General features: G+C 38.9%; 1 protein-coding gene across 2 annotated transcripts; it reads left to right on the top strand.

Moving 5' to 3' along the window:
* Positions 1-66,874: 66,874 nt before the first annotated feature.
* On the top strand, positions 66,875-115,214 carry XPO1 (exportin 1). Of its 2 annotated transcripts, none has more exons than XM_044264042.1 (25): positions 66,875-67,643; positions 70,964-71,095; positions 76,914-77,015; positions 80,451-80,523; positions 96,414-96,475; positions 96,686-96,730; positions 98,194-98,375; positions 99,539-99,587; positions 99,665-99,784; positions 101,434-101,562; positions 102,210-102,368; positions 103,753-103,950; positions 105,071-105,209; positions 105,424-105,605; positions 105,691-105,847; positions 105,942-106,105; positions 106,809-106,943; positions 107,229-107,412; positions 107,713-107,819; positions 109,532-109,726; positions 111,123-111,291; positions 111,961-112,095; positions 112,397-112,556; positions 112,638-112,734; positions 114,156-115,214. In XM_044264042.1, the coding sequence occupies exons 2-25, from the start codon at positions 70,970-70,972 to the stop codon at positions 114,300-114,302; spliced, it is 3,216 nt and encodes a 1,071-aa protein (XP_044119977.1). In that variant the 5' UTR covers positions 66,875-67,643; positions 70,964-70,969; the 3' UTR covers positions 114,303-115,214. The 2 variants fall into 2 exon arrangements, with proteins under 2 accessions (XP_044119977.1, XP_044119978.1); XM_044264043.1 differs by lacking the exon at positions 66,875-67,643 and adding an exon at positions 67,940-68,471.
* Positions 115,215-116,117: the final 903 nt, after the last annotated feature.

The raw sequence follows: 116,117 nt of genomic DNA, 5'->3' as shown, positions 1-116,117 counted from the left end.
AGGCTACTAGTTGGCTAGACGGCACCCTTCTCTTAATGTCTTTAGTTCTGTGTCTCACCAGCTGAACAAAATCACCCTTTTGAACTTGTGAAAATGCAATAAATATATTAATTCAATGCTACAAATGTTTTGAGCACCTGGTATGTGGGAAGCACTGTGTTAAGATTTGGATATTCAAGGGCTGCCTCAGTGGCTCAGTCTGAAGTCGCTGTTTTCCGCTCGGGTTGTGATCCCAGAGCTCTGATATCAAAGCCTTGCGCTGGGCTCTGTGCTCACAGGGAGTCTGCTTCTTCCTCTCATGCTGCCCTTCCCTGTACCTTTCCTCTTGTGCTCTTGCTCTCACTCTCTCAAATAAATAAATAAAATCTTAAAAAAAAAAAAAAAGATTTGGATATACAAAAATAAATGAGGGGCGCCTGGATTAAGTGGGTTAAGCCTCTGCCTTCGGCTCAGGTCACGATCTCAGGGTCCTGGGATTGAGCCCCGCATCGGGCTCTCTGCTCAGTGGAGAGCCTGCTTTCCCCTCTCCCTCTGCCTGCCTCTCTGCCTATTTGTGATCTCTGTCTGTCAAATAAATAAATAAAATCCTAAAAAAAAAAAAAAAACACTTGGTCACAGCTCTCCAGGAAACTACAGTCTGGGAACAAGAAGGCAGCCTACCAGAGACAAGTAAATCAGAAATGAGATCATGCTTTGCTTTCCTTGTGGGAGTAGAATAAACCTCCAGAGCCCTGGGAGCAGAATGATTCCACAGATCTCTAGATGGGCTGGGGGGAGAAGATTCAGAAAGACTCAGCTTACATCAGAAATGAAGAGAATTTGTATCCTCAACTTCGTTTCATTTGTGCAGCATTCCCTGGGGTGCAGCTCCTGCACCTGATGTGCTGGTATGATTTTCTTTTTACTTCCTGGTATCTGGGATGCTAGAATCCAGTGAGAAAGACAGAATCCTCTAGGGGCACCTGGGTGGCTCAGTCAGTTGATCGTCTGACTCTTGGTTTTAGCTCAGGTCATGATCCCATGGTCGTGGGATCATCAACCCCCACTTCAGGCTCCATTCTCTCCCCCTGTCCCTCCCCCACTTGTACTCTCACTCTCTCTAAAATAAATTAAAAACCTTTAAAAAAAAAAAAAGGAAAAGAAAAAGAGAGGTCCTCTGGCTTCAAGGAAGTTTAGAGCCAGTTTATTCATAAAAAGTGATTTCTCCAATCAAACAAAATATTTTCCACAATGCAATATCACATGTCCTTGTCAAATAAAAACGTCGAAGAGTCATGACATTTTAAAAATATCTTAAATAAAAAACATATAGTGGATTAAGCCTCTGCCTTCAGCTTAGGTCATGATCTCAGGGTCCTGGGATGGAGCCTGCTTCCTCCCTCTCTCTCTGCCTGTCTCTCTGCCTTCTTGTGATCTCTCTCTCGGTCAAATAAACAAATAAAATCTTAAAAAAAAAAACCACACATACGGAAAAGTTCCTTTTGAAGAGGGCCCCCTCCCCAACATGACATCAAGCTAGAAACTGAAGTTTGCTACCCCCTTTTCCTCTTAACACTTTCATGTACACATGTGTAAGGAGAATTGAACCTGTAGCACTTTTCAACTATGGCCACATATGGAATCACCCAAGGAGCTTCAGAAAAAAATATTAATGCCTGGATCCCAGCCCCAGATATTCTTATTTAACTGGTCTGAGGCATGTCCTCAGTATCAGTATTTTTTAAAACCTCTTTTTTGGGGACACCTGGGTGGCTCAATCATTTAAGCATCTGCTTTCGGCTCAGGTCATGATCCCCGTGTCCTGGCATTGAGTCCCGCGTCAGGCTCCCTGCTCGGCAAGGGAGTCTGCTTCTCCCTCTCCCTCTGCCCCTGCTCATGTTCTCTCTCCCTCTCTATCTTTTACTCTCTCTCAAATAAATAAATAAATAAAATCTTAAAAGGAAGAAAAACCTCCTTTTTTTTTAAAGGATTTTATTTATTATTTGAGAGAAAGAATGAGAGAGAGAGCACAAGATGGGGGAGGGTCAGAAGGAGAAACAGACTCCCCACTGAACAGGGAACCTGATGCAGAACTCGATCTTAGCACTCCAGGATCATGACCTAAGCCGAAGGGCAGTTGCTTAACAAACTGAGCCACCTAGGCGCCCTTAAAATCTCTTTTCAGGTGATTCTAATGTGCAGCCAGGATTGGGAACTACTGGTCTGCTAGCCTCTTGAAGAGTTGCACTCAGGACCAAAGACTAAACTATAGACTCAATGTACAACAATCTGTTTCCCCAGAGTAGGTCTGGTTCCCCAATCACGTACTCCAATAGTGCCCTATACTTTTCCTTCTTGGGATTTAAACAGTTTATAATTTTGTGTGTGTGTGTGTGTGTGTGTGTAAAAGGGTGAGAGAGATTGCTAGACTAACGTTGGTCTTCTTCTTGGAATATAATCTTCCTGAGGGCAAGATATTTGTGTACCGAGGAAGTACAGTATTGTGGTTAAAAATATAAGGTCTGGGTGGCTCATTCAGATAAGCGTCCGCCTTCAGGTCAGGTCATGATCCCAGAGGCCTGGGATCGAGCCCCGCATCAGGCTCCCTGCTCAGTGGGAAGCCTGCTTCTCCCTCTCCCACTCCCCCTGCTTGTGTTCCCTCTTTTGCTGTGTGTCTCTCTCTGTCAAATAAATAAATAACTCTAAAACAAAACAAAACAACAACCCATCACTCATTTAGCCCATTCCTCAGTTTGTTCCCCTATAGTTAAGAGTCTGTTAAGGTTTGCTTGCCTCTCCTTTTTTTTTTTTTAAGTTTTCTTTTGTTTGTTTGTTTTGTTGTTGTTTTTTAAGATTTTATTTATTATTTGACAGAAAGAGACAGTGACAGAGGGAACACAAGCAGGGGAGAAGGAGAAGGAGAAGCAGACTTCCTGCTGAGCAGGGAGCCCGATGTGGAGCTTGATCCCAGGATCCCAGGATCATGACTGGAGCCGAAGGCAGACACTTAACAACTGAGTCACCCAGGCACCCTGTCCCTCTCCTTTTTTACCCCTTCCTCTATGTTTATCTGTTTTGTTTCTTAAATTCCAGGTATGAGTGAGATCACATGGTAATTGTCTTTCCTGACTTATTTCACTTAACATGATATACTCTAGCTCCAACCACATCATTGCAAATGGTAGGATTATATTCTTTTTGATGACTGAGTGATATTCCATCATATATGTGTGTGTGTGTGTGTGTGTGTGTGTGTACCACATCTTCTTTATCCATTCATCAGTCGGTGGACATTTGGGCTCTTTCTGTAGTTTGGCTATTGTTGATAATGCTACTGTAAACATCAGGTGCATATTCCCCTCAAATCACTAATTTTGTACCCTTTGGGTGAATACCTAGTAGTTCAATTGCTGGGTCGTAGGGTAGTTCTATTTTTAACTTTCTGAGGAACCTCCATACTGTTTTCCAGAGTGGCTGCCCCAGTTTGTATTTCCACTAACAGCGTAAGAGCGTCCCTCATTCTCCGAATCCTCACCAGCATCTCCTGTTTCCTGTGTTAATTTTAGCCATTCTGACAGGTGTGGGGTGGCAGCTCATCATGGATTTGACTTATGTTTCCCTGATGCTGAGTGATGTTAAGCATCTTTTCATGTGTCTTTTAGCCATCTGTATATCTCCTTTGGAAAAATGTCTATTCATGTCTTCTGCCCATTTCTTAACTGGATTATTTGTTTTTTGGGTGTTGAGTTTGATAGTTCTTTATGGATTTTGGATACTAACCCTTTATCAAATATGTCATTGGTCATCTTCTCCCATTCCATGGGTTACCTTTTAGTTTTATTGATTGTTTCCTTCACTGTGAAGAATATTTCTATCTTGATGACGTCTCAATAGTTCATTTTTGCTTTTGTTTCCCTTGACTTCAGAGAGTAAGAAGTTGCTATAGCTGAGGTCAAAGAGGTTGCTTCCTGTGTTCTCCTCTAGGATTTTAACGGCTTCCTGTCTCACATTTAGGTCTTTCATCTCCTTCATCCATTTTGAATTTATTTTTGTGTGTGGTGTAAGAGTGCTCCCGTTTCATTCTGTTGCATATTGCTGTCCAGTTTTCCCAATACCATTTGTTGAAGAGAATGCCTTTTTTCATTGGATACACTCTCCTGCTTTGTTGAAGATTAGTTGACCATATAGATATGGGTCCATTTCTGGATTTTCTTTCTTTTCCATTGATCTATGTGTCTGTTTTTGTGCCAGCACCATACTGTATCAATAACTGTGGCTTTGTAATATAGCTTGAGGTTCAAAATTGTGATGCTACCAGCTTTGTTTTTCTTTTTCAAGATTGCTTTGGCTATTCAGGACTTTATGTTGTTCCATACTTTGGGTATTTCTTTTTTTTTTTTTTTAAGGATTTTATTTATTTATTTGACAGACAGAGATCACAAGTAGGCAGAGAGGCAGGCAGGGAGAGAGGGGGAGAAGCAGGCTCCTCACTGAGCAGAGAGCCCAATGTGGGGATTGATCCCAGGACCCTGAGACCATGACCTGGGCCGAAGGCAGAGGCTTAAACCACTGAGCCACCCAGGCACCCCCATACTTTGGCTATTTCAAAAAGGGGGAACTTAGTATTAGGAATTGATTACATAGGCAATGGAAGAGTTGAGAAGCCAGGCAGGGAGGAATGAGGCTATCTAGAGATTAGTCAAAGTATGAAGACTATGTTATTCCTAGAGCTTAAGGGACAATGAGAGGAGGTGGTATGACCACAGTCCAGAAGTTGGAGCCATCCATAGTAGAGACCCAGGAAGGACAGTTGTTAGGTCAGAGCCATGAGAGAGAAGCCACCTGAATCAGACAGAGATGAGGAAGAAGAAATACCTTGGATTCTTCCTTTCTCTTGTCCTCCAGTCTTTCACCAGTGCATTCCGTTGGACAAATCTCCCAGAAAGCCAGCTAGTAAAGGGGCTTTGGGAAATGGAAGTATTTTCTATGAAATAGATCAGAGCAGAAGAGGGCAGGGAATAGAACAGAGAGTAAATATTATGTGTACATAGTAATATTTGTAATGATACATGTATACATATGTTTACATATACATATGTGTATATAAATATATAGATATAATTCCACTATGAATGAGATCATATGATAATTGTCTTTCTCTGATTGACTTATTTCGCTTAGCATAATACCCTCCAGTTCCATCCACATCATTGCAAATGGCAAGATTTCATTTTTTGGTGGCTGAATAGTATTCCAGTGTGTGTGTGTGTGTGTGTGTGTGTGTGTGTTTGTGTGTATCACATCTTATTTATCCATTCATCTGTTGATGGACATCTGGGCTCTTTCCATATTTTGGCTCTTCTGGACATTGCTGCTATAAACATTGGGGTGCAGGTGCCCCTTCAAATCACTATTTTTATATGTTTGGAGTAAATGCTAGGAGTGCAATTGCTGGGTTACCAGTTTGCATTCCCACCAATAGTGTGAGAGGGTTCCCCTTTCTCTGCATCCTCGCCAACATCTGTTGTTCCCTGAGTTGTTAATTTTTAGCCATTCTGACTGGTGTGAGGTGGCATCTCATTGTGGTTTTGATTTGTATTTCCCTGATGCTGAGTGATGTTGAACATTTTTTCATGTGTCTGTTGGCCATTTGGATATCTTCTTCAGAGAAATGTCTGTTCATGTCTTCTGAACATTTCTTGATTGGATTATTTGTCCTTTGAGTTTGATAAGTTCTTTATAGATTTTGGATACTAGCCCTTTATCTGATAAGACATTTGCCTATATCTTCTCCCATTCTGTCAGTTGTCTTTTGGTTTTGTGGGTTATTTCCTTTGCTGTGCAGAAGCTTTTTATCTTAATGAACTCTCAATAGTTTATTTTTACCCTTGTTTCCCATATGTGAAATTAAAGAAACAAAACAGAAGATCATAGGGGAAGAGAGGAAAAAATAAAACAAGAAGAAACCAGAGAGGGAGACAAACCATAAGAGACTCTTAATCATAGGAAACAAACTGAGGGTTGCTGGAGGGGAGGGGGTTGGGGAATGGAGTAAGTGGGTGAAGGATGTTAAGGAAAGCACATGATGTAATGAGCACTGGGTATTCTGTAAGACTGATGAATCACTGGCCTCTACCACTGAAACTAATAATACATTATATGTTAATTAATTGAATTTAAATTTCAAAATAAAAAATGTAATAAAGAAAATAAATACTCCATCTAAAAAATAATAATAATAATAATGAGGTAGACAGAAAATGATAAAATAAATGTAGAAAATGACCAATACACACCAAAAAAGAGAAAGATAAAAGTATTATTTTATATGTTTAAATGTAAAGTATTTACACTTTTTGTATTATTAATAAAAACACATATTAAGGGACACCTGGGTGTCTCAGTCGGCTAAGCATTTGCCTTCAACTCAGGTCATAGGTCCTGGGATCAAGGCCCACATCATGCTCCCTGCTCAGCAGGAAGTCTGCTTCACCCTCTGCCTCTCCCCACCACCCCTACCGCCATCCCTGCTCATGCTCTCTTTCTCTCAAATAAATAAGATCTTTAAAAAAACAAAAGAGGGGCATCTGGGTGGCTCAGTCATTAAGCATCTGCCTTCAGTCCTGGGATCGAGCCCCACATTGGACTCCCTGCTCAGCGGGAAGCCTGCTTCTCCCTCTTCCACTCCCCCTGCTTGTATTCCCTTTCTTGCTGCGCCTCTGTCAAATGAATAAATAAAATCTTTAAAAAAAAAAAAAAAAAAAACTTTGAAAAAAGAAAAAAGAAAACCACTGATCTAGATGATCAGTTAAAACACTTTTACCCTTGGGGCGCCTGGGTGGCTCAGTGGGTTAAGCCACTGCCTTCAGCTTGGGTCATGATCTCGGGGTCCTGGGATCGAGTCCCGCATCGGGCTCTCTGCTTGGCAGGGAGCCTGCTTCCCTCTCTGTCTACTGTGATCTCTCTCTGTCAAATAAATAAATAAAATCTTTAAAAAAAACACTTTTACCCTAAATTTTTTTGTTTTTGGTTTAGTGATAGGATACTTGATAAAATTCAAATAGAATCTTGATTAGAATAACAATAATCATATTATTATTAGGATATAATATTTCTATTTCCTGATTTGTATAATAGTGCTATGCTTGTATAAGATAAAAACCTTGTTTTTTAGGATGTACACATTATTTAGGGATAAAGGGGCATCATCATATGTGTATCAAATTGTTCAGGAACAAAAAGTGTGTACAGGGCACCTGGGTGGCTCAGTGGGTTAAGCCGCTGCCTTCGGCTCAGGTCATGATCTCAGGGTCCTGGGATCGAGTCCCACATCGGGCTCTCTGCTCAGCAGGGAGCCTGCTTCCTTCTCTCTCTTTCTCTCTGCCTGCCTCTCTGCCTACTTGTGATCTCTCTCTGTCAAAAAAAAAAAAAAAAAGTGTGTGCATATAAATGAAGTATAAATAATTTTAGTTTAAACATTTTAAGTATAAATATATTTTATTTCATAAAAAATATTTATACTAAAAGTATTTTGTTTGGGGAATCTGGGTAAAGGGAATTCTTGTACTATGCTTGCAATGTTAAAATATAAGTTGAAAAAACATTTTGGCTTAACTCACATTTGATGGAGCTGGGAGAGGGTTTGGGAGGGACTGATTAATAAATAAGTTAAGAAAAATAAGAGAAGGGATGCCTGGGTGGCTCAGTTGTTAAGCAGCTGCCTTCGGCTCAGGTCATGATCCCAGGTTCCTGGGATCGAGTCCCACATTGGGCTCCTTGCTCTGTGGGGAGCCTGCTTCTCCCTCTGCCTCTGCCTGCCTCTCTGTCTGCCTGTGCTTGCTCACTCTCTCTCCCTCTGTCTCTGACAAATAAATAAATAAAATCTTAAAAAAAAAAAAAAGAAAAAGAAGAGAAGAGGGGCACCTGGGTGACTCAGTCATTAAGCAGCTCCTTCAGCACAGATCCTGATCCCAGGTCCTAGGATCAAGCCCTACGAAAGGCTCCCTGCTCAGCAGGGAGTCTGCTTCTCCCTCTCCCTCTGTTCTCCCTGCTTGTGCTCTCTCTCTCTCACTCTCTCTCTCTCTCAAATAAATAAATAAAACCTTGAAAAGAAAAAGAAATAAGAGACGAAAGACAAACTTTTGGCCAAATCTGAAAGAGCATGAGCATGGTGTCTTTCAATCTCTGGCAAACCACACACACAGTGTCTGCAACTTGCAACAGATGGCCAGGGACATTCCTGCAGCTGCTGACATCTTCAGCTCTCTACCCACAGACCTCTGGAAGGTGAAGACAGAAAGCAACAGCCTGGCAGGATTTACAGAGCATTCTAGTACTCTTAGCTCCCTTCCCTAGTGACAAGTCTTAAAATGAAAGACACCAGATCAAGAGAAGAATTTTGAGAAATCGAAGACATTTGTAAATGTAAGAAGATGAAGGAAGTATGATTTACTTGGCAAGTAGAGGGGAAAATAAAGCTTAAATGATCTAGTATATGTGTAAAAATGTGGGATGAAGCTTAAAACTCCAAAGAGGCCATCAGCATATTATAAATTAAATTTCCTGAAAGATCATCTGGGATTAAACTGGTACCCAGCATAAGTAAACTTCAATAGAGGCAAAGAGCTTTGTCTGCTATAGGTTGAGAACATTAATCTAGTTTTCTCTAAAATCAAGACATGAGGAACCTGGGTGGCTCAGTGGGTTAAAGCCTCTGCCTTCGGCTCAGGTCATGGTCCCAGGTTCTGGGATCGAGCCCCGAGTTGGGCTCTCTGCTCCGCAGGGAGCTTGCTTCCTCCCCTCTCTCTCTGCCTGCCTCTCTGCCTACCTGTGATCTCTCTCTGTCAAATAAATAAATAAAATCTTTTAAAAATAAATAAATAAATAAATAAAATCAAGACATAATATCTGAAAGCAAGGTTCAAAAATTCTATCAACCACTATTTACCAATCTTTCAGAAAATGATGGGCACCCAAGGAAAAATGTACAAAGAAAACAAAACAGGCAATTTACTAAAAAGAAATGCAAAATACCAAAAAAAAAGTCTTTTTTAAACCTGCCTAATAATAAAAAGAAATACAAATGTATGCAATGATAAAATACCATTTTTATTAATCAGATTGGCAAATTGCTTTTTCCTAAGTAAATTCATTGCCTACATGGGGCTCAAACTCAGGACCAATATCAAGAGTTACATGCTCTACTGACTGAGCCAGCCAGGACCCCCTAGCAAATTGCTTTTTAAAAAATTTTAATACCAAGTGTTAGTAAAGGTGGGACAAAGGAATATACATACTTACTATACATATCAATAAAGAGCATAAATTGATGCTTTCTGAAATGTAATTTTCCCAAATCATGTTCCCTAAACAGAAAGAGAGGGAGATGCTCCTTAGGAAGCACAAGAGGGGCACTTGGGAAGCTGAGGCCCCCAGATCAGAAGACCAAGTCAATAAAGACATGTCGAGGATGCAGGGTTTGGACAATTTGGGAAATTTTGAGAATTTAGGAATTGGGAGAATCAGGAAATACAGTAAACATTGGAATCCTAGGATCCTCTCTGATTTAGGAAAAAGGGAACTCTGGCTTTAACTTTTAAAATTGATATCAATAATGGAAGTATTCCTGGAACTCATCCTGAGTTCGATTGGCCAGCCAGATCTTCTCCTCTAAACCTAGGGTACTATTCACATACCTAACCAAGAGATCATCTATAGGAACATATCTGGGGGTTTTTTTGTGGGTTGTTTTTTTTTTTTGAGGTTCATTTGAATACATTCAGATCTCAAGTAGTATTGATGCATGGGAACTTCTAAAGGACAGAGAGAAACAACACAATTCATCTCAGGTCAAAAAAACTTCCCTGATTGATAAAGGACTAGTGTCCAAAATCTATAAAGAACTTAGCAAACTCAATACCCAAAGAACAAATAATCCAATCAAGAAATGGGCAGAGGACATGAACAGACGTTTCTGCAAAGAAGACATCCAGATGGCCAACAGACACATGAAAAAGTGCTCCATATCACTTGGCATCAAGGAAATACAAATCAAAACCACAATGAGATATCACCTCACACCAGTCAGAATGGCTAAAATCAACAAGTCAGGAAATGACAGATGCTGGCGAGGATGCGGAGAAAGGGGAACCCTCCTACACTGTTGGTGGGAATGCAAGCTGGTGCAACCACTCTGGAAAACAGCATGGAGGTTCCTCAAAATGTTGAAAATAGAACTGCCCTATGACCCAGCAATTGGACTACTGGGAATTTACCCTAAAGATACAAACGTAGTGATCCAAAGGGGCACGTGCACCCAAATGTTTATAGCAGCAATGTCCACAATAGCCAAACTATGGAAAGAACCTAGATGTCCATCAACAGATGAATGGATAAAGAAGATGTGGTATATATATACAATGGAATACTATGCAGCCACCAAAAGAAACGAAATCTTGCCATTTGCGACAACATGGATGGAACTAGAGCATATCATGCTTAGCGAAATAAGTCAAGCGGAGAAAGACAACTATCATATGATCTCCCTGATATGAGGAAGTGGTGATGCAACATGGGGGCTTAAGTGGGTAGGAGAAGAATCCATGAAACAAGATGGGATAGGGAGGGAGACAAACCATAAGTGACTCTTAATCTCACGAAACAAACTGTGGGTTGCTGGGGGGAGGGGGGTTGGGAGAAGGGGGGTAGGGTTATGGACATTGGGGAGGGTATGTGCTTTTGGGTAAATTGGAAGGGGAGGTGAACCATGAGAGACTATGGACTCTGAAAAACAATCTGAGGGGTTTGAAGTGGCGGGGTTGGGGGGGGAGGTTGAGGTACCAGGTGGTGGGTATTATAGAGGGCACAGCTTGCATGGAGCACTGGGTGTGGTGAAAAAATAATGAATACTGTTTTTCTGAAAATAAATAAATTGGAAAAAAAATTGGTTTAAAAAAAAAAACAAAAAAACTTCCCTGATGGCGTGCCTGGGTGGCTCAGTGGGTTAAAGCCTCAGCCTTCAGCTCAGGTCGTGTTCCCAGGGTCCTGAGATCAAGCCCTGCATCAGGCTCTCTGCTCAGCAGGGAGCCTGCTTCCCTTCCTCTCTCTCTCTCTCTCTCTCTGCCTGCCTCTCTGCCTACTTGTGATCTCCGTCTGTCAAATAAATAAATAAAATCTTAAAAAAACAAACAAACAAACAACCTTCCCTGAACCACTCATTCTCTGCCTGGGCCTCTGAGATACTCCAGCCCCTCCAATTTCAGACCCTATCCAGAGGTCATCCTTTCCTATAATACTCAGATGTAGGATGTTAAGGGGCAGGGCCGGTCCTCAGCATCCTCAAAATGTGGCCTAGCACAAACCTCTACTCAGAAAGAAAAATTTGAATTCCAAGTTTGACAAAAAACATCTCCATTCATACTGAACTGTAATCAGAAACCTAAGCTATTTCTACATCTTGGAAGAGATAGTCCGGATTTCCCAAAGAAATGCTTGAAGAAATCAATTCCTCAAAACTGAAATTGCTACCCTCAATCTGGGAAATTTAATTTCATGCTTCCAAATGGATATGATGCTTTGTTTTGCAGGGCACACATAGCTCTAATTATACAGAAACTGTGCAAGAAGGAACCACATGGCAATCATCATGCAGTTGGAGAGTAATTATCCGTTCCCTTCTGTTGTCTAAACCACAGCCACAAATAAAATATTAAAATTGTAAATAATATAGTAATTAATCTGTTAACTCTTTGGGCAGTGTTCTTACAGATGTATAGACCTTGGGAGAGGGAAATGCTTAATCATAAAAATTTCAAGCCTCAATTTTCCCAAACAAAAGAACTGCAAAACAGAAGGAAAAAAATTCTAAGCTCTACAAAGCATCTAGCTTAAAAAAAAGAAAAAAAGGCTGAACTGCCTGTTTTTTGCCTTAAGGAAACTGTAAATTATTAAGATTATCCAGCTTTGGGGACAGTGGAGCCAGAATGTTAGTCCACCCTGTTAATTTTGCTAATTCTTTCAAAATAAAAAGGATCCCAACCTGGAAAATGGGATCAGTCAAAGCTGATTTGACAGGGAGGTGCTTACTGTGTAAGTCTGCCTCAGGAGCTTTTCTCCCAAGTGCTTGTATATATCTCCCAGCTCCCCAGATACTTGTTATTCAACAAATATTTGTATGAAGAGCCTACTAAAATGTCAGGTAAGGAGATTTCTAGAGAATTTCTTTGATCCCTCCAATTGCCTGGTGCGGTGCTAAGCACAGAATCCAACACAGTCCCAAAATGGGTCATGACAGGGAATTCTAAGATCGCTGCCATAAGTTTCGCGCCAGCTGTCTCAGCCACTGATTATATTAAGCAGTCAGTCTTCACTCCCTCAGTGTCTACCCTGGCCAAGCACTGTCGATCGACTGAGCCAATCAAGTTGGCATTAGCCTTTTGGAATGTGAAGCTAGGAGAAGTTAGACTTTTCTGTCAAAGTCTGCCTCTGATTTTGTGTCCTAGGCAGACAGCATACATTAACGGGGCACTAAACTTGGCAGACAGACGTGCATCATAGACATGCACGCGAGTCGAGAGACTAAAAAACATAGCTCTGATGCTGTAAGAGTTTACAGTCAAGCTAGGGATTAAGAATTTTGGTGCTGCTGTCTATTATATTACAATAAAAAATTTAAAGAAAGAAGAATTCGGGTGCTGGAAAGAACTTTAGGGATAAAGAGATCAGTGAATAGGATTCTCAAGTCTCCTACTCTTGGAGTGGTCAGTCACTATACATGCCCACCTCCGCCCCCTGCCAGTCACAGAGGGTCTGCTTAACCCAAAGGCTGCATAAATGTTCGCTGCCATTTTACAAAGTTATTCCATGTTATTATGTAGGTGGAACACATATTAACTTCAGAAGGGACGAAAAGGTATAGAGGAAAATGTTTCCCCGCCACTCCTGGTCCTCAGCCATTCAATTCCCCATCTTAGAAGCAACCCATAATACAACTTCCTTGCATGTAATAGTAGTAGAGATGGTTTGTGCATCTATGAACATGTAGGTATGGAGGAAGATATGGGGATAGATACATACAAAATAGTATATTATGACTACTGTTCTGCTCCTTGATTTTTCACTTAATTTGGAGATTATAATCTCAGAGAGCCCATGTCAGAATTTATAGGCCTCCTTTTTTTAAATTTAATTTTCCAATAAGAAATTAGTCACATGGTCTAAAATTAATTTAAAAATAAAATTTTCTCTCTCACCCATGTCTCCAATCACCAAGAACTAACCTTTATTATTTCTTATATAACTTTATAGAATTTCTTTATGTTTATGCTTATAAACCAATGAACTTTTTACTTCCCATATTTTTACAAAAAAGGCAAAATACTATACATACCCTTCTGCACTTTCCTTTTGTCATTTACCAATATATTTTTGCAGAACTCTACATTTCAGGTTGTGGACAGCCCCTTCCTTCTTTTGTAACAACAGTTCAATAGTAGTCTATCGCACATTGTACCATAATTGATTTACTCTTACAAGTAATGCTGTCAGTTAAGTAAACTCGTACTTGTACAATTTCCTACACATGCGAGTATTTGTAGGCTAAATTCCCAGAAGACAAATTGATGGGTCAATGGATATTTGCATTTGTAATGTTGATTTTAATTTCCATTTTTCTTAAGAATGAGTGCATGTTTTCATTTGTGCAAGTGTGATTTGTGTTGCCTTTTCTGTAAGCTACATTTTTATATCCTTTGCCTTTTTTTTTTTTTAAGATTTTATTTGTTTATTTGACAGAGATCACAAGTAGACAGAGAGGCAGGCAGAGAGAGAGAGAGGAAAGCAGGCTCCCTGCTGAGCAGAGAGCCTGATGTGGACTCGATCCCAGGTCCCTGGGATCATGACCTGAGCTGAAGGCAGTGGCCTAAGCCACTGAGCCACCCAGGCACCCCTCCTTTGCCTTTTATATCCTTTGCCCAACACTAGGTCCTTGGCCTTCTGATGATCGATTTACGGGACTTTTTACATATCAGAGAAATTAACCCATTGCACACCTTTCCCAGGTTGTTGTTGGTCATTGACTCTGTTTTTTACCTTTTTTTATGCAGCATATTTACTTTTAAGTAGGCTTCACACCCAACATGGGATTTTAACTCATGACCCTGAGACCAAGAGCCACATGCTCTACCAACCATGCCGCATATTTTTATTTTCACATTATCACATGAATTAACTTTTTTAGAGATTCTGGGTTTATATCTTCATTAGAAAGGCCTTTCCCCCCACCCCCGGAGCCTATACCAGAGTATCTCACAGACTTTGCTCCAGTACTTCCGTGGTTTTATTTTTTATATTTAAATCTTCAATCCAACTGGAGCTTACTCTGATATAAAAAAGTTAAGTTGGGGGACACATGACTGCTTCAATCAGGAGAGCAAACAACTCTTGATCTTGGGTCATGAGTTCAAGCCTCATGTTGGGTATAGAGTTTAATCTAAATCTAAAAAATGGATTCTAAAAAGTTAAATTGAGATCCATTTTACTTTTTTCTAGATAGTGGTCCTAAAATCGCTATTGAACAATCCATGTTTTCTATAATTTACAAATGTTACTTTATAACACATTAAATTTCTCTATGTTTTTGAGCCTGTTCCCCTACTTGCTGTTTTTATCCTTTGATCTAAATGTCTGTACAAGCATTAGTGCCATAGATTGAATTACTGAAACCTAATAATATGGTTTAACATCTAGTAAGACAGTCTTCCCTCAGTATTCTTCCTGTTCAGAAATTTCCTGGTTATTCTTACTTGTTTATTTTTCCACATGAACTTTAGAATCAGTTTGTCAAGTTCCCAGAAAAATAATCCTCTGGGTATTTTTATTGGGATTGTGGTAAATAGTTTTAGATTAATTTAGTGAGAATTGATATCTTTATGATGTTGAGTCTTCATTCCAAGAACATGGCAGTCCTATCTGTAAAGACTTTTATTCATGACAGACAAAGCTAGAGAGAGGCAAACAGAGGCAGAGGGAGAAGCGGGCTCCCCATGGAGCAGGGAGCCAGACAGAGGACTCCATCCCAGGTTCCTAGGGTCACAACCTGAGCCAAAGGCAGACATGCTTAACTAAGACAACCAGGTACCCTCCGTAAAGACTTTTGATTCTCTCAAAAATGTTTTAAACTTCTATTCAAATAGATCCTGTGCATTTTTTTTAAGATTTTATTTATTTATTTATTTAAGAGAGAGACAGAGATAGCGAGAGAGAGTATGGGGAGGAGAGGGAGAAACAGACTCCCCTCTTGGCAGGGAGCCCAATGGGGTGCTCTATCCCAGGACTCTGGGATCATGACCTGAGCCAAAGACCAACACTAAACCAACTGAGTCACCCACTCCCCAGTCCTGTACATTTCTTATTCAGTTTATTCCTAAGAATTTTGTACCTCTTTGTTTTCCTTGGTACAATAAATAATGTCTTTTCCCCTAAATAGTGAATATTTAAGACATCTGTACATCTGGGTCAATATTCTCTGATTTCATATGTCATATTATGTCTTTGAAGCAAGGTGACATCAATGCCAAAGCACTCTAGGATATCTCAAATTATGAAACATAAAGTAAATAAGTTTTAGCTGATTTTTTTTTTAATTTTTTAAACCCCCCCAGCCATGTTTAGGACCTGGATTTAAAATTGAAGTTTAACAACAACAAAAACCCTCTCTAGCTGAAAAAAAAAGTAAAATCAATGAAAACTTCCTTTTTAAAAAATAAGTTTTCACTACCATACCTCTAGGCATCCCTACAGACAGGGATCTTCTTCAAATGTAAACTGGATAATCTGAGTTCAGTGCTTAAAATCTTCAGTCACTTCTCATTGCACTGAGAATAAAATCAATATCTAAGCACACCTGGAAAGCCCCATGAAGATCTGGCCCCTTCCTACCTCCTCTTTAATCTCTTCTACCTTGCTCTTGCCTCAGATTTTTGCACATGCCTTCCAACTGCCTGGAACATTCATTCCCATTCTTCATTCTTCCATTCTTCATTCATGGCTCAGTTTATTTTTTTTAATTAATTTCTTTATTTTTTTTAAGATTTTATTTATTTGACAGACAGAGATCACAAGTAGGCAGAGAGAGAGGAAGGGAAGCAAGCTCCCCGCTGAGCAGAGAGCCTGATGCAGGGCTCCATCCCATGACTCTGGGATCATGACCTGAGCCAAAGGCAGAGGCTTTAATCCACTGAGCCACCCAGGCGCCCCATTAAATTAATTTCTTTTTTTTAGAAAGAGAGAGCATGAGCGTGAGTGGGAGGGCAGAGGGAAAGGGGAGAGACTCTTAGACTCTGGGCTGAGCACAGAGCCAGAGGCAGGGCTTGTTCTCTGAGACCCTGAGATCACGACTTGAGCCGATACCAAGAGTCAGATGTTCCTCATGGCTCAGTTTAAATGTCACCTACTCTGGAGGCTTTCTCTGACCACACCTAAAGAGATTATCCTTTTTTTTTTTTTTTTTAAAGATTTTATTTATTCATTTGACAGAGAGAGAGAGATCACAGTAGGCAGAGAGTCAGGCAGAGAGAGAGGGGGAAGCAGGCTCTCTGCTCAGCAGGGATGCTGAGGCAGATGTGGGGCTCAATCCTAGAACCCTGAGACCATGACCTGAGCCAAAGACAGGAGCTTAATCCACTGAGCCACCCAGGCACCCCAAGATTATCCTTTCTTAATGCTTTTTGGCAACCATTGGTTTCCTTCATCACAAGAATCACAATTCTTAATTACCTTAATTACCATACTTATACACGTTAGCCTTTCAGCTTATTCCTTGTATCTCCCTAGTCTGTGAGCCTTGCATGGGCAGGGTCTTTTGGGTCTTGCTCACTACTGTATTCTCAGCAACAAGCACCTAGCCTCCAGTACATAATAGGGGTTCAAAAATATTCAAATTAAAACCACATTGAGATATCACCTTACACCAGTTAGAATGGCCAAAATTAACAAAACAGGAAACAACATGTGTTGGAGAGGATGTGGAGAAAGGGGAACCCTCTTACACTGTTGGTGGGAATGCAAGTTGGTGCAGCCTCTTTGGAGGACAGTGTGGAGATTCCTCAAGAAATTAAAAATAGAGCTTCCCTACGACCCTGCAATTGCACTCCTGGGTATTTACCCCAAAGATACAGATGTCGTGAAAAGAAGGGCCATCTGTACCCCAATGTTTATAGCAGCAATGGCCACAGTCGCCAAACTATGGAAAGAACCAAGATGCCCTTCAACGGATGAGTGGATAAGGAAGATGTGGTCCATATACACTATGGAGTATTATGCCTCCATCAGAAAGGACGAATATCCAACTTTTGTAGCAACATGGACGGGACTGGAAGAGATTATGCTGAGTGAAATCAGTCAAGCAGAGAGAGTCAATTATCATATGGTTTCACTCATTTGTGGAGCATAACCAATAGCATGGAGGACAAGGGGCGTTAGAGAGTAGTAGGGAATTTGGGTAAATTGGAAGGGGAGGTGAACCATGAGAGACTATGGACTCTGAAAAACAGTCTGAGGGGTTTGAAGTGGTGGGGGGGTGGGAGGTTGGGGTACCAGGTGGTGGGTATTATAGAGGGCACAGCTTGCATGGAGCACTGGGTGTGGTGAAAAAATAATGAATACTGTTTTTCTGAAAATAAATAAATTGGGGAAAAAAAATAGAAAAAAAATAATAATAATTGTCAAAAAAGTAAATGCGGGCGCCTGGGTGGCTCAGTGGGTTAAGCCGCTGCCTTCGGCTCAGGTCATGATCTCAGGGTCCTGGGATCGAGTCCCGCATCGGGCTCTCTGCTCAGCAGGGAGCCTGCTTCCTCCTCTCTCTCTCTCTCTCTCTCTCTCTGCCTGCCTCTCTGCCTACTTGTGATCTCTGTCTGTCAAATAAATAAATAAAGTCTTAAAAAAAAAAAAAGTAAATGCATAGATTCTCAAAAAGTTCATCCATTTCCATTCCTCTTTATTTTTACTCAAACTCTTCTTCCCCCACTTCTCCTTTGCTGCCAAAATCCTACTCATCTTCCAGGGTCCAGCTCAGAGGCCAGCTTCTCCAGGACCCTTTCCCTGATGACTTGTTTACTATACATTCCAGCCCCCACCTTCATGCCACCTTCTTTCCACCCAACTTCTTCTAGTCCCCATGACAACTATTTTAACCCTTCACTACTGGTACAACTCCCAACCCTATTGCCCCATGGAAAAGACCTCCCACCTCACTTAGAAAATAGAGACCTTAGGGCAAGGTCCCCCAAGTGTGGTGGTTTCTTTCAATGTAATCATTTTCAAGTCTCTTCTATCATAAAGACAAGCAAGCAAATATATAAGCAAATCCTCTTCTTCATTTGTTTCCCCCTTGTGTCAGCTATTTACTGCTATGTAACAAGATACCCCAAAATTCCATGACTAAATAACATTTATTTTGTGCACAGTGCTACAGCTTGGACAAAAATCAGCAGGTAAGGGTCATCTCTGCTCCATGTGGCATCAGTTAGTCTGGCTTAACTGGGGGACTGGAGGGTCCTCTTCAAGTTGGCATATTAATAATGCTGGCTGTCAGCTGGGGCCATGAGTGGGGCCCTGATTCTTTTCCACATGGACCTCTCCTCACCATGCTTAGACCTCTGACAAACATTGTGGCTTCATTCAAGAGTGAGTGTGTGTGGGGTGCCTGGGTGGCTCAGTCAGTTAAGCATCTGCCTTCAGCTCAGGTCATGATCCCAGCATCCTGGAATCAAGCACTACATCAGGCTCCACTCTCAGTGGGGAGTCTGCTTTTCCCCCTGCTCCTCCCCCTGCTTGTGAGCACACTCTCTCTCTGTGAAATAAATAAATAAAATCTTAAAAAAAAAAAAAAAGAAGAAGAAGAAGAAGGGCACCTGGGTGGCTCAGTGGGTTAACCCTCTGCCTTCGGCTAAGGTCATGATCCCAGGGTTCTGGGATCGAGTCCCACTTCAGGCTCTCTGCTCAGTGGGGGGCCTGCTTCTCTCTCTCTCTCTGCCTGCCTCTCTGACTACGTGTGATCTCTCTCTCTGTATCAAATAAGTAAATAAAATTAAAAAAAAAAAAAGAATGAGTGTGTGGGGGCACCTGGGTGGTTCAGTCAGTTAAGTGTCAGTCCAGCTCTTGGTTTCAACTCAGTTCATGATCCCATGAGTGATAGGATCAAACCCCATGTCAACCTCCATACTCAGATGGAGTCTGCTTGAAGAGTCTCTACCTCTGCCCCTCCTCCCACTCTCTCTCTCTTTCTCATAAATAAATTAATCTTAAAAAAAAAAAAAAGAGTGAGTGTGCGAGACAGAAAATAGAAGGTACCAGTTCCCTGAGGTCTGAATCCACATCACTTCCACCATGCTCTGATAGTTAAGATTCAGGGGATGGGGATCTACCTTTTGATGAGAGAATTGTCAAAAAATCTAGTTCATGTTTTAAAACCACAAAGCAGGTTCTCTCCCCATCCCTTTTGCAGCCAATCTGAGGCAGAGCATTCATGAATGGCATTACTCTTCATATAGGAAGAGGCCAGACAGCTAGCTAGATCTCACCCCACTAAGTGAGTCTACAACAAGGAGTCAGCAGTCTTCAACCTGGAAGAGGCATCCTGATCCTGAACGTCCAGCCTCCAGAACTGTGAGAAATAAATACCTGTTGTTTATAAGCACCCAGTCCGTACTACTTTGTTATAGGAGCCCAAAATGACTAAGACAGATGTCAAGGATCTAGCCCAGGGTTACACAGCTGGTAAGTAGCAACAACAAGAATCAACCCAAGCAGTCTGGCTTTGGAGTCTATATGCTTAACTACCCTACACTGCCTTTCAAAATACCTTGACCATTCAATAACTAAATAGTATTCCAATGAGTTAATGAACAACAATTTGGATAACCAGTCTCCTATCACTTTACACTACAAAAATTAGCTCTCAGAGATATTAAATAACTCGTACTCGTAGACTGATTGGTGAAAGACTCAAGTCATAATAATAGCTAATGGCCCTTATTTATTAAGTGCCTACTATATGCCTGGCCCTTATTCTAAGCCCTTTGAATCTTACCCCTCTTTGATATTAGTGTTAGATATGAGGAAACGAAACCCCAAGGAATTAAGTAATGCTCAAGAGCACACAGATGGCAAGCATCAGATCCAGGATTAAATTCTAGAACCTGTGCCCTTTCTTCTCTGCTACAGCATCTCCCAGTTAATCACAGGCATCCTGTTCTTTCAGTACCACCTACATGAAAAGCCATCTCATACAATGCTGGTGAAAGTCTGAATGGATGCAATCACCACAGAGGGCAGTTTGGCAATATTTGTCAAAATGACATATGTTCATTCACAGCAGTGTAAATATTCTTAACGTTATGGAGGTGTACATTTAAAAATGGTTAAGACGGTAAATTTTAAATGTATACTTTGCCACAATAAAAAAAAAAACAGTTAAAAAATGACACATGCGCATACCATTTAACCCAACAATGTAGCTAGAAATTTATCCTACTGGTATTCACGTATGTAGAAAAGGATGTGTCTTCAAGAATATTCATAAACAATATATATTAACAAAAGATTAGACACAAGTGTCCATCAGAGGGAGACTAGTAAAATAAACTATAGCCCACTATACAATGGAATACCATGCAGCCTCTAGAAGGAAAGAGGAAGATGTTTATACTGATAGGGAAAGATTGCCATGATGTATTGCAAAGTGAAATTGGCTAGCAGCTAAAAAACAAAAAAACAGGTGGTGGGAGGTTAGAGGATAAAAGAGAGAAGAAAATATATGTATATTTACTTGTATATGTATAAACCATAAACGATTGACTGATAGTTTTTAAAAACACAAGAAATTTTTTAAAAATTTTAATAATCTCTATACCCATGAACACTTGACCCCAAGATCAAGAGTCATATGCTCTTCCAACTGAACCCCCCAGGTGCCCCTGAAAACACAAGAAACTTATCATTGTTGTCTTCTGAGATAGGGAACTGGTGGCTGGGGACAGGGGATGAAGACTGTAATACCTCCTGAAGTTTGAAGTTTTGTGAACTCAGGAAACTAAATAAAATTAAAACTTCTATTTTTTTAATCTACTCAGAGAATTAATAACTGGTGGAGGGGGGCGCCTGGGTGGCTCAGTGGGTTAACAGGTCTGCTCTGCTTTCAGCTCAGGTCATGGTCCCAGGGTCCTGGGATCAAGCCCAGCATTGGGCTCTCTGCTCGGCAGGGATCCTGCTTCCCCCCTCTCTGCCTGCCTCTCTGCCTACTTGTGATCTCTGTCTGTCAAGTAAATTAAATAATAATAATAATAATAACTGGTGGAGGTCACAAAAAATCTGGCACTAGATGGACCCCAATATAGCATCTAAGGCATTTGCTAAGTTCATGACAAGACTCTGTGTGTCTTACTTATTCACTGTTGTATGCCCAAAAATAGAGTTCTAGAACCCTGAATGGTACACAGTAAAGCACTTTAGAGATTGCTTGTTAAGTGAATGAATGAATGAGTGAACAGATAGCTGGTGTTAACTAGTTGTTTTTATATTTCAGCACGATGTAGGCTTTACAACCTTACAAGTTTAGACACTTTTAGAGTCAATAAAATCTTTCTCATATTTAACAAACCCCCATATCATCTTCTTGCATCCTTGGTAGATATGACCAACAACCGTTGGTTAGGAATCTCATTTTATGTTTCTAAATGCTTGAAGTCATTTTGATCCCTTTAACCCCTTAGCCTTCCCTTTCACCATTCCAACAGCCCCAACTTCTAACCTTCTCTCAAATACCTGTTCAATTACTCTGGCTTTTCTGACCTCTCCACATCTTCCTTTGCATATCTTCAATTGGTTCAGGATATTTTAGTAAGGATCAGACCTACCAAATACTGTGGAAGGATTGTTGACCAGGTTTTCACATTCCCTTCCATTAACACTTTCCTATGTTAGCTTTTGAAAGAAAATCATTTTTCTTTCCAGAGGCAGCATGAAGTTGAGAAAAAAGAGCCAAGTTTCACATTAGGAGACCTAACTTCTGACTCTCAACCTTCACCATTTACTGGCTGAGCAGTCTTTCAATCGTTTATTCAACATTTATTTGTTGAGGGCGCCTGGGTGGTTCAGTTTAAGTGTCTGCCTTTGGCTCAGGGTCCTGGGATCAAGTCCCACACTGGGCTCCCTGCTCAGCAGGGAGTCTGCTTCTCCCTCTACCCTTCCCTCCTGCTCATGATCTCTCTCTCTCTCTCTCTCGTACATATATCTATTTTTAAAAACCATATATTTGTTGAGTCTATTCTGTGCCAGGTACTTTTCTGGGCACTTAGGTTAGAGCAGTGAACAAACCAAAGTCCCTATTCTCGTGGAATTTACCTTCCAGTGGAGAGACACCACCAATAAACAAAGTGAATAAGTGAAATATGTCATCACCATAGATGGTGATAAGTGCTATAAAGGAAAATAAAGGAGGATAGGGAGTGTGGACGAGCAGGGGGTACAATTTTAAGTAGAGTCAGTAACAGCTTTCTTGAAAAGGCCAAGCTGAGAAAATGATAATTGAGTCTAGACTCTCTGAATGTGAGAGAGTGAGTTTTGTGGATTTCTGGGGATAAAGAGAGCAGTGCATGCAAAGGCTCTGGGGTTGCAAGTGGACTTGATAAGGAAGAGCAAGGAGCTAGGATAGCTGACAGGAAGTGAGCAGGAGAACAGAGGAGTTCAGAAAGAGAGGAGACTATGAGGGGGCTGGACAACAACCTGTGACCAAGCAAATTAATTCCTGGAAACTGTAACAATTTCTTATTCTCTGAGGTTCAAATAAAGTAATATACATGAGAAGTGCCTGCCACAAAGTTTGACTGGAGCAGGTGGAAGTAAGCTTAATTGTCTGCAGATCTTTGTGGCTGTTTTTCAAGTTGGTGGATCATTTTTTTCCTAATGATTTATCCCTGTGATTAGAGAGATGTCTGTGTTCTGAAACATCTTCGTGGAAATAAAAAACCATGTGGCTGATGTCAATTAAGGTGTTGGCCCATATCCCAGAGTTGATGTTCTTTATATCTAAGAGATCTGCAGCTTACAAACCCACTCACCTGTGGAAGAGAGAAGGCTGCCAGGATACGCCCCTTTAACAGAAGTCAAAGGTGAAGAAGTAAAAGAGGAACAGCGGCCTGAGGTCACTAGGGAATGACACAGAACAATGTAGTTGATTCAGAACATTTAGTCAGTGGATCTGACAGATTAATTCTCTACAATGTGGGCTGAACACGTTGTCTAAGACCAGAGTTTCCAAACTACAGTACTGCCTAACCAAAATGGGTTTTCTCTACTAGTCTTTCTATTTATCTACTGAGAGCTCAAGATTTTAAAGAAAAAGGATAGTGGCAACCTGGCCCTTCAGCAGGGCCAAACAAAAGAGACATTTGTTTGAGAACAAAGGCAAAAAGAAACCTATGGAAGAACCTGACTCCAATTGCAGATTCTAGAGGGCAGAACTGCTTTCCAATTGCTCCTCCAGAAGTCCTTGCTTTCTGGCCTGTAGGCTAGCCCTGCTGTTCTGTCAACAGATAGAGACCTAGGTGGATTGAATTAATTTTGTTATCATCAATCCATCAATCTCAGGTCTGTTAAATATTAATGCGTCAGGCCAAGATGACCTCAGGTTCTCCAAGAGGTATCCAGGTAACAAGGTTCAAATACATCAGCAACTAGAACTAACCTAAACACATACACACACACGCACACACACACACACACACACACAGAGCTATATTGACAGAGTATGAGCTAAAATTAGTTATTTTAGGGCAGTAAGATGATTTTTATCCTACTTTTCAAAATATTGCTTTTGAAATAAAAAATGCACACAGGGTTTCAGTAAATGTGGATTAGCAAGAAGCCTGAGTAATTAATTTGTCTTAAGATTCCCAACAACCTATTCTATAAAGGAGATTGATTTTTTTTTTAAGTTCATGCATTGATATAATATACAACCATTAAAATATATTGTAGAAGACCATGACCGACCCAGAGAATGTTCAGGGTATACTGTGAAGTAGAAGAACAAGTGCCATACAATGCCATTAAATAAATATTTTTATGTGTAAGAACAGTGTATATGTGACAATGACATATATATTGTTTACCATTAGATGATGAAATTACAGGTGGTTTTAATTGTGCTGATCTCTATTTTCACCATTTTCTGTAATGGACATGTATCACTTCTGTAAACAGAAAAATTATTTCAATTTTGTGTTAATTCAAATTTGGCTGCCTAAAATCTTTAAAAATCAAATTGATTTCCAACTAGAAACACAAAGCAATTCAGCTACCCACTTTCTCTCCTTCCAGCAATGGCTTGAGAAGAGCACCCAGCCATGAAGATTTGTGCCACTGCAATTTCATAATGGCAGTGAGCACCTACTCTGCTTTAGGTGTCTCTTCAGCCCTCTCCTGCATCTCCTCACCTGATCTACACAACAACCCTATGGAGAAGGTCTCATTAGAAAGCCCATTTTAGAGATGGGGAAATTGAAGAGCAGGGAAGATAAATAAATCACCCAACACCACGAAGTCAGAAAGAGGCACAGACCCAGTCCGTGTGTTCCAGAGCCTGAGTTCTTACCATTCCTGGACCGCTCACCCCAGTCTCTGCATCCTGGCAGCCTGGTCACCTCACCTATCATGTTCAACAAGATGTGGCAAGCTGCAGATCTCTCCTCAAAAACTCTGCCCCCCACCTGCCTTCTCATTCTTAGCAGCTGAATTGATTTCAAGAAAAGGAGAATCCACTTAGTTTCGTGGATCCTTCCCTAACTTAACTATTCTTTTCAAAGGGAGCAACCCTATATGATTGTAGTATCTGGGACATACCTACACTGAACAAACCATTCATTATTTATATCTGAAATTCAAATGTAACTGAGTGTCCTATGTTTTGGGCAACCCTACTGAAAGATTTCAGCTATCTTTTATCCTAAGGAAAAACACCAAAATGATCTTAATTCCTCATTCACCTCCAAAACCCAATCACTGAGCCAAAAGATGCCTGTCATGCTTACCATACCTATGCCTCCTCCCAAGTAACTATGACAACAAAAACCCATCTCCTGTTGCCCCTGACAGTCTATTTGAACGTGTCAGAATCTGACCTCAACAGCTAATTGGAGACTGACCTAAGGAGTCACTAAAACATCCAACTCTGAGCACATCCACTCTCCTGGCCAAATTCCAGTTGTCCCTCCAAACCCCCAGATTGTGGCAGTTTCAATACACTAGGAGACCCCTGGTCATGGGAGACCCAAGACTCATCACTCTTGGTTACTAGGTCAAATGCCGCCTCTGCCTGACTCAGGACCTTTCCTTCATAACCCTGATGCTCATAGCCCCAGGAAAAATGAACTTTGTCCTGGGCTTGCTGCCATTGTCAGTGAGGTGAGGGAATGTACAACAACTCAGGAAAGAACTAGCACATGGTAGATATTCCTGGAAAAATAGGGTTTATCCCACACCTTAGGGAAAACAGTATTATACTTGGCTTCCACGTCTCTTTCCTGTTCTATACATTTCTTGATAACAGGAGCTATAACTTTTTTTTTAGATTTATTTATTTACTTGAGAGAGAGCATGCATGTGCGGGAGTGTGCACAAGTGAGGGGAAGGGTAGCAGGAGAGGGAAAGACTCCCAAGTAGACTTCTGCTGAGCCCAGAGACTGACCTGGAGCTTGATCTCACAACCCTGAGATCATGACCTGAGACAAACCAAGAGTCCGTTGCCTAACCCACTGAGCTACTCAGGCACCCCACAAGCTATAACATTTATGTTTCTCTGCTGAGAATGAGCCTGGATATTTTTACCATGAATTAATATATGAACCAATAAACAAACAGACTACAACAAGGAATAACTTAGCAAACTGTGACACCTCAGCTACATGTGATACTACATATCTCCTTAAAGTAAGAAATATATATACTATGTTAATGCATAGAAATGTGAGAGTGAAACCAACTAAATTCAGAAAATAGAACATTAAATCATTTACATCATGGTTATAACTATGCTAAAAATCTATGTACAGACCACAGTCAAGACTGGCAGAACTTGGAGTTGTAAATGGTTTAGAAACTAGTACTCTGTAGGGGATTTTTCTTTATATTTGCGCAATTTCAAAATAAATATTTTCTTACAGTTGAAAATCAAGAGGGACCTCAACCCCTGAAGCACTGGAATAAATAAATCCATAGGTGTCAGAATTTGAGCTCCTATTAAAGTTGGCTCAAGTTAAGATTCTCCTTTGCTTTCATGCTGTCCATATCAATGTGATAGAAATAGTATCTATTCAACACAAATTAAATGGTGTATCTAGCCATGACTCCATTGGTTTGACCAGTAAAGACCCAAAATTATCTGGTATTTTCCTTCTACCAGATAATCCCTCATTTTATATTTGAATTTAGACTGTACTTAAGCAGTTAGCTTAGTTCAATAACTATAGGCCCATAGATCCATGTGACTCATTCTCAAGACTATGTTTTCATCACAATCCTTCCCCAAAGCCTTCGCTCCTGATTGCACAATCCAAATTGCTCAACCCAGCAGGCTCCTGCGGCAGCTGATTCCAATCTGCCCTTACAATCTTATCTTTCACAAAGCTTTTCTGCTCTAACTAAATTTGCCTCTAGTATTTTACTCATAGAAATGCCTAAATCAAGCCCTATTTTCTTTGTAAGCTCCTCTGCCTTTCTTTCTCTCTCTCTCTCTCTTTTTTTTTTTTAAAGTTTTATTTATTTGACAGAGAGATCACAAGTAGGCAGAGAGGCAGGCCATGAGAGAGGGGGAATCTGGCTCCCTGCTGAGCAGAGAGCTTGATGTGGGGCTCCATCCCAGGACGCTGAGTTCGTGACCTGAGCCGAAGGCAGAGGCTTAACCCACTGAGCCACCAGGCGCCCCCCTCTGCCCTTCTTTTGGATCAGAAGAGACTTAGATCTCTCCTCCAAATTTCTCTGAATAGCATTTACTTCTGTTACCTTCCTTCAGCTATTACCATTCTTCTGGTTTATATTGTAAATATCCTTTTTGTGTGTTCATTTGGTCTTCCGAAATAGACAATGTCATCACTGAAGACAGAATGAGCCAGCAAAATGATCTTCACAAAAAAAAAAAAAAAAAAAAAATTTTCACAAATTGGATCAGTGGTCCGCTGGAAAGGTAGAAAAATTCAATTATGTACATACCCATAACCCAAGTGACACCTTACACTTTCTGGAAATAATGCTATGCTCAATGTCTGTAAGACTGAATCATGCTAACCAAAAGCTCCCAAAAACTTTTCAGAAGCCAGCTTCCTATTTTGTAGTGGGAGTGGTCAGTTGAGTAGGCTTCTTTCCTTCGATGAAAACCAAATTATAGGTGAGAAAGTTCCTGGTAAGCAGAGACAAAGAAAATAAAAAGGAATTGGCCCTATAATCATGTATTAGTTTTCTATTGCTGCTGCAATCAATTACCACAAACTTAGTGGCTAACAGAAACACATAGTAACTATCTTACGTTTCTGTAGGTTAGAAGTCTGATACAGGTTTCATTGGACTAAAATAAAAATGTTGGCAAGGTTCTTTCTATCCCCTTTTTAAAATTAAGGATTTATTTATTTATTTTAGAGAGAAAGAGAGTGCAGTTTGGGGGGAGGGGCAGAGAGCGAGAGGGAGATAAGCAGTCTCCCCCTCAGCAAGGATCCTGACCCAGGACTTGATCCCAGGACCCTGAAATCATTGCCTGGACCAAAACCAAGAGTTGGATGCTTAATTGACTAAGTCACCTAGGTGCTCCTGGGTTCTATCTCTTTTTGCAGATGATAGGGGAGAATCTGCTTCTTTGACTTTCCCAGCTTCTAGAGGTCTCTATGTTTCCTTGGCTAATGCCCCCCTTCCTCCATCTTCAAGACCTGCAATGTCAAGTTGCTGATTTCTTCACACCTCCCCCTCCCACTTTTAAAACTTTGTGATTAAATTGGACTCACCCAGACAATCCAGGGTAATTCCCTATCTCAAGTTTCTTTTTTTTAAATATTTTATTTATTTATTTGAGAGAGAGGCAGAGCATGAGCAGGAAGCAGAGGCAAAGGAATGGGGAGAGAAGCAGACTCCCCACTGAGCAAGGAGCCCAACTTGGGGCTCCATCTCAGGATCCTGAGATCATGACCCAAGCCAAAGGCAGATGCTTAACCAACTGAGCCACCCAGGCACCCCATCCCCATCTCAAGGTTTTTAATCGCATCTATAAAGTGTCTTTGCCCTGTAAATGAACAAATCTACATATTCTGAGATTAGGACATGGACGTCTTTGGGAGGCCATTATTCTGCCTACCACAGTCAAATTTCCAAAAGATATTCATGTGATATTTATGTATTAGGTATGAATTTTAGCACATGTAAAATAAGGAAATATTACCTTTATTCCCAAATGTTGGCTCCCTTTAGATTAAGGTGATGAGAAATCAATTAATAATCAATGTTGATTGCACTTGAAAGGCCAAAAATTCTTGATCTCAAGTCATGTGGTCACCTAAAGTACAATAGCACTCTCTTCTGTGGGATATGGGCATTTTTGCCTAAGTAGGATATCTTGGGATCCCATCATCCTAGATGCCCCAATCCCCTCTGAGGTATGCCCTTCCCTGGGCCTCCAAGGTAGTAATAAATTTCATGGTATTCCAGAACCCTTCCTATGTCTACCCTAGGCAGGTATCCCTTTCTTCCCTCCTCTTCCCTGGGGTTACACTTTTACAAAAGACCTAAAGAGCACTTGGTTTTAAACTGCTTTTGGTTTTCCCTCCTGCAAAAACTTCCAGGAAAAAAATTACAAAAGACCTAGAAACAAAGGACCTGTGTAGAGTGGGGTGGGGTGAGGATGTGTGGGGGCTGAGAAATAATATAGAATTAAATAATATATATAATAATAATAATATATATCCCCAAAAATAATCCTATTTCATTTTTTTTTAATAATTCTGTTTCTTAAATATAGCCTACTATTTCATCTTCTACCAGAACCTGTTTCGTTTTAGATAATTTCTTTCATTTCATCTTCTTTATAAATAGTTCTGCAGAGGCATTGGTATATATTAGTTTCAGGTGTACAACAATGATTCAATATTTCTATACACTGAAATAATCACCACAATGAGTCTAGTTACCAACCACCACCATAAGAAATTACAAAAAAATTTTTTTTTCTTGTGATGAGAACTTTTATGATTTACTTTCTTGGCAACTGTCGAGTATGCACTAGAGTATTAACTTATAGTCACCATGCTATTCATTACATCCCATGACATATTTATTTTATAGTCATGGTCTGCTTTTTTATTTTTAGGATGTGTATAAGTTATGAATTTCATATGTCATTTTCCTGTGAACATTTCTAATGTGCTTTATTTTATATTAGCTAGTTTAACCTGGTTGCTCCCATAAGGGATTTGGGGACACTTTGTACTCTATTAGTGAGATATCTATAAAGCAAAGTTAGAATAGTTTGTTGCATCTGAAGATAATTGGTCCTTATTTGTGCATATTTATTTTATTTTTAGAGTTTTGCAAGTTGTGGTAGCATATGCATAACATAAAAGTTACCACTTTGGGCGCCTGGGTGGCTCAGTGGGTTAAGCCACTGCCTTCGGCTCAGGTCATGATCTCAGGGTCCTGGGACCGAGTCCCGCATAGGGCTCTCTGCTCAGCAGGGAGCCTGCTTCCCTCTCTCTCTCTGCCTACCCCTCTGTCTACTGTGATCTCTCTCTGTCAAATAAATAGATAAAATCTTAAAAAAAAAAAAAAAGTTACCACTTTAACAACTTAGGGTATGCAGTTCAGTAGCATTGAGTTTTATATTGTGCAACTATCATCACTATCTAGTTCCAGAACTTTCTCATCAACCATGTACGCATTAGTCACTTACCCACCAATCCTTTATAGAGTTTTTATATTAAATTTTTTCAGTTGATATAATACACTCACAAACAATATTAAATGCATAAGTAGTATAAAACATACAGATAAAAAGCTCTTTCCCACCCTAACTTACCTGTTTCTCTGGAGTACATTTCTAGGATTTCTTTCTACATATATAAGCAAATTTTCTCTCATTTTTACAGAAAACGTACCATTCTATAAGCCGTTCTGTGCCTTGCTTTTTTCTTTTTCTTTTTTTTTTTTTTTAAGATTTTATTTATTTAGGGCGCCTGGGTGGCTCAGTGGGTTGAGCCGCTGCCTTTGGCTCAAGTCATGATCTCGGGGTCCTGGGATCGAGTCCCGCATCGGGCTCTCTGCTCAGCAGGGAGCCTGCTTCCCTCTCTCTCTCTCTGCCTCCTCTCTGTCTACTTGTGATCTCTCTCTGTCAAATAAATAAATAAAATCTTTAAAAAAAAAAAAGATTTTATTTATTTATTTGAGAGAGAGAGCATGAGAGTGGAGTGAGGGGCAGAGAAAGAGGCAGACTCCCCACTGAGCAGGAAGTCCAAAGCAGGCCCCAATCCTGGGACTCCAGGATCATGACCTGAGCCAAAGACAGACACGTTTAACCAACTGGGCCATCCAGGAGCCCCCCCTTTCTTTTTTGTTATTTAAAAAAATACATCCTTATAAAGTTGTTGAAGCAGCTAATATGTAGGTTATCCTAAGTCCTGTTTTGCTCGAAATAGTCTCTGTTATGCCTGTTTTCCAGGTGTTTGGGTGATAAGATATATGATTATCATATTTATATGGAGTCTGTAGCCCACTTTTTACCAAATGCAAATAATAAACCATTTGGGGATTGGGCCCACATTTGACTAGTTAATATATATTTGTTGACTGATTCACTATGAATCCCAGATGATTCCTAAACCAGACTTCGAAAATGACTGTTCCAGTGAAATACATAATGCACAAGTGATCCTTAGTCCACGGTTAATCTTGAAAATTAACAGGGATGGTGTACCTGGCTGCCTCAGTTGGTGGAACATGTGATTCTTGATCTTGGGGTTGTGAGTTTGAACCCCATGTTGGGTGTAGAGATTACTTAAAAATAAAACCTAAAAAAAAAAAGAAAATTAAATGGGTTATATTATCTATCTACCTCACAGACAAGGTCCAGAAACAAAGAATAAATTATCAATTATATGTGAAGGTGCTACTTTATTTTGGAAAGAAAGTTGGTTATATTTAAGATAATATTAAATACAAATACCCTCAGATTTTGAAAATCCTCTGTTAAAAATTTATTCCACATATATATTTACACAGATACTCAAGTATTGTTACAGAGAGAAACAATCTACATGATGATCAAGAGGGAAATGGGGGCACATGGGTGGCTCAGTCAGTTAAACGTGTGACCTCAGCTCAGATCATAATCTCAGGGTTCTGGGAGCGAGCCTTGCATTAGGCTCCCCACTCAGCAAGGAGTCCGCTTGTCCCTCTGTCACTCCCCGACTCGTGCTCTCCTTCAAATAAATAAAGCCTTAAAAAAAAAAAAGAAGGAACTGGCTAAACAGTTTAAGAGCCTCAGTGAATGCTATGTACCCATTGGAGTGCCTGGGTGGCTCAGTGGGTTTAGTCTCTGCCTTCAGCTCAGGTCATGATCTCAGGGTGCTGGGATTGAGCTCCACATTGGCCTCTCTGTTCAACAGGGAGCCTGCTTCCCCCTCTCCCTCTGCCTGCCTCTCTGCCTACTTATGATCTCTCACTTTCTGTCAAATAAATAAATAAAAAGATAATTTTTTTTTAAAGAAATGATATGTACCCATTAAAAAGAATGTGGCATTAAGAGAATGAGAAGACAAGCCACAGATTAGGAGAAAGTATTTACAAAGGACACGTCTGACAAATGACTGTTATCCAGAACATACAAATAACACTTAAAAAGTCAACAATAAGAAAATAAACAACCCAATTAAAAAATGGGCCAAAGAGGACACCTGGCTGGCTCCACTGGTGGATCATACAACTCTTGACCTCGGGGTTGTGAGTTCCACATTAGGTGTATAGATTACTTAAATATAAAATCTTAAAATAAAAAAAAAAATTAAAAAAAAAAAAAGAACCAAAGACCTGAACAGATGCCTCACAAAAGAAGATATATGGATGGCAAGTAAACATATGAAAAGATGTCCAGCATCATATGTTAGTAGGGAACAACAATAAAATGTCACTACACACCTGTTGAAATGGCCAAAATCTGAAACACAGACAACACCAAATGCTGAGGAGGATGTGGAGCAACAGGAACTCTCATTCACTGCTGATGGAAATGCAAAAAGATACAGCCACATTGGAAGAGTTTGACAATTTCTTACAAAACATATTCCTAATATACGATCCAGCAATCACACTGTTTGGTATTTACCCACATGAGTTGAAAATTTATGTCCACACAAAAAACCTGCACATGGATGTTTATAGCAGTTTAATTCATAATTGCCAAAACTGGGAAGCAATGAAGATGCCCTTTAGCAGAGGAAGGGAAAAATAAATTGTGATATATCCAGACCATGGAATACTATTCAGTACTTTAAAAAAAAATGAGCTATCAGACAATGAAAAGACATGGAGGAGCCTTAAATTCCCACATTGAGTGATTCTAGTGATTCTGGAAAAGGCAAAATTATGGAGACAGTAAAAAGATCAGTGGTTGGCAGGGGCTGAGGGGAAAGAGAGTGGGTTGGAGGGCTGAATAGAGACAGAGGATTTTTAGGACAGTTTCTCTGTCCTGTATGATGCTATAATTGTGGGTACGCGTCATTAGACATTTGTTAAAACTCACAGAATATACAACACGAAGGGTGGACTATGGATTTCCGGTGATAATAATTTATCAGTATAGGTTCATTGTTTGTAACAAACGTATTACGGTGTTGTGGGATGTTGATCATCTGGGAGGCTGTGGGATATGGGGACAGGGAATATATGAGAACTCCCTCTCTCTCTCTCTCTGTATTTTCTGCTTAGTTTTGCTGTGAACCTAAAACTGCTCTAAAAAAAATACAGCTTATCAATTAAAAAACTTTTTTTGACTTGTGGCACACTGGTAAGAGATATCCTACTAAGATATGTGTTGGTTGAACAAAAGATGTTCAGCCATGCTTTTTGATCCTATTTTGTGTAGGGGGAAAAAAAAAAAAAATATATATATATATATATATATAAAGAGAGAAATGGGTATGCTTAAGTAGGCTCAGAACATAGAACATGGAAGGACATAAAAGAATTTGCTAACAGGGGTTTCTTCTGGGGAATGGATTGGGGAATCAGGAATGGGGAATTTTATTTCCTTTGGTATACAGATTTGAATTTTAATATGAGTATGCAGTTCTGGTTTTTCCATGATTATTTACTTTAGTTATTTAAATGATAAATGGATATATCTTCTTTGCAGAATATTCTAGCAATTTAGGTAGTGTAAAGGTGCTCTTGACCTCCCTGCACCCAATTCCACTTGACCTCCCTGCACCCAATTCCACCCGCTCCCAGCAGGTAACCTCTGCTGGCAGTTTATTTGTACCCTTCTTTTTATTATTTAAAAAGGCACCTTTGAGCTGCTTGAATCTCTGTGTTTACTATTAGTTGCAAAAGTCCCTAGTGACCACAGAACTACTTCTTACAGGGAAAGGGAAGTTTTAAAATAGGGGAGAGACAGTATTGTCATAAACTAACCCAGCCAGCAGGGAAAACCCCAGGCCTTTTTTAGATCTCTGAGAGCAGAAGGATGCCTTAAGGTGACTGGCCAGGCGCTGGGAGTGGACAAAGAAAGGAAACCCAGAACAATAGGGTCACTCCACCTCTGCCCTTCTGGAGGTGGGGCCCACTATCGCAAGTGTGGAATTAGCTTTGCAGTGTAATTTAGGGATTAGAAAGCGGGCAGAGTTAGGATTTTAAGTCATTACTTTGAATGCTAAGACGACATATGGTGTGAAGAGTGGAAAAGGCTGAGGGTCCAAACACTGCACTGGTTACAGAGGGACATGGAATAGTGCCACTTCCGTTACTTTGCTGCTTTATAGTTGATACAGGGAGTAAGATGATTACAGAAAGAAAGAACTAGTAGAATCCTACCATGAAGGAAGTTGCTTTCTGTGTCATTTTTGGAGTATCAGGCTATTTCCCCAAAAAATTAATTTATTCTCCTAATCATAAAAAAAATTAGTGAATTTTACCCTATTCAGAAAATGTGTCTAGAGAGCTGGGAAATTCTTTTTTTTTTTTTAAGATTTTATTTATTTATTTGATAGAGAGAGAGATCAGAAATAGGCAGATCAGCAGGCAGAAAAAGAGGAGGAAGCAGGCTCCCTACTGAGCAGAGAGCTGGATGTGGGGCTCGATCCCAGGACCCTGGGATCATGACCTGAGCCAAAGGCAGAGGCTTAACCCACTGAGCCACCCAGGCACCCCAAGCTGGGAAATTCTTTTTTTTTTTTTTAAAGATTTTATTTATTTATTTGTCAGAGAGAGAGGGAGAGAGAGCGAGCACAGGCAGACAGAGAGGCAGGCAGAGGCAGAGGGAGAAGCAGGCTCCCTGCCGAGCAAGGAGTCCGATGTGGGACTCGTCGATCCCAGGATGCTGGGATCATGACCTGAGCCGAAGGCAGCTGCTTAACCAACTGAGCCACCCAGGCGTCCCAAGCTGGGAAATTCTTAATCAAGGTCTCTGATTCAACTGGGAAACCTTGAGACTAGGACCAAACTCCTGTCCCCACCCACTGTGCGATCTCTCACTTACTTGCTCAATGCTTTGTTTGTCTCATCTGTAAAATGAGACTGTTGGTACAAACGATTTCTATCATGCTATGGCTTGAAAATCTATTAGTTGAACCCATCCAGTTAATGAAAGACTGTCAGACTGAATCATACACTGAAAATGAAATGGAGAGTTGGATCAATGGTATGGATCATTCTGGAAAAAAAATAAATAAATAAATTGGACCTCGATTAGGTATATTTCAGGCCCAATTGTGTATTCTGTTTGATTTTTCTGAGGCTGTGAGACCAGAATCCTACCTGATAGATCAACACAACTTGCTTATTCTTGACTCCATTTCCCTTTAGGTGGGCCCCTCAGAGATTCAAATGTGTATACTCCCCAAAGGCAGGCATAGTTTGCTCTATTATGAATTAGAAAAACAAACATGTTCTTTCAGCCTTACTACTGACCAGGGCTCAAGTAGAGTGTGTTTACCGCCATTGGGCTAACCAGCCCTTCTCAAATGTTAAAGTGCCTATGAGTCACCTCAGGACCTTTTAAAATGCAGAGACTGATTCACCAGTCTGGGGTGAGACTCAGAGTCTGCATTTCTAAAAGCTCCCAGATGCTGCCGCTGCTGCTGCTCATCTGTTGGACACCGAAGTAGCAAGGGGCTAAACCACTAGCCCCTTTCTGTTTTTTATAATCCTCTTTTCCGAATGCAAGCTATTCTTGATGAAAAAATAACTAATTCTTTAACTGATAAAACCAATGCTGAGCTAAGATAGTATTTGTGAAATAAAGCCAGAATTAAGGTCATTCCTAAAATAAATGTGTTGGGTCTGGATGCATAACACTTTGTTAATAGGATAGGAAACTTACAAGCATGTTTCTTTTTCTTCCATTCTATAGATAGCTATCTTATACAGTAGCAAAGACTTATTAACATAGATAAATCCCTTGCTCCAGAAAAAGATTCAAGGCAGTTGGCTGTGAGGATTAATGAAGTAACCTATGTGAAAAATCTTAGGTACTTAAAAAAATACCTAACCAAAAGCTATATAACCAAGTAAGGCAAAATATAAGAAGGAGCATTTCATAGAAGGGAAATCCTGAATGGTCAATAAGTTTATGAAGGATGTACAACCTCATTAGTAATCAGAGAACTAAAAATTCAAACCACAATGAGATACCACTTTATGACCTTCAAATTGGCAAAAAGAAAAAACCCATATTCTAGCACATGCTGGTGAATATGTCATGTACTACTTGTGGAATTTAAGTTGGTGCAATTACTTTGAAAAACAATTAGGCGTTACTTGAGAAAGTTGAAGAATATGAGTATCCTTTATCTGATACTTCCAGTCATAGCTACAAATCCTAAAGAAATTCTTACACTATATATCAGTAGACATGCACAAGGAAACTCATAATACCATTGTTCATAAAAGCAAAAAAATGGAAACAATCCAGATCTCACCCATAGGAGAATGAATAAGTAGTTTTATATTCATGTGGTGGATATTTACATAACAGTGAAAAATGAAGGTACTACAGTTGCATATGTCATCATGGATGAATCTCACGAACTTAATGTTGGGGGAAAGAAAAGGCAGAGAAGAATACGTGAAATATGAAAAACGAAATGACAACATGAATTATTTAAGATGACATATATGTGTCATAAAACTAAAAGAAAGAGAATGTAAGTACAAAAAATCAGAGTAATGGTTTTATTGGATTAAAGAAGAGGGCATGACTGAGGTTGGGCACTATGAGGCATTTCAAATATATTGACAATGACTGATTTAAAAGTTGGATGCTGGTTATATATATTTTTCTTTGGCAGTTCTTTAAACTATACATGTATTTTATATGCACTCATATATATGGTGTAATCCATAACAAACTTTTAAGAAATATATGAATAGCCATGTTATTAATAATATGGAAAAAAAGGTGCCTACATGGCTCAGTCATTTAAGCGTCCAACTCTATCTCAACTGTCTTGATCTCAGGGCTGTGAATTCAAGCCCCATCTTGGGCTCCACATTGGGTGTGGAGCCTACTTGAAAAAGAAATAAAGGGGTGCCTGGATGGCTCAGTCAGCTAAGTGTTGGACTCTTGATTTCAGCTCAGGTTGCAAGATGGAGCCCCACATTGGGCTCCTCCCTGGGTGTGAAGCCTGCTTAAGATTCTCTCTTTCCCTCTCCTTCAGCCCCTCCACCCCTGCTCATGCACACTCTCTCATCTCTGTCTCTCTGAACAATAAAATTAAAGTAAAATAATAAAAGTTTCAAAAAAATGAAGAAGAAAAAGAAAAGTCAGGAACGCAGGCCGGCCAAACCCTGCTCCCAAGACTGTCCAAAGTGGAGACAGGATCTTCCTCAAGAGCCTAGACCTCCTTTGAAAGAGCACACCCTTTCTGATAGAAGGCAGCGTTTTAACATTATAATCAATACCAATAACGAACATTTAGTCAGCCCTTACTACAGGTCAGGCACCGCTCAAAATGCTTTACATTTATTAACTGTGAAGTACTTTTAGAAACTCCGCTATTTTCAAGGATTTGTAGAGCTTCGGTGATTATACTAACAAAAATATACCCTTCTCCCTTAATTAGCATCATTTAAGTTACTATTATTTGGGGCTGTAGTGAATTTTACTCTTTTATACATATATATGTGCATAATTTTAATAATAAAATCAATATTTATTCATTACAGAAAAGTCATAAACAAGTCCCTCTCAAAAAAACAAGGAAAAAATTCCACAACATTAAAGAAAAATGAGGTCAAACTACTGTAAACAGTTTCTGAGCAGCACCTGGGTGACTCAGTCTTTAAGTGTCTGCCTTTAGCTCAGGTCATGATCCCAGGGTCCTGGGATCAAGCTCTACATCAGGCTCCCTCATTAGCAGAGAGCCTGCTTCTCCCTCTCCCACTCCCCCTGCCTGTATTCCCTCTCTCACTGTCTCTCTGTCTCTGTCAAACAAATAAAATCTTTTTTTTTTTTTAAGTTTCTGAGCTTTAAATTGTGACTATATATGAACTCATTTCTTTTTCACCATTACTAAAATGGGATCATACTGCATAGACTCTTTTGTAACTGCTTTTCTTACTTGAAAATTTACTCTGTGTTTAATACTGACAAGCACTTATACCAGATTCTTCACAAGCCAGACCCTGTTCTAAAACTTGATGTAGATCAGCTCGTATAACCCCTACAACCACCCCGTGGGGTGGGTAGGATTATTATCATCTCCATTTTGCAGGTAAGGAGATACAGCTCAGAGAGGAGCAATAGCTCACCCAGGGCCATGTGGCTAGTAAACAGCAGAGATGGGATCTGAATCCAGGGAATTTGGCTGGTCCCATGGCCCAGATTCTAAAGAACCAGCAAACCTGACCTCTCCATAGAACTAAGTTGTTGATTGTTCCTTGTCTTGAAATCCTTCTCTTTTAGGTTCTACACCACCTTCTCCTAGCCCCTGTGCCCCCTCTCTCACTGCTCCGTTTAAGTCCCTTTTCCTTGCCTCTGTTCTCAGCCCACCGCTGATGTGTTAGTATTCTTCAGGGCTATCTTGGCAAGATCTCATTCAGTTCATGATTCGACCCCTGTGTACCGCAAAATGACTCCCAAATTCGACTTTATAGTCCCTTTTTGTTGGAACCCCAATCTGTTTGGGGGGGAGGGTCTGTGTATTTACTTCTTCTTATCCATCTTTATATGGAAGGCAATATTTATTCACTGTGTACAACATTAATGTTATTATGCTCACTAACCAACCTGTATCCTTTTCCTCTTGTCCCAAGCTGGACACTTTGTCATCATTTGTTACTCCAGCCTCTGCCCACATCATATCTAATGTTTGCATTATCTGTCTCAATTTAGGACACCATTAATTCTGTCACCCACACCAGAAATGTGAGGATCACCTTTGACTCCTCATCTCCACATCTGTTACCATATCAATTATCAAGTTCTCTCACCTAACATTTCTCAGATCTCTTCCTTCATTTCTGACCCCATCAGCACTAATATATGTTAGGTCCTCAATCTAGGACTATTGGAATCACCTCCTAATTTTTCTCACCATATCTAATCTCTTGCTCCAGTCTTTCTTCTATCCTTTCCTGCAGCCAAAAATCTTTCTAAAATTAAATCCAATATTGTCCCTCCCCTAGAAATCTTAAGGAGAGCCCTGTTGTTTGAAGAATAAGAAGCACACCCTTTATCATATAAGAAGGCATTTAATTTTTTTAATTTTTTAAAAAAGATTTTATTTATTTATTTGACAGACCAAGATCACAAGTAGGCAGAGAGCAGGTAGAGAGAGGGGGAAGCAGACTCCCTGCTGAGCAGAAAGCCCGCTGCGGGGCTTGATTCCAGGACCCTGAGATCATGACCCAAGCCAAAGGCAGAGGCTTAACCCACTGAGCCACCCAGGTGCCCCAAGAAGGTATTTTAACATTATAATGATTAATACTAATTACTAACATTGGTTAGCACTTCCTATGGATCAGGCATCATTCAAAATGCTTTATGTTTACTAACTTGTCCGACAAACAACCCTATTAGGCAGGCGTTACTGTTACTACGTACTTGACCCGTAGTGTATTCTCCAGAAATCCTGTCAAATGAGTGATCTCCTTTTTTCACAGATGGGGATACAAGGCTTGGGACGTTCAGGTGCCCCAGATTTCATCGCCAGCAGTAGTAAATTAGTTACACAGGGCGATCTGCCTCCAGGGCCTATGAATGTTATCCATTATACCTCAAGTCTCTTTAAAATTGGTCCCTAACCTATTTTTCTGGCCTCATCTCTGGATACTTCTTGTGTCCCTTTTCTATCCTAATGACTGCTCTATGAATTTGTGAAGCTTGAAGTTCATACTTGCCCATCCTTATTCAGGCTTTTGGCTCTGGAGTGCCTTTCTCTTCTCCCCTGTTGGTCGAAGGAGCTCTTCTCAGCCTTTATTTTTTTATTTATTTTTTTTTAAAAGGTTTTATTTATTTATTTGACAGACAGAGATCACAAGTAGGCAGAGAAGCAGGCAGATAGAGAGGAAGGGAAGCAGGCCCCCCGCTGAGCAGAGAGCCCAATGTGGGACTCGATCCCAGGACCCTGAGATCATGACCTGAGCCGAAGGCAGTGGCTTAACCCACTGAGCCACCCAGGCGCCCTCTTCTCAGCCTTTAATATCCAACTTTCTTATGACCATCTCTGAGAAGTGCTCCTTCACCCTGAGGCTGAATTACTTTCTCCCCCTACTTTTGCTCCCCCAACACTTTATTCATGCCTCGAATTACAGACACTAATGCTGTATTGTGATTCATTTATGTGTCTGCATTTCACCAGGTTGTATTCTCCTTCAGGGCAGAGACTGGGTTTCATTCATGTCTGTATCCCCAGCCTGGCATGTAATCAGGAGTCAATAAATATTTGTTAAGTGAATGAATAAATGGATGTCTTTGATTTGACTTTGCAAAAGATACAGGAAATATTTCTTTGAAGGGACATTTCTTACAATCACCTTTCTGTAGAAGCTAAGGGCCTAAGATTAAATCTTAATTTAGCAAAGGCTCTTGGCAGGAAACTATTTCAATATCAACAAGGTATCTTGCTTTCTGACATTACTTAATACAAGGGTGGTAAGGAACAGTTACAAAGACAAATCTTAAGTGCACTTAAGTGGAGGAGGGCTGAACAAATAAATATAAATGGTTTGTTGATAGTCACAGTTGAGGGAATGAAACCTAGGGAACTTAAAAGCCAAAAACAAAAACAAACAAACAAAAACCCCTCCAATATGTTATCTTTTACATTTTAGACAAAGCAGTTGAAATTAGAGAAAAAATTACTAGGCACCTGCGCTCCATTTGATTGTCCAAATGCCTTTTCAAAAACATCAAAGACATCAAGTCCCTTATTGTGGATTATGTGTCATCTCTTCTTTGTCTATGTGAGATGTGGATAACAGCAAGTTCAGTTTTGGAGACCGGTCATTTGGTAGGTTATTTGGGTCCTTGGGTCCTGAAAATTGTTAATTCCTGCCAACCTGTCTTGCTAACTACTAGCTTCTCGATAGATACATCTGACTCATCGACAGATCCAGAAGTTGGGCCAACCTCTTCATTGTTATCCTGGTATAATACTTGACAATTATTCCATATTATTTTCAGTAACTTGGTTAAGTATTTCCACCTTTTCCCTCCCCACCTTTCTGCGTAACCAAAAATATCAGTTGAAAAACTCTCAAAAGAACCTCTCTTAATTCCATTCCACAAATATGACCCAAAGCATCAATTCCATGGTAATAAAAAAGCTCAAGAAGAACTATTTACAGAGAGATTTCTTCTAGCTATTTGTCACTGCTTCTTTGGTAAACTTAACCTGCTCATCAGAAAGAGCCAGGATGATGAGATGAACACTAGCTCTGCGGGCACAGGAACGTCACAGACAGGAGACTTCGTGCTGACTCAATCGAACTGTTGAATTATAAGTAACCATGTTATAAAGACTCGTGGACGAGAGAGATGCAAAATTCAGAGGTCGGGGGGTGATTAGCAGTGCAAAGCCCAAGAGGATGGGGGTGCGGTGTGTGATCTGCAGCATAGGAGGGAAAAAATAGCCTTAATAGGTGGAAAGGAGGGGTGTTATTTTGGTGGCAGGAAGTTGGGGGAGTTCCCTTTAGTATTCTGTTTTAGCTAAAAGTAGGAGGTGAGGTCATTCTTGGAGGGTGAGATGGGAAGGTCAGAGATTTGTGGAGGTTTGGAAAGACTGTTGTGGATAATGGGAAACATTTATTTAGCCTGGCAGCTGTGAAGGCCCCTTTGCAGGTGGAACCACAGAAAAGCAAGGGAACAGAGTGGTCAAGGTAAAGGGCCAAGAGCTAAAGGCTGAAGAAAGAAAAAATAAAGGCAGAAGGAACTCTGCCCAAAGGAAGAGAAAGGGGACAAGAGGTCCAAGAATCCAGGTGAAGAGCAGCTGAGGAAAGGGCAGGGTGGGGGGAAAGTTTGGTCAGAGAGTGGGGTGTCCAAAGTATAAATATTATTTTAAGTGTAAAAAATAGTATCAACTTGAAAAAAATTAAATATACCGCAATTGCAATTTTGTAATCCTTCATTTGAGTGTTGGATTTATTTGTATATAGTGGTTTTCAAACTTTTTTTTTTAAGTAGGCTCCACTCCCAATGTGGGGCTTGAATAATAATAATAATAATAATAATTGTAGAAGACTTCAAACAATACAGAAATGTAGAGAGCAAAAGAATTACATGAGAAAGTCTTTTTCTTTTTTTTTTTTAAGATTTTATTTATTTATCAGAGAGAGAGGGCGAGAGAGCAAGCACAGGCAGACAGAATGGCAGGCAGAGGCAGAGGGAAAAGCAGGCTCCCTGCAAGGAGCCCGATGTGGGACTTGATCCCAGGACGCTGGGATCATGACCTGAGCCGAAGGCAGCTGCTTAACCAACTGAGCCACCCAGGCGTCCCAACATGAGAAAGTCTTAATGATATTCTATAGCAGACTTTTAAAAAAAGATTTAATTAATTAATTAATTAACCTATTTATTTAAGGAGAGGGGAGAGGGACAAGCAGACCTGCGCTGAGCACAGAGCCTGGTGCAGGGTTCAATCCTATGACCCTGCGATCATCACCTGATCCGAAATCAACAGTGAGACCCTTAATGGACTGAGCCACCCAGTCTATAGTAGACTTTCAAATATGCATAATTTATGCATAATTGGGACTTGTGGCTGACTGAGTCTGTGGAACATGTGACTCTTGACCTCAGAGGTCTAAGTTCAAGCCCCATGTTGGCTGTAGATTACTTTTTTTTTTAATTTTATTTATTTAATTGAGAGAGAGAGCATGAGCAAGGGAGGGGTTGGGGGAAGGGCTAGGAGAGGGGCAGAAGGATCAGGGAGAGGGAGGAGCAGACTCTCGGCAGAGCAGCGGCTCTATCCCAAGACCCTGGGATTATGACCTGAGCTGAAGGGAGACACTTAACAAACTGAGCCACCCAGGCACCCCTGTAATCATGTTTAAATAATGATATATTGCCCTCTTCTTTTGAATATTCTTACATTGTATCCAATACACGTTTTGTTGCTTTGGTTAGAATTTGAACACAATATTATAGAAAACTGGCTGCAACTTAGCAGATGCTAAACTCCTTTATTTAGAAAAAGCTCCTATGAAAACCAGAGGGAAAAAAGCAACAAGAGAAAAGTAGACAAAAGATGTGAATAGATAGTTCAGAGAAAAGGAAATACAAACTCTTGAACGTAAAAAAAAAATGTTCAACCTCACTTATAATGAGAAAAATGCTGTGGTGCCATTTTTCACCCGTTAAATTGGCAAATAACCAGAAGTTTCTTAACACCCTGTTGTTGAGAGGCTGTGGGAAAACAGGTGTTCTCATCCACTGCTTGTAGGAATGTAAATTGATTTAATCCCTATAGAGGACAATTTGCAGTATCTATCTAAATTACAAATGCATCTGCCCTTTGACCCAGCAATACTACTCCTAGGAATTAGCCCTGTGGATGTACTTGTGCACGTGCTAATTGACCTATGTACAAGATTATTCATTATAGTATTGTTTGTAACAATAAAAAATTGGGAATAGTCCAAAGGTCTATCAATAAAGGACTGATTAAATAAATTGAAGTATATCCATGAAATGGATACTATGCTACCAAGAAAGAATGATGTCGTGATGATACAGAAAGATCTTCAAGATATATGTCCATCACTAACTGCAAAAACAAGGTGCAGAACAATATGTGTGGTATTCTGTCTTTTGGAAGAAAAAAAGGGTTGAAATAAGAATATATATTTTTTATTTGTATATTCATAAAGAAATGTTATACTAATGCATAAAGAGGTGTTACTTTCAGCAGTTTGGGTATGAACCAGTGAGAGACAGGAGTAAGAAACTTTCCTTTTTTTTTTTTTTTTTTTTTTTTTTTAAGATTTTATTTATTTATTTGACAGAGAGAGATAGCGAGAGAGGGAATACAAGCGCGGGAGAGGGAGAGGGAGTAGTGGCTTCCCACAGAGCAGGGAGCCCAATGTGGGGCTCAATCCCAGGACCCTGGGATCATGACCTCAGCTGAAGCGACGACTGAGTCACCCAGTCACCCCAGGAGTAGGAAACTTTCAAGTGAACCTGCTTATTTTTTTTAAACCCCTGAACCATGAGAATTCACTGTCTATTCAAGAAAAAGACTCAGGGGGTGTGCCATCAGGGTGGCTCAGTCGTTAAGCATCTGCCTTGGGCTCAGGTCATGATCTCAGGGTCCTGGGATCAAGCCCCATATCGGGCTCCCTGCTCAGACGGAGGCCTGCTTCTCCCCCTCTCACTCCATCTGTTTGTAGTCTCTCTCTCGCTATCTTCTTTCTGGCAAATAAAATCTAAAAAAAAAAAAAGAAGAAGAAGAAGAAGATTACAACCTTATATTAAAAAGAAAAAATACAGAGAAAAACGTGTGAAAGCATTACATATTCAACATTTAAAAATTTAAATCAATTTTTAAATTGCCTATTATGAGCCCCTTTTAAATTGTGAGCAGGCCTGGGGAAGTAGCTGGACATATTGACAGGGTCTCACTGTCTCAGCTGCTGTGTCTGTGTGGCTTTCTGCTTTGCAGCCAGAAGACTGGATATGCTGAGTTCAAATATTGGCTGTGGCCTTGGGCAAGTTCCTTACTAACACATGGTTGTCATGAGGATTGAATGAGGGAGATAATGTATAGGTTTTAGGGCAAAGCCTGGCACGTGCTAAATAGAAATGCATGATTGCATGTTTTCCGAGAGTGATAAGGTACCTGGCACCCACCTCCCTTCAAAGCACTTATGTTCCGTGGTAGCAGTTTGCAAGTCTGATCTCTTAAGACAGATCCTCTGTCTTACTCAGCTCTGTCCCTGAAGTATGCAATGCATTGCCTTGTATGTTATAGACTGCAGTGTGCATGTAATAAATGTGTGTGCCATGGTGCCTGGGTGGCTCAGTTGGTTAAGTGACTGCCTTTGGCTCAGGTCATGATCCTGGCGTACCAGGATCAAGTCCTGCATCAGGCTCCCTGCTTGGCGGGGAGTCTGCTTCTCCCTTTGACCCTCCCTCTTCTCCTGCTCTCTCTCTCTCTCTCTCAAATAAATAAATAAAATCTTTTTAAAAATTTGAATGAATGAATGAATGTGTGCCTTCATTCAGCAAAGATCTATTGAGTACCTACTGTTTGACCAGTGCTTGCTGCTGAACACTGAAAAGACATGTGATATGGGGCGCCTGGTGGCTCAGTGGGTTAAAGCCTTTGCCTTTGGCTCAGGTCATGATCCCAGGATCCTGGAATCGAGCCCTGAATCAGGCTCTCTGCTCAGCCGGGAGCCTGCTTCCTCCTCCTCTCTCTGCCTGCTTCTCTGCCTATGCATGATCTCTGTCTGTCAAATAAATAAATAAAATCTTAAAAAAAAAAAAAAAAAAGACATGTGATCCTGTCAACAGTCTAGCAGCGGAAAGAGACATTAAACAGATACTTGATGGCAGTAGGGTGAGTGAAAAGTATAATGTCTCAAGTACAATGAGACCCTGCAGGGAGAAGCTAATCTGGGAGAGTCTCCCTTAGGAACCGGCTATTAAAGTGAGAACTGAAGATAAACTGAATTGTTTCAACTAAGATTTTGAAGAAAGTATTGGCAGGCAGAGGGACTGCTTCCCCAAAGAAAGGAGTTTTATGCTGTTGGGGAACCAAAAGTCCAGCTGACCCTTCAGGAATGAGGAAAGAAACATCTGCAGTGGGCCTGGAGGTAGACTTCAAATAACAATTGTGTGCTCTGTACTGAAAACGATCAGTTTCCACTGAAGGGTTTTAGGCTGGAGAAAGAATTGATTAAATGTGCATGTCTCAAAATCTTTGGCTGCTCTAGAAAGTTTAGGAAGCTTTTTTTTTTTTTTTTTTTTTTAAGATTTTATTTAGAGGGTCGCCTGGGCTGCTCAGTGGTTAAGCATGTACCTTCGGCTCAGGTCATGATCCCGGTGTCATGGGATGGAGCCCTAGGTCAGGTTCCATGCTCAGCAGAGCTTCTCCCTCTGCTTCTCTCTCTGCCCCTCCCCCCTCTTGGCATGCTCTCTCTCTCTCTCAAATAAATAAATAAAATCATGACCTGAGGCAAAGGCGGACACTTAACTAACTGAGCTACCCAGGAGCCCCAGGAGGCTTTTATAATTGTTGAGGATAATGATGATGATAAAGTGTTAAATGAATGAATAGATGAACCCCAAGCGACAATTCATGACCGATTAATTCATATAGAATATAATACAAATTCACTTGTTTGCATGTTCTTTTATATGTCGCTGAGACCATATCCTCTTTCCTTGAGATCTAGGAACTCATAGATCTCTTCAAGCTTCAGATTAATTAACCATTTTTACGGTGGTTACCTCTATAAATGGATCTTATTACCTGTTGATATAATTTTACTGCAGGGAGTAATCAAATCCTAAAACTCTTGGAAGACCTTTCCATCTGTCCACGCACTGGTGGGTCCCATAATGCCTTCATTTCATCCCACGCCACCTGCCGCAATCCCTCCCTGCTACCGCTGCATCATTACTCTACCCAGAGAAGCTTCAAAGGACTTTACAAGAAAAATAAGTTAAGTGTGTGGTTCTGGCAAAGGAGCAAAAGCAAATGTGGAAAGTGAGGAATATCAAAGTAAAGCCAGTTTCTATCTTAATTAGTGTTATTTTTTACAGTAACTCTTTCACTGCCTTAAGCATCTAAAATCAATTTGAGTAACAGTTCAGAAAGCTGTATTCTTGGAACTGTAATGTCATTACAGAATTTCTATTCTAACAATAGCTGTCTATATACTTGGCTAAAGTTAATAGAATTAGAATGATGTAATGACAGATTCCATTTGTCTTAACAAAATAAAAAACTAAAGCACAGTGTAAGACTCTGGAATTACTTTTATTCTGTTCTTCATTTTATAAAGAATTTGAACGTATTGCTGATATAGGTACTACGTTAATAACGTTCAGAATGTCTGTTTAGAAGGTTATGACTTTAGGGGAAAAATCTTTTTTTTCTTCCTGTGACTTTCTAGAAAAGGGGAAAAGGCATTGTTTTATAATATAATTAGAGCCGCAGGTATCAAATGTGATACTTCAAGCTGTGTAAATCTGAATGAGTAAAAATTCTGAAGACAAAGATCAAGATTTTAAATGTCTTATTAAACCACATTTCTTCACCAGAGGGAGAGACTGTAAACACCATCTGAATATCAATCTCAAACACTGGAATCTCCTTTCAGAGTGACTTGATGAGGTTGATAAGCACTCTCTGTGACAAAATTATTCTTTGACTATGAGGGGTAGCTATTTGGTAATTATATAGAGGTTGGTTTTTTTTTTTTTTTTCTTTTAAACCAAGGGAAACCTGTATTTTGAGGAAGTGTCAAGTTTTACTACTATCTGTATAAAAGCCCATTCGTCATGGTTATAATTTATCAACCAGTAAAAGATGAGTAATGAAAGCAGTGTGTCTTTGGTATGCCTGAGAGTGCCTGGTACTATGGACTGTGTCCAGACTTTCTAATTGTCTATTCCCACCTGGTGACTGGTAAATAATAATAATAATAACAATAAAATGTATTGATTGCTCAACAAATGGTAGGCACTTTTTAATTAATTTATTTTTTAGTAATCTCTACAACCAAATGTGGGGCTTGAACCCACAACCCCAAGATCAAGTGTTGCATATTCTTCCAAATGAACCAGCCAGGTACCCCACAAGTTGTAGGCTCTTTGATATAAATCTTAGAAGCATTGGAGTGTTCGATGACTCAGTCAATTAGGTGCCTGTCTTCAGCTCAGGTCATGATTCCAGATCCCCGGGAGCAAGTCCTTGTACAGCAGGGAGCCTGCGTTTTCCTCTGCCTACTGCTGCCCAGCTTATGCTCTCTCTCTGACAAATGAATAAATAAAATCTTAAAAAAAAAAACCTATTACATGTATTTACCAATTCTCACAATGACCTTATGAAGTAGGTCCTCTTGTTATCCTCATTTTGCAGATGGGGAGGCTGGGTCAACTTGTACAAAATCACAGAGCTAGAAGGTAGCAGAGCTGGGACACAAAATCAGACATCTGTCCCTAGAGTCTTGAATTACTATGCTGTTTCTTAATTGTGGGATGACTAAAACTGAGGTTTTCAAGCAGCAGACCATAGCCCATCACTTTAGTGTGTCTTTTAAAAATTAAATCAAATAGAATAGAACTGAAAATATGAGGGCATATTGCAAGAAATATAAGCAGTGTTTCATAGAACTACTGTCCTGTTTCAGTCATTTATGTGGAGACATGTGGATTGGGTCACAATGTAAAATATATATATATATTTTTTATTGTGGGTGGAAGTAAAAAATCTTTGCAAGTCCATTAACCTCAAGTGTGGTTGATGTTATTTTTTAAAATTATCAAATCAACAATATTGATTTGACTAGTCTCTTAAATTTTCTTTACAAAATAATTAAATAGTAAAAAATTTGGAAAGAGCATTTAAATTTTATCTAACATTTAAAAACTTAACCAACTAAAAGTAAAAAAGCAAAAAAAACCAGCAAAAAAAAATCATAGAAGTAGAGGTAGACAAAAACTTAATACCACAAAATTAATAATTGAGAGCTCATATGGTGAAGCATTTATCTTTTAGTTAAAATACAAATTTGAATATCATAGTTCAAACTGTTCCTGTCTTTGGTCCTTTCTGTGCTTTATAATATTTTCAAGCAAGTAAAGTTGGAGTAATGCATTTTTAGGTTTAATTTTTCAACTAAAATAAGATAATTTCCCTTTTTGGAAAACTGGTTGTTAGGTTCAGATCTGTGACAACTGGGTTTTATAATGTACTTTTTTGTTTGATACTGTGTGGTAGATTGTTTCCATGTTTTAAAAATTATCTATGCTCCTTTCTCAATTTATCACCAAGAGTTATGCAAATGAATGAATTTGCATGTGATACAAATTATTTTATGAATGAATCATGAAATATGAATTAGCATTTGTGACTTTGTTTCTTTTTTGTGTGTATGATTAGTTTTGATCTTGTTTGAAAATGTTTTTGACAGGGTTTTGAACTTCAAAATTTTTAACTTTTGTCATCACTTCTTTGAGTGTGGAAATGATTAAGTAAAGGTTGAAGAATGAATCAAAGCTTTCATTATGTAGGCTAACTGTGTTTATTTGTTAATTGTTAAGATTATTGCTGGTTTCCAATAGTGGGTTATTAATTAACTATAATGACCTCCTCTACCACCTCTGATACATGTCTTTTTGGTTTAGTTTGCCCAGTAACTTAAGGAATCATAGTTTAATATTTTATGAGTTAAAAGAAGATTTCCAGAGGGAATCTGAAAAGTATACAGGATTTTTCTCTGTGGAAAGCACAGAACATCATTTCTGACATTTCTGACATATCTAAGTGACAAGATATCTCCAAACAGATACAACATGTAATAGCATACAATATACTTTTATATTTCTTTGGGCCAGGTACCTCTATCTAATAGGATTCTATGTGGCTGGTTGCACAGACTTTTCTCATGGTACAAATTGTGTAAAATGAGATCCTTTTAAGCATTTACTTTAAAATAAGAGTATCCAGGGTCACCTGGCTGAATCAGATAGTACAACAAGCAACTTTTGATTTCAGGGTCGTGAGTTTGAGTCCCACACTAGGGGTAGAGATTACTTTAAAAAAAATAAATAAGGGGCGCCTGGGTAGCTCAGTGGGTTAAGCCGCTGCCTTCGGCTCAGGTCATGATCTCAGGGTCCTGGGATCGAGTCCCGCATCGGGCTCTCTGCTCAGCAGGGAGCCTGCTTCCTCCTCTCTCTCTGCCTGCCTCTCTGCCTACTTGTGACCTCTCTCTGTCAAATAAATAAAATCTTAAAAAAAAAAAAAAAAAAAAAAGAGTAAAATAAATAAATAAATAAATAAAAATGGGACGCCTGGGTGGCTCAGTGGGTTAAGCCTCTGCCTTCGGCTCAGGTCATGATCTCACAGTCCTGGGATCGAGCCCCGCATGGGGCTCTCTGCTCAGCATGGAGCCTGTTTCCCCCTCTCTGGCTGCCTCTCTGCCTACTTGTGATGTCTGTCAAATAAATAAATAAAATCTTTTAAAATAAATAAATAAATAAAACTTTTTAAAAATTTTAAATAAATTAAGAGCCTCCTTCCTTCCAAGGAGTAATATGGAATTTTATACATAGATTGTATTTGCCTTTTTAGACAAGAACATCCCACAAGCTAGCCCACCTTCTTGCCTAAGGTGACTACCTTGATAAACAGTTTTGAGTCTTTTCTAAATCTAAGTTGAGTTATTTCTTTGTTTGTTTGTTTGCTTTTTAAGAGAAAGGATTTAGGGGCACCTGGGTGGCTCAGTGGGTTAAGCCTCTGCCTTGGGCTCGGGTCATGGTCTCAGGGTCCTGGATTGAGCTCAGCGGGGAGCCTGCTTCCCCCTCTCTTGCTGCCTGCCTCTCTGCCTACTTGTGATCTCTCTCTTTCTGTCAAATAAATAAATAAAACCTTTAAAAACAAAAACAAAAACAAAAAAAAGAAAGGATTTATCAGCTTAACCTGGATAGCTATAAAGTGTCATTCATTCATTCATCTATTAATTCAACAAATATTTATTGGACACTTCATAATAGGTGTAGGCACCATAGGTAACTTAGTGGAATATGGAGACAGACACTGGAGTATTTCTGCTCTTCAAAAGTTTATCACTCAGTTGGGGAGGGAAGATGTATAGCCAACGCCAAGTTGTGACCATTCTATCTCCTTAACATTTCTTGAACCTTCCCATTTCCTGCCTTCCCTAGAGGGCGTTACATCAGTTCAGGCCATCACCAGCTCTTGGTTTTCTACAACAATCACTCTAACATACCTCCTTGTCCCCGGTCTTCCTTACTTCAAATTTATTCTTTACTATGTTTTTCCTAAAATGCTAACTAATCTAATTATTCCCTTTGCTAAAACCTACTAATGATTCACTGTTGTCTTCAGGATAAAGTCCAAATTGTCAAACTCACTGGATCTGTTCTCGCTTCTCTTATCCCATTCCTAACTATTCGCCTTCTTCAGATAGGTTTCCAGCCATTCTTAATTCCTTTCAGGGGCCCTAATTCACAATGCTTCTCTTCCCTCATGTTGTTCTTAGTGCTTGGAACGTCATCTGTTGATATCCGTGCTCATCAACTCATTTATTCACTCAGAACATCTTTTATTAAGGGTGTCTACACATTCAGTCCTATGCACCATCCTGGAATTCCCATTGTAGTCAGGAGATGGATGTGTAAGCAGACCGTTATACTGCAATAGGCAAGACCCAGGGTGGACATAGGCACAGGAACTGTGGGTGTCATGCATGAACCCAAGTGCAGGCAATCAGTGAAGGCTCTGAAGGGAGAAAGGGAGTGAAGAACAGTCTGGATTGAGGGAGTAGCACACATGAAGGCCCAGAGCTAAGAGCCTGTTATTCTGGGAAATGGCAATCAGCATGGCCTGAGTGTACAGTGTACAGACATCAGAGAATGAACAGGACTGGAGGAAGCAGGGCCCAGTTGCCAAAGGCCTTGACTGTTGTGTTAGGAAGCTGGGGTTTCTTTTCTTGTGGGGTAATGGGTAGCCACAGAAGGATTTTCTAAAATTGGAAGGGCACAGTCACGTTCGTTTTTTTAAAATCAACAGTCCAGAAGCATTACTAGGAAAAGTGGCAGTTTGTCACAAATTGCTTAAATAACCAAACGCAGTCTTCAATTGAAAAAGTTTACTTAAAAATTTTCTGGGATACCTTATGAAGCTGGAACAATTGACTAGCATACTCTAGAAGCTTAAATTGCATTTATACATGCTAGTTTAAATTTCTCATATTTGGGGGCACCTGGGTGGCTCAGTTTTGAAGTGTCTGCCTTTAGCTCAGGTCATGATCTCAAGGTCCTGGGATCCAGCCCAGCGTCGGTCTGCCTGCTCTGCAGGAAGCCTGCTTTTCCCTTTCCCTCTGCCCCTGCTCGTGTTCCCTCTCTTGCTGTGTCTCTCTCTGTCAAACGAATAAATAAAATCTTAATAAATAAATAATAAAATAATACATAACCGCACCTGTCTTTATCTGTTGTAATCTTTAAGAAGAAAGGATCAAATAGAAGTTAAGGGGTGTCATTGAGCCTGGAGGGACCTTAGGGATCTTTTAGCAGTTTGATCCTTTCACTAATGGTCAAGAGTTCTGTCTGCCTGGGGAAGCTGTGTGGCTCAGTGAGTTAAGCTTCTGCCTTTGGCTCAGGTCATGATCTCAGAGTCCTGGGATTGAGCCCCTGCTTTCCCCTCCTTCTCTCTGCCTGCCTCTCTCCCTACTTGTGATCCCTTGTCTGTCAAATAAATATATAAAATCTTAAAAAAAAAAAAAAAAGTTCTGTCTGTCTGGTAGGAGCAAAACTAAGAAGGCTTTAGATCTCTGGATTCTAGACATTTTTCGCTGTCCCATTTGGCAACTCTAATCTATTTAAAGTAGAAATATTTATAAAAATATTGTTTGAGCCTATGAAACTCACTTTTTTTTTTTTTTTTTTTTTGGTACAGCTCAGACCTGTCTCTCTCCACTAGAGTTACTACACAGCTCTGTATCTCCTGTAGGAGCAGAATTTGGAATATAGATGTGAATTAATAAATGAAGGTGCTTTTGTTCCTCAAGTAAACCTTGTATGTTTTTCTATATGCCAGTTATTTCTACAAGTATAAGTTGTTTGGCTAAAGTCTTCAGCAACCAATGGAGTTAATGTTTTACGTAAGACCTTGGGGATTTCATGTTCACTGGTGCCAATAAAAGCAAATTTTCTCATGCTCTCCTACCAAGAACTTCATTATGACATTCTGACAGTTGCCTTCTCAGATCTGCACATGATTCTACTTTCTGGATTTCAGGACAGGCAGAGTTTGTCTTTGAAGCCCCATTTACTCTGTCCTCCCTCACTGGTTCTCATTTCTTCCCTTAGTCACCCTGACCTCATAAAAAAACCCATGCTGGCAGGGGTGCCTGGGTGGCTCAGTTGGTTAAGGAACCGACTCTTGATTTCCGCTCAGGTTGTGATCGCTGCATAGTGAGATGGAGCCCCGCATGAGGTTCCTTACTGGAGATGGAGTCTGCTTGGGATTCTCTCTTCCTCTCCCTCTGCCCCTCCCCCCACACATCTGTGTGCACTCTCTCTCTATCTCTCAAAACAAAAAACAAAACAAAAAAAAACGCTGGCAGATCTTTCATACCGGCTAAAGCTTAAATGCCTGAAACCATTCTCCCCACCCCACACCATCGGTAAGAAAAGCTAAAAGGGAGGAATAACAGTCGCCTGGTCCCTAGTTCTGCATCTCTAGAAGCAGAGCCTGGCAGACGTTCTTCTGTCTCCTGAGGGCAATAGGGCTGCTTTTGGGTCCTCGCTGGTGGAGAGGAACGGGAAGCCCTGCTCTTTTCTTCTTCATCCCAGTCTTTGGAAGGACAATTTTACCTCCTGCCTTGGGGGTTCAGCCAGAGGGTCCAGATGGCCTTGCCAAGTTCTTAACCGGAATAATAGGAGACTAGAAGCCCAAACAGGCTGCAGCCTACCTTCTCAATAAGGTAATAGGGAGAGATGAAGCTCTGATGGAAAAACGATAGGAGCTGTGTGAACTTCCAGCTGCCCCTTGCTTGTCTTACTTAAAGTTCCAGGTGTTGAGTTTTTTATCTCTCTAGCATCAAAGCTGATGCCACTATAAAACAAGACTGTACAAATTCTTCTGACACAACTGAGTGACAAACTCTACTGACTTACCTCCAGTCTTTTCTAACTGTAGCAGTGAAAGCAGGAACTCCTCAGAAAACTGAGGCTCTTTTGGACCACCCTTGACGTTGAAAATGCTATAATAGGTGCAGGGCTTTGGGACTCTCCAAAACCTTTGACTAATCTGTATGTAGCATGGATTTCTTGGTCTCCTGGTCCTTTCTCTTTCCAGTCAGAAAACTGAAACTCTTGCACAAATTAAGGAGAGGTATATCCTGGTGTAGTAGGAAGAAGCTGAAACTATTTCTGCCCACGTCATTTATAAGACCCTCTTCTTCCTTCTCCATGGTTTCCCTGGGTTGAGTCTCTTGGTTTATCATAAAAATGATGCTTCTGCCTAGAAAACTACAAATTGCCCCCTGGGCATTAATTCTGGGATCATCGTTGTTTCCCATCTCATCGCCTCTGAAGGCCAACCCAACACCGTTTTCTTATTTCCTCAGTCTGGTGAGTCTGTGGGCTTGTTTCCTCAGTCTGTGAGTCTGGTGAGCGTGGTAACTCAGTCTCTTGGATAGTACATGGTTCCTGCCAACTACACACCCAGACTATGACTGCACACCCTCAACCACCCACCAGCCATAGCCATGTCCAGTTGTTGCTGAGTGGTCCCTCCTCTTGGCCTCAGTTTCACGCACCCTTGCCCATTTTATTTGCTCACCTGTGCTCTCTTTCCCTTCCCAAATTCCCTGAAAAACGCTTATTGAAGAATCTTGTTGTTACCGGATAAAGAGAGAAGTGCTGCTTGTCGTGGTTTATACACAATCTCAAAAGAAAAGGCTATGTAGTACATTAGTGACTAAATTATGTTCTGCAAAAAACATATAGTTGAATTACGAGGTGAAAAATTTTCTTCTTTTTTAAAGATTTATTTACGTATTTGAGAGAGAGAGAATGAGCAGGGGAAGGGGTGGAAGAAGAAGAGTGGATTCTCAAGCAGACGCCCTGCTGAGCGCAGAGCCCTGACTAGAACTCCGAGGAAGGGCTCCTGCCCAGGACCCTGAGATCATGACCATAGCCAAAATCAGATGCTTAGCTGACTAAGGCACCCAGGTGCCCCTAGGCAAACTATTTCAATGTGTCCTTCGGTGTAATTTGACTTATGTAGGAAAGACTTAAGAAATATTTTACAGGGTACCTGGGTGGCTCAGTCGTTAAGTGGTTGCCTTCAGCTCAGGTCATGATCCTGGGATCATAGGATCGAGCCCCACATCAGGCTCCCTGCTCCGCTGAGAAGACTTCTTCTCCCTCTGCCACTCCCCTGCTTGTGTTCCCTCTCTTGTTATGTCTCTGTCAAATAAATAAGATCCTTAAAAAAATTTTTTCAAATACTTCAGCTTTCATGAATCTCAGCATAACTTAAACATTTAAAACATGAAAACAGGGGCATCTGGGTGGCTCAGTGGGTTAGGGCCTCTGCTTTCGGCTCAGGTCATGATCCTGGGGTCCTGGGATCGAGCCTCACATCAGGCTTTCTGCTCAGCGGGGAGCCTGCTTTCTCCTCTCTCTTGGCCTGTCTCTCTGCCTACTTGTGATCTCTGTCAAATAAATAAATAAAATCTTAAAAAAAAAAAAACATGAAAACACATTAAAATTCTTTTTTACAAAATGTATTCAATAGGCTGGACCTCTACAGGCAAAGAAAAATATCATGAAATAATTATCTGGTTAAATCAGAAAGAAATCATTTTAGTTTGAATTTATACTGTCATACATTTTCTGTGTTCATAGCATTATGGACAACCCAAATTTCCCTGTATATAAGAACTTTAAAAAAAAATTTTTTTTAAAGATTTTATTTATTTATTTGAGAGAGAGTGAGAGAGCACAAGCAGGGGGAGCTGCAGAGGGAGAGGGAGAAGCAGGCTCCCTGCTGGGCAGGGAGCCTGATGCAGGACTCCATCCCAGGACCCCAGGACTGTGACCTGAGCTGAAGGCAGATGCTCATTAACTCAGCCACCCACATGCCCCAGGTTTTTTTAAATCTTGCTTTTTATTTTATCAAACATTCAAACATTTAGAAATTTGAGTTACCTCTGGCCTCATTTCTTATTTATTATAGTTTACATAGATAAAGCATCTGGCAAATGTAGATACTGATAAATGGTAAATTTACCAGGCAATTTTCTTATAAATAATTATTATTATTTGATTTCCAGCAGATGAGTTTATCCAACTAGAAAAACAGTAAGTGCCCAAGATTCAGAGCCTTGTAAAGAAACCAGCTTGATACCTCCAAATGTTATCATGGAGATATTTTGTTGTTGTTGGAAAACGCTGAGTGAGAAGAGAATTTTCATCAGATTTCTTCAATTCCATGAGTACCCCCCACCTTTTTCTTTCCAGTTTCCTGTAAGTGTGAGGAAAGGTGGAGAGGAGGAATGAATGTATGCATCTACAAAGATTTTTTTATAGTTCTGTGCAATTGAACAACTGTGATAAAAGGAATTTGTAGAGGAGGATATTATGATCTCATGCTTACACATATATATCATTTTCTGCATTTCTTAGGTAAATGGCATCCAGTCTTCTCTACAGAGGATTATAATTACTGAAATTTTGACTATAATAGCCCATATAGTTATGTAACTTTTTTCCACTTCTCTTTTCATGTGAAAAGTAGTTTAAATATTATTCATTTGAAAAATCTTCATTACATTACAAATAAAGAGTTGTACAGGCAAGTCATGCCATACCATTCCTTTTTTTTTTTTTTAAAAGCTTATTTGTGGCTCAGTCGGTTAAGTGGTTGCCTTCAGCTCAGATCATGATCCCGATCCCGATCCCGGGGGTCCTGGGATCAAACCCTGATTTGGGGAGTCTGCTTCTCCCTTTCCTTCTTCCTGCAGCTCCCCTACTTGTGCTCTCTTTCTCTATGTCAAATAAATAAATAAAATCTTTAAAAAAAATAAAGCTTATTATTATTATTTTTTTTTAGTAATCTCTACACCCAAAGTGGGATTCAAAATACTTCTGACCGTAAGATCAAGAGTCACAGGTTGCTCTGACTGAGGCAGCTAGGTGACCCTCTTTTTTTTTTTTAATGAAGTTTACTTATTTATTTTAGTAACATGCCAGATTCTTAAGAAAATATTCCATTAATTGTGGCAATTTTCAAAATGCCTAAGAAAGGTAACTGTTATTGAAATCTTTTGTTTTTATAACATTTCTTAAGGGAAAGATAATTGAATGTTTTGGGGTTTTTTTTAAGATTTTATTTGTTTATTTGACAGAGATCACAAGTAGGCAGAGAGAGGCAGGCAGAGAGAGGAAGGGAAGCAGGCTCCCTGCTGAGCAGAGAGCCCGATGTGGGGCTTGATCCCAGGACCCTTAGATCATGACCTGAGCTGAAGGCAGAGGCTTTAACCCACTGAGCCACCCAGCCACCCCAAGATAATTGAATGTTTAAGTTAATATTAAATAAACAACTGGGCGCCTGAGTGGCTCAGTGGGTTAAGCCGCTGCCTTCGGCTCAGGTCATGATCTCAGAGTCCTGGGATCGAGTCCCACATCGGGCTCTCTGCTCAGCAGGGAGCCTGCTTCCCTCTCTCACTCTCTGCCTGCCTCTCCATCTACTTGTGATTTCTCTCTGTCAAATAAATAAATAAAATCTTTAAAAAAAAAAAAAGAACCTATTTAAAATAAATAAATAAATAAACAACTAACTTCTAGCGTTTATACTCCTTTTCTTCTGGATTTTATTTTATTATTTTTTAAAAGATTTTATCTGTTTATTTGACAGACACAGCAAGAGAGGGAACATAAGCAGGGGGAGTGGGAGAGAGAGAAGCAGGCTCTCTGCTGAGCGGGAAGCCCCATGCAGGGCTCCATCCCAGGATATCAGGATCTGAAACAGTTAACTACTGAGCCACCCAGGTGCCCCCTGGATTTTTTTTTTTTTTTAAGATTTTTATTTATTTATTTATTTATTTGAGAGAGAGAGAGAGACAGTGAGAGAGAGCACGAGCGAGGAGAAGGTCAGAGAGCGAAGCAGACTCCCCGTGGAGCTGGGAGCCTGATGTGGGACTCGATCCCGGGACTCCAGGATCACGCCCTGAGCCGAAGGCAGTCGTCCAACCAACTGAGCCACCCAGGCGTCCCTGCCCCCTGGATTTTTAACCTTGGTTCTGAAATACATTTTATGAAAACTTGAAAGTTTCTAATTTAGCTAAATTAGAATAAAGCTCTATTTTTTTTAATTTTATTTTGTTTATTTGACAGGCAGAGAGGCAGGCAGAGAGAGGAAGGGAAGCAGGCTCCCTGCTGAGCAGAGAGCCCTATACAAGGCTCCATCCCAGGACCCTGGGATCACGACCTAAGTGAAAGGAGAGGCTTTAACCCACTGAGCCACCCAGGTGCCCCTAAAGCTCTATTTTAAAAAAGACTTCATTACACTCCATGTTCCAGTCCCTCCAGATGATATTCTTTTTCTAACTTTTCTTTCTTTCAATGTTTTGGAATTTACATTCAAATGGAATAAGAACAGAATGAGCTTATTCCTGCTAGCAAACTTCTTCATGCTTTATTCATCATTTATCTTGTATCTAGGTATCCTGGCATACTTTTCACTTTACTTTCAAATACCTTAACTTTCTGTGTTTATTTCCCCATCTTCAAATGGTGATAATAATTGTTCCTACCTCATTGGGCTACCAAGAAAATTAAGTGAATTCATATCAAAGTGCTTAGAAAAGTCCCTGGACCATAGTAAGTGCTCAGTAAATGTTAACCATTTTCATACTCGCTGTTTTAAAACTACCTTCACCTATCTCTCTGGGTTTATTTTCTAGCTACTGTTTAATTCTGACATTCTCAATAAGTACATTGAGTCAGCTTGAAATTGTTCAAGCCTAGTACCGCCTAAAGACAGAGTGAGGTGCTGAGATTCTTCCACTAATGTATTTATGATTCTTAGTTGATATGTTTTAAAACTTTTCCAAAAAGGAAAGAATTGCACAATACAGAATACTCAAAAATAATGTCTTTTTTTTTTTCAAAGTTTTAAAGCAACCTCTATACCCAACATGGACATCAAGCTCACAACCCCGAGATCAAGAGTTTCATGTTCCACCGAGTGAGCCAGCCAGGCACCCCCTAAATAATGTATTTTTAATGAGTCCAGTACAAACTGCACATACCATGCTCCAAACATTACTTGGGGGGAACTTCTCAGACAAATTCTTAAGGAATCTCTGTCCCCATGCCACCCCAACAGACAACACAGTGGCTTAATCTAGTGCCTTGTTACTCAAAGTGTGGTCCATGGACTATCAGCATAACCATTAGCATTTTCTGGGAGTTTGTTAGAAATGCAGAATTTCAGGCCTTTCCCCAAATCTATTGAAACATAATCTTCATTTCAATAGGCTCCCCAGGCAATTCATATATACAGTAAAGTTTGAGAAACACTGATATAGTTGAGATTCCACTTTTTTCCCTCCTCCAGCGAGCCAAGATAACATCATATATTTTATAAACAGATCAGGATTCCTCAACCTCTGCACTATTGATTTCTTTTTTTTTTTTTTTTTTTTTTGAAGTATAGTTGACACACAATGTTACCTTAGTTTTGGGTGTTTCACACATAGTGATTCCACAACTTTACTGTTGTGGAATGCTGTCCCCACCACAAGTGTAGCTGCCATCTGTCCATACCACACTGTACCATTGATATTTTGGGCTGCATAATTCTTTGTTGTGGGGGGCCTGTTTGCTACATACAGAATATTTAGCAGCATCATATCCCTGACCACTTGTAAGTATCAACAGTGTCTTTGTATTAGTCATTATTATACTGGTGTTTATTATTACCTTCACCTTCTGATCTATCTAGTCTGATAACATGCTGTTTGATTCTGACATTGGCTAACAATGTTGTTTTGTGAGGCAACGGTTGATCGCTAAATGTTTCCTCAGGAGCAAAATTGCCCCCTGTAAGAATCACTGAAATCGATCCACCAATTTTGCTAGGTTTTTCATTTCTTCTAAAGTCAGAGCACGTGATAGAACATTTTCTATTGTTGTTAGAATCTATTTTCAATTTATTATATGAGAAGAAGGCTTTGAAACATAATTTTGATAATACCTTCTCAAAATTACTTATGTGTCCAAATACACATGAGGTCTTACTATTCTTGTCTGCTTTTCAAGTTTTCTGTTAATGGCGATAATATCCTGAACTTCATGAGACAAATGAGTCAGATCTACTAAGTGTGAGAATTAAAGGAAGTAAAATGGGCAGCTTCTCTCTTTTTCTTTAGAGTTACAGAGTTAGAGACTTTCACATCTGGTAACATCTTTTTTTTTTTTTTAAGATTTTATTTATTTATTTGACAGAGAGAGACACAGCAAGAGAGGAAACACAACCAGGGGGAGTGGAGGAGGGAGAAGCAGGTTTCCCACTGAGCAGGGAGCCCAGCGGGGCTGGATCCCAGGACCCTGAGATCATGACCTGAGCCAAATAGATATTTAAGGACTGAGCCACCCAGGTACCCCCCTGGTAACATCTTCTTATCCACATTAATTTTCAGGGCTATGTTTGATTACAAAAGCCAAAAAAAGATTAATTTGTGAATTCAACAAATATTTATTAAGTACAACTAAGAAGTTGGCACAAAGCCCTTGCCTTTAAGGAATTTATGGGTGATGGAAAATTGAGATCCTAATTCTACCACACTCCCCCAAAACTGTTCCTCCTGTAGCCAATCTCAGAAAAACAATAATTCCACCCTTCTAGTCACTTGGGCCAGAATCCATGGAGTCATCCCTGAATCCTCTCTTTCTCACACATCCCAAACCAATCTTATAGGAAGTCCTTTGACTCTAATTTTGAGTACTTCCATGATTACCATTTGGGTCCAAACCAAAATCAATCTGTGGATGAACGCAGGGTCTCCTAAGTGTTCTCCCAAGTTCTACCCTTGCTCCCAGGCTATTCTCATCACAGTATCTAGAGTGATTCTGGTAAGATTTGAAGTCAGGTCTAGTCATCATGTCTCTGTTCAATCACTTTTATGGTTCCCAGTGTCGCTGAGAAAACAAGCCAATGCATTTACAGTGGCCTACAGTAAGGCCCTACAATTTACCTGCCCCCTTACCTGACCCCTTTAATGCTATGACTTCGTCTCCTTCTTGCTCAGTCAGCACTGGTCACAACTCTGGCCTCATTGATGGTAAAGATTTAACAACAAGCTCTGAGGAGAAAAAGTCCTGAATTTTAGCTGACTTCGAAACTATAAGTACTCCTGCCATGGCCAATGTCAGGCTACGAATATGATGTCACAAAAGTTGGAGAGAGGCACAGTGGCACATTGTTGTATGGTGTTTCCATCATGCAAACACCATTGATGTAAGTAATCTAAAGAGCATAGAGAATGGTAAAGTACAATAACATAGTTAGGAAGCGATGACTCTTGAGTATTTATTACCTTGGCTTTTAATATAATTTATTTATTTAATAATACATTTATACATAATTTAATTGTTTATAATGGCTAGTTTTGACAACCAGCTCGCAAAATTCCTGAAAACTTAACAATTGGTTCCCAGGGCTGACACTAGTTCACCACTATAAATAACACACCAATATGCTGTTGCCTCAGGGCCTTTATTTCTCCATCTGCCTGGAAAGCTCTTCTCCTAAATACTTGCAAGGCCTTCTTCTTTCATCTCATTCAGGTCTTTTTTTGAATGTTACCTTTTAAGTGACACCTTCCCTAGTCACCCTGCCGAAAACTGCTCCACCCCCAACTTCTTATTTCAATACCTTGATTCATTTCTAACCTTAGCACTTGTCACCATACAACACACCATTTCTCCTACTTCTTTGTTATTTACGTCCAGTGTCCTCCATTAGACTTAAAATCCAATGAATGTCGGGATTTTTGTAGGATTTGCTTCCTCTCAAATCCTCAGCATTTTGAACAGTGACCAGTAAATACTCAATTTAATATTTGTTGAATAAATGGGTTAGGTCACCTCTTCATTTCTTTTTAAAAACTTACTTTTCTGATTCTTGTTGCCTAATAGATAACAATACATTTATGTGTGAAGGAAATAGCATATCTTTCCATCCAGGCTACAGGTACTAATTCCACCTTCTCTAATGATCTGTTTTACTTACATATTTTTATTTTTTACTTAGAAATACAACTCTGTGGTTTCCCCTGTCCTGCTTGAGAACGATCCTAGTTAAGTGATAATTTTATTTCTCATTTCTCAATGAGTAAGAGTCTGGGACCTATTGTTGAATGTCACCTCAGAGGACTGTATAAATTTCTGACTGTCAAACTATAACTCTGAGGCTTGGCAGCCTTGTCAGATGCTTTTTTGCTATGTTCTCAAAAAGGCAGCAACTTATTTGCAGATAGTTGCTGATTCTGCTCCTGATCGATTTGAGGTTTCATAGACTGCATATAGATTATTTGCTGAAGTCTTAGACAATAAGGGAATTTAGATCCACAAAGAGAATATTCATAATTTTCCATAAACATTTTTGACAATGTAAATTGAGTTTGATAGGACTAGGACTATGCCTTTCAAGGTTAATTTTTTCATGAAAAGCGTATCTGTTCTCTCTTACCTCCATGTCTGAGCATCATACATAATCATACTGTTGTCCACATTTTATTGGTAATGTTATTTAAATCTATGGTTGTGATGTGATGTACTGTTTTATGAAGTATTTTTAAGAGCAAATAGAAAAACAATTGCTTTAGAAGATGTTCACAAATAAATATTTCTCCCAGTGTTTCTTTTCAGGCTTTACAAAGTTACAATCATCCCATAGAGATTCTTTGGAAGAAAGAGCCCATGGAATTGTGAATTTGTGTTCAATACATGAATACACCCAGTGAGTCAAACTCATGTTCAGTCCAATGTCCATTTTGTATGACTGATAGGAAGAAGAACATGTTGGAAGGTCACTGCTGTATCTCTGAGAGCAAAGTAGTATCGAGTTTCTCAAAAAAAGTGAAATGACAAATTCCATCATTAAGATAAGAGATTTACTCCATGTTCTTACTTTAACCTTTTTTTTCTTATATTATATGGACATTTAATCTTATTATTTATACATTCCTTGAAGAGCTCACCATCAGAAGAGATTGTCTTCAGTGCCAAAAGATTAAATTAAAATGCTTATTTGACCCTGGTGTGATTCTAGTAGAAAATATTTATGGCTTTGATAGGGAATAAACATGTAGTATTCACATATTGTGATGGGTATGTAAACTGATACAACTTTTTTAGGGGTTACCTTGGTAGTACCTATCACAATAACAAATACAATGTCTTCCACACCATTGTTTCACTTTTAGGATGTTAACCTAGAAATAGATATATTTACATTTGTGCCCAAAAATTAATGTACAGGGATATTCACTGCAGCATTATTTCTAAGAGGGAAAACCAGAAATAGCCTGCTGTCTTCAGTAGGGGAATGGTTAAATCATTTATATTACTAAGAAGATGTGGAAGGCTATGGGACTGTTAATAAGGACAAGGTGGATTTATATATACTAATCTTTTAAGTAAAAAACAAATCACTGAACTATGTATGGTATGGTGTCATATATATTGAACAAAACACAAAGCAAATACATTTGTAAATGCATAGAGAAGACCTCAAAGCATGCATACCACACCCTTAACAATGATTATTTCTGGGCAGGAAAAATAACTGTGGGGATATGCAGAGGGGAAATTTACTTTTTACTGTAGGTACTTCGTTCTATATTGTTTGAATTGCTAACCATGATCATGTATTACTTTCTAAATTAAAAATAATTTTAAAAAATGGTGGTGCCTGGCTGGCTCATTCGGTGGAGCATGGGAGTCTTGATCTTGGGGTTGTGAGTTTGAGCCCCATGTTGGGTGCAGACATTATTAAAAATAAAATCTTAAAAACTTTAAAAAATATATTTATTTTTTATTTATTTGACAGAGAGAGATCACAAGTAGGCAGAGAGGCAGGCAGAGAGAGAGAGGCAGAAGCGGGCTCCCTGCTGAGCAGAAAGCCCGATGCGGGCTCGATCCCAGGACCCTGAGATCATGACCTGAACCGAAGGCAGAGGCTTAACCCACTGAGCCACCCAGGCGCCCCCCCCCCATTTTTTTTAAAAATAGAAATAAGTAGTAAGTGCTAAAAAGGAATTTATGAGTTTCTGTTTCTCATATTTCCGATGAACGTTATTGTTTTGTAAGACAATGTGAGTAGAAAGAACACATAGGTTCTAATGTCGACTCAAGTACTGTGAGGTGATATGTACCTATATGTTTATGTATGTGTGTTTGAAGAGGGGGAATCAAGAATGAGATTGCAAAATAATAACTATCTGACAGGTTACTATGAGAGTTCAGTGAAATATTATACAAAAAAGTCTCACCCTGCTAGACAGCTGGCAGGCCCTCAATGCTTATATTTCCTTATCTATATCCCACTCCAAGGTTTGAAATGTTTGATTCCAGTAAATGAAGGTAATGAAAAAAATATCGGATGCATCAGACCTGTGTTCTGAATTTTATCTTGAAAATACAGTGATCAAACATCTGCTCCCATTATTTATTTTTATACTTGTTAATAACAAGCTGATTGTGAACACTCCATTTTGGCACATTCTGGGCAAAAATGATGGGCTAAATATTTACATGTAATTCAAGATACTCAGACAGAGATGACCTCCTAGGATATGATCTAAAGATCGGATGAAAAGAGGCAAAGGGACAACAAACTGAGACTATTTGTTTTTGTTTTAAAGATTTTATTTATTTATTTGACAGACAGAGATCACAAGTAGGCAGAGAGGCAGGCAGAGAGAGAGAGGAGGAAGCAGGCTCCCCGCTGAGCAGAGAGCCCAGTGTGGGGCTCGATCCCAGGACCCTGGGATCATGACCTGAGCTGAAGGCAGAGGCTTTAACCCACTGAGCCACCCAGGCGCGCCGAACTGAGACTATTTGAACTTTACAATCCACAGTGCTTTATGGGTTACACTGCTCCTTCATACCCATTTGATCCTCCATAGAAGAAACAGGCATTAATGATGTCAGCCTCATTAAACAGGTGAGATGGATGAGTAGGAAACTGAGGTCCAGAGAGGTGAAGTGACTTGCCCAAGGGCACACTCTTGAACAAAGACAGGTCTTATTCCTAGTCAGTTTTTACTATTAGTCTGCCATCCAAAAAAAAAAAAAAAAAAAGAATGGTGGCCAAGAGCTGAGAATGTAGAGGGAAAAAGTCTTTTACAACAGGACAGGGCGCCTGGTTAAGCAACCGCCTTCGGCTCAGGTCACGGTCCCAGGATCGAGTCCCGTATCAGGCTCCCAGCTCCATGGGAAGTCTGCTTCTCCCTTTGACCTTCTCGCCTCTCATGCTCTCTCTCACTGTCTCTCTCTCAAATAAATAAATAAAATCTTTAAAAAAAAAAAAAATAAAAACAGGACAGCTCCATGGGGCGCCTGGGTGGCTCAGTGGGTTAAAGCCTCTGCTTTGGGCTCAGGTCATGATTCCAGGGTTCTGGGAGTGAGCCTCATCGGGCTCTCTGCTCATCCAGGAGCCTGCTTCCCCCCTCTCTCTTGCTTGTGATCTGTCAAATAAATAAATAAAATCTTAAAAAAATAAAAAATAAATAAAAACAGACAGCTCCAGTTTTTCTGGTAATAGAATATAAGTATCTCAAATGACCAGTGTATACCAGGTATGTTATATATTAAATATAGCTTGATATTATTCAGTTAATGAATAAAAATCTTATACCTGAAACTCATCTAAAAATACTATTTTGGCAAATCCAGGAGTTGAGTTATAGAGTTTTTCTTTATTGGAAGGTGAGGGAATTATTTTTTCTTTTTATAGATTTATTTCTTTGTTAGAGAGAGAGCGAGAGAGAACGGGGAGGGTATGCAGGGACAGGGATCTCACAACCCTACTATCATGACAGAGCCGAAAGCTTAACCAACTGAGCCACCCAAGTCCCCTATGAGGGAGTTATTCTTACGTAATTTTGGTGTTAGCCATTGTTCATTCCCAGAGAAAAGATCTGCTGTTGAAAATTGCAATTTAATAAATCATTAATTAACCTCTTGGTGGCACAATGGACCTAGAAAATTTTGGTGGGCTACTTGCTGTTTAAGCATAGAAAAATCAGTAAAGCTGATTTGGAGAGCACTTGGGGACAAACAAATGGGGCAACCACGTGAAACGCCACGTGCATGTGACTTTCATAGAAAATACTATTTGGGATGATGAAGAATGTGAAGGGCAGCTATGCTGAAAAGAAGTCAAAGGTAAGGGCAGATCAAGGGCACCTGATGGCTCTTGGCATGCACCCAAGTGACACCAATTATATGGATTACAGTGTCTTCGTTCCTAGTAAGGGTTGGTTGTTGGCAGCCAGATCCCAGCCCCAAAGACACCAAGTTAAAAAGCCTTTCTCAAGATCCATTCGGGCACCTTTTCCGTGACTCTGAGATCACGAGGCGCCAAGAGTGCATGCCCCCACATCCCACCCTAACCTCCTTCACGGTTTTTCTCACCCTCAACTTCCCAGTTCCCAAAACCAGGCCTTCAAAATAGATCAGAGAAGTCCGAGGCCTACAACTGGCCTCCGGTGCGTTCTTTTCACTCCTTTTTTCCACCCCTCCCCATTTAATAAAAACAACTGGGTGTGCCCTCCCTTCTCAAAACGGGGCTCCCTCCTGAGGGGGCGGGTCCTGAACACGGCGGGCTCACACCCCGCAGGTTGGCGGGAGCAGGCGGGGGCGGGCCGGCGCGGACCCGGAGAAAGCCGAGCGAACGCTGCCGCGCGCCCAGCTCAAACTCGCGCCGCCACCAGCTCACAAGCTGCGCCCCACCTTCTCCGTCACCAAAGGCGCCCAGCCAATGAGCGGGCCGGAAAGGCCGGGCCTGCGGGCTAAGCACTGGGAGGGGGAGCAGCAGGAGGGGGACGGGAAGTTGAGGGCGGGCTTTACTTGATTGACAGGTCATTCTCACCAATCCTCCGCGCGGCTTGTCTTCGCTCTCTTCTCAGCTGGGCTCAGCCCTTGGCCCCACCTCCTCCTCCTCCACCTCCTCCATGCTCCTTTTCGACCCGCCCCACTTCCCCTCCCCCACTCTGCAGGCAAATCGCTGCTGGAAAGAGGCGGGGGCCGAAGCGGCGGGCTCGTGTGGAGACTTGAGGTGGGATTGACGGGAGATCTGGCCAATAAGACGTAGGTTGATGGCGCGGCTGTGGCTGGGACCGGCCAATGGGCAGGCGGGCTGGGGGCGGAGGCCCAGGTTCCAAACGCTCCGCGGCGCCATGGGCTGAAAACTCAACCGAGATGGAATCTCCCAGTCTGAACCGGTTTCAACCGGTTCCGAGTTTGAGGCACTAGGAGGAGGGGGAGAAGCGGCTGCAGCGGCCGCGGCAGGAGCAGCGGGAGCTACAGCATCAGCAAGAGCAACAGTAGCTACAGCCCCGGCGGCGGTGCCTGTTCCAGTCTTTGCTGCTGCAGTCCGTGCAACCACCCAGAGGGGGAGGGGGGAACCACCAGTCGCTGAGGAGCAGGAGAAGGGGGGAAAGTTTAGGCGAGCCTGGGTGGGGGGGCCCAGCGCCGGAGCCGCGTGAGAGAGGGAGCTGTATTTTGGTAGGGGGGAGTCGGACTGCAACTGGCAGCAGAGCGTCCCCCGACCTTGTGGACTCTATACCCCCTACTCCTGCCGCTTCTGCTGCCGCCTGTGGCTGGAGGGTCCCCCTGGGGCTGAATCTTTGGGACTTGACCCCTTTCCCCTCCCCCTTCCCTCACTCCCCAGCCAGGCGGGAGCATTTATTCCACGGATTAATTCCCCTTCCTTTTTTGGGGGGGCGGGTGGGTGTGTGTCGTGGGGGGTATCCCTGAAATAGTAAATATTGTTGAGCTTTTTTTGCCCTTATCTTCGTTTTTTTAATTTCCTTTTTTTTAAGGTGGGAAAACTGTGAAACCCACCTTGATTTCCTCCCCTCTCCCCCCTCCCCACCTTCCCTCGCCCTAATCCCCCGACAAGGAAAGAAGAAGCAGTTGGTTCAATCTCTGGGTAAGTCGACTGTGTCTTTGGGGCCGAGGGTCGGGCGGCGGCCGGGCGGGAGGAGGCCGGCGTGGGGCGCGGCGGCAGCAGCGGGAGGCGAGCCCGGGAGGCGGCGGCGGGCCCACAGCAGAGCCTGCGATTGAATGGAGCCGCTTCTGCCGCTGGGGGATGGAGGCGGGGAGGCGGCCGCGAGAGGGTAGCGCTTGCTGGGTTATTCGCGTGTGCGGGTGGCGGTGGAGGAAGGCGAGGAGCGTGATAGTGAAGCGGGGCCGGTGTGGGGGTGGAAGGGCTTCCCCAGCCCAGGGGGCTGGCGAGAAGTTGGGGTGATTTCAGGAACATCTCTGTAAATTATTAGGAGTGGAAGTTTCCAGAAATATTTAGTGCAGCAGCATTGAAACGTCCGCCTGCATCACGTGGCCCCTCGGTGGAGAGCTTGGGATCGGGGGAGGGAGGGGCTGCCGACTCCCTCCTCCTCTTGCAGGGAAACTCGAAATGTGTTTTTTTGCAGGCTAGGTTTAGAAATAGGAAAGGTTAGTTGGTGGTTCAGGGTTCTGTAAGTGGGATTTCGTGCTGTAGTTTGTTGGGGGGGGGTGGTTTGAGTGTGTTAAGTGACCAGATCGTTTACTGCTGGCATTGTACGGTGGATGATGCCCTGATTCTCCTTCATTCGGATGTCTCCGAGTTTGGGATGGGTGGGAAGAAGTGGTGTAGTAGAGGAAGCTTTAAAGATTTGCCTAGCAGGGATCTTCTCCGATCACGCAGAGGCCATGCTGCATTGAGAATGGGGCGGTGAACTTCAGGCGCCTGGTCTAAATGCCTCCTCCGAGTATGGGCGGGGTGAGTGCGTGCTCGGGTATGCTATAGTTAGAACTGCTGCAAATCGGTTCGGGTGGGAAGCGAGGGGAGGGCGGGCCTTCGTGAGGTGTGTTTCTACTGAATGAAGCAGGCAGTTGCCCACACATCTAAGTAGCAGTCTCTCCTTGTAGCGACTTGTTTTTTGACCTACTACTTAGTAATCATAAAGCAACGGTTATGGTTTGCATGGGAGCTGGCAGTGTGTAGCTGCCTGCTTATTCAGTTTGAAGTGGCAGTGAAGGTATTTTGGTAGTCACTTGTAGAGTCACATTGCTGGATAATCCCTTGTATATGCTATCCAGTGAGTGGATTTTAGGATTGAGTGTCCCAAGGAGAAAAGAAAGCGATTGTGGTTTCACGCTCTCCCGCCGATGGCTGTTTGCTATCTGCCTGATTGTGTATCTTAAGCGTGTGGGACACTGCTGTTAGTGGAAAGAATGTTTTGGAAGCTGTTTGATTTGGGGGACTCAATGTGCTTGGCATTGACCAGAAAGCCGCCATTTCTGTACAGTTCAAGATTAGGTAGGTCATTTCGAAGATAGCAGCTAGTTCTGAGGATGGCAAACTAATGTATTTAACACGAGATTTTATTTTAAACCTGATTTTTCACAAGAATTTAGCTCGAAGAACTCTTGTAAAGACAATGTACTTGAAAATGAAACTTTTCATAGTCAAATTGTTCAAATTGTTCTTTCTTGTTTGGGTTATTAAATTATGATAAGAGTGCCTGGGAGAAAAGTTCGTTCAGTTTTTAACCAAAAATTTAAAACTTTTGATATGTACATCTTGCTACTTTGTGGGCACTGTTTTTCAACCTCAGTTTTTAAGACTGTTCTGATCCTTAAAATTTTATGGTATAAGATGCAAGAAATTTATACAGGTTGGTGGAATATATATATTTCCATTTTTATATTCATATGTAGGTCAGATTTTTGTTGATGCATGTCAGGTATTTCGGTATTAAAAACATTAGTAATTGCTATAAAATGAGTTTTTATTAATATTGCTGACAGTAATGGGCTGAAAGATTTCAGAGGAATCAAAATTCTTGGAACTCTTAATTTCTCGATTTCTACATTATCTCTAACTTACTGACTCACCATTTATATTTAATTTTTTTGCAGTTGGCATTATCATTAAGTAAAGCATTTGCGTTAAAATTGAAATTGCTGCCAGTGTTGTTAACATTTTAAAACTGCTCTCAAGTAGCCAAGAAATAATGTCTTTCCTATCAAACAAAATGTAATCAAATCCCACCCATTTCCTGATCCTGGAAGGTTTTTAAGAGGGGGAGAAGTGGAGATGACCTGCCAACATTGTTGGGTCTAACTGCAGTCAACCAGTGGTTCTTAACCTGAGGTTTCATGCATGGCTTTCAGGGTGTCCTGAATTTTCTGTAATTTTTACAAAATTGTGAATTTTTAAAATTTAGTAGGAGCTGTCATGTTCTTCTAATTGTAAGGCATCTTGACCCAAAAAGGTTAAGGAGTACTGATTTAGTCAGCCAGACTCAAGTGGCACTGGCTTTGAAGAAAAAGCAAAAGAAAGATTTTTATAATGCTGGGCAAAAGAAATGTGAATGTGTGCCAGTATCTTGGATTAGAATCCTCTTAAAAGGATAGCATTGCATATGAGCTGGTAGGTTTTAGCCAGTGCATTATATGAAGTGAAGAAGTTCGTTTTTCTGTTATCATAGAATTTGTTTTTATTTGGAAAATAGTTGGCAAGCTTTTACAGTTTTTTTACCTTGCCAGGAAATTAAAAAATACCTGGAAATTAAAAAAAATTTTTTTTTGTAAAAAAAATTACTCTAAAGTGTTTTTCTAGACATTTGTTCAAGGAATTTTAACGTCCAAATTCATTGAGTGTTGATAGAAACAAATAGATGGTTTGAATATAGAAATTTTAAGTTCTGCTAGTAATTGGTATATACAGTAAGGAAACGTGGGTACCACATTTAGCTCTTAGCATCTTCCTGTTTTTTCAGTATATCCGAAAAATTAGGGTAATATACAGGGAAGGGAGCTCCTACTGAAATAGAAGACCCTATTTAGGAAGAGGGAAATCACTTAAACTTTATCAGTACCTAAAAATCTTAGATTAAGACTTTGACTGTTTCAGTTTTTAGGGCCATAAATTTCTAATAATGGTTCCATTACTTCTAATGGTTAGGAGTAATTTTATTTAAATATTAGTAGAACAGTAAGATTTTTCTGGTAATTTAAAGTAGGCACTAGAAAAAAAATAAAACAGACACTAGAAAAGTTGAATGGACCTTAACAAAAACAGTTATGGAGTGGCTAAGTAAGTATCTTCAGCATTTAGTTGCTTTTACTGTTACTTAGGTAGTCTCTAAAAATATTCATTGTAATACTTGTAAGAACATGGTTGAAGTAAAATAACTGGAGTAGAAAGTTTCTGACTGGTAATACCAAAATTTCATAGGCGCCTTAAATTTTTTTCTTTATTTACAGTAATCTATGCCAGCAATTATGACAATGTTAGCAGACCATGCAGCTCGTCAGCTGCTCGATTTCAGCCAAAAACTGGATATCAACCTTCTGGACAATGTGGTGAATTGCTTATACCATGGAGAAGGAGCCCAGGTAAAGTAGTTGAGCAAAACTTTAACATTATTGCGGTATTATTCGGTTTATAATAAAACTTTAAATTATCGCCTTTTTAAAAAGTTGCATAGTTTATGTTAAATTGGAACTATATATTAACCAGTGAGAAGCAGTCTGGAGAAACTGTATTATATGCATTATATTCTGACATGGTTAGAATGAGATGTTTTGGATATATTCTTACTGTTCTGTCTTTAAGAAACCTTTTGCCAGTTGAATGAAAGATAGAGCCTAATGTGAGCCTAATGTATTAAATGTTTTATAGATACTAAAGATTGTTATCTTCTGTGAATGTAATATATTTGGAGTTAAAAGATTCTTGTATTTTTGAAACATTTAAATTACAGAAGTACTTCACTGATAAAACTCCTTTTAAGAGTCCAACAATACTGAGCATCTTAAGCTATTTGAATTAAAGACTTGTAAAAGTGGTCAATTACTGTAGGCAGTTACCTTACACATAATCCATGTTTTGATCAGATTAAAGTTTTTAAACAGCCAGTTGAATGTTAGACAAGACAGGAATATTCATAAATTTTTTTTTTTTATTTAATTTATTTATTTGACAGGGAGATCACAAGTAGGCAGAGAGGCAGGCAGACAGAGAGGGGGAAGCAGGCTCCCTGCTGATCAGAGAGCCCGATGCGGGGCTCGATCCCAGGACACTGGGATCATGACCTGAGCCGAAGGCAGCAGCTTAATCCACTGAGCCACCCAGGCGCCCCCATAAATTTTTTTTTAGTTGTTGATGTTACAAGAAACTGGGCAATCTTGATTCTTCACTCTCTGGAGTTAATCACATGAAGGGTTTTAAATGAGTGAAATTTTCTATTGGATTTAAACATCTTGAGGTGATGTGACAAAAACCAGTAAAATGTTGTTACCAAGATACTATATTCCTAGTAGATGATGTCTGGTTAGTACATGGGAAGTTAATTATATCTTCAAGATACTAGTTTATATTTGCATACTTAAACCCTGAGTGCTATCGTACTGTTTAGAAACCTGAAAGGTAGAAATTGTATCTTTTATAGATGGTCCAAAAAGCATGATGTTTAAATACTACAGTGTGCATAAATATTTCAGTTTCCTCTGAAATCCAACATTACTTTCGTGTGTGTGTGTGTGTAAAAGAGAAAGTGTGTAAAGTGAAAGGGGGCCATGAAAGTTGTATGAGTGGTAAAAATTATTCTTCAGATTTTATAAGCTTGGTTCAGTTCTAGAACTCCTAGGGGCTTTTGGTCCACATTATTGTCCCCAAAGCCTTCCTGAAAAGGTATTCCATCCATATGTATTACACATACAATGTAGTAGTTTCTTTGTGCTCCAAATCAGCTTGGAGTTTTAAGCTTCATTTTATTCTAACATGCATGTGTAGAAAGCAGCTGCTTTTGGAGGAAAGTATACAAGTAAGGTTGAGCTCAACTGTGCATATATTAGAAGCTCTAATCTTGTAGCCATTAGAAAGATGGGCATTTAATTTTGTTACATCACTTAGCTGCTGCTGCTGCTGTTTAAATCTTTGTTCTTTTTAACATAACTCACAACATCTAAAAGTATGAGGATAAACAGAGACCAGTGTTCTTCTAGGCTTATAACTAAGAAGTAACAGTAATTTTTATCATGAGGAATACATTGGTGGTAGGGTACCTGGCTGGCTCAGTTGGAAGAGTATGTGAGTCTTGATCTCACAGACGTGAGCTCAAGCCCCATGTTGGGTATAGAGATTACTTTAAAAAAAAAAAAAAGACTAAAAGTATATATATATATTGGTGCTGCTACTGCTTTTAGTAATGTTTCACATTATTGAGATTAAATGATTTGTTTTAAATTTGGTTAAATAAAATGTAGACTTAAGAAAGTGTTTTCTATTAAGTCAAAATAAACTTCCCCAAAAGAAAGAATTTTATGTCTACTTATAGGACAGATCAGTTACATAAAGATAATTGCAAACTGATATTTTTAATTGTTCTAGATAAGGAAGTGGAGGCTTAGAGCTTAAAGTCAGCAAAAAACCTTTTTTGTAAAGATGTATCTTTACACTTCTAGTTCTAGTGGATTTTTCATATGCCACTTCTTTGGGGGGTTATTATAAGTAAAAAGAAAAAAGCTGTCCGGGAAAACATGTTTTCAGTGATGGATATCTTGGTTGTCCAGTAAGTTTTCTAGTTACTGCTCTAGAGTGCCAGCTACAAACTTACCTACCTTACAAGAGACTAGAAGATAGTAGGTTTTGTGAAAGCACCTGTTATGGTACCTCATACTTAGAAGGCATTCTGTTTAAAGGGTACTTTAGGAAGTATAACGAAGATTTAGCATATGGTGCAAACTCATTGTTTTAAAATACAGTATGGTTTCTTAATTTTTTTTCAATTTCATAGAGTATATGCTAAAAATGGCAACTATAGAAATTATGCTAATTAAACATTAAAACTCAGAGGAAGCTAATTTTTTTAAGGATTATATTAATTTTGGAGGGGAAGAGATTGTTAGAGTGGTGCCTTTTAATCTATACCTGGGAGCTTATGTCCAGATGGGCTGTATAGAAGGATATTTAACACTGTAACATTAGAACTGTCTTCTCTTCTAAGTATTTTTCTATTTTTACCCAAGTTAGGCAGCCAGCGGGGGGAAAATATATTGCGGGGGGAAAATATATTGAAGAGTTGGGTGTTTTCTCCAATGCTGTGTTAAGTGACTTGAACTCTTAATCTATTGCTTAGCAACTAAAATACTTTCACCATTCAGTAAGTAACACAGGGAGATACCAAATTTTCTCCTTTAGTTTCCTTTTGTGTATTTTTTTTTAACCCCTCCTGGAGTTCTAAGTTAATAAAAGAATATTGTGTAAGGATTGTGGGGTTAGGACAAAATAGAGACTAAGATACAAATTCTAGAAGTGACTTCATAGAGTAAAAGGACGCCTAAAAGGAAATGACATGGTTTATGCAGTGTTAATGATAATAGTGAGGTGGGTATTCTTCTGTGGACAATTGGCATCATTTCAAAACCTCTAATAGAGTATCGTGACCAAGTAACTTTTACTAGGCATGGATCTTTGATATACCTCGTGTTCTTGGTATTTGTTACCATTTTATGTGCAAGTATAGCTAGTGAGAAACGGAAAGATGTCCTTAGATATTCTTTGGGAGAGAATCAAAACATTGATCAATGGGACTCCTGGGTGGCTCAGTGGGTTAGAGCCTCTGCCTTTGGCTCAGGTCCTGATGTCAGGGTCCTGGGATCGAGCCCCACATTGGGCTCTCTGCTCAGCAGGGAGTCTGCTTCCTCCTCTCTGCCTGCCTTTCTACCTGCTTGTGGTCTCTCTCTCTCAAATAAATAAATCTTTAAAAAAAAAAAAAGTTAACAAAACATTGATCCAAGTGTGCTTTGGCCCTAGATAACTCAGATCATTATTATTTCTGCTTTTTGTCATTATATAGCATAATTACAACTCCTTAAAACTGTTAGCTCCTTAACAAAATCTAATCAAAATACATGTATTTTAAGAGCTTATACTCTAGCTCTAACACTGTACTTGTAGGTTGGAATCCAGTCAGCTGTTTTTTTCTTCCAAGTTCTGTGGTGATTCTGGTGGTGGTGTCAAGGTGCAAAAGCACTACTTAGCGACGTCTGGGTGGCTTAGTCAGTGAAGTGCCTGCCTTCAGTTCAGGTCATGGCATCTAGCCCGCTGTTGGGCTCCCTACTCAGTGAAGAGCCTGCTTCTCCCTCTCCCTTCCCCTCTGCCTACTTGTGCTAGCTCTCTGTCAAATAAAGAAATAAAATCTTTAAAAACAAAACAAAAAACCCATTACTTAGTGGGTGTGTATTTTCAGTTTTCTTCTAAACAATAAGCAGCGTATATTGCTAGTTGGTTGATGGGGAAACCACTATATCTGCTACCTAAGGAAAATAATTCTTAACATCAAAGCCAAAATAAGGAACTTTTTTCTTTGTAAATTGGAATAAAACCTGAGTTAAAGATTTTGAGGTGTCTGTCAGAGATGGTTCAAATTAGAATGAATGTATCTTTCCCCCTCTTTGATGCTTGCTTTATAACCTGTAGAATTAAGCCTTGATCAAGTTGAATCAGTCTAACAAAGATAATTGATATACTTGAAAATTAACCAACTTTCTACTTATATGTGATAGAACTAGGGGGAAGGTAATTAGGGAGGATCCAGTTGAGCTACAGAACTGCCTTTGAAGGTGAAAAGATTAAGCTGTTCTTCAAAAAAATTCAATAGAATTAACAGCCTTTGGTAAAATGTGTTCATACCATTAAACTATAAGGGTTAAAATGAAGAGGCTAGATATATAGTATTAGTATGGCTAGATCTCTAAAATTCAGTTGTCTGTTACACCTTACAATAAAGCTAAGGGAAAGTGTCAGATGAAAAGAGCAGATCGTAGTGTTTTTATAGTATACTATTTATATAAAATTTAGTGACCACAGAACTGTATCATCCATGAAATTTATGCATGTGCTGAGAAAATATGGACAGGAAAAGACCCCAAATTCATGAAAGTCATTCTCTCTAAAGAAGGAACAAAGGAAAGAAATGGCACTGGAGAAAAGGTATAAAGGTGATTTCCATAAGTTTTAGATCTTTTATGTTTGAAAGAAAAGTACAAGTAAAGCAAATTGTTAACATTTGTTAATTATAGATGTTGGCTATATAGGTTTTTATTATTCCTCATTTTGCATTTTAAAGATGAAAACAGGGGTGCCTGGGTGGCCCAGTAGGTTAAATGTTTGACTTGGTTTCAGCTCAGGTCATGATCTCAGGGGCCTGGGATCAACCACTCCCATCGGCTCCGTGCTCAGTGCAGAGTCTGCTTGATATTTTCTCCCTCTGCCCATCTCCCTCTTGCTCTCCCTTTCTGCACACATGCTTGCTCACTCTCAAATACACGAGCTCTTAAAGATATGAAAACAGAAGTTTTGTTTTGCCTTTTTTTTTTTTTTTAAGATTTTTGTTTATTTTGACAAAGGAAGATCACAAATAGGCAGGTAAGGGAGTAGGGAAGCAGGCCCCTGCTGAGCAGAGAGCCTCATGCAGGGCTGGATCCCAGGACCCTAAGATCATGACCTGAGCAGAAGGTAGAGGCTTAACCCGCTGAGCCAATCAGGTGCCCCAGAAAACAGAAATTTTCAAAATAAGCTAGGATTTGATAAATTCAGAAGACTTTCAGAGAATGGAAAAGGTATATTTATAATAAATTTAAGAGACTTTAAAAGGGTTTTAGGGTCTTCATGTTTTATATATATCTATGGGTATTTGGGGTTTGTGGCCTTACTTAGATTCAGTTTTTACCAGTTTTCCCAAGAAAAAAAGTGTATGTATTTTTTTTTCTTTTTCATGAAATACATATTTATAGGTAAGGTTTGTTGGAGACATCTTGGTAACTTGTAAAGCAGGGAGTACCATTACATAATTTAAGTATAAATGAATTTTTTTTATGTTGCTTTCACTTGATTGTTAAGTGCTAAGAACTTCACATTAGAGAAATTTTTGTTAGTATTGGTTGGGTTTTAAGTTCCATTTTGAGAATGCTAAATAAAGTAGATTGCAAAAAAAACTACTCTGTTTCAGAGAGATCTATTCCTGTTTTAAATTGAAGTTTAAGAGTGGTAATGGATACATTTTTATTTCTGTCTGGACTAATTATTTCTTTGAGTCAGAAAGTTAGTAGAATCACTGTCATATTAGGATTTGTGCCTTGCTCAATATCATTTTAATGAATGATTAAAGAGAACAAGTGAGCTTAAAACTATTTTCATATAATATTTTAGCAAAGAATGGCTCAAGAAGTACTGACACATTTAAAGGAGCATCCTGATGCGTGGACAAGAGTCGACACAATTTTGGAATTTTCACAGAATATGAACACGAAAGTAAGCAAGTGGTGGTTTTAAAATCCATTATTTCTTCTTTTCTTCCAGTCATAAACTTTGAGGAAGGTATCTCATTTTTAGTATTGCATTTGTTATCTCAAATTATTTAATATTGTTAACTTATTTCAAAATTTAGTCTTAAACATAGAATTAATTCTTGCAAATAGTCCTAAGAATTATGAATGAAGTTTTGTAATTGGGACTAGTATGCAAGGTGGCTTTTTTACTTGCTTTTTTGTTTTTGTTTTTGTTTTTAGAGTATGTATACAGATCTAAGTAGCATAAATTCTGAATGTTACTCAGAGATGAAACATAACATCAGAGGAATTATTTTGGGCAAGTAATCAATATAATAATACAGGCTAGGCACCAACACCAAGTTGTGTGGGCAGCATAAAACCCTGCTCCATGGTACCAATGCTTTTAATGGGACAGCACTCAGTTTTTATTTGCAATTGAAAAATGTTATAATTTGGGTCCTTTTTTCCTAGTTTGAACAGAAGGGTTGATCAAAATGTGTTTTGACTGTTTTAGGCTTGATGATTCACACTTCTCTTTAAACTGCCTTAAAGTAATAAAATACCATGCATGGCATTCTGTTTAATACACACAAGATTTCCACTTGTTATACATTGTGTTAAAACAGAAAATAGCCATTTTCACATCTGTTTCTGAAATCAGACTGTATTAATTAACAGTTTTAAAATACTAATTAGTTTTGACATCTTGTAAATTTTAGGGCAAAAATACAGTCCAGAACTTCCTCAAAGTGCTAACCTTAAGTAACATAATAGTGTTTGCCTGTTTGCTTGCCTGGTAAATTTTGCTTTTTATACTGACAGACATTACTAATGTTTAAGTTGATTTATCAACAGTATTTTTAAAAACTCAAATTTGTCTTGTGAAAAATGAGATGATTAGAGGAACAGAAAGAAAGCAACAGGTAAAGAATTCTTCAATTTACATAAATTACAAATGATTTGGTGCTAAATTTATGCACTATGACATTTGGCTTTTATGCAATCATTTTTTTTTCTTTAAAGATGTTAACACTACCTGATATTAATCATAATGTTCCATTATGTTGATTGCTTGTAATAGGAAGAAAAGGGGTGTCTTCCTGTGCAACTGACACAGCTAGGCTTTGACGGCAGGCCTCCACAAGGTCTACCCTTTTGATTCCCTTTAACTGAATTCTGTTCATCAATTGTTTTTGTTTCATGGGCGGTGGGGGGGAAAGGGGAATTCAATGCATAAAATAAGTATTTCTAAGGGCTCAGTAGAAATTTCTACCATAGGGATCATTTCATGCATTTATTTTTTTCATTTAGTCTTTGCTGTTATCTGTCCCTCATCTTCATAACTCAGCAGTGGATTTCTCAATTCCTGAGATGTAAAGCAGAAATGTGATTAATTCTTTAGAGTGATACTTGGATTATGTATGGATATTTCCAAAATAGTCATTTATCATTGGCCCTTAGATTTGGTTAGCAGTTAAGATTATTTTAGCCAAAAATACTCAATTTTAAAAAATGTGAATTCTCTTCATATGTGGAGTGTTAATGTTTAGGTGAGATTGGGATTTAGAATATTATGATGGTGATATTTGTATTCCTTTGACTTAAATTGTGAAAAGCTTTTATTGGGCTTACTACCTCAGCCGGTTGGCAGAAAGAAAAATATGAATTGTATCTTCAGCAAGCTAATGCTATCATTTTACAGTTGGAGAAGGGAGTAGAGGTTAGTAAGTAAATTTAGGTAACAAAGTATCAAACATAAAGGAAGCAGGGTAATAGCATAAGCTGCAAAACATTGGTTAAATAGGGTGAAATTATCACTGGGGTTACTGCTGCTTACTGGTGTATTTATGGTGGATTTTTAGTTTTTTAAAGATTTTTTTAATTGGTTAAGAATTAACAAGAGGATATATTGTAAGAAGTGCATTGTTTTGACTTAGTAAAACTTCGATAGTGTTATTTTGTCTCTATAAAATTAAGTTTTTAGGGTAGTATGTTTTCAAAAGTTAATTTAAAATTTCAGTGAATCAGAAACCTTTTTTGCCTGTTTGTATTTTTCTGAGACCTAGACCTATAAAGGGATTGTAATGAGCAGGTTAGAAAGTTTCAGTATTTACTGCTGATTATGAAACCCTTTGAGGTATCAAATTTGTAATTTCAGAATTTTGCTTTGGCCTTGTTTTTATTTTGGAAGTCGTCTTAAGGAATGTTGTGCAAATGTAGGATTTTAGTTGAAATGGCAAATTTTTCTTGGAAAGTATGAAATGTTAAAATGAAAGAAAACAGCAAAAACATTTACTATTTGAGCACAATGTAGTTTGGGACAGTCTATATTGTGCTTTGGATAAAATGAGCATTCACATGATCCCTTTGGTTGAAATACTAATGCTCCTATTTTATTGTGTGATGACTAACCATTTTAAAGATGAACTCTTATTCTCAGCCAAAACTTGCAATCTGAGGTTCTGTGTCTATATATGAATGAATTTACCTTTCAGGTATTGTAGCTCATTCTTCCCTACTTCAGATAATTGAAACATACCACAACAGTTTTGTCCCTTTTCTTCCTCCTGTCTATCCACACTAATTGGTCATGGTAATAATTTTGGGTAGTAACTCCTATAATATTATAAATTGTTGTGTGAATGTTGTTGACTATTTAGAGTGAGTAATCCACAGGAGGGACAAAATGGCTTGAAAGTGGTATCTGTATTTATTTTCTTAACATTTTTAGTTAAGACTTTTATATTTAGGAAGGAATACCTGAAAGATAAAAACAGATTGCAACATGCGTTTGTGTATTTTTGACTGTGCACAAAAGTTTATCTTTAAATTAGTAGAAATAGCAACTGTAAGGGTGGGATTAAAATTTAAAATTAAACCCGTGGGTTGTCTTGCTGCTCCTTAAGTAACACACCAGAGATGTTTATAAACACTTTCTATAGAAAGTATCTGTGATAATACTTTAATACTTGGCCAAGAGCTTACAACTCCTAGAAGATGGTAGGAAGCTTGAGAGCATCCAAACTGCTAAATTCTTAGGAGCCTGGTCGTGTTAAAGTACGTGAGCCTGTGAGCAGTCATTTATGCTGTGAATTCATATCTGGCTGCTACTTTTCCTTCTACAGATAAGCCCATTTGGCTGTTTAAAGGGCTTTTTATTTGGTTCTTCCTCCTGGTGTGAGCATGTATAAACAGCAGGACATTAAATAGAGTAGTAATCAATAAAATGAGGAAAATGCATGAAAACTCAGTATATGGGTGAATAGATCCTTGTTTAATATATGTAATTAAACTTGGTAGCATAATGTTTTTGAAACTTTAGATGTAAATGTGTGAATGTCTGTCCATTTGTGAATCCTGAAATTTGTCAGTATTATAACAATATATTCACATGTTTCTATTCTCCAATTTTCAGTATTATGGACTACAAATTTTGGAAAATGTGATAAAAACAAGGTGGAAGATTCTTCCAAGGAACCAGTGTGAAGGTAGGAAAATGTTTCAAAGAATTGTAAATTCAGAATTAAAATTTTTTGGCATTTTTATTATAGTTGAATATTGGACAGGGTGGCTGTGGTTTAAATCTTCTGTAGTTTAATAGTTCTGAGAGATTACTGCTTTTCATCAATTGGCAAGGCAGGTTCTATTTATATTTGGGGGCAGGGGAAGAAAAAGGTTACTCTTTGGGAGAAAGAGGAGACCAGAGGGGTCAAACTGTTCACAGTAAATGCTGTGGTGAAAAAAAAATACATATCAGCCTGTGGTTAATCAGTGCCTTAATGAGGTGGATGAATTTTGAGTATGTGTTCTTATACATGGTTTTAAGTTTGCCCCAAACAGTAACTGATTAGTAGTAAGTATTGTAGCACATTAAATAGTACATAAACTTAACAGAGCAAAGGAACAACAAAGTTTTAAAAATCAAAGATTGGGGTGTCTGGGTAGCTCAGTTAAGTGTCCCAACTCTTAATCTCCACTCAGGTCTTGATCTTAGGGTCGTAAATTCAAGCCTTGTGTTGGCATAGGGCTTGGAGCCTACTTAAATTTAAAAAAAAAATCACAGAGCTTTACCTTTGGGAATTCTGGGCCTGCTTTAGAAGAGATTAGCTTCTAAATTAGGGAAAGAAGAGAAAAGAAAATGAAGATATGATGATGCCCGTTAATTGATATTTAACTTTTGCCCTTACACTATCTCAGTAAAGGTAGTCCTAGTTTAAGAAACTTGGAGCAAGCTTAGTCTCTTGGAGTATATTGATAACAGTTACTTCCAGTTTTCCTATAACTGCCTCTGTGACCTGCATTGTATCATTAACTTGTTTAATCTCTAAAAAATACATAAATATAAGCCTGGACTTTATAATGGGGAGTATGCTACTACTGGTGGCATTTTTTTTTTTTTTTCTATTATGTCCTCATTCTTTTGATCTTGAATAAGTATTTCACTTGTTTCTCATGTCATTTTTATGGTGGGAGAGTGACCTGGATTTACACATCTAGTCTTTTCTCTAGAAAGCTGGTGTCTTTTTAGCATGTTCAGAGGTGAATAAAAAAGTTTTTAATGGCAGTATCCTTACTAAACCACAGGGTAAGAATGACAGTAAGGGGACGGGGGTCGTGGGTGGGGTGGGGTGGGGAATAGTGCCTCCATAAAAGGTTCCTATTTAAATGTGTTACTTGGGGTTGAAACCATTTTAGGTGGGTGATGATGTGTGACCTCGGAAGTTAATGAGTACAGTTCAGCTGTATGGCCCAGATAGATCTCCATACTTCATCACTGCTCTCTAAGAGGGATCTTAGGTGTGGTTCTTGTTCCTCGGCTGCTATTGATTAAGCCCCTCTTCTGTTTCTATACATCTATACTCTTGCCTGTTACACTATAAGGAGTGTACTAGATGATCCTTCAGCATTTTTTTCCGGCTTTAAAATTAAACAATTAGAAATGATACTGGTTTATCGAAATCACAGTTCTATTTGTTACTGAAAAAATTAAATCTCCCTGAGGATTTGGCATTTTTAGTTTTCTATGTGAATGGGAGTAGTATGTTTGGGTTTTTATCCTGAAGTCACGGTAGCTCTCATATCAAATGTACACATACTCCAGGGTATTTTTTACTTTGAAAAAATCTATCATGTTTGAAAAAACCTGTGGAGAGAGGAGTGCTGATTATTCTGTCTGACTTAAAAGAGAGTTCTGTTTTATTCATGTGTTCCATTCTGTGTTGGTGAGACACTTCTTTGTTTCTCTGCAAACAGTACAGTTGGCCCCTGAACAGCGTAGGGGTTAGGGGTAACACCGCCACCACTACCACCCCCTCATGCAGTTGAAAATCCATGTATAACTTTTGACTCCCGAAGGTAGCCTACTGTTGACTGCATGCCTCGCCAGTAAGCAAGTTGAGGAACACCATTTTGTATATAATATATATTACATACTGTATTCTTACGTAACATTTCTAGGTAAAAGAAAGTTATTAAGAAAATCGAAGAGAATATACATTTGCGGTACTGTACTGTGTATATTTTTTTAATGCACATATGAGTGGACCTGTCCTTTTCAAGCCCATGTTACTCAAAAGATCAGCTTTATCTATAAAGAAGATGTATCACAATCACCTTTCCCTGGGTTTTTCTCTTCAAGACTAGTAATAAGTACCTGAAGTTAACTCTGCTGCTCACATAATGGTTGCCATTATTTGGAGGGAAAAGTGTGATAAAACCTTTAGAATCTTTCACATGGCTTATTAGGGGAACGTGTAAGGGACACCTGGGTGGCTCAGTCGGTTAAGTGTCTGACTTGATTTTAGCTCAGGTCTTGATCTTGGGGTCATGGGACAGAGCGCAGCATTGGACTCCACACTCAGTGGGAAGTCTGCTTGTCCCTCTCCCACTGCCCCCCACTCCGCATGCATGCTCTTCTGCTTTACCCCCCCAAATAAATAAAATCTTTTTTAAAAAGAACATGTAAATCTCCCAGAGAATGTTTGTGAACTCTAGATAGACAACAGCAGCAATGCACAATGCATTTAGTGATTTGTTTTTAAGGTAAAACATCAGAAAATAAATTCAGTGCTTTATTAATTTATTATTCTATAATATATTTTCCAATGTTATCAATCCTGAGAGGCTTTTCTTGTCTTAAGATTTTGTGTCTCACAAAATAAACTTGGATTTTTGAATGTTACTTTTCTATCATCTTTACTTTTCTATCATCTTTAAGTATTAGGAATAAATTTGTATAATCCAAATGTATTTATGTGTATGTTTTTGTCTGTAACTTTTATAAATCTTCTGAAACTGTTGTCTCCACTTGTTAGGTATTGCTTGTCCAGCTTAGCATATATATTTATTTATCTGGTACATACATTGTGTATCTGCTTTGTACAAAGCACTAGTAGGTATTAAGACTAGGTAAAGACATTCCTATATCAGAGTGTTGCAGGTGGGAAGATTGGATGTAGAGAAAAAGTTAAATTATGTAAATACAATGAGTGCCACTATTGCTAAAAGAGGGGAATGATCATCATCAGGTAGTGCCCTTTATTTTTTATTTATTTATTTTCTTATTAACATACAATGTACTATTAGCCCCAGGGGTACAGGTCTGTAAATTGCCAGGTTTGCACACTTCGCAACACTCACCATACCAAGGGTTGCGCCCTTTAAACAAGTTTCTTCATGCAGATGGCAGTGCTAGATGTGTTTTAAAGGAAGAATAGGTTTGACTGCACAGAAAGCAAGGCAAAATAACTTGAATTATTTAATCTGCTTTCAGGTTTTTGTCCATAAATATATGTTAATTTTCTTTTTAAGGATAATAGAATTTTCAGTTTAACCCTTTTGTCTAAAGCACTCTGCTAGGAAAATCCCTGATAATTCTAGATGATCTTAGATGTATCTTGCTACATTTCCTTGGTATATATCCTGTTTCAGTGGGTCACAAATGAATAAAATTTCAAAAAGAAAATACACAACAGATAATAATAAGCCAAGTAAAAGTTTCAAAAACATGAAATTGGAAGATTTTAATTTTTAAAACAGGAGATACCGTTTCATAATAGAACATTTTGACAGTTTAGACGTAATACAAAATGTAATGAATTTCTCTGGTTTTTATAATTTTGCTTTAGTCCAGAAAAATATTTCCATTTGGCGTCCCCTCCTTCCCTTTCCCCTATTCCCTAAATATAAGTTTAATGATGTTAGGGATCAGAGAATGATGATCGCCTTTTTTTTTTTTTTCTTTTTTTCTTTTTTTTTTTTAAGATTTTATTCATTTTTTTCATTTGTTTAGTTGAGAAAGAGGAAGCATGTATATGATGGGGGGAGGTGGGAAGGGCAGAGGGAGAGGGAGGAGCAGGTTCGAGCTGAGCAGGGAGCCCAAAGCAGTGTTCCATCCCAGGAGCTGATCCAGGAGTGACCTAAGCCAAAGGCAGTCACTTAACTGACTGAGCCACCACCCAGGCAACCCTGTTGATCGCATTCTTATGCTTGGTATATAATTATGCAATGAACAAATTATTTTTGTTAGTGTTTCCCCCAATCCTGCTTCATCCCTCTACTTTAAGGGCCTACTGAGTAACCAACATTTTTGCTCATACATATATGTAAGTTATTTGTGTATATATATAATATCTTCAAAGTTTTGAAGTGAACATTTGCATAGTGAGTTATTAGGTCAGAGACAATTTTTCACTGAGAAAAAATAGAGAAGTTTTGTTTTAACTAAAAAAAATTTTAAGTATAGTTGAAAAAGTATAGTTGAAACACAGTTTTATTAGTTTCAGGTGTGCAACATAACGCCATGCTCAGTTAACATTTGTTACCATACAGTGCTATTATAATATCATTGGCTGTATTTTCTGTGCTGTACTTTTTGTCTCTGTGATTTACTCATTCTGTACTGGAAGGCTGTACATTCTAGTCCTTTTCACCCCTTTTGACCATCCCTGTAAACATCTCCCCTCCAGTAGTAACAACTAGTTTTCTCTGTATTTATGGGTCTGTTTCACCTTTGTTTTTGTTTTTCAGATTCCACATAGAAGTGGTATTGTCTTTTTCTGCCTAACTTTATTCACTTAGCATTATACCTTCAAGAACTCTTTTCTTTTTGTGGCTGGGTACTATGCCAGTGTGTGTATGCGCGCACGCATTCCCCCACATCATCTTTACCAGTTCATCTGTTGATAGTGATGCTTAGGTTGCTTCCATATCTTGGCTATTGTAAACAATTTTGCAGTAAACATAGGGGTAGGGTACCTGGGTGGCTCAGTCATTAGGCATCTCTTTAGCTTAGATCATGATTCCAGGGTCCTGGGATCCAGCCCTGCATCCGGCTCCCTGCTCAGCATGAAGCCTGCTTCTCCCTTTCCCACTCCCCCTGCTTGTTTCCTCTCTCACTGTCTCTCTCTGTCAAGTAAATAAATAGTCTTTTTTTAAAAAGTAAGTAAATAAACATAGGGGTGCGTGAATTCGTGTTTTCATTTTATTTGGGTACATACCCAGTGGTGAAATAATTGAATCATATGGTAGTTGTATTTGTAATTTTTTGAGGAACTTCCATACTGTTTTCTACAGTGGCTGCACCAGTTTGCCTTCCTACCAACAATGCACTAGGGTTCCTTTTTTTCCATATCCTCACCAACACTTGTTATTTCTTGTCTTTTTGATTCTAGCCATTCTGACAGATGTAAGATGGTCTCTCATTGTGGTTTTGGTCTGCTTTTCCCTGATGATTTGTGATGTTGAGTATCTTTTTTTTTTTTTTTAATTTGACAGAGAGACAGTAAGTAAGCACAACAAGGGGGAATGGCAGGGGAGAAACAGCTCCCGCAGAGCAAGGAGCCTGGTGTGGATGTGGGGTGGATGTGGAGCTTGATTCCAGGACCCTGGGATCATGCCTTGAGCTGAAGGCACTTTAACCAGCTGAGCCACCCAGGTGCCCCATGTTGAGTATCTTTTCATGTGTCTATTGGCCATCTGGATGTCGTCTTTGGAAAATATCTAAAATCCTCTGCCCATTTTTTATCAGATTTGGGGGGCTGATGTTGAGTTGTGGAAGTTTTTCATGCATTTTTTTTTTTTAAGAGATTTTATTTATTTATTTGAAAGAGAGAGAGATCACAAGTAGGCAGAGAGGCAGGCATAGAGAGGGGAAAGCAGGCTCCCTGCCGAGCAGAGATCCCGATGCGGGTCTCCATCCCAGGACTCCAGGATCATGACCTGAGCTGAAGGCAGAGGCTCAACCCACTGAGCCACCCAGGTGCCCCTTTTCATGCATTTTTGATATTAAACCCTTACTGGATGTATTGTTTGCAAATGTCTTTTCCCATTCAGTAGGTTACCTTGTTTTGTTTATGTTTTCCTTTGCTGTGCAGAAGCCTTTTGTTTTGGTGTAGTCCCAGTAGTTTATTTTTGCTTTTCTTTTGCCTGAGAAGACATATCTAGAAAATGTTGCTAATGCCAGGGTCTGAGAGATTACCTATGTTTTCTTCAAGAAGTTTTACAGATTCAAGTATCACTTAGGTTTTCGGTTTATTTTTAGTTTGTCTGATGTAAGAAAGTGGTCCATCTTCATTCTTCTGCATGTAGCTGTCCAGTGTTCCCAGCACCATTTATTGAAGAGATTGTGTATTTTCCCATTGTATATTCTTTTTTAAGATTTTATTTATTTATTTGACAGACAGAGAGAGCAGGGATGGTGCGGTGGGGGGGGAGGGGGGAGCATGCTCCCTGCTGAGCAGAAAACTTATCCCAGGACCCTGGGATCATGACCTGAGCTGAAGGCAGAGGCTTTAACCCACTGAGCCACCCAGGCACCCCTCCCATTGTATATTCTTTCCTCTTTTGTCATACATAAATTGACCAAATAAGCATAGGTTTATTTCTGGGCTCTCTCTTCTGTGTCATTGATGTATGCTGAAGGGGAAATTTTTAATTTCGTGATACAGAATAATTTCCAAATAGGGACTGGTTGCTGGTTACTGAAATGATTAATGGTATACCAGGATTGTCAGTGATGTTGCTTCTCTGTCTTGGCTGCATATCAGCCTTCATTATCCAAGTAATCCTCCTCCCTTTTAAAAATTTTTGATTAGAAAATTAAAATGATAAAGGAGGGGGAAGCCCCCTTTGACCCTCCCTGAAAAATTTATCTGTATAAAGGTAATATTTTATTTGTAAACCAAAAAATGATTTAATTTGTTAAGGTATATGGCTTACAGGTCATTTCATTTCATGAGCTACATGAGAACTTGCTGATAACTGAAAAGGGGAGCGGTGAATTTATGAGTAGTCTGAGGTGATAAAATCATAATTGGGCATTTTGGAAGTTTGGGTTCTTAAAGATACTTGGGCAGTTAAAGTTTGAATTATGCATGTCTCTCTTAATTTGGAAAGTTGGTAAAACAGTCGATTACCCATAAGGTTTTACTCAGTGCCTTGTTAGTATGATCTTGCATAAGGTACTTTCTCTCTCTGAATCTTGCCTGCCTTCCAACGTTACTGGGATATGATAGAAGAGGTAATGTTTATAAAGCTTCATGCACTTCTAAGTGCTAAATATGAATAAACACAGCATGCATGTTTCCAGTCTTTTTCCACAAAAATATCTCATTTCAACAAATAATGATGTCTTAGTCTCAGATCACTTTGACGTTTCTGCAGTGGCTTCTTAACTGGGGTCCTTAATATCTACTTTTGTCTCTACCTTATAGTCACCACAAATGATTTAGAATAGTAATTTTTGTGCTTTTTTAGACAAAGGTATTTAATGCAAGGAATTGACAGGTTTGGTAAGGCCAAGAGAGGGCCGTTCAGGTAACCTAGATGTTTGTAAACAGAGGAAGCAGCTACTAAGCTTGGGGTTGGGGGAACAGAAGGAAAGATACGATTGCCAGAACCTGGAAGCTGTTTAACTATACAGTTTGATAAGTTTTGACTTAAGCATATACCCATGAAGCCAGGATAATCAATATCTTTACTTTTGTGATTGCCTTCTCTTTTACCCTCCCTCCCCCAACCCCCCTTTCCCCAGTCTTTCTGTCACTCATTTGATTAGCTAGAGTAGAATGGCTGAATCATCTAGTAGGCGTGTGTTCAGCTGCCAAACTATTTTCTAAAATGGTTGTGTTGTTTAACATTCTTAGTAACAATATAGTTGATCTATGAGCTGTGTGAGGGGTTAGGGGAACTGACCCTTGTAATCACAAATCCACATAAAACTTTTGATTCCCCCCAAATTTAATCATTAATTACTGATGCCTGGAAGCCTTACCAGTAATAGTTGATGAACACGTATTATTGTATGTTATATGTCTTTTACACTATATCCTTAAACTAAAGTAAGCTAGACAAGAGAAAATGTTCAGAATATCATAAGGAAGTAAAATTTACAGTACTGTACTGTTTGTTTGTTTGTTTATTTTTAGATTTTATTTATTTACCCGACAGACAGAGATTACAAGTAGGCAGAGAGAGAGGAGGAAGCAGTCTCCCTGCCGAGCAGAGAGCCCAATGTGGGGCTCGATCCCAGGACTCTGAGATAATGACCTGAGCCAAAGGCAGAGGCTTTAACCCACTGAGCCACCCAGGCGCCCCTGTACTGTGTTTATTAAAAGAAATCCACAAATAAGTGTGCCTGTGCTGTTGAGACCTGTGTTGTTCAAGAGTCAGCTATAATCATTGAATCTTTAGTAAAGTAAGGGTGGTTTTGTGATGAAGTATACATAGCGATATTTATCATTTTATGTGTATGGTTCAGTAGCAAGTATGTTCACAGTATCATACAACCATTATCACTATCTCCAAAATATTTTCATCATTCCAAATTAAAATCGTACCTACTAAATATTAACTCTTGCATTATACTGACTCCCAGGCTCTGTTAACCACTATTACACACTTTCTGTCTCTATGAATTTGCCTATTCTAAGTAACTCATGTGAGTGCGGGTTTTTGTTTTTGTTTTTGTTTTTTGTTTTTTAATATTTTGTTTATTTGAGTTAGAGACAGCAACAGAGAACATGAGCAGAGAGGAGAGGGAGAAGCAGATCCCCACTGAGCAGGGAGCATGATGCAGGGCACCATCCTAGGACCTTGGGATCATGACCTGAGCCAAAGGCAGATGCTTAACTGACTGAGCCACCCAGGTGACCCATGCAGGTTCTTTCTTAGAATGGCAGTATTTGGTTTTTGTCTGGTTACTCTCACTTAGCATATGTTTCCAGGGTTTATCTATGTTACAGTCTTCAACAGTATCTGAATTTCATTATGGTAAATGCCTGGATATTCCATTGTCACCACATTTTGTTGACTGACTTATCTGTTTGTAGATAATGATGCTAGAAATCCTATAGCATCATTGGTTTTTTATACTTGTTTTTTTATACTTGTTTGGTATCTGGTTTGGTATCTGGTATCTATACTTGTTTGGTTTGGTTTTTTTATACTTGTTTGGTATCTGAGGCCATAACCCTTTCAGGAGAAATGTGTGGGGACAGCTAGGTGGCTCAGTTAAGCATCTGCTGGGGTCCTGGGATCAAGCCCTGTGTTGGACTCCCTGCAAGGAAGCGAGCCTGCTTTTCGCTCTACCCTGCTGCTTGTGCATGCATGCTTTTCCTCTCCCTCTCTCAAATAAACATCTTTTTTTAAAAAAAGAGTGATCAGTGTTCTTATAGCTCACTCCTAAAATTATTAAACATGTAGGTAATAAATTACAGTATAGTCCTAGCCTATTTGTATGAGTCCTAGTTTAAGCCTGTTTTTGAATTTATTTTAGCTATTTGTCTCTCATTTTGCTGTTTGTTCTCTCAAGTATTTCATTGAATAAGGAGTAGGAACCATGCTCTGGACCAGGTATAAAGAGGATGGATAGGTATATTTTATAGTGTCTGTCTTTTTATTGATCACTATTGACAACAGTATTTTTGGTGGTTTAAATGGACAGATACTGTAATAAACATTTGGCAGGGGAAAGAAATGGCTTTGATGGAGGAATGTACCAAATTTTCATTGTGAGAGGTTAGGGGGTAAACAAATATTTAATGTGGAATTGGAGGGGCCCCTGGCTGGCTCAGTCAGTGGAGCATTTGACACTTGATCTCAGGGTTGTGAGTTTGAAGCCCACAGTGTAGAGATGACTAAAAAATAAAACTTTGAGGGGCATCTGGGTGGCTCAGTTGTGTGCCTGTCTTCGGCCCAGGTCATGATGTCGGGGTCCTGGTATCGAGCCCTGCATCAGGCTCCTTGCTCCTGGAGAGCCTGCTTCTCCCTCTCCCAATCCCCCTACTTGTTCCCTCTCTCGCTGTCAAATAAAATCTCTTAAAAACACATCTTTTAAAAAAATAAAGTAGAATTGGATACTTCTGAGTATTGCTCAGTAGTTGGAACTGGGGTGAACTCAGCTTGGTAGTTTTACTTTCATAATAGTGTGCTAATAAGACTTTTCATTTTCTTTAATATATGAAAATCAGGTACTGTGAAAGAGGAATCGGAATGTATAACTTCTTTGTTTGACATATTTTATAATTCGTCTAGGAATGCAATTTTAGTAGGTGGAATCATGTATTTGTTTGAAGTTGTTTTATGGCACTTTATCACTGACCATATAAGATGGTAAGGTACAACTTATGATTTAAATTTTGAGAAGTAGGGCTTTTGGGACACCTGGGTGGCTCAGCTGGTTAAGTGTCTGACTCTTGATTTCAGCTCCAGTCATGATTTCTGCGTCGTGGGATCAACCCCTATGTGGGGCATTGGGCTTCACACAGCATGGAGTCTGTCTGTCCCTCTCCCTCTGCTCTTCCTCCTTTTATATCTCTAAAATAAATAAAACTTTATTTAATAAAATCTTATTTATTTATTTTTTTTTTATGTAGGACTTTTGCTTCCATGGGAATATGGCCTGTCAGTAAGTTGTAGTCAGTAAGTGGTCATATTTTAAAGATTTTAGTGAGGGGTGCCTGGTGGCTCAGGTGGTTGAATCTGGCTCTTGATCTCAGAGTGGTGAGTTCAAATCCCACACTGGGCTCCATGCTAGGGGTGGAGCCTACTTAAAGTGGGGGGAAGCCATTTATAAAGAGTTTTAGTGAATCCTTTATAAAAAATCAGGTTTGGTAATGCATTTCTTTTACCGTTATCATTAAGGACCACTTTTTAAAAGATGTTCCTAGGGGGATAAGGTTACTAATATGGTTGTGTAAATAACTTGGAAGATGATGTGTAACATCATCAACAGGATGGGATTTGTTTTATTTATTCATTTATTTGGGACTTAGTTATTTGACACAGAGAGAGAGCTTACAAGTAGGCAGGGGTGGGTGAAGCAGGCTCCCTGCTGAGCCAGGGCCAGTGAGGAGAGGAGTCCCGGTCGGGGCGCCATCTCATGGCCTGAGCCGAAATCAAGAGTCAGATGCTCAGCCAACTGAGCCACCCAGGTGCCCCAGGCTGGTCTCTTTTTTACATAGCCCTTTGCAGTAATTTGAAGGTTAATTTAAGCTTTTGAGGTGAATTTTTGTTCAGATTGAGAAGAATAGGATGAAGGGCTATAGATAAAAGATACTGCGGTGCCTGAGTGGCTCAGTTGGAGCGGACTTGGGAAAGAAGACAGTACTTAATGAAATAACCTTTGTTTTTTGTGGGGTTTTTTTTTTTTTTTTTTAAGATTTTATTTATTTATTTGACAGAGTTCACAAGTAGGCAGAGAGAGAGCGGGAAGCAGGCTCCCCGTGGAGAAAGCCTGATGTGGGACTCAATCCCAGGACCCTGGGATCATGACTGGGCCAGAGACAGAGGCTTTAACCCACTGAGCCATCCAGGGGACCCAGTGAAATAACCTTTGTACCTAGAAGTAGGAGATTCTAGACAGACACTTTATGTGCAGCCGTGCTTGATCAGGAAAGTGTTGTTCCTTGGAGCACTTGGGTGGCTCATTCAGTTAAGCACCTGCCTTGGGCTCAGGTCAGAGTCCTGGAATTAGTCCAGTATCAAACTTCTGTTGAGCAGGGAGTCTGCTTCTCCTTTTCCATGTCACTCCCCCTGCCTACACCTTTCTCTCTGTCAAGTAAATAAATAAGATCTTTTAAATAAATAAAGAAAAGGTGTTCCAGTGTTCTGAAGAGATTGAAATATGATCATTGTAGAGTGACATGAAATTAAGATTCTGTTGTCTGTGGGAAACTTCCAGTATTTTGGTTTTGGGTTTTTTTCCACTTTTTCCATTTTATCTTTTACCCTTTGCTCCACCTACAGGTGAACTTCAGAAGCCTCTTAAAAGAGGGAGAAGATACTTAATTGGTAACAGAAGAGTTGAAGGATCTGTTTGATCCTATTTTCCTATTCTCTGAGGCTGAAAAAAGCCTCCAAATACATACATTCCAATTAGAGGCAGCAATAGTAGTTTGAGACATTTTCCTCATTTCCTTATTACAGATTAGAAGAAAACTATTAGATCTCTCATTGTATGGTATCGTCACTCATTTAATCTGAGAATGCAATGTTTTTGTTCCTGTATTAGGCTCTATTTTTTCTGTGTTAAGAGGCTTTGGAAGGATGCCTATTACTCTCTAGTTTCTTAGAGCTGTCATTTCCTCAATTTTTTAACAGAGGCCTTAGTAATAGTAATTTATGTGTAAAGAACAGAAGGGCTAGCAATAGTAGAATTATGTTTTGGTTAAATCTTCTGGATATTGAGAACATGTGGGATTGCTCTGTGGGTTACCCCAAATAATTGGTATATAATTTAGCTTGTTTTTTAAAATTGATGCATGGTTGTCAGAAGCACTGTTTTTAAAATAAATCCGATCTCCCGAGTGTTTCCCCTTTTTTACTGCCTTATTCAAACCAGACCTGATTGTGTGTCCACAAAGGCTCTTTTGTTATTTTGAAATAATTTTAGACTGTAAAATACTGCCCAAAAAATACAGAATGCACCTACCACCTTTTACCTTATTTTAATATTAACAACTTCTATAACCATAATAAAATTATCAAAGCCATAAAATGAACATTGGCCTGTACTGTTAACTGTGGGCATTCAGATTTCAGAAGTTTTCTCTCTCCTATCCTTTTTCTGTTCTAAGTTTAGTTAGTTGGGTCTTTTTAGTCTCCTATCTGTGATAGTTCTTAATCTCTGCTTGATAGGTCTTTGACACTTTTGATGAGTTCTGGTCATTTTGTAAAGTGTATTTCAATTTAGATTTGTCTGGTTTCTCATGATTAGGCTGAGGATCCATGTTTTGGGAAGATACCACAATGATGTGGTATCCTCAGTCCACCAAGACATAGGGCACAAGATCAGTACATTTAATTACTCATTTGTTATTAATGTTTATTAGTGGGTTATGGTGGTTCCTGCTTCTTTACTAATAATAAAACTACAGGTTTTTGTTTTTTTTCCCTCAAATGATCTTGGGGAGGTAATTTGAGACTACACTCTTGTTTGTTTTCTTTGGGAAGAATTGCCCATTGTTTTTAGCATTCATTGGTGGGTCTTGTTTGCAACATTTAGTATTGTGGACTTTGCTTGTAGAACTAACTTTTAAAAATATAGATGACATAGTTTACTTTAGATGGTATGTAACAGTTACATTTTGGCACCTGGCCTTTTTTAGTGTCTCTTAAACCATGAATATTGATATCACTTGACCCTACATTGTCAGTTGATAAATAACCCTTATTGTGTGATGTCATTGTGCTAATAAAGTTTTTCCATGCTAAGGAAATTATTTTCATAATTAGTGTTTTTAAAAAGTGTTCAGTTGTTAATTGGAATATGAAAGCAAATGGGCAGTTTTGCCATAATTAATACATACTACTTGAAATGCAGATGAATAGGAATAAATACAATACTTCAGTCCATGAAGATTATTAAGGTAGCTTTACAATCAAATCAGTATTTTACTGCCTTCATGTTGGCTATATTTCCTGTTTTTTATTACGGGTACATTCTTATTTTTTCTTTTCCTTTTTTATTTTATTTTTTTTTTTTTTTAAGATTTTATTTATTTATTTATTTATTTATTTGACAGTGATCACAAGTAGGCAGAGAGGCAGGCAGAGAAAGAGAGCGGGAAGCAGGCTCCCTACCTAGCAGAGAGCCGATGTGGGGCTCGATCCCCGGACTCTGGGATCATGACTTGAGCCAAAGACAACGAGGCTTTAACCCACTGAGCCACCCAGGTGCCCCACGGGTACATTTCTTTTTTTTTTTTTTTTTTTTTTTTTTTTCCCCCATTTATTTATTTTCAGAAAAACAGTATTCATTTTTTTAGTATTCATTATTTTTTTTCACCACACCCAGTGCTCCATGCAATCCGTGCCCTCTATAATACCCACCACCTGGTACCCCAACCTCCCACCCCCCCTACGGGTACATTTCTTAGCAAATCCCTTCTCCATGAAAGCTTGAGCCCAGAGTTCCAGATTTGTTAGATAAGGCTTGGAAAGCATAGTTCCAGAAAGTCTTAACTGTATTTCCAGAGGTTGGATTGCTCTGAAAGAAGATCTTCATAGATCATTTGGAGCAAAGCATAAATTAAACAAATGTGAGAGTAGTCTTTGTGGTAGGAAGTAATAATTTGTTTATTTAGGGATCCTATTTCTCAGATCCTTTAGGCATGTCAGTGTAGGTGTACCCTATAACTTCAAAACTTAAGGGGACCAGGGTGCCTGGGTGGCTCAGTTGGTTAAGCATCGGGCTCTTAACTATAAAAAATTTACTCATTTATGAGAGAAAGCGCCCCTGCATGCACACATGAATGGAAGGGGCAGAGGGAAAGGGAGAGAGAATCTTAGGCAGACTTCTGCTCTGAGCCTGGAGCTTCACTCGGGCATGGAGCTTGCTTAAGATCTCTCTCCGGGTCACCTGGGTGGCTCAGTCATTAAGGGTCTGCCTTTGACTCAGGTCATGATCCCGGGGTCCTGGGCTTTAGTTCCTGCATGGGGCTCCTTGCTTCATGAGGAGCCTGCTGCTCCCTCTGCTTGCTTGCTCTCTGTGTCTGTCTCTCTCTCTCTCTGACAAACTCTCCTGTTGCATACCTGAGGCCTCTGACTCCCCATCCCCGTCTTATATAAGTTAAGAGTAGGTTGTACTATTAAGATACCTTTTAAGTAAATAAGATTAGAAATCGGGGAGGGGGGTTGGGAGAAGGGGAGTAGGGTTATGGACATTGGGGAGGGTATGTGCTTTTGGGTAAATTGGAAGGGGAGGTGAACCATGAGAGACTATGGACTCTGAAAAACAATCTGAGGGGTTTGAAGTGGCGGGGGTGGGTGGGAGGTTGGGGTACCAGGTGGTGGGTATTATAGAGGGCACAGCTTGCATGGAGCACTGGGTGTGGTGAAAAAATAATGAATACTGTTTTTCTGAAAATAAATAAACTGGGAAAAAAAATAACATTAGAAATCGAACTTTCTTTCTTTTTTTTTTTTTTAAGATTTTATTTATTTATTTGACAGACCGAGATCACAAGTAGGCAGAGAGGCAGACAGAGAGAGAGAGGAGGAAGCAGGCTCCCTGCTGAGCAGAGAGCCCGATGTGGGACTCGATCCTGGGACCCCGAGATCATGACCTGAGCAGAAGGCAACGGCTTAACCCACTGAGCCACCCAGAAATCGAACTTTCTTCTTAACTGTTACTCTATGTTGTAGTGAGGGGCAAGTTATCCTGTTTCCAGGATTACTTTAATGTTATAATTAAATTGGAAAAGGATAATAGTATCTGATCTTAATTTAGAGATATTTTACGTAAACTTCTTTCTTATAATGTTTATTACAAAATTACTTCTTCAGGGGTTTGTAGTTATGACCCATAAAAATAAGTTTGTGTGTATTGAGCTAAATGAACAACATAGTAATCCCTTGCGGTATGTTTTTATTTAAAAAATAACATGTTGGTGCACTGAACTGGTATAGCATTGAAGAACATCTTAGAAGATAATTTGTAATTGTTAAACCTGTATTTTGTAAAGTTGACAAAAATTAAAATTTAGGGGCACATAGCTCAGTCGTAAAGCGTTCGCTTTTGGCTCAGGCCATGGGAACAAGTCTTCAGGCTCCCTGCTCCAAGGGAGGCCTGCTTCTCCCTTGCCCACTCCCCCTGCTTGTGTTTTCTCTTGCTTGCTGTCTCGTGCAAGCGCACGCACGCCTGCTTGCACACTCTCTCTCTCTCTGTCAAATAAATAAATCTTTTTCTTAAAAAAATTAAAGTTTTAAAGAAATAGTACACGAACATGATTGACATCATTCAGAAATTGCCAGTATTGCTGATGGGCCTGGGATTTATTATTTGACTTTACTTTCAACATTCCCCTCCCCATTTTTTTTCCCCTACTGAAGATTTATTGGCATGCTATAAAAGTGTTGAATAATTTTTTTTTAATAGGAATTAAAAAATATGTTGTTGGCCTCATTATCAAGACGTCATCTGACCCAACTTGTGTAGAGGTAAGACCACTTTTGGAAATAAGTGTGAAATTGTAAAATAATTTAAATATTGAATCTTCAGCTTAAATCTACTTCTGTCACAGGCATACAAACATAACGTATAATCATTTATAGTAGATCTGTAATTTTTCTCAAACGTAGTTCTTTGCTTATATTCTTATTAAACCTAATTTAGACTTTGCTTTAATCTAAACTTTTTTCTTTTCTTAGAAGGAAAAGGTGTATATTGGGAAATTAAATATGATTCTTGTTCAGGTAAGCTTTTACTTGATTGTTCTCCTTAAAAGAATTAAATGCGGGGCACCTGGGTGGCTCAGTGGGTTAAAGCCTCTGTCTTTGGCTCAGGTCATGATCCCAGGGTCCTAGGATTGAGCCCCACATGGGGCTTTCTGCTCGGCAGGGAGCCTGTTTCCCCCTCTCTCTCTGCCCGCCTCTCTGCCTACTTGTGATCTCTGTCAAATAAATAAATAAAATTTAAAAAAATTTAAATGTTTCAGTTAAGCTGATTACTGGAACAAAGTAGTGAAACCTTTATCAAATAACGAGACTAACATCTTGCAGTAGTAATAGTTTTTACAGTAACTCTAATAGTTAAGCTACTATTTAACACTTGAAATTGTAAATTTCCTATGGTAGGAAACCTGAGATGTTGTAAACATATCACTTTCGTGGCTCCAGTATGGATCAGACATGTTAACAGTTTTCTTATTTGCCCTTTGTGCATACTTCCTTTGCATGTCATCTTCATTTTAATTAATAAATCATTCCTTTGAATTCAGCATCTTTACATTGATTTCTATACCTAAGTCTGTCAGACTTTCTAAATAGTCTCAGCTTCAAAATTTTATGTTTACATACTTTTTATAGTATGACAAAACATTGTCCTGTGAACATTAATTAATTGGTATGTGAGAAAAAAATATTCTTCTGTTTAATAAGTTAAGAAAACATTGGGTTTTCACTAAGTTACACTGGCTTTTATACTGAGGACATTTGTTGTTTGCCCTTTTTTCGGGAAAAGGGAAGAGTACAAAGAAATTAGTTACCTCTTATTAACGTGTACAGTTAGGGAATAATCTGGTTAGGAAAATCCCTGGTATACAAAATACACAGTGCAGACTTGAAAGTCTAATACTGTCTATTAGACAGATTTTGGTCAAAGATGATTCCATCTCCCACTGTAATGCTATTTCTCTGTCAAATTTATACAAATAAATGCTGCTAAATTTCAGGGCTCTGATACCACCCAAAGAAAATGGCTCTCCCTGTGCATCACCTTTTGTTGCTTAGAGTTTTATCTTGAGTCTACTGAGGATAATTTAAGCATTTTTATCTGGCTAATACTGATATGCATGCATATTAGTACGGCCTAGACCAAGGTGCACGGCTGTCTTAGTTGGATTTTGCAATTGTTGATTTCTAGTGTGAGTTCAAGACTCACATTAGGTCTAGAGATTATTTAATAAAAAAAAGAAAAAAGAACCAGACTAGTTCAATCAGCTGGGATAACTGACAGGAAGGAGTCCTGGGCATTTGAGGCCAAAATCTTTGTGTTACACTTTACCTAGTTTATTCCGTAGAGGATGGCACATTTCCTCTCTTAAGGGGGAGAAAATGAAAAATGGGTGTTATTTGCTCCTGCTTTTAGTATCACACAATTTCCTTGAAGTTTGTTTTGCCCTTGAGAAGTGAAATTAACTTTTCTTATTTTATTTTAGATACTAAAACAAGAATGGCCAAAACACTGGCCAACTTTTATCAGTGACATTGTTGGAGCAAGTAGAACCAGTGAAAGTCTCTGTCAGAATAATATGGTGATTCTCAAACTCTTGAGTGAAGAAGTATTTGATTTCTCTAGTGGACAGATAACTCAAGTGAAAGCTAAGCATTTAAAAGACAGGCAAGTAATTATTTTGCTTTAGAATTTTCAAGTTATTTAAGGAAATTAAACTTCGGGGTGCCTGGGTGGCTCAGTGGGTTAAAGCCTCTGCTTTCGGCTCAGGTCATGATCCCAGGGTCCTGGGATCGAGCCCCATATAGGGCTCTCTGCTCAGCAGGGGGCCTGCTTCCCCCTCTCTCTCTGCCTGCCTTTCTGCCTACTTGTGATCGCTGTCTGTCAAATAAATAAAATCTTTAAAAAGAAAAATTAAACTTGGAGGTTGATTATGATTTTTTGAGAAATCGATTGTTAATATGTTAAATTACTTTTGTTTTTTGGTACAGATTTAAATCTGGAGGCTTGAAAAGTGTGTGTGGTTAATAAGACAGGATGTCATACTTCATTGTCACAGCAAAATAACTTTATACATCTTATGCAAAGGGAATATAGGTCAGGAGTTCCAGAAACTGTTGAGATCTGTTTTTATATGGTGACTACTTACATAATAATGAAGGAATTGACTTGGGTCCAAATGTCAACTGAATTGTTACCAGTCCTGTGTCTTGGAAATGTGCCACTCTGCTTAGTAATAAAAACTTTTTCTGATCTTTAGGGCGCAGAAGTATTTCACCTTTATATATTCTGACTGACTTCAAAATTTATAATTTTGCTTCTGTTTTGATACATAAGCACATTGTAGGATTTGGGATATGTATATAAAATACTGCTTCTTGTACTCTTAGTTTGGAGAGTTTTGTTCCAACTATCTTGATTTAAAAGACCAAATTGATCGAAGTCACTTGACTGGCTCAGTTAGTGGAGCATGTGACTCTTGATCTTGGGGTCATGAGTTCAAGCCCCACTTTGTGGGTGGAGATTACTTTTTAAAAAATTAATTTTTAAAAAATAATTGATTAAATTTCAAGTTAGAGTAAGGATGACAGAAATCTCAAAATGAAATTAATATGGTCTTTATAGCATTTTTATGGGTAAACTTTGAAAGAATGATACTACACATAGCTTTAGCAGCTTTGTAGCTTTTGGTGAAGTTACTGATACTTGTGTTTAAAAAGAAATGAGTCAAGTTTTTAATTACTAAATTCGTGAAATTTTTTGTGATTTTGTTAGTATGTAAATCCCAGTATTTCTGTGTGTCTTCTAAACTGATCACTTTTTTTTTTTAGCATGTGCAACGAATTCTCACAAATTTTTCAGCTGTGTCAGTTTGTGATGGTAAGTGCTTTTGATTTCATTTTTTTAAAGTGATAATTATAGGAAGAGGATTATTTATAGGTGTGTTTTTGTTACAGGAAAATTCCCAGAATGCTCCACTTGTACATGCAACTTTGGAAACATTGCTCAGATTTCTTAATTGGATTCCACTGGGATATATTTTTGAGACCAAGTTAATCAGCACATTAATTTATAAGGTATAGTGAATACATCTCAGTTCTTATTATTGGATAGTTGTATATGTTACTCATTTATAATGCCATTTGCTATAGAAAACCATTACACATTTGTAGGTGTAACCAGTGTTGTTTCTAAGAAACTGCTCAGAAGAGCTTTTCTTTGGTTTCAGCTAATAATTCCTTAGAATGGTGTCAGAAATCTCAGGAATTCATGTGAACAACTGTTAAGGGATTTGATTTTAAGAATGTTTTATAGCCTCTGCCTTCCGCCCAGGTCATGATCCCAGGGTCCTCAGATGAAGCCCCACATTAGGCTCTCTGCTCAGCAGGGAGCCTGCTTCCCTTCCTCTCTCTGCCTGCCTCTTTGCCTACTTAGTATCTCTGTCTGCCAAATTAAAAAAAATAAAATAAAGGATGTTTCTATAAAGTGGAAGGCCTCAGGGTTTTTCCTGCCCCCCCCTCCCCTTTTTTGGCAGTAGGGTATAATACTTACATGGAATGGAGCCTTAATTAATTGCTCATCGAGAGATGACCAGTTACCAATTGGTTATATTATCTTTCCAGATGCCTTCTTGGCAGATAGAAGGAATAAATTTGTATGCTTAATTGAGACATTATAACTTAACATTTGAGATTTTGTAGTTCAGGCCTTGATGAGGTAATACTCTGTTCTAATATGTGAATATGATATTAGAGATATTTTATTGGTAGACAGTTTATAAAACTGTTCGCTATTGTCAGTAGTACTACAAAGGAAACATATAATACAACTTCTACACATGTAAGTATCAGGCCAATGGGCATATCCATTTTCTTAAGGTTTTTTTTTTTTTTTTAAAGATTTTGTTTATTTATTTGACAGACAGATTACATGTAGGCAGAGAGGCAGGCAGAGAGAGAGGAGGAAGCAGGCTCCCTGCTGAGCAGAGAGCCCGATGCGGGGCTCGATCCCAGGACCCTGAGATCATGATTTCTTAAGGTTTTTGATGCTTATCCAAATTGCCATATACTAATGGTATGCCATTTTTATATCTTCTCAGCAGTAGAAAACGAAAGAGCCAGTTTTACCATGTTTGTTAACATTTTGCCCATCTACAAAAGGCTAGGCAGTTACAAATCTTGGGTCTTTTTTAGACTACGTTAAAACGTGATGCTCTTAAAAGTCCTATAATGGGGGACGCCTGGGTGGCTCAGTTGGTTAAGCAGCTGCCTTCGGCTCAGGTCATGATCCCAGCGTCCTGGGATCGAGTCCCACATCGGGCTCCTTGCTTGGCAGGGAGCCTGCTTCTCCCTCTCCCTTTGCCTGCCATTCTGTCTGCCTGTGCTTGCTCTCTCACCCTCTCTCTCTCTAATAAATAAATAAAATCTTTAAAAAAAAAAAAAAGTCCTATAATGGTTCCTGGGAAAGTTACTAAGTGACTTTGTATTTAGTTGTTTGAAGACACATCAGAAGAAGCAGCAATAGTTCGCTCCCACAGCATTTACTATCTGTTAGGTGGATAATGAAATTTTTTCAAAATCTTAACATGCAAAACAAAATACCCATCCATTTATCTGGTGTTTTCCCTTACACTCCCTGTTGTTAAAACCTTTAATTTTCTTAATTTGTCAAGTAAAATATGACATGTCATTTAATTTTATGCTTGCTTTTTTTAATTTTAAAATAGTTCCTGAATGTTCCAATGTTTCGAAATGTCTCTCTGAAGTGCCTCACTGAGATTGCTGGTGTAAGTGTAAGCCAGTATGAGGAACAATTTGTAACGCTATTTACACTGACAATGATGCAGCTAAAACAGGTAATACAACACTCTTAACAACTGACTGAACAATTTTAGTGCCTTAGAAGAAGTTGGGTTGGAGTTGAACGGTTTGGTATAACTAATTATAATAGATTAGCTTCAGTGTGATTGTATATTTATTACATAAAATAAGAACAGGTAGAGATTTTAGTGAACATTTTGAAAATTCCTTGAAATAAAGAGTCTGGGAGTGTCATAATTTATTTACATAGAATTTAGAAGCTTGGAAACCTGGTTTTAATATTAGCTCTGCTTCTGACTTTGCCTCTGAAATGAGATTGTTCATTTATAATATTGATTAGGTATAGATGAAATTATTTAGAATGTTAACCATAATACTGCATTACTGTATTTGTTTATATTCCAGTGAATTAATTGAATATTTTTGTTTTTAATGATACAAAGGAAAAGTCTAATACAGAGAAAAATTGAGAAGATAAATTGTGGAACTCTTACTATTTGTAACATTTTAAAAAATAAAAAATTAGAATACAAAAGTACTATAAACAGACTAAGGATTTCTATCGAAGAATAAGTGTGTGGTTTATAATATTCGTAATGAGGTGATGAAATCTTAGTATTTGAAGGTAGTATCTTTTACTGGTTTTAGAATGCAGACTAATGGTCCATATTTAAACTTGTAGATGCTTCCTTTAAATACCAATATTCGACTTGCATACTCAAATGGAAAAGATGATGAACAGAACTTTATTCAAAATCTCAGTTTGTTTCTCTGCACCTTTCTTAAGGAACATGGTCAACTTATAGAGAAAAGGTTAAATCTCAGGGAAACACTCATGGAGGTAGGCTTTGTGGATCCTTTGGCTTCTGAAATTCTTTTGTATAATGAAAGCTATTTCAAAAATGCCTTTATTCTAAAATGTCTACACTTTTTTAAATGTATGTATGTATCTTTGGGGCACATGGGTGGTTCAGTCCAGCTTAGTCCTTTAAATGTCTGCGTTAGGCTCCTGTTGTGGTCTCAGGATTGGTCAGGCTCAGCAGGGAATCTACTTCTCCCTCTGCCCCTCCCCCAACTCCTTTGCACTCATGCACTCTGAAATAAATAAAATCTTTTAAAAAAAATTTTAAGTGTACCTTTGACATACCTTCTACCTATTGTCAGTGCATAAAAATATGTGAATTCTGAATTACAAGCTGAATTTGTTGATTATGTGTTCTGCATAATCTCAATCAATAGTTAATAATCAAAATTAAATTCCTAAAGGGTATTCGGACATTTCTAAGATGAAAAGTATAAAGATGCTATTTGAAAATTGAGGTATAGGGGCGCCTGGGTGGCTCAGTGGGTTAAAGCCTCTGCCTTCAGCTCAGGTCATGATCCCAGGGTCCTGGGATCGAGCCCCACATCGGGCTCTCTGCTCAGCAGGGAGCCTGCTTCCTCCTCCCACTCTGCCTGCCTCTCTGCCTATTTGTAATCTCTGTCTGTCAAATAAATAAATTAAATCTTTAAAAAAAAAAAAAAGAAAATTGAGGTATAATGCACGTAAAACTCTACCTGGAAGTGTACAATCTCAGTGACAGTCACAGTATTGTCAGCTGTCCTCTATTCTAAAATATTTTCATTCATCTATACAAAATAATGTACCCATTAAAAAATAGTCCCTCATTCTGCTCTTCCCAGCCTCTAGCCAACCACTAGTTTACTGTCTATGGATTTTATCTGTTTTGAACCTTTCATATAAGTTGACCCCTAGTGTATGGTCTTTTGTAATTAGTGTCTTTCACTTACTGTGTTTTTAGAGTTCATTCATGTTGCAGCATGTACCATTATTGCATCTCTTTATAGAGCTGAATAATGAATGGTCCATTGTATGGTTACATAATACTTTGTATAACCAATCCTGAGTTGGTGGAAATTTGGATTGTTTACACCTTTTGAATATTAGTACCAAATGTCCTTTAGTGTCCATACCTTTTTAGGGAACTTATTTAACATACATACTGGCCAGCTACTATATGAAGTTTTAAAGTTCTAAAGTTCTAGGACTAGGACTCTGAAGAAAGCAGTTTGCTCTTTGAGAATTTCTAGTCTTAGATAAATAATGAAACCTCAAAGTTGTGTAAAATGAACAGTGAATTTTTATTCTAGAAACAAGTGGAAGGCAATCTGTGGTAGGATGAAAATGTCTAAGGATTATTTAAAACTGTTGGTCGTCTTTGTAGGCCCTTCATTACATGTTGTTGGTATCAGAAGTGGAGGAAACTGAAATCTTTAAGATTTGTCTTGAGTACTGGAATCATTTGGCAGCTGAACTCTACAGAGAGAGCCCATTCTCTACATCTGCTTCTCCATTGCTATCTGGAAGTCAACATTTTGATGTTCCTCCCAGAAGACAGCTGTATTTGCCCGTGTTATCCAAGGTAATAATAAAGTAGGTGGTTGAGTGCTTTACCTGTTCCTTGCTGTGATTTTGAAGACTAAAAGTAGTGGGTTTTATTTTTATTTTATTTAGGCTTTTACAATATGTCCAAATAAAAGAGCTACAAAAAGAATCCAATAACTTAGGGCACCTGGGTGGCTCAGTGGTTAAAGCCTCTGCCTTGGGCTCGGGTCGTGATTCCAGGGTCCTGGGATCGAGCCCTGAATCCGGCTCTCTGCTCAGCGGGGAGCCTGCTTCCCCTTCTCTCTCTACTGCCTACTTGTGATCTCTCTCTGTCAGATAAATAAACTCTTTAAAAAAAAAAAAAAAAGAATCCAATAAGTTCTCCATTTATGTTTAAAGCTAGAAGAATGAAAAGGATTAGTTTAAGAACTGTAGTTTTCAGGACACCTGGGTGGCTCATCGGTTAAGCATCTGCCTTCAGCTCAGGTCATGATCCTGGGGTCCTGGAATTGAGTACTGCATCAGTCTTGCATTGAATGGCTCCTTGCTTGGCAGGGGAGTCGGCTTCTCCTGCCTGCTGCTACTCCTTCCTGCTTGTGCATGCTGGCTCGCTCGCTCTCTCACAAATAAAATCTTTTAAAAAAAAGAACTACAGTTCTCCAAAGTGTGTCCATAGAAGTAGACTGCATTAGCCCTACCAATAAGTTTGTTAGAAATACAAATCACCTACCAATCTACTGAATTAGTCACTCTCTGGATGAAAAACTTAATAGTATATGTTTATTCGAGATAAACCATTGTTGTGGAGTTACTTAAAAAATTTTATTTATTTGAGAGAGAAAGTGAGCACAAGCATTGGGGAGGAGTAGAGGAAGAGAGGGAGAGACTCCCTGCTGAGCAGGGTGTTTGATGCAGATTCACCAATCCCAGGACGGTAGAAATAGGACATGAGTTGAAAGCAGATGTTCATTAACAGACTGAGCCACCCAGAGGCACCCCTAGAATTACATTTTTTAAATGTTCATATTCTTTTATATTGTGGGAACAGTTTGGGGAGTATGTTGGCCTAAAGTGTGAAGTGCTTAAACTTTTTTTCCTACATTCAATGTAGCTGATTGCAAAAATGTAATAGATTTTTCTTGTTTGTTGTTGAGTAGGTTCGTTTATTGATGGTTAGTCGTATGGCTAAACCAGAGGAAGTATTGGTTGTAGAAAATGATCAGGGAGAAGTTGTAAGAGAATTCATGAAGGATACAGATTCCATTAATTTGTATAAGAATATGAGAGAAACATTAGGTGAGTGAATAAATACTGTCAATTCAATCTTTCTCCTTATAATTCTGGGGTGGAAATACTTTTTTTTTTTTTTTTAAAATATTATTTAAAGAAATGTGTTATACTTTTCTGAATCTGTTAATAACTACCTTTATTGATGTGCTATTATTACTAAATTTTTTTGATTGTAGAGTTTTGCATTTGAACCTTTGGAACCTTTTCCCTTCCTTTGTAGTTTATCTTACTCATCTGGATTATGTAGATACAGAAAGAATAATGACTGAGAAACTTCACAATCAAGTGAATGGTACAGAGTGGTCATGGAAAAATTTGAATACATTGTGTTGGGCAATAGGCTCCATTAGTGGAGCAATGCATGAAGAGGATGAAAAACGCTTTCTTGTTACTGTTATAAAGGTATGCAAGTGATACATATGAACTGGAACTGTTAGGTAACTATATTGTATTAATATAAATGACTGAAACTGGTCTTATTTTACAGGATCTATTAGGATTATGTGAACAGAAAAGAGGCAAAGATAATAAAGCTATTATTGCATCAAATATCATGTACATAGTAGGTCAATATCCAAGGTTTTTAAGAGCTCACTGGAAGTTTTTGAAGACTGTAGTTAACAAGTTGTTTGAATTCATGCATGGTAAATCTTCTTTAATATATATTATTTAGCTATTTATTGAACAAAACAAAAAATTTTTCTTGAAAATTTTTGAAAAATGTTTTTGTTTCCTTAGAGACCCATGACGGAGTCCAAGACATGGCTTGTGATACTTTCATTAAAATAGCTCAGAAATGCCGCAGGCATTTTGTTCAGGTTCAGGTTGGAGAAGTAATGCCATTTATTGATGAAATTTTGAACAATATCAACACTATAATTTGTGATCTTCAGCCTCAACAGGTATGTAGAACACTAAGCCTTTTCTTAGAAGAGTAGTAGGGGTGCCTGTGTGTGTGGCTCAGTCATTAGGCGTCTGCCTTTGGCTCAGGTCATGATCCCAGGCCTGGGATCAAGCTCCACATTGGGCTTCCTGCTCAACAGAGAGTCTGCTTCTCCCTCTTCCATTCCCCCTGCTTGTGTTCCGTCTCTTGCAGTCTCTATCAAATAAATAAGTAAAATCTTAAAAAAAGAGAGAGAGAGAAAGAAAGCAGTATTGGGGCCCCTGAGTGGCTCAGGCCGTTGAGCATCCAGCTCTTGATTTTGGCCCCAGTCCTGCTCTCTGGGTGATGAGATAGAGCTCGAACTGGGGATGGAGCCTGTCTAAGATTCTGTGGGTTAAAGCCTCTGCCTTCGGCTCAGGTCATGATCCCAGGGTCCTGGGATCGAGCCCCACATCGGGCTCTCTGCTCAGCAGGGAGCTTGCCTTCTCCTCTCTCTGCCTGCTCTGCCTACTTGTGATCTGTCAGATAAATAATAAATCTTTTTTAAAAAATTTTAAAAATTTCATAGTGGAGCAGAAATTTAGGCAAAAGTTTGACAGGCTTTTTTCCTGCATAATGTAAGTTATTTCTCAGACTCAAAAAATAGGTTCTAATACATATGTGAATTGCTTGTGTGTAGTTTTCCTTATGCATAGAAGTGAAGTGTCTGCCTTTTTACATAGGTCCATACATTCTATGAAGCTGTCGGGTACATGATTGGTGCACAAACAGACCAAACAGTACAAGAACATTTGATAGAAAAATATATGCTACTCCCTAATCAGGTTTGGGATAGCATAATCCAGCAGGCAACCAAAGTAAGTTTTACTCTTCTTTTCTCAACTCCTAATGGAATTCAAGAAGACAGTGTTGTTTACAAAAGTAGTAAAAATTATACCGTAATTGTATTTTGTTTTGTTGGTATATTGGGACTGTTACTCTATACTTAGTTATACTTGTAGGTATAAAGACTTCTTGTTTTACTATTTTTAATTATAAATGTGATGGTGGTTTGGAGTAGGGTGTGGGTAGTGGTTTTTGCTTTAGTAATTACAAAGATAATTTTCATGTGATAAACGAAATTTGTTATTTGTCCTTCACAGAATGTGGATATACTTAAAGATCCTGAAACAGTTAAGCAGCTCGGTAGCATATTGAAAACAAATGTTAGAGCCTGCAAAGCTGTCGGACATCCCTTTGTAATTCAGCTTGGGAGAATTTATTTAGATATGCTTAATGTATACAAGTGCCTCAGTGAAAATATTTCAGCAGCTATCCAAGCTAATGGTAAGTGATTCTGAATTTTTGTGGAATGGTGAAATAACAAATCAGTTCTACATTCACAGTCTTAGTGTAAGCATTCATTTCTTACAGATTTAAGTTAACTCTCCCAATGTCCAAATGACCATAGACAGTTATTTTTAATGAGTTGCTTACATCTTTCCCTTGTAAAATTACTCTTAGTTTATTTTCTCTTGTCTTTATGTTTTTGAGTGGTAAGTCAGAACTATTATATCTGAAGTACATGTAACTGCCAGTGTAGAATTTTAGTTGTCAAGTTGGATTTCACTGGCTTTTGTTTTTTAGGTGAGATGGTTACAAAGCAACCGCTGATTAGAAGTATGCGAACAGTAAAAAGGGAAACTTTAAAGTTAATATCTGGTTGGGTGAGCCGATCCAATGATCCACAGATGGTATGTGAAATGTTACACTTTTTAAGTGAATGCTGTATTCTCTGATATGTGCATATAGCTCATTTAAAGGTAATTTAAATGGTAGGTTTGGCATTATCTTGCAGTGTCCTCTATTTTTCAGACTCCTTGAATACTTGAAAATACTATTATGTATACCATCTTCCTAAGAAATTGCTGTTAGTAGGGGACAATAGTGATGAGTAACAAAGTGTCTTGAGTCCCTTTTTCCCCATGGATAGTAAACATTCTGATGAAATTTTTTCTTCATGAAGTAAGTGTTTCTTCATGAATCTTCAGAGCAACTTACAAAGCTGTCATTAGTTTGCCTCTGTAGTGGAAGTAAGGGCCTTCCCAGTGGAAGTTTTAAGTCTGTTTTACTCTTCTTTCTTTTAGTTTTAAGAAACTAAATGAGGCTCCATATATGCCTCAACTTGGGAAAATGTGTGTTAGTACTTTGTTTAAGTGTGTATTTTTAATTTATTCTACCATTTCATTCTTTTCATCCTTGGAATATTACAAGGAATCCTGTCATGTTAGTCTTTGCTGTATGCAAATAAATAGTGGTTGATAAGTGTACTGTTTATTTTCATAACTTTAAAATTTCAGTATTGTTCCTACAGATAAGGAGATACTTTTTAGGGAACACGTTCAGAAAACAGTTATGGAATTCTCAGCATATCAGATATTGGAAGGTTTTGAACACATGTATTATGAGATCAGAACTTCCTTCAAATTCGAAATTAGATGAGATGAATGAAAGGAATTGTGAAGTTCATAATTACAATAGCTTGGGCAAGTTTAGGAGTGTTTGCAATCATAACAAGAAGACAGTATCATTTTATAGCAAAGATTTGTATTGAGGGTTGGGGCAGTGAATTAAATAACTCGGACTTTATGATCCACTTTAAGTGGGGGAAGAATTGCTGCATTTTAAGAGTAAAATGAGAATCAGTTCTTGTCTAACAGAACAAGTGGGTTATCTGAAAAATAATGTGCTTATCCTTAAAATTTTACTAGGCCTATTTTGTATAGTAGCACACTACTAATACTGGTAACCTTTAGTTAGAAGAATTACTATTTGTAATTATTGTCCTTGTCTTCATAAAGAACCTATTAAAGGCACGTAAGTTACACTTTAATAGGACCCTGTTTATTGAGACTCATGGAAACTCAGGGTCTTTCTGGTACAATTCTAACTCCTTTTACAATAGTAAGTAGTTTTTACTTTTATTTATTAAAGTACTTAACAGGTAGCATTCACTACGTTTAAAAAAAACAGTCATTGTGAATGAGTGTCTACTCTGTATTAGATAATGAGCTGCTTGGTTTTTACAGATCTTATTCATTGACAGAATTGATATAGCATTGGTTAGGACTCTATTTCATTCCTTTAGGCAAGTTATCCCATGTGCAGTACCCCTAGAATCCTAGTCCTGCCACAGTAATTTGGAGCCAGTCACTTGATTTGGGGCCCAAGTTACCTTTATAATTACATATTTGAACTCTGAATATGTCTGTGGCTCTTCCCAGCCTATTATGGTTTCTTGATTTCTTTTGGTAAAAAGTTTTAAAATCCAAAACCAAATTAAAACAGGAGATTTTCCAGTTTAAAGCAGATACTCAGTCTAAATGTCCATACAACACTGATCTGTTTCGTATGGTTAGCAAGTACATAGAATAAAACCTAAAAGTTTCTATTTTTTTTTAAATAGGTAGCTGAAAATTTTGTTCCTCCTCTATTGGATGCAGTTCTCATTGATTATCAGAGAAATGTCCCAGCTGCTAGAGAACCAGAAGTGCTTAGTACTATGGCTATTATTGTCAACAAGTTAGGAGGACATATAACAGCTGAAATACCTCAAATATTTGATGCTGTTTTTGAATGCACATTGAATATGATAAATAAGGTATGTGGTTTACATTTCAATTATGGGAAATTCTGTAGTATATATCCTTTAAGTTAAAAGCATAAATGATACCTCTGAGAGGAGCATAAGTTTTAAGCTCTGGAGTTCAAATATTTGAACTTGTAGACCAGAGAAATACTTAACTTTTTGTTTGTTTGTTTAAGATTTTATTTATTTGAGAGAGAGCACAAGCATGAGTCAGGGGAGGGGTGGAGGTCACGGGAGAAGCAGACTCCCCATTGAGCAGGGAGCCCAGTACTGGGTCTGAATCCCAGGACCCTAAACTGACTGAGCCAGACACTAAACCAGCTGAGCCACCCAGGCACTCCAGAAGTACTTTTTTAAAAATTGATAATTTAAAAGATCTTGGGGTACCTGTGTGGCTCAGTCAGTTGAACTTCTTGACTCTTGGTGGTCTCGATCTCCAGGTTTTAAGATAAAGCCCCATCTCCAGGCCCTGCACTTAGTGGGGAGTCTGCTTAAAGATTCTCTCCCTCTGCCCCCTCCCAAGTACACTGCCCACCTCCTCAAGCAAATAAATCTTTAATTTTAAAAAGACCTTAACAAAATAGTAAATTAGATAGAGTGTAACATTAAAATAGCAGCTAGCATTTAGTGATAAGTTGCTGCATTTTAAGCATTAAAAATTTTGTGACACTGTCCTGGGATCAAGCTCCGCATTGGGGCTCTCTGCTTCGTGGGGAACCACCTTCTCCCCTGCTTTTATTTATTTTTTTTATATAAATAAATATATATATATATATAAAATAAAAATAAAAAATAAAATAAAAAAAAATAAAATAAAAATAAATATATATATATATTCCCCCCCTAAGATTTCATTTATTTGACAGAGACGCAGGGGGAGTGGAGAGGGAGAAGTAGACTCCATGCTGAGCATAGAGCCCAATGTGGGGCTCAATCCCAGGACCCTGGGATCATGAGGCAAGGCAGACGCTTAATGACTAAACCACCCAGGCATCCTGAAATGGGAAGATACATTAACCAAGAAGGGAAAGTGTAGATAAAAGTCTACAGGTTTACACAGCAGCTAAAAAATTTTCAGATCTGTATTACTGATCTTGAAGTCCCTCATAACATGGTAGTAACAGTCTCAGTGTAACTAGAAAATGTGATGTTCTTTGTGTGGGTTTTGAGGAATTCTCTTTATAATGTGACCTTCATTTTAGTAATTCATTTGTGTAATAATTGGTAATTTCGTCTTCAATGGGACTCAAATTACATTGTCTTCAGGTTTCCTTGCAGTCACGAGGCAACACGTCATATGAGGCCCACTAACAACTCCAAACCTTTATACTAAATTAGGATTTACTTTTTCTTTCTTACCTAACATAACAAGGCATTGAAATATTTTGTTCTCACTATTTGTTTTTAGGACTTTGAAGAATATCCTGAACACAGAACGAACTTTTTCTTACTACTTCAGGCTGTCAATTCTCATTGTTTCCCAGCATTCCTGGCTATACCACCTGCACAATTTAAACTTGTTTTGGATTCCATTATTTGGGCTTTTAAACATACTATGAGGAACGTTGCAGATACAGGTAAATACACATGTCCTTTCATTCATTTTATTCATTTGCCCTACCAATCCACAGGCTCTTAGAAATAGATGTGTAGGTATAGTCATATACTCGAAAGACAACAACACTTGTTGTCAGGATTTTATTGGAGTGCATCACTTACATGTGTAGGTCTAAGTAAATCCTAAAAGCAGTTGAATACTCTCTTCCATAGTTGAGTCCACAGGCAGGATCAAGTTTTACAAGGAGATAGGTGTAAAATTGAAAGTAGATTGACATCATGTCTCCACATCCTCACAAGTATGTCCTTTTTCTCATCTGCTTTTCCTTGGTGCCAGTAAGGGTCAAAATAAGGATAAAACACTACATCTTTAACAAGAGATGTTTTTATTTAGCTTTTAAATAGAAATTGGTTTGTGTAATGCTGTTTTCAGAGTTGATTTGGAGAGAATTGACTAAACTTTCAGAAAAAGTGGAACGTTGGTAATAGTTACTACTTGGTAGTCTGTATCTAAGCAGGTATAGTTGCTAGTTGAACTCCCATTACTCAAGAAAACTTAGGCAAAGAATTGTTAGTCATTAGTGGAGGGGGGTGGTAAGAATGGCTTTTGAATCCCAAGTATTTGAGTAGGAATTCTGTATGAATGTTTCTAGTCCGTAATAACTTTGTTGGTGTTCTGTACATTTTAGGCTTACAGATACTTTTTACACTCTTACAAAATGTTGCACAAGAAGAAGCTGCAGCTCAGAGTTTCTATCAGACTTATTTTTGTGATATTCTTCAGCATATCTTTTCTGTTGTGACAGACACCTCACATACTGCTGGTAAGAATTTATAGCCATGGGGGTGCCTGGGTGGCTTATTGGGTTAATAAGCCTCTGCCTTCAGCTCAGGTCATGATCTCAGGGTCCTGAGATAGAGCCCCATATCGGGCTCTCTGCTCAGTGGAGAGCCTGCTTCCTCTTCTCTCTCTGCCTGCCCCTCTGCCTACTTGTGATCTCTCTCTCTCTGAAAAATAAATAAAAATAAAATCTTTAAAAAAAAAAATCTATAGCCATGAAAATGTTAAGTGTTCTATTTGTTATTACTGCCTGTTGGAGTGAATAATGTTCTTTTTATCAACAGGTTTGACAATGCATGCGTCAATACTTGCATATATGTTTAATTTGGTTGAAGAAGGAAAAATAAGTACACCGTTAAATCCTGGAAATCCGGTTAACAACCAGATGTTCATTCAGGAATATGTGGCAAATCTCCTTAAATCTGCATTCCCTCATCTACAAGAGTAAATATGCTTTTTAATACCCGCATACATTTTTCAGTTAAAAAAATAGTGGTTATTTAATTGTTGTGTTTTGATTTGCAGTGCTCAAGTGAAGCTCTTTGTGACAGGGCTTTTCAGCTTAAATCAGGATATTCCTGCTTTCAAGGAACATCTTAGGGATTTCCTAGTACAAATAAAGGTATGTGTTTTGTTTGCACTTGGAGAAATATTAAGGCTAAATATGATTTAGTTGTTGTATTGTAGAATTAACCACTTTTTTGGTAAAGCGAAATGAGTGATACTCATGCCTACTAGTCCTAGACTGATTCAGAGTGAAAAACTACGAATTTGTAGTTGAGAACAAGATGGGTTTCAAATGTTTTTGGAAAGTTGTTATTAATATAATTCATTTTAGATGATATAAATGTCTTGGAATATTGGGATTACATCCATTCTTCAATTGTGAAATATGGGGAAAGAAAGATAGACTCTTGGGAATTTCATACCCATTTTGTTACAAATCATTTAGGGAGCTAAGAGAAATAAGCAGATAATCAACCTGTTACTGCTGTTGTTACACAATGCTTCATTTAAATTTATGGGAGGAGGGATTAATCTTAAATTATTTTCTTTTAAATAAATTTAGAAGTAGGGAGGGCTGGGTGGTTCAGCCGGTTAAGTGTCTGCATTTGGCTCAGGTCATGATTCCAGGGTTCTGGGATCAAGTTCGGGTAAACCTCCCTGCTCAGTGGGGAGTCTACTGCTCCCTCTGGCGGCCATTCTGCTTGTGCTCACTCGGGCTCTCTTTCTGACAAATAAATAAATTCTTTTTAAAAAATTAAAAGAAGAAATTTTAAAATAACATAATATTTACAAGTGCTTGATGGATTATGTTAACCTGACAATTAAGAATTGGTCGCGTACATTACTCAGATTTTTTTCTTCCAAGATAGAAATAAGGCTTTTTTCAACTGTGAATATATTAGCTGAGTTGTAAGGTAGAGAATGCAAAGAATGAGAATTACCTGAAACAGTTACAAAGTCTTATCATAGTGTAACTAAACTTTATCATTAATTGTAGGAGAAACAGCTTTTTAAATCTCCTGGCTTATGAAGCGTATTATATAAATATGACATCAGACTGTGCCTCTTTTAATAACCTTTCTTATCCTCAACTAACACCTTTGGTTTTAATTCAGCTAAACAGAATTGTATCAGTATATTATAATTTAGGGTGACTCAGTTAAGGGTCTTACCCTTGATCAGGTCATGATATCTCCAGGTCCTGGGATTGATCCCCATGTGGTGTCGGGCTCCATGCCTAGCACAGAGTCCATTTGTCTCTCTCCCTCTGCTCCTCCCCCTGTGCATGTGAGCGCTTGCTTTCTCTAATACCTATAATCTTTAAAAATGTATGTATATACACTATAATTTAAACCCAGCCAGTTGAAGGATAGATTTTTTTATCATCGTTGTAAACAAAACAGGGAGGTGCTTATTCTGTCTTTTTTTGTGTGGGTATTTTGTGGGTTTGTTTGTTTGTTTTTTCCACCCCTCAAAAAGTAATTTTCCAAAATTGAAATTTATTATGTTAACAGCTCAACTATCTTGTTTTCACAGGAGTTTGCAGGTGAAGATACATCTGATCTGTTTTTGGAAGAAAGAGAAACAGCCCTTCGACAGGCTCAGGAAGAGAAACATAAACTTCAAATGTCTGTCCCTGGCATCCTTAATCCACATGAGATTCCAGAAGAAATGTGTGATTAAAATCAGAAGTCATGCTGGTTTTTTTGTTGTTGTTGGGTTCCCCCCCCCTCTTCAACTCTTGTTAGCAGAAGAAAACAGCATCTGGATATTTGTCGACCAAAATGATGCCAATTTGTAAATTAAAATGTCACCTAGTGGCCCTTTTTCTTATGTGTTTTTTGTATAAGAAATTTTCTGTGAAATATCCTTCCATTGTTTAAGCTTTTGTTTTGGTCATCTTTAGTTTGCATGAAGTTAAAAATTAAGGCATTTTTAAAAATTTTACTTCATGCCCATTTTGTGGCTGGGATGGGGGGAGGAGGCAAATTCAATTTGAACATATACTTGTAAATTCTAATGCAAAATTACACAGTTTCCTGTAAACAATACCAATTTTTAATTAGGGAGCATTTTCTTTCTAGCCTGTATTTCAGTCTAGAAGAAAAGATAATGAGTAAAACAAATTGCGTTGTTAAGAGGATTCTAGTGCTGCATTGTCTAAAGTTAGCACCTCTTGGACTGAATCGTTTGTCTAGACTACATGTGTTACGAGTCTGTATGGCAAGTCTGCAGCAAGATCATGTGCATATCATCCCATTGTAAAGCGACTTCAAAAAAATATGGGAACACAGTTAGTTATTTTTACACAGTTCTTTTTGTTTTTGTGTGTGTGTGCTGTCGCTTGTCGACAACAGCTTTTTGTTTTCCTCAATGAGGAGTGTTGCTCATTTGTGAGCCTTCATTAACTCGAAGTGAAATGGTTAAAAATATTTATCCTGTTAGAATAGGCTGCATCTTTTTAACAACTCATTAAAAAACAAACAAAACAAAACTCTGGCTTTTGAGATGACTTATACTAATTTACATTGTTTACCAAGCTGTAGTGCTTTAAGAACACTACTTAAAAAGCAAAATAAACTTGGTTTACATTTATTTTTCTTCATTGGCTCAAAATTATTCCTACATTAAAGTGATTATATGTGTTTTAAGTATTAGGTAACATTAAGTGAAGTTGGACAGTGTTGATATGCAAATATAACCTCTGCGGTTATTGGGAGTAAAGGCACAGTTGGGTTACTTGAATATGGCTCTGGTTCCCAAGAAACAAATTCCTTTGGCAGTTTACCATCCTTTGATCTTTATTTGCCATCAAAAAGCATCTTCCCTTGGTGTTCCTGGTTAGGAATTAGCTGTAACAGATTAAATAGAAAGAGAACCCAGGTGTAAGAAGCTAGTGCAGATATTCTTGCTAAATTGTATTTTTGTCTACTATAACCCTTAGAAAGTTGCCTTAACCCTTTAAGAAAGGTAAGAGGAAGGGGGGAAATGTGTAGATGTGCTATAAAACATGAAAGGGGGTAGAACTAAGGGAATAGAAAAAGGAAACTAGCTTGGGTGAACCTGTTCCCAGAGGATTGAATCTAACCTATAAACCTAGACTAAAACCCAAGCATTTGAAGTGCCTTGTGTCATGCAGAGTCAGCAATTTTGTATAATTGCTGTACTTCTCTAACTTCTTTTTTTTAAGATTTTTTATTTATTTATTTGAGAGAGACAGTGAGAGAGAGCATGAGCGAGGAGAAGGTCAGAGAGCGAAGCAGACTCCCCATGGAGCTGGGAGCCTGATGTGGGACTCGATCCCGGGACTCCAGGATCACGCCCTGAGCCGAAGGCAGTCGTCCAACCAACTGAGCCACTCAGGCGTCCCTGTACTTCTCTAACTTTTATAGGCTTTGGCAAAACCATTATTTCGGTAGAATATAATCCTGTGTGAAACTTCTTTCTAGGACAGTAAATGGTAAGACTTGAAATATATTCAAAGAAGAACATTGGAAA

The sequence above is a fragment of the Neovison vison genome, chromosome 8 (assembly GCF_020171115.1).
Source record: "Neovison vison isolate M4711 chromosome 8, ASM_NN_V1, whole genome shotgun sequence".
Lineage (NCBI taxonomy): Eukaryota > Metazoa > Chordata > Mammalia > Carnivora > Mustelidae > Neogale > Neogale vison.
The sequence above is the reverse complement of the archived record's forward strand: the minus strand, read 5'-3'. Positions and strand labels throughout refer to the sequence as shown.

What these genes read in the sequence shown, in the direction of transcription:
- XPO1 (XM_044264042.1), top strand. Translation starts at nt 70,970, where the DNA reads ATGCCAGCAATTATGACAATGTTAGCAGACCATGCAGCTCGTCAGCTG. An exon ending in CACAGAATATGAACACGAAA is followed by an intron (nt 77,016 to 80,450) that starts GTAAGCAAGTGG and finishes TCCAATTTTCAG; the next exon opens with TATTATGGACTACAAATTTT. An exon ending in TCAGCACATTAATTTATAAG is followed by an intron (nt 99,785 to 101,433) that starts GTATAGTGAATA and finishes ATTTTAAAATAG; the next exon opens with TTCCTGAATGTTCCAATGTT.